This window comes from Urocitellus parryii, chromosome 10 (genome assembly GCF_045843805.1).
Source record: "Urocitellus parryii isolate mUroPar1 chromosome 10, mUroPar1.hap1, whole genome shotgun sequence".
In the NCBI taxonomy this organism is placed as follows: domain Eukaryota; kingdom Metazoa; phylum Chordata; class Mammalia; order Rodentia; family Sciuridae; genus Urocitellus; species Urocitellus parryii.
In genome coordinates this window covers 112,682,782-112,805,304 of record NC_135540.1, presented here as the reverse complement: position 1 = coordinate 112,805,304, position 122,523 = coordinate 112,682,782, and the positions used below count along the sequence as shown (strand labels likewise).

General features: G+C 35.2%; 1 protein-coding gene and 2 non-coding genes across 3 annotated transcripts; all 3 read left to right on the top strand.

Moving 5' to 3' along the window:
* Positions 1–9,697: 9,697 nt before the first annotated feature.
* On the top strand, positions 9,698–120,542 carry Slc30a9 (solute carrier family 30 member 9). The gene is made up of 18 exons (XM_026386292.2): positions 9,698–9,929; positions 18,595–18,762; positions 30,285–30,344; positions 32,712–32,811; positions 34,515–34,607; positions 35,123–35,205; positions 52,767–52,825; positions 59,550–59,617; positions 62,554–62,656; positions 77,715–77,770; positions 80,436–80,571; positions 83,439–83,478; positions 84,476–84,547; positions 84,996–85,103; positions 87,439–87,604; positions 92,286–92,415; positions 95,163–95,276; positions 110,219–120,542. Exons 1-18 carry the CDS (start codon positions 9,818–9,820, stop codon positions 110,261–110,263), a joined length of 1,713 nt encoding a protein of 570 aa, XP_026242077.1. The 5' UTR covers positions 9,698–9,817; the 3' UTR covers positions 110,264–120,542.
* On the top strand, positions 39,696–39,833 carry LOC113181991 (U11 spliceosomal RNA). The gene has a single exon (XR_003300658.1). It is a non-coding gene; the product is annotated as a U11 spliceosomal RNA (small nuclear RNA).
* On the top strand, positions 61,325–61,454 carry LOC113181988 (small nucleolar RNA SNORA38). The gene has a single exon (XR_003300657.1). It is a non-coding gene; the product is annotated as a small nucleolar RNA SNORA38 (small nucleolar RNA).
* Positions 120,543–122,523: the final 1,981 nt, after the last annotated feature.

Below are 122,523 nucleotides of genomic sequence, written 5' to 3'. Positions count from 1 at the left end.
CAGTTAAAAAATATCTTAAAAAAAAAAAAAAGACAGTGTCTCCTGATGTTGCCAGGGTGGCCTCCAACTTCTGGGCTCAAGTGATCTTCCTGTCTCAGCCTCCCTGATCCTACTAAGCAGCTATAACTTACTGTGCCCAATTCCTTCTTTCAATTTTGTTTTTTCATTTTTTATTTGGTAGTTTTGGCGGTACTGGGGATTGAACTCAGGCAGGGCCTCACATATGTTAGGCAAGCACTCAACCATTGGAGCTATATACCTAGCCCCTTTTATTTTCTTTATTCTTGACCTTGCTTTTATTCTCTACAAGTAGTTTCATATAGTCATTTGATCTCTTAGTAATAAGACCAAGCCTACTGCCTAGAGTATAGTTTCCATTGTGACTGGTAGGCCTTGGCTAGGGTGGGATGAACAGAAAACTACATCTTTTATTCATGAAAGGGAATCAGATTGTGAGCCCATTGTCAGAAAATGTGTTAAAGCATGTAAAATATCAGATTGCTCAACTTTTAAGGGCATATTTTCTGCTTGTTACAAACCATGCTTTGATGAAGTCAAATGCTAGATTGAATTCTATGAATAGAATTGATACTAGTTTATCATTTTTTTTCTGTAACCATCTTCTTTTGTTTTTCTTTTTCAAGTAGGGATCGGGAGTTACTCTTAAATTATTAGATATTCAAGTTTAGAATCCAATGTCATTATTATACAATTCAGTTGCTGAAATAACATGTAGCAGATGCTACAGTGCAAGTTAATAAATGGTTCTTTTTTGCATTCTAGCCTCTGATTGCAATTCCTTTGTCACAGATGTGGGTTTAGTAATTATTCTTTTGACACTTTATAGAAATTTGGCTTTTTAAAAGGCATTTTGCTTCTATTATTTGCTTTTATTTTTTATTTTCTACTTCTTAAGTTCTTACATTTATCTTAACTGTTTATAAAGCCTCAGGACTTTTTAGTTCACTTTTGCTGTGCAGAGGAATGTGAATACTTCCAATAATTCTTTCCTTATTGTAACCAAGCCAAAGCTTGTTTTCCATTTTACTGGCACAGTTGAGGCCTCAACTTTTAAGGGCATATTTTCTGCCTGTTACAAACCATGCTTTGACTTCCCTTTTCCAAGCTTGTCTTCTTCCTAATCAGAAAACAAGGAAGGGCCAAGATTTTCTTCCCATTCAAATTTCTATATAGTTGCTTGTATCCAAAGGTAGACATGACATAGCTAAAATTAATACCAGAATTGACTCAATTCAATTTTTTTTTTTGTCATGCTGGGAATTGAACCCAGGGCCTTGTGCATTCAAGGCAAGCACTCTACCAAGCGAGCTATGTTCAATTCAACTTTTTTGAAAAGAAGACCAAAAAAGGTAAAGATCTAGATATTTTTAGAGCAAATGGTGCAAAATTTCACAGAAATCTCTTTATATTTGGATTGATGTCAGATAAAAGTATTTTCAGCAAGCTACCAAAAGATAAGAAATGTTGGAAGTATTGGGATAAAAATGTAGTAAAATTGATGTGAACCAAGAAGCTGTACTGATGTGTGTCCATGCTGTTGAAATATCTGGAAGATGGAATTTCCTTGAAGATGAAGGAAGAGTGTAAGAATAGAATAGACTTAAGAATCTAGCCCTGTTTATCTTTTTACCTTCATATCTCTTCTAGGATAGATAAATATTTGATGCAAAATTATGAAGAATACTGTTCCCTATTCCTTTCTCCTTGATTCCCAACAGTGATGCTGATAATGTGAAGTGGCTTTAGACATGGAGAGAGGTGGTGGGTGGAAAAATCTGTATTACTATATATACATGAAGATTTAGAAATCTAAAAATAAACACACATACAAACACACTTGGTGGAAGCTGATGATCATTGCTTTTATATAGTGCCAAACTGTTATGGTTTCTCAGTAATGGTACTCTTTGACATTTGGGGGGATATAATTCTTTGTTGTGAGAGGCTGCCCTATGCATTGTAGGTTGTTTAGCAGTATCTCTGGGCTCTACCCATTAGATGCCAGTAGCATCCAGCTATGACGGTAAAAAAGGTCTCCAGACATTGCCAGAAGCTGCCCCTGGTTGAGAATCACTGCTGCAGAAGCAACTTGTGTTTGGGCATGGGGGATGTGGAGCCTTGAGCTCGTGCACGGAGACTGGAAAGGCCGAGGGGCAGAAGTGCGAGGGTTGTAAGGATACCTTTGGAGAAATGGAAGGAGATGGTAGATGAAGGAAACTGAATGGAATGCTGGGACAGACTACATATGTAGATTCCTAAAAGAAAAAGAAAGGATCTTAGAGGCTGAGAGTCTTTCAGAAATGTAGGTCAGTAGTTGTAACATTTAAGGGGATAGACTTATTTCTCAGTTTTGTTTACTGAGAGGGAAGAAGAGTTGATCAGAAAAAGAAGTAGAGGGGCTGGGATTGTGGCTCAGCAGTAGAGTGCTCACCTAGCACGGGACCCGGGTTTGATCCTCAGCACCACATAAAAAAAATATAGGCTTTGTGTTGTGTCCCTCTACATCTAAAAAATAAATATTTTAAAAAAATAAGTGGAAGTGCCTTGAAAGCTGTCTTTCTACTTAAAGTTGGATTGATGTCACAAAAGTAAACTGAATCCCTTGTCCTTCTCAGTGAAGGAGAATGCAGTTATGTAGTTCTTAGAATTTTTATTCCTCCCATCATTTGCATACATCATGTATCCCATGTGCTATAATATAAACTGAAAATTAAAAATAAAAAGATGCAGAAACATTCCCTATACAGTATTTACTGTATATTACGCAAAACAAAAATTTGAAGCTAGTTTTACTGAAAATCTCAACTCCAAAAGCATTAGCACAAGCTGGGCACGGTGGTGCACACCTGTAATCCCAGCAGCTCAGGAGATTGAGGTAGGAGGATGGTGAGTTCAAAGCCAGCCTCAGCAACAGCAAGGCGCTAAGCAACTCAAGTGAGACTTTGTCTCTAAATAAAATGTAAAATAGGGCTGGGGATGTGGCTCAGTGGTTGAGTGCCCCTGTGTTCAATCCCCGTACTTGCCTCCACTCAAAAAAAAGCATAATCTGTTTTATATAGTTGGCACTTTTTACAATTTCAGTGTCTCTATATATCAGCCTCCTTAAGTTACTATAACTTTCATTTTAGGTATTGAAATTTAGTCCTAATCATTTAAAACAATCTCATATTTAGTTAAAAAAATTCAACTACCCTCTGGGGAAAACTAGATCTGTGTTCCAGCTTTCTTAGCACACATCTCTCTTCCGCATGCCTGCTTTTTTAATGGTGAGGTCAGGAGGCTCAGGAAGGAAAACAGGCAATATCTTAAGGACTGGACTGTAATAAGGTGGTTGTGTAGGTCATTGTAGCTTATTTAGTTTACTCTAGTGAAGAGACATGGTTATCCCAGCAGGCCTCATGAGAAACTCAAACCCAAAGCAGCCCCCTTCCAAGACTTATATCTGTCAGCTGACTCCCTACTGGCAGTAGTGAATTCTTCTGATACATACATACTTCTGGCCCTGTGCTTTGTTCTATAGCAAGACTCTAGGCCTCAGTCTTATTTATTCTCTGATCCCAATTTTGAAGTCTTTTGGATCAGATAGTGCTGGGTTTCTGTTCTCGAGACTAAAAGGCTTAGGGGTCACTCCAGTTAAACTGGGCTAACTGGGCTGTGCAAAATAACCACACAAGAGACACGAATACCTTTTTCTTTGGGGTCGCTGTGACGACTCCTCTGACCTTAAGGGTCCACAGAAAGGAGAGAGTGAGAGCATGCGCTGACCCCTTTTACTGAGGAGAAGCTATTCAAATGAGGCAAGGGGTCAGGTTTCAGGGTTTTGAATCTATCTTCAATGATGTCCACTGTCAGCAGGTTGACTGACACCTGGGTAGGCCACATCCAAGGGCACAGTAAGAGAAGGGGACACACACAAGGCACTTCCATGGAAGATTCTATCCTAAACAGGGCAAGGGGTTATATTACAAAGGAACAGGTGAGCATTGTTTCACCCATGGGGCTGTAGCAAGATACACCCATGAACCAGACACTGACCCTCACACCCAAGAAGGTGGGGAAAGCTCTGCCACATTTCTGCGACTGAGCACCTCGGCACCCAGCTGGGGAGTGTAACTCAGTCATGTGTAAGATTGGTCTCCCACAAGATAGGATCCATAGTTGTTATACCATAGAAATTCTCTTTGGTCTTATTTCTCCCCAGTGCTCAAAAAATCCCTCCAGGTTCATAGCATAGGGGCAGGCGACTTTGATGGCTAAGCAGACATCCAAATGGGGAATGGAGATACCAGTCTTCTTTCCTGTTTTGTTTGTTTTGGTATCAGGGATTGAACCTAAGGTACATTCCCTGTCCATCACCCCAACTTTTAAAAAAAAAATCAAATTTTTTATTTGTTGAGACAGGATATCACTGAGTTGCTAAGGCTGGCTCTGAATTTGGGATCCTCCTGCCTCCACCTCCTGAGTTGCTGGGATTACAGGCAGGAGCTCACACACCTGACACTAGTCTTCTTGTCTTGAAGATATAAAAACTCTACTAGAACCATGTGATATTCACAAATGTCGTAAACAAAACAGAAAAAGTATTAACCATTAATGAAACAAACAAATAATTTAACACCAAGTACTTCTTTTTTTAAGACTTCAGAGGGTTGGGGTGTAGCACGGTGGTAAAGCACTAGCTTAGCTTTCATGAGGCCCTGGGTTCCATTCTCAGTTCTGCAAACAAACAAAAACCATCATCTAGATGTTGTGATACATATATCCAAGAAAATCTTGCTTTTAGAAAAACATAAAGAGCTTTTAATAAGGATGAACAACACACTAAAAAGAAATATGGGCAAGAGTCTTGAATAGAATATGAAGAGGAGATCCAAAAAGACAAAATTTATTTTTTAAAAGGTGTCCAACTTCATTTATCATCAAGAAAATGCAAATTAGGGGCTGGGGATGTGGTTCAAGCGGTAGCACGCTCGCCTGGCATGCGTGCGGCCCGGGTTCGATCCTCAGCACCACATACAAACAAAGATGTTGTGTCCACTGAAAGCTAAAAAATAAATATTAAAAATTTAAAAAAAAAAGAAAATGCAAATTAAAATTACAATGCCATGCCATTACAAATTCACCACAGTGATTAAAATAAAAAAGAATAACAAATGTTGATGCAGTTGTGAGCAAACAGAACTTTCAAAAATTGCTGATGGGAGTATGTACAGATAAAAGCACTATGGAAAACTGTTAGTAACTGCTAAAGCTGGAAGTGTGCATTTCTCTGTAATCCAGTAATTTTGGTTCTAGGAATGTATCCATTAGAAATGCATACATGTGTCCAACATAATTTGTTAATGGCCCTAAATTGGATATCACCAAAATGCTCATCAGTGGTAGAATGGATAAATTGTGGGATACAATAGAATCCTATCTAGCAAAAATAAAAAACACAATATAGATGAATTCCACAAACACAATGTTGAGATAAAAAAGCCAAACCCAAAGTGTATGTAGCATACAATTTGTGCATACAAAGTCCACAAAAAGGCAAAATTACTCTGTTAGAAGCAGGATTAATGGTACACTTTCAGGGTAGGAGACAGTGATAACCAGAGAGGCTTCTGGGAAGCTGGCACTGCTGGGTACTGGTTTCATAGTTTTGTTCACTAGTGAAAATGTGTGCCCTTAAGAATTGCATCTTCTGAATATACCTCAACAAAAAATACCACTGGATTTATTTTCACTTTACCAATGAACTACATCCCCAGCCCTTTTTATTTTTTTTATTTTGAGACAGGGTCTTGCTAAGTTGCTTAGGGCCTTGCTAAATTAAATTCTGAAAAAGAAAAAAATTGAATGAGAATTTCTCTTGGTGTGTCTAACTGTGGTTTCAGGGAAAAAAAATGACTCCACAAATATTGTCTTCTCAAGAAGTACCAAATCTCCAAGTTCCGTCCCTAGCTTTTTTCTCACCACAAATATTACCCAAATGTTCAGTTTCTTTTGCCCCCAAGCATATTTAGTAACTCTTTCCCCAACTGTAATCCCAGTCTTACTAACTTCTGAATAAAGTGTGTGTATTTATAAAAAATTGTGACAAAAAAAAAACCCACAAAAAAATCCACAAACAACTTAGAATGTCAGAGGTGGAGGATCTGTGAGAACAACCTACCCTTTTCCCCCACCCCCTTACTCAGCACATACAGAGATTTGGAGTCAAAGGACCAGAGTCTGATTCCATGTTCTATCACATTCTTCTTCTTTTTTTTCCTATCACATTCTTGCTTAATGAAATGGGAGGAAAAAATCTCAACTTCTGGAAAATGAAAGGGAGGATTAGCAACCTGGTCTGAAATCATATCAACTCCAAGTTGCCCTTTCTTTATTTATGCAGGAGAAGTTTGCCTATATGTACAAAATGTGTCTGTGCACATCCACTTTACTTTTGACCACGGCAGAGTGTGACACCCTTGGTAGCCATGATTATCATTTTTATCCGCACGTTATGATAAAGGTGTTCTCATGGGACAGCTCCTTCTTTTGCCTGAGGAAAAAGAACATAATGGCAACTAATATATCTGTGCTAAATTTGTTTCTGATGTGCCTTAGGATAGCCACTGGATTTATTTTCTAATGGATTATTTAAGTCAATTTTCCAGGTAACCAGCCAAGTTTGTCTCATGATCTGAATCATCATTTCCCCAAAGCTATCAACAGGATGAAACCAAGGAATAGTCTGATTCAGTTTTAGAAGCAAGTTTCTGAAAGGTGTTGGGACTTCAGAGTTAATAGAGAACCTTATAGGAGTTATAGTGTATGGAAATTAAAATGACACTTGACCTCTTTCCTGCATCTATTTCCTTCTATCTGACATAACAGTTGTCTATATTTAGGCATCTTTTTATATCAGGAATCTTCATGAAACTCATACAAACTAAAATTACATTGATCACACATAAAATGATGTTTAAGAGTTTCTGGGAAAATTCTCACTCTTCATCTACATTCCAGAAATAAATGAGATCACATTGTCATTCAAATCTTTGAAAGAATAGTACCCACTGACTCTAAAGTAAAGAGTGGTGCTTAAGAGAAAGGTCTTTGTGCCTTAGTTTCTTCATCTAGAATTTGATAAGGTGTTAGGAAGGGTGTAATGGACCTAAAGGTTCAGTAAATAATCAATGTTGCTACTACTATCATTATTTAAAATTATGTGTTTAAATTTTCTGTATCAGCTGGGTACAGTCGCACATGCCTGTAATTCCAGTGGCTTGGGAGGCTGAGGCAGGAAGGTTCCAAGTTCAAAGCCAACCTCAGGAACTTAGCAAGCCCTATGGATTTAGTGAGACCTTGTCGCAAAAAAATAAAGGGCTGGGTATGTATCTCAGTGGTTATACACTCCTGAGTTCAATCTCTGTTATACCCCTCCCCGCAAAAAAATTTGTTTCCTCCTTCAACAGAAAATAAACTCTATGATGCTGGAATCTTACCTGTTTAATACATACAGGCAAATGCTGAATGTGTGTCAAGGAGCATAAAAGTAAAATTTCTTAGTAAGGATGGGATTTCTCAAAGAATTAAAAGGAAAATTTCCTAAGGAACTCTCAAACTGACATTAATTTTTCAAGACTTGGGAAAATTTTGAAGACTATCTAGCAGGACAAGTATATGATGTGGGTGTAAAGAGCAATATAGAAGTATTTCAAGCCTTGTGCAGGGTTAAATAAAATAATAGTATGATCCATTATTTTTCAAACTTATTTGGCAAATCAAGGCTACTGGAGGTTTGTAAAAATTGTCTACATCAAGTTACACCTGCCTATATCAAGAAAAAGGAGGGTAGAGCCAGGCATGGTGGCACATGCCTAAAATACTAGCAGGTCAGGAAGCAGAGGTAGGAGGATTCCAAGTTTAAAGCCAGCCTTAGCAGTGGCCAGGCACTAAGCAACTCATTGAGACCCTGTCTCTAAATAAAATACAAAGTAGGGCTGGAAATGCAGCTCAGTGGTTGAGTGTTCCTAGGTTCAATCCCTGGTGCCCTACCCTCCTCACCCAAAAAAGGAGGGCAGGGAAAAACACATAGTGAAAATTTACTATATATCAGTATTAAGTTCTTCACATCACATGGCTATTATTAAAATTACTTTAACACCTACATAAAATATATCTTAAAAGTTTCTTATCAGAAAAGTAAGTATATTCCTCTAAGATTAAAAACTAGATTAAAAAGAATAAAATTCCATTGCACAAAACAAAACAAACTTAAGCACTTACTTTGATCTTTAAAATGACAGTGGAAACCAGGACCACTTTAACAATGCAAAACGTTAGGTTAATTTTGTTCAGAAAGAATTATTCATAAATGTTAATGAATATTTTACATACATTTACTATAAAGTTAGAAGCCTTTGTGTATTTTTATCATAAAGTTGAAAAAAATTTGTATGGAGGATTTATCCCAGGGGCACTTTACCAATGAACTACATCCCCAGCCCTTTTTATTTCTTTATTTTGAGACAGGGTCTTGCTAAGTTGCTTAGGGCCTGGCTAAATTGCAGAGGCTGACCTTTAACTTGTGATCATCCTGTCTCAGCTTCCCAAGTTGTTAGGGTTACAGGTGTGGGCCACACACAGTAAGTTGAATTTCTGTTAAATTTACTTTCCATTCTTGTAACTATTTACTCATTCACCTGATTATACTTAATTGGTATAAAAGACTATGTTGATTCTGTTCAAATTAGGAACATACTAATTAATTTCCTCTCTAAGTAGTTATCTTGTAGTTATACAGTTGAGCCACTCAGACTAAAACAAACCATCATGCGGTCCATTCAGTTTGTGCCAGGCACTGTTTTAGCCCCTTGAAAACAGCAATGTAGAAACGGAGAATTCCAATATCATGGTGCTTATTTTCTACTCCAGGAGGCAGAAAACAAAATAATAAATAATTTCAAATAGCGTTTTAAAGAAAAGTACACTTGGCAACGAGGTACAGAATGACAACACCAGTTACAGGTTGGGTCATCAAAGACCTCTCTTGAATTTGAGCTAAGGCCCTAACAAGCATATCAGAAATAAACAGGCTTGTATTGAATGTTGTTCAGGTTTCTTTCTCCTTGGGACCAGGTTGTTTCCAAATTTTCACACCTTCGTTTATCCCAAATTATCATAAACACATAAAATCTCTAATTTTATTATATTACAGACGAGAATCTCAGGTTCACAAATTAGGCAAGTAATTCCCAAGTGCGTACTTCTTACTTTCTTGATAGTGATTACACACAAGGAGAACGAAGTACCATGAGTTCGAGGACTTCTAGGGGAAGTACTGAGGAAGACTCCTTCTCACCTTTCCTCCCATTTCCAACACCATGGCTCAGGCTACAAAGCCCAGTTAAAAGAAGTCAAAGAAAGAAGAAGGCATCGTTCCCAAAGGCCGTCGCTTCTCTCATGGTTTTCGTGGCGCTAAAACGCAAACAAGGGGAGGGATGATTTCCAGCCCAGCGCAAGCAAAAGCACTGGTACGAACAGAATACAGGGCAACACCCACTTCCACCGACCGCCACGCCCTCTCGAGCGGACCGTTTACATAGGGAAGGCTCGCGATTCGCGCTTAGCGCGTTACGTCATTTCCGCTGTCTCCAAAGCCGGCGTCATTAAATATCATTACGATTTCCGGGTCGTTGAGGCCGCCTTCGGCGGCGCAGGCATCCGTGTTTGCTGGTGTCCAGTCTATGGAGGCAGTTGGTGCTGGCGGCGGCGCCGAGGCAGGAGGCGGTGTCCGAGTAGGGGCCTCTGCCCCGCCAGGATGTTACCGGGCTTGGCCGCCGCCGCTGCGGCCTACCGATGTAGCTGGTCCTCTTTCCACCGGCTTCATCTGCGCTGCACGGCAGCGGCCCGTGGCTCCAGCGACCGCCAGGGTGAGTGTCCCTTGCTGGCCGCTGGTTCCGCGGGCCGGGCCGGGCCGGACTTAGGCTCGGCGCGTCACTTCGGGCAGTGATCACCTTGCCCTTTCCCAACCCCAGAACCTTTCTTTCCGGACTCCGCCTTTAGGGGTCAGCCTGCCCATCCCTCAACGGACGTGACAGGTACTCCTGATCCTGGTGCCGCCTGCAGCCCCAGCCCGGGCCGGCCCGGTCCCTGAAGCTGACCACTTTGTAATAAACAAAACCTTAACGTGCGCTTCGTGGTGTCGGATGATGAGCCCCTAGTCAGTCGGAAATGGCGGATCCGCAGAGTTCCTGAGCTTTTTGATCTCACGGACTCACCTTCACTTAGCACTTTTGACTGAGAGATTCATTCGCTGCTCTCAACTTGTTTCCTTAAATTTCCTAAAAGAAAAGTGGAGATGTCACACAACATTACGGATTAAGAAGTATGAGGGCATTCCACAGGCATTGAATGAATCCCATTTTGGACCGCAAAACAAAAGAACTCTCAGTTCATCTAACAGTCCCACTGGTGAAATGTTTCCTGGAGCAGTAGTAACCTAGGAGAGGGAAAGGTGGTTCAGATTTTTTTTTTCTTACTTAAATTTGTTAGAGAGGTTTCAAATGAACATTGAGCTTGTAATCAATCAGTCATACCCTGTTTTTGCAGTAGCTTGACATCAGGAACAGATGGGAACCCTGAGGGAGAAGATAGAACTAAATTTGTCCCTAATAGAATCCTCCAAATACTTGGGAATGCAAGGATTATTTACAAAAACATTTTCAAAAAATTAATGTTTGAAAATGTGTAGCATGTTGTGACCTTCCAATAGAAGATGGAAGTTGCAGTAATTGGGTTTGTAAATTGGCTTACGTTGTATGCTGTGAAAATAAATTAGAATATATTTGTCTTACAAATGTAATAAATGTAAAACCTAGTTCTTAAAATATTAAACGGATTTATTTTAATAGTATAGTACTTGGTGCATTTTGTTAGTGATAGAAAAGTGTAACTATTGAGTTTTTTTATAGTGACAATATACCTGACTCGCTAATGAACATAATGAATCATCTGGTTATATACTATACTCCAAAAATCCTCAAGTAATTGTTTCTATTAATCAAACAGTTTGGCATTTTACAATGAAATTACACTTATTGGTTGTTAAATTTAATCTAAACTTAATGTTGGTAAAATATTGAAATAGTGTAATTTGAAATCCCTGTTCTCTTTAGCTGGAAATTATGTACACTCTTTGTCTCATCCGTCTGTGAAACATAGATAATAATTACCACTCTAACTAGTCAGGATGACTTTGCAAAGTTCTTTGAAATGTTTAGTACTACAACAATTAAAGTGGGTTGAAAACATTAGGTTTTAAATATAACCATGTTTGTGGGAATTTAGTTTAATACTGAAACACTTTTTAAAAGGGAACCATAATTATAATAAAATTTAAAAACCATGGGCTGTGATTGTGGCACAGGGGCAGAGTGATTGCCTCACATATGTGAGGCACTGGGTTCAATCCTCAGCACCATATAAAAATAAATAAATAAAAAATAAATAAGTAAAAGTATTAAAAAAAAACATTGGGAAAAAATACTATTTGAACTCGATGCCTGTGAGAAGAAAAGACTATTTGAAGAACCTTTTTTTTTTTTTGGTTGGGAGGAAGGGATCCAAAAAACAGATGTTTTACAAAGTCAATTTTTGCTTCAAAAGTGCCTATGTGCCTATGTTGCTGAGGCAGAGAATAAAGAGAGGAGGAAACCTTGAGGAAAACAGTTGCTTGATTTGAAAAAAAAAGATGAGGCATTCCTTTAAAGGCAAAATAGTATTCAAGAGCTTTCCTGTACAAAAACAATGAGAACCCCATTCTGAGTTGTCTGGTAGCCACATTTAAAAATGTAAATATAAATTAAATTAATAAAATTTCCCAGTATGTTCAAAACATTTCAACCATACAATCATTTTTAAAATTGAGTTATAGGGGGCAGTTCTCATACCAGGCATGGGAGATTGCAGGAAATCAAAGGGCAGTTGAAGCCTTTATAAACTTAAAAGTATCTGAATCATGAGTTACAGAGAATGGAAACTCCAGTTTTCTTCAATAACTTGATGTCACTACTCTGAGTTTGAAAATTAAGTCAGCTGTTTAAAGGGTTCTGTGCATACTTTACACATTCAGAAGCATTTTTAGCCCCTTCCTCTCTCAATTATTAAGCTGTTTTACATTTTCTTTCTTTATTAAGTCTTCAGAATCCAGTATTTTACACTTCCAACAATTCTTAGTTTAGATTAACCCACACTTCAAATGCTCAATACACAAAGACTATTGGATAGTGTATTCTTGAGTCAGTATCCCTAATTTATAAGAATTTTTACAGCCGAGCATGGTGGTGCATACTTTTAATCCCAGCTGCGTGGGAGGCTGATGCTGGAGGATCATAAGCTCAAAGCGATCCTCAGCAACACAGCAAGACCCTGTCTCAAAATTAGGAATAAGCACTCCTGAGTTTAATCCCTGGTACCAAAAAAAAAAAAAAAAAGAATAAGAAAAGGAAAAAAAATAAGAAAGAAAATAAAGAAACTTGTGAACATTCCAGTAGAAAAATGGTCAAAGAAAATAATAAATCAATAAAGAAATTTTATCGGCCGATAGGAATGTACAAATGCTCCAAACACTGAAAAATATAGACATATACCTTTGAAGAATTTACTACTTATTGGCTAGTATGTACCTCATGGGGTATTTGTTGAGTGGGGTTCATTCTGCAGAGAGATGCTAGGCATTGTTTTTGTAGGTAGTATTAGTCCTGAGCAAGACAGTTTCCATCTTTATTGGTCAGATACCCAAAATATGAAGTCTAAACTGCTGTAAAAGAAAAAAAGCAGAGTGATGGACTAGAAAGTAACCAAGAGGGGCCATTTTGTTAGTGCTGGCCTTGGACTTTTCATTTCGTGAAAGATGAAAATAAGCAAGCCAGGTTAAAATCTAGGGGAGTGAGCAGACCAGAAAGCAACGTGGAACCATGAGTACTATTCTGGAGCAAAAAAAAATCTGCTGTGCCTGGGGTATAAGGTAGGTGGAATGAAATGAAGTTTGAGAGTTGTTAGACCCTTTTAGGCCACTAGTTTAAAAACAAAAGGCAGTGTTATAAAAATACACTGTGACTACTGGGTGAAGAATGGATTGGAAAGGGTGGAGTATGGATAGAGGAGATAGGGGACTATGAAGTTATTGAGGCAAGCAGGGTTGTGTTAGGACGATGCTGGTTAGCAATGGAGATGAGAGAAATAGATTTGAGATATGTTTTGGAGAATTAAGTTGATAGTATGTAAAAAGCCTTTAGCAGGATGTATAGTACTTGGTAAATCCTCAATGGTAGATGTTTTTTATTGTTTTTAGTTTTTCTAAATGTCAGGAAGAATTAAGATAATAGCGATGCATGCCAAGATGCAGTGCGGGAATTTGTTAGCATCACATGTTGTTTCCTTACTCAAAAAAAAAAAAAAATGACCCGTTCCTTACTGTGTTCTAGAGAAGTCACATCATAGACTATATTATAAGTTATGATGATGATGTTAAAGACCTTGAAGAATTTCTAGATAATTTAGCAATGGATATATTTTTAGTTTATTACTATAGATATTTTTTAGTACAGAATAGTAGAAGGTATAAAGTAAAAATTATACATAATCATGATATTTTACTAGTCACATTTTTAGTAGTCAAAATCATAGTGTATTAGTCTCATGCTTTTTTCCTTCTTTTTAGAAGTTTTTAATGAAAATATAGGGGCCTGCCTTATGTGATCATTTTTTCTGCTAGGGAACATTTAAGTTGTTTCTGTTTTTTCTATGATAAATAATACCATGAAGAATAGTCTTTGCATTCTGTACATATTTCAAATTCACACTTAGTAACCTCTTTAATAATAATTATAATAATTATTTAATTTTTATATGTCAGTGGTTTCAAAATTTTGGGTAAAAAACTACTGAACCAGTTTTCTTCAGAAAGGAGACTGACATCTGGAAAAGAGGCTACAAGCTTGATTCTTGTCTTGCAATTAGCCAGAAATAAACTCAACCTCCAAGCAGTAGCTTGATTCTTGTCTTGCAATTAGCCAGAAATAAGCTCAAACTTCAAGCAATCTTTTTGTTTTTAGCTAGTGTTTCTGTAGAATCAACATATACCATAGATTGTCACTTTGGGAAAAAGGAATTTCTTTTTGTTGTTGTTTGCAGTCTAAACACAAAGGCCAATTTTTTTTTTTTTTTTCCCTGAAACCTAGAGTAAGTGATGGGTGACAAACCAGACTGGAAATAGAGGACAACTGGTGATCAGTAGCAGTGGTCTTTAGGAGCTATGGAGGAAATAATAGTAAAATAAAAGCAGAGAATTGTTGTGAATGACTAGTGATGTTTGTGACTGGACTGATATTCCACAATCTTGATGAAAAACAGCCCTTACAGGGCTGGGGATGTGGCCCAAGCGGTAGCGCGCTCGCCTGGCATGCGTGCGGCCCGGGTTCAATCCTCAGCACCACATACAAACAAAGATGTTGTGTCCACCGAAAACTGAAAAATAAATATTAAAAAATTCTCGCTCTTTAAAAAAAAAAAAAAAACAAAAACAGCCCTTACATATCCAGCAATAAGAAAGGCCTTGTCCAGTTTGGTAGACTACTGAGTGCCAAACTAAGGACTGATATTCCATGCATAGCTTATTTTAGATGTCACCTACAAGAAAGGACAATAATAGTGGTAGTGTTTTTTACTACATTACTGCGTGCTAGAATTAATTAGTTCATAATTCTTACAGCAAATGGTTGGTTCTGCTGCTGCTGCTTAGTTACTAACTACATTTGTTTGATTGTTTGACTCATATATGGTCCTGTTTAGTTTTTAAAATATAATCAGTTTTGTGTCTTGATGCCAAGTATATACTTTTAAAGTTGCAGATGCCTGAATTTCTACTGAGGGTAAAAATTAAGAACTTTCAGAATAGTTCATTAGGAAGTTAAGATTACTAGAATAGGGTAAAAGATTTGAAGAGACCTCCTACTGGCCAAGAATGGAACAATTTTAGCATTACTCCGGATAATGATTGAAATGGATTAAAATATATCAAATAGGTTAAACACCACCTTAGGAATTCAGTCCGCAGGATCTGAATTCTAAGAAACTACCAGGACAAAAATTCAAGACAACTGGTTCAACATAAATATGTTCAGTTAAAAAAAAGAAAAAAAGAGATTCTGCTGGGTGCTATGGTGCACGCCTGTAATCCCTGTACCTCAGAAGGATGAAACAGGAGGATTGCAAGTTCAAAGCCAGCCTCAGCAAAAGTGAGGTGACAAGCAACTCAGTGAGACACTGTCTCTAAATAAATGCAAAATAGGTCTAGGGATGTGGCTCAATGGTCAAGTGCCCCTGAGTTCAATCCCTGGTACCTCCCCACCCACACCCATAAAAAAGACATTCTGCAACTTTAAAGAGAATTAAAAGACATCTTAATATGCCTCTTAGATATATATATATACTTAAGTATTTATGAATGATATTATTTGCTGTTTGAGATTTGCTTCAGTTTAATATGGTAGCGTGTAGATATTGGTACAATTAGACATGTGGCAAGATTCCCATGAGTTTATAATTGTTGAAAGTCGGTAACAAATATGTGAAAGTTTATTGTACTGTTTTTATTATCTTTGTATATGTTTGGACTTTAACAAAATATTTTAAAAATGAATTTTGAAAAACTCTAGCATCAGGTCATAAGAAAAAAGTCATCTTCTGAGGAAGGATTTTTTAGGCTGTGGAGTAATTTCTCTTTAAATACTTTAGCACAAACTCTATAAAAGTATTTCATTAATGGATGAGAAAAAGTGTTGGTGCCATGTAGTCCTTGTTGAGGAACAGTTATAAAAGTTATTTTGAATAGGACTGAAAAGTCAGAATGCCAGCGTCCCCAGTGAAGAAGAAGCTTATCTAGAGCATGGATTTCTTTGGGGGACTTCTTGAGCTCTTGTTTCACTAGTTAATTTTGCTAACTGGTTACATTGTGCAGGAATCTTCCAAGTTATGTTTTGTCTACTCAGCATTTAGGAAACAGATGCAAATGGCTAAAAATATACTGGACCTCCAGCAATTTGCCAAATAATTGAAAGTGCCATTGTGGAATATATTTTCCAAGAAAATAAATTCCAATCTTAAAACTTGAGTGAATAATATTGCCTTATGTCCTTTGTGCTCTTTAAATTATCTTCAGCATTCACAATAAACTGTATTTCTGATGTATTCTCTGTGCCTTTAAGAAAAGGTTTTTCTTTATTTCAGAAGGTATATATTTGCATACACACATACATGAATTAAGATTTTTGCATGATTATTATTAAGTTAGAAAATTTCAGTTCTGAACTGCTCAACCCTTCACTTAGAAAAACTAGATTATCTATAATATGATTTCATCTAAAACTTCAAAGAATATGAATTGTGTCTAGACAGAATTTTTGAGTTCTTTCTAAAAGGGGAATTCTAAGTACTCATAGTAAAAAAGAGACTCGCCAGAATGTAAAGACATTGTGTTTCTATCACTTTAGTGCAAAGTGGACTATATTCTCCTTTAGTCCTGCAAAGCCCACAGTCAACCCAGATGCAACAACTGAAGTACTTCATAATTAGTCTTCTTATTCTTTCCTCAATTAAAATATCCATATATAGAGACATCTCACCAAATGTTGATCTAATTATCTGATTAGAAATAAGTGACAATATGAATTAATTAATGTTTATAATTAATTAATGTCATTATAATTACATTAATGAATCTCCAGCAAGTGAAAAGAGGGCAGGGAATAATTTTGAGTAGAAAGCCCTCCTGACACCCTACCGCCTCCATGGAGTCTTCTATTTTGAAAAATATGCCAACTTTAAAAAAAAATTATTCATATATGACAGCAGAATGCATAACAATTCCTATTACATATATAGAGCACAATTTTTCATATCTCTGGTTGTATACAAAATGTATTGACACCAATTCATGTCTTCATACATGATAATAATATCCATCACATTCCACCATCATTTCTAACCCCATGCCCCCTCCCTCCCTCTCCCACCCCTCTACCCTATCTAGAGTTCGTCTATTTCTCCCATGCTTCCCTTCCTTACCCAGCTATGAATCAGCCTCCTTATATCAGAGAGAACATTCGGCATTTGGTTTTTTGGGATTGGCTAACTTCACTTAACATTATCTTCTCCAACTCCATCCATTTACCTGCAAATGCCATGATTTTATTCTCTTTTATTGCTGAGTAATATTCCATTGTGTATATATGCCACATTTTTTTTATCCATTCATCTATTGAAGGGCATCTAGGTTGGTTCCACAGTTTAGCTATTGTGAATTGTGTAGCTATAAACATTGATGTGGCTGTTTCCCTGTAGTAGTATGTTATTTTTAAGTCCTTTGGGTATAGTCTGAGGAGAGGGATAGCTGGGTCAAATGGTGGTTCCATTCCCAATTTTCCAAGAAATCTCCATACTGCTTTCTGTATTGGCTGCACCAAGTTTCAGTCCCACCAGCAATGTAGGAGAGTGTACCTTTTCCCCCATATCCTTGCCAACACTTATTATTGTTTGTATTCATAATAGCTGTCATTCTGACTGGAGTGAGATGAAATCTTAGAATAGTTTTGATTTGCTCTTCTCTGATTGCTAGTGATGATAAACGGTTTTTCATATATTTGTTTATTGATTGTATATCATCTTCTGAGAAGTATCTGTTCTGGTCCTTGGCCCATTTATTGATTGGGTTATTTGTTTTTTGGTGTTTAGCATTTTGAGTTCTTTATATATCCTAGAGATGAGTGCTCTATCTGATGTGTGAAGGGTAAAGATTTGCTCCCAAGATGTAGGCTCTCTATTTACCTCACAGATTGTTTCTTTTGCTGAGAAGAAACATTTCAGTTTGAATCTATCCCATTTATTGATTCTTGATTTTAATTCTTGCACCATCAGAGTCTTATTAAGGAAGTCGGGGCCTGATCCCACATAATGGAGGTTAGGGCTACTTTTTCTTCTATTAGAGGCAGGGTCTTTGGTTTTATTCCTAAGTCCTTGGTCCATTTTGAGTTGAATTTTGTGCATGGTGAGAGATAGGGGTTTAATTTCATTTTGTTGCATATGGATTTCCAGTTTTCCCAGCACCATTTGTTGGAGAGGCTATCTTTTCTCCAATGCACGTTTTTGGCACCTTTGTCTAATGTAAGATAATTGTAATTTTGTGGGTTAGTCTCCTCTATTCTGTACCATTGGTCTACCAGTCTGTTTTGGTGCCAGTACCATGCTGTTTTTGTTACTATTTATGCCAACTTTTTTTTTAGTATACAACTAGCATACAAAACAAAGAGTATCTGTCTAGATAGATACTTTTTTTCAGAATACCCAAATATGAATGTTTTGCCTTTAAGTGTTTTTTAAGTTGCCACATAAATTTACAAATTAGAGAAAAAAAATTTAAAATGTATTTTTTCTTTACAAAATGTTCCTCTATACTTAGGGAGATACCTCCAGTGAAGGCAGATTGTTATTGTGCACCTAGGAGTTGGTTTGAAATTAAAATATATTTTTTTCTTTTAGAATGGCGGAATTTAGTGACAGCTGGAAGTTTTGCATACATGGTTCCCTATAGTCACCCACATATTTGTGTGCTGAGTCAAGTAAAGTTGTACTCTACAAATGTTCAGAAAGAAGGACAGGGATCACAAACTCTCAGAGTGGAAAAAGTACCATCATTAGATGAAACAGGTATGTATAAACTTTTAGATCTTTTTTTTTTCCTGTATGCTTGAATGGTTTGTGTAAAATTATATGCTCCTTGAATATCTGATAGAGTTTTATGTAAAAGTAGCCTGACTTGTATTTTCTTTGTGGGATCTATTAAACTGCTGCTTTAATTTCTTTAGTTTTTCTATTTATTTTTGATTCAGTTTTGGTAAGTTATATTTTTTCTAGGAATTTTTACATTTAAACTGAATTTTTAATATATTGGCATAAAGCTCATAATATTCTGTTCATCCTCAGTTGCACAGATAGTTCTTTTTTCATTCCCAATATCTATCTTATTTTTAAATAAATTGTGTCAAATCTTTGTTTTTTATTCTTTTTCTTTTTTTTTTTTTTAAATATTTAGTTTTTAGTTATAGGTGGATACAATGTCTTCATTTTACTTGATGTGGAGTTAAGGATTGAACCCAGTGCCTCACGGGTGCTAGGCGAGCGCTCTACCTCTGAGCCACAACCCCAGCCCTTTTTATTATTTTTCAAATATTAATTTTTTACTCTGAACCATCATATTGTATATTTATTTCTTTTTATAATTTTTTAGTTGTAGTACATAATACTTTTATTTATTCATTTATTTATTTATGTAGTACTGAGGATCAAACCCAGTGCCCCATGCATATAAGGCAAGCACACCACCACTGAGCCACAACCCCAGCCCCTCATATTTATTTTTTATTTCATGATTTCTACTCTTTAGTTATAGCCTCATTTTTTGCTTGCTTTAGGTTTATTCTATCATTCTTTTATTAACAGTAAAATACTTTGCTTATTTGTAATGAGCCTTCCTTTTCTGAAGTAGGCACATAAACTGTACACTTTCTACAAGTTTTGTTTTTTATGTCTCTAAATTCTCTCTTTATATTTTATAATTTTATTTTTAAATTCTCTCTTTATATTTTCTGTTTCTTTATCTTTTTGCCTGCATTCTAGATTATTTCCTCAGGTCTACTGAGTTCACTAATTTCCTCTATTTTTTTTTTTTTTTTTTTGGCACTGGGAATTGATCCCATGGGTGCTTAACCCCTGAGCCACATCCTCAGCCCTTTTTATAATATTTTTATTGGGGACAGGGTCTCATTGAGTTACTGAGTGCCTCGCTAAGTTGCTGAGACTGGCTTTGAACTCTTGATCCTCCTGCCTTAGCCTCCCAAGCTGCTGGGATTACGGGGTACTATTGTGCCGGGCTCATTTCCTCTTTAGTTGCCTCTAATCTACTGGTTAGTTATGTATATTAGGTTTCCAAATTCAATGATTATGTATTTCATTTTTACAACAAAAGTTTTTCACCTTGCTTGATCTGTCATTCCTTGTGTGTATTTTCAAGTTTCTCTTTTTATTACTTTATCAAATGTGACTGAAAATTGCTATGTAAAATTCTGATTCTCACTATATTGTCATTTTCCTCTCTATCTTGCTTTCATTTTGTATCTGTTTCTTAACTGTGATTTGCTTATTCCATGCAGTTATTTTATTTTGAAACAATATTTGATCTTTACCTGGATGGAAGATGCTGTCTTTGACTAGAATGTTTACTTTTGCTTCTGCTTCTGTTAGCTGCTGGGTGCACAACTTGGGACAATATTAAGTTAGATTCTCTGCTTTAGATTTTTTAGACTCCATTATTGGTGCAGATTCAGACTGCACATGTGAAGGTTTAGGATTGACTTGTTCTTAGGATTTTCATGGGAGTTTTTGTTTTTTTCCTCCCATACTACTTAACACCAAAGTACAGATAAGCCTAATTATTATTGCTTTCTGTGTGTGCTATTTATTTCTGGCTCACAGTTAAATTATGTATGTAGCTTTATATCTGGGTATTTCCTGTTTGACCCCCATTTTCATGTTTTTATTTTATTTTTTTACTTTTTGGTACCAGAAATGGAACTCAGGGGTGCTTTACCACTGAGCTATCCATAGCCCTTTTTAATTTTTTGTTTTGAGACCGGTCTTGCTAAGTTGCTGAGGGCCTCACAAGTTGCTGAGACTGGCCTCAAACTTGTGATCCTCTTGCCTTACTCTACCAGAGTCCCTGGGATTACAGGTGTGTGCCACTGTACCCAGTACCCCAACACATCTTCAGCAGAACCTAGTCTTATTCTCTGGTCTTCTGCATTCCTTCTACATTGATGACTATGGAAGCTCAAAGAGTACAACATTCAGTAGAAACCAGGAGAAAAGGTAGTTTATTCTGTAGAGATCTTGCTTTTATTTCATTTTCTTTTTTCTGGATTATTTTTTGCTAGATAAGTGATGCATTTTAAAAGGTTTTGTTCCAGGTATGTAGTATGCCATGCAGCATTAAAATAAAGTACTTTGTTTATTGATTTATTCATTAATTCACTCAAGAAATATTTATTGAGTACCTCTTATATGGCAACAAATGAAGTAACTCTGAGTTTATGTGTTCTTTATTACTAAAGCAGAAAATTGAGCAGAAAGATATTGTATGGTAAGTACTGTGGTAGGGGAAAATTCCCTTTGGGTTTAATTGTACACTTTCAGCCAGTTTCTTCTTTCTTTTGCAATACAGAACTGCTGGGATAAATATTGTTTGATAGTTGGGTATTATAAGATGAAGGAGTATAGAATGTAATGAGTCTCTTAAGTTCTAGAATCAAGTAGTTATAACACAGTGAATAAAGACGAAACAGATGATGAAATAATATAATTAGGGGTAAAATATAATGCTCTTCTCAGGTAAACACAGACTCGGACAAAAATATTAAGTGTTGATTCCACTGTACAGAATCTTTAAAATTGACATCCATGACTAGTTTTCTTTTTACTCTGTTTACTGGAATAAAAAATGTTACATTATTTTCTTATATTAGAAGTAAATTGTTTATTGATGGTTATATTTGTGGTTTATTTTTCAAGATTTGCTAAGGCAAAATTAGACCTTGTTAGCCATCACATAGGCACCGAGTAATTGCTTGATTGAAAGATAATTTGTATATTTAAGGATTTGAGATTGATTTTTGAATAATTCAAAACACATGGTAAAGTTAGGAACAGCTCATTAAAAAGCAGAGACCTGCTAAGGCATCCTTAAATTTTTAAGGAGCATTGAGATGTTTTAAATTTTAGTAAAATTAGTTTTAATTTTTTCTAATGATAGCAGATGTGTGTTGAACAGCTAGGATTTGAACTTAAAACAAATGTCTGGAGATATTCGTGGATAGACTATTTGGTTACTTATTGAAATCATAAAGATTCTACTCTAGTGATACAGCATGAGTTTATTAAGATGGTGGTATGCAAAATAAGTATTCATACCTGTGTTTGAGCCATTTACCAAAACATTCTTATTTGTGCTTCATAACACTATATATTTAGTAAGATCTAGAGAGTTTGCAGTGAGAAAAATATTCAGAAGTATCCGTCGTAGAGCAACTCATTTTATTTTATGTGATTTGGTTAATTATTGTGAAAAGGAGGACTTTTCTGAAACCTTTGATGATAGACACCAATGTATTGAAAACTTAACTACTCTACCTCTTCCCTCTACTTGTCTCTGCCTTGCTTTCTGTTCCCAAAACAAATTTTTAAAAACTTGATAAGTAGGTTCTGTAGAGAAAGATGCTTTATTTAAAGTTTTATAACTTTATAGCAATAACAGTCATAATAATTATTTAATTCTTCAGTGTCAGATGTTATGGGCTTTAATTATTAAGAAAGTAGAAGTGTTTTTAAAGTAGGCTTAAGCCTATTTTAATTAACCAAATATGCCATCATAACCCACTTAAGATTTAGTCAGTAGTTAAAACCTTTTAAGATTTTTTTGTACATGCTTTAGTAATTGAAACATATTACATACAGTCATTTCCCCTATTATTTTTACTGAAAAATAATTGCCAAGAAATATACCAAAAATTACATGTAAGAGGTTTTTGCTTTTATTTCAGTTTTGCCTTTGTTCATGCTTAGTCTGTTAATTCTTTCATATGAGTCTTGAAAGAAGATAAGTCAGTGGTTAGGTAGAACTTCTGATGAAAATATGAATACATGCTTTGAGGCACGCATCCTATTTCTCACTAGAGTGATAGGTAAAATATAAAAAGAAAAAAAAGAAAATGGAAGCTGTATTCTGTGCCAAAAAGAAACAGCAGCAAAAACCTCATGTTATATCCAAGAAATTGAACAGAAGTATCTGGGCTCTGGGTCTGTAAGCAGGTAGTGGTAGCTAGGAATTTGGTTTGTTTAGGGTGATGGATCTACAAGTGCTGCATGAATAGCCAAGTACCGGAGTCACACTATTTGAACTTACCCATGCATCCCTGTACATAAGGAAGCTATTCCATTTGCTACCACAGAGGCTGTGTCATATAAGATGATACAGGTCTAGGGAGGAAGAAAGAAAGACTGTTAACTGAAACCTGCTATTTGCTGGAATGGAGACTGAATTGAAGAATAGGACATTCCCCAGCACTGGGTATTGAACCCAAGGTCTCACACATGCTTATCAAGTGCTCTAGTACAGAGCTACCTTCCTATCCACTGCCGGCCCAGCCCAGGGGTTAAACTTTCAAACAGGCGATATGTGATCTGGTTCTAGAGAGAGAGAGATCAGATTGAGTTCTGAATTTGATAGCATGAAGACAGGGTGAACAGATATATATACTAATTCTCAATGAAATAAAAATAATAGCAGGGGCTGGGTCTGTAGCTCAGTGGTAGAGCACTCTCACCTGGCACTGGGTTCGATCCTCAGCACCAGATAGAAATAAATAAATAAAGGTATTGTTTGTATCTACAACTAAAAAAATAATTAAAAAAATGGCGGGCTGGGGTTGTGGCTCAGGGGCAGAGCGCTAGCCTTGCACGTGCAAGGCCCTGGGTTCAATCCTCAGCACCACATAAAAATAAATAAATAAGATAAAGGTATTGTGTCCAACTAAGAAATAAATATTTTAAAAAAATAAAAAATAATGGCCTGAATTGCTTTAAAATAAGTTTAATATCCTCAGTATAAATGAAGGACTCATTCATTAAAAAGAATGAATACACCAACTAGTCAAAATAAAACCAGAACAAATAAATATGAATAAGAGACAGCTGTAAATTTTAGGAATGAAAATATAGTTACTGAATAAAAAATAAGTGGATTAAATAGTTATTGTCAATAGATGAGAATTAGTAAATTAAAATTCACTTGAAGGTGCAGGGAAAAGCAGAAAGATTTTCAAAAAAATAAGAGCACTTAAGAAGCAGAGGGACTGGGATTGTGGTTCAGTGGTAAAGTGCTTGCCTAGCATGTGTGACGAACTGGGTTTAGTCCTCAGTACCACATAAAAATATACAAAGTATTATGTCCATCTACCAAAAAAAAAGCATGAAACTATAGTTTATATTTAATAGGCATTTCAGAGAAAGAATAAGAATTGGTAGGAGAGAATGGATGAAAATTTTTGTGAATTTGGGAATAACAAATCCTTAATCAAAACTGTACATGTGTATGCGTATATATCTATATAAACACATACATATGCGTGTGTATTTTTTTTTTGGTAGTGGCATTGAACCCAGAGACAGTTTATCCTAGCTACATCCCCAGCCCTTTTTATTTTTTCATTATATTTATTTACTTTTAAACAGGGTCTCACTGAGTTGCTTAGGGTGTCACTAAGTTGCTGAGGCTGGCCTCAAACTTGTGATCCTCCTGGCTTAGCTTCTCAAGTCACTGAGATTACAGGCATGCACTCCCATGCCTGGACAAAAGTATGTTTTGAGTGTTAAGCAGGATAAGTAAAAAGAAATGCACACTAGGCACCTTGTAGAATAATCACAACTTAAAAACCCAAACAAGAAACAAAACAAAAGCTGCCAAAGAGAAAAGTTGAGAATGCTGTGAGTATAGTTGTTGCTCTTTTTTCCCCCCAGTTGTTGCTCTTTTCAAGTAGACTTTTTATGTGCCACAGTGTGCAGCAAACAAAAGAGGGGGAATGATTTGGAGTATTATCCATGAAAGAGAGGGAAAATGAATGCTATCATAGAATTTTATAATGATCTAAATAATCATTCTAGAGTGAAGGCAAAATCAACATGTTATCACACATATAAAGATGAATGTTACTGACCAACCCACACACATTAGAAAACTATTAAAGCATATATATCTTTAAGAGGTGGAATAAATCCAGGGGGAAGAAAGAAGGTATGAAATATAAAAGAAACAATGAAGAATAAGAAATGGATACAATGTGTTGAAAAGGTTAAGTATTGATAATAGAAATAATAAATGTTCTTTTAATATTAAATACCAAAATTTTAATCCAGAATAGCAAGGCGGGGCTGGGGCACCTCATAAAAATAAATAAAGGCATTCTGCCTCTATAAAACTACCCCCCAAGATGAAAGAAGTGTTCAGTGGTAAAGTTTTTTTTTTTCTTATTTCAGAGAAAGGTAGAGATACTGAATAACTATGTAGTTGCTTAGAAAATATGTTCAATTAAATAGTAGAAATATAATCTTATAAATTCCAACCAGCAATTGTGGGGATAGGGTGGGTGGAAGATATTGAAAATTTGATCAATCTAACAAATGGCAAAAGTCGAAGTAAAAATAAAAGCAAAGAAAAAGGGATGGTAAACTGAAAATAGTAAGATGTATCACAAGTACAGATGTATCACAATCAAGTGGTCAGACTTAATGGTGTTCCATATTTAAATACACTCATGTTATAAATATGTATATTTTTTGGTCAACTTTTAGTGTTTTAGTCAACTTTTGGTCACTGAAACCAAAATACCCAACAAGAGCAACTTAGAGGAGGAAAAGTTTATTTTGGACTCATGGTTTCAGAGGTCTCAGTCCATGTTGGTGGACATCGATGCTCTGAGCCTGAGGCCAGGAGGAAGGAGGAAAGCTGCTCATCTCATGACTGCAAGGATGCAGAAGAGAGTAGTCAGGAGGACAATATATGATCCCCAGGGATACGCCCCCAAAGACCTCTGTTGCCTTCAGCCATACCTCATCTGCCTATAGTTAACTACCCAGTATAGTGGTAATTTCAAATTATTGATGTGCTGATTAGATTACAGCTATCTTAATTATTTAACCTCTGAATATTCCTACATTAACACAGGAGTTTTGGAGGACACCTCATATCCAAACCCTAACAGAGTTAATTTTTATTTCCTTACATGTTTTCAGAGACTTTGTTTATATTCTGGATCCCGTGTTAGCTCATCTGCTCAAGGATTTTGTTCATGTGATTATCGTCTTTTTTTTTTTTTTTAAGAGAGAGTGAGAGAGGGAGAGAGAGAGAGAGAGAATTTTTAATATTTATTTTTTAGTTCTCGGCGGACACAACATCCTTGTTGGTATGTGGTGCTGAGGATCGAACCCGGGCCGCACGCATGCCAGGCGAGCGCAATACCGCCTGAGCCACATTCCCAGCCCCGAGATTATCGTCTTAATGTATTATATACACCAACATTTATCCCCCTGTACTTCATCACTCTCACCTGTATATCAAATACAATCAACCTTTTCTTGATTCCTTTTTCCTCTCCTGTTGAAAGTCTAGATACTTCTTTTATTCCTACTCTTCCAAGTTTATCAAAAAGTTCCAATGATCTTCATGTCACTATTAACACGATTCACTTCTAACCTCTTATTTTTTTAAAATAGATTTTCTATACCTATTTATTTATTTATTTATTTATTTTTATGTGGTGCTGAGGATTGAGCCCAGTACCACACATGCTTGGCGATTGCCCTACCACTGAGCTCTACCATGACCCAGCCCCAACCTCTTCTTTTTTCCCCATGAGAAAAATAAACAAATACCTACTTATAAATCTGTTTATTTATTTAGTACTGGGGAACAAACTCAGGGCCTCACACATGCTAGGTAGGTGGGCTACCACTGAGCTAAATCCCTAGAGGATTGCTAAATTGCTCGTGCTGGCCTCCAGCTTGAAAATCCTTCTGCTTCAGCTTCCCAAATAGCTAGTATTACAGTCATGTACCACTATGCCAGCTTAAATCAAATATTATTTTAAACATAAATATAGGAAAGTGGTTAAGAGTGTAATCTAATCAAAATGCCCTGGTTTTCAATCCTGACTGTGTCTTGTGTTTCAAGTACTAGCTGTTTGACTTTGGGGGGAAGTTATGACCTCTCTGTGCTTTGGTTTCTGCACAAGACTTATCTCTTGATTTATGACTTATGTCAAAGTGATTTTCTGCTGGTTAAATGAAATACACATAAAGCACACAGGAAAACACATGACGCATGTTACATGCTGAGTAAATGTTAGCTGTGATTATACTCTGAAAAAAATTTTTATTATTGAATGAGAATATAATTTTAGCCATTTTATTTTACTTTGCAGTACTGGGAATCAAACCTAGGGCCTTGTACATGCTAGGCAAGTGCTCTACTATTGATCTATATTCCCATCCTCAGGATATAAATTTTAATAAAGGAAAATGTTTTAAAATTTTTTACAGGTGTAATATTTGATACAGGTATACTATAATATCATTTTATTTGTAAGTCAGAAAATAAAATCATTATCTTATAATTTATCACTCAGCCTAACAACTTTCCTTTTTTTTTTTGGTACTGAGGATTGAACTCAAAGGCACTTAACCACTAAGCCCCATCCCCAGTCCCTCCCCCTTTTTAAAAAAATATTTTATTTTTTAGCTATAGGTGGGCACAATATCTTTATTTTATGTTTATGTGGTGCTGAGGATCGAACCCAGTGCCCCACGCATGCTAGGCGAGCACTCTACCACTGAGCCACAACCCTAGTACCCCCCCCCCCCCCGCCCTTTTTTATATTCTGTTTAGAGACCAGTTCTTGCTGAGTTACTTAGGGCCTCACTAAGTTGCTGAGGCTAGCTTTGAACTTGCGATCCTGCTGCCTTAACTTCGTAACACACTGGGATTACAGGCATGTGCTATTTGATCACATTCTTCTCACATCTCCATTTGTCCTGTGTATTTCTGCCATCCTGATTCTTGTGTTTAAGTTCCTTGATTTAAAAAGGGGGGAAGGGGGTGCTGGTACTGTAGCTCAGTGGTAGAGCCCCTGCCTTGCACACTTGAGGCACTGGATTCAATCCTCAGAATCATGTAAAAATAAATAAATAAAGACATTGTGTCCATCTACAACTAAAATTATTTTTTTAAAAAGGCAGAGAATATAGCTTTGCATATTTTTATGCATGTCAGACTATTTAGTTTTGTCTGTTTTCAACTTGGTTGTGATAACTTATTGTATGATTTTTTCAATAAATTTTGTTGCTAAGATTTATCGTAACTATTGGTGTATGTGTGTGGTTTATTGATTTTCATGGAGATGGTTATAACCTGCACTGATTTAAACACAGTGTTTAAATCACTGTGTGATTTAAATGAGTTGATATTTGTAAAGTGCTTAGATAGCATTTGGTACATAGTAAGGGCCTAAAGAAAGATAACCATATCATGTTTATTATTTTTCATTGCTATATGAGGTGATATATGAATACAACATGATTTGTTTGTGTATTCTCTTATGGATGAGCATTTGGGCTGTTTAACACAGAAAAGAATACTTCTCTGAACATTCACATACCTCTTGTGCCCTTGTGCAAGGGTTTCTTGAAGCCAGATATATTGACCTAGAAGAATTGCTGTATTATAACGAATGCTTATGTTCAATCATATTAGATAATGCCAACTTTTTTTTTAATTGGTTGTTCACAATGTGCCAACTTTTTTTTAGTAAATATTTTTTAGTTGTAGTGGACACAATACCTTTATTTTTATGTGGTGCTGAGGATCAAACCTAAGGCCTTGCACATGTTAGGCGAGCGCTCTACCGCTGAGTCACAACCCTAGCCCCAACTTTTTTTTTTTTTTAAACCAAGGTAATTGTGCCTATATATTTATCAGCAGTGGGTTCTGTTTCCTCCTACCTTTACTGACATTAGGTAGTATCATTGTGTTACTTAGGTTTTCATTGCTGTGTGACCAGAATACCTCACCAGAACACCTTAGAGGAGAAAAATTTATCATGGGCTCATGGTTTCAGAGGTTCAGTCTATGGTCAGTCAGCTCCTTTGTTCTGGGTCCAAGCTGAGGCAGAACATCAAGGCAAAAGTGTTTGGTGGAGGAAAGCTGTCAGTTTATCGAAGCCAGGAAGCAGAGAGAGAAGGTGAGTATCCAGGAGGACAGGTTATAATCCCCAAGGGCACACCCCCCAGACACGTATTTTTTTTCAACCATGCCCTATCCACCTATAGTTACCACCCAATATAGTAGTCCTTTCAAGTTACTAATTCATCAAATGGATTAGTCCATTGGTTAAGTTGTAGCTCTTATAATCTAATTGTTTCACCTCTTGCATTAACAGCAGCAACTCATGTCTAAACCCTAATGGTCATGTTTTTACTTTTCCTAATCTGTGGTTGTAAAATGGCATTCTGTGTTTCATTTGGATTCTATTAATAATGAAACACTCAGGTTTTAATAAATTTTCTAGTTATTTGTATTTCCTTTTCTGTGCAAGTTTATTCACATTATTTTCTAGTGTGCTGTCTTTTTCTTATTGATCTGTGTAAGTCTAAACATTCTTTATTCTAGGGGCTGGAGTTGTGGCTCAGTGGTAAGAGCACTTGCCTAGCATATGTGAGGCCTTGGGTTTGATTCTCAGCATTACATATAAATAAATGATTAAAATAAAGGTTCATCAACATCTGAAAAAATTTAAAAAAAAAAAACCATTCTTTATTCTAATCCTTGTCAGTACTATTTGTTGGAAATATCTTCTTACAGTTTGAGATTTTTTTCTTTCTTTTTTCTTATTTTTAATGGAATCCTTTGATGAATAGATTTCTGAATTTTAATTAGCAGTATGTGTCCATTTATGATAAAAATATTCTCTGTTGTCACCATAAGGCTATAAATGCACTAATATTTAAGCAGTTAATTGACCTGGAATTTCCTTTTGTCTATGGTGGGATTCCAGTTTCATTTAAAAGAAAATTCACTCATAAAAATGAGTGATGGAAGATTAAACAGTTGTCTCAAGCCTTTATTAGTCATCTTTTCTACATTGAATAATGTCTCTAGAACTGTTTTAAGTGGAAAGACTCTGTATGTTTGTTTTGTTTCTTATTTTATAGGAATGTATCTAAACTTTTACCATTGAATACAGTGTTATATGTTTGTTTTTCGATTGAAAGAAATTTCTTTTGTCCTTGTTTTCTAATAGGGTTTGATATTTGTACGATACTGAATTTTATTAAGTGCTTTTTCTTTAGTTTGTGAAATGATTTTATAGTTTTTCTTCTTTGTTAATGAGGGGAATAAATTGCTTTTTAATGTTTAACTACTTTTTATATCTTAGAATAAATCTAACACAGTCTAAGATATTTTTTATCTTTTTTATACATTGCTAGATTCATTGGGCTAATATTAATTATGCTTATAGGTTTGTGTATGAAAGTACCTTTAATGTAAACTTGTTTAATAAACTTTACAGCAGAAAATATTGGCGCAGAACTCAAAGCCCCACTTAAGCAAGAACCTCTCCAAGTAAGAGGTAAATATATTTTATTCTATATTTTTATTTTATTGATGATTTGAGTTAAATATATAACATTAACTTATGGAGATTTTTATAGTTATATTATTTTAAGAGCAATACTTCTATTTTGCTTTTATTTAAATAGATTGACCATAAGAATTTATTCTATTTAAAAGCTTATTTTCTACAGAAGTTTATTTTGCATGTTGGCCAACATCTTCAGCTACATCTTTTTCAAATTCTGGTAGAGTTTGGCCATTCTTGTATGTCTTTTCTTGGAATAATTGAGTTCTGAGGAATTTGTTTGCAGCTCTGTTATGTGAAACAGACTGTTGGTTCCCATCTCCAAAGCAGCTGTTTTGTGGAGGTATCTCTTTGTGATTAGGAGCACTATGATTTTGGTGTCAAACAAAACTTGGTTCAGTTTGTAACTCTTGAGTTTATTAGTTATTTGACTTGGGCAGTTTGACTTATCTGAGCCTTAGTTTTCCCTCCTATAAGATGGCAATAAAAAATGAGACCTCTAAGCTGGGTATAGTGGTGCACACCTGTAATCCCAGAAGCTTGGCAGGCTGAGGCAGGAAGATTGAGAGTTCAGAGCCTCAATAAAAGCAAGGTGCTAAACAACTTAGTGAGACCCTGTCTCTAAATAAAATACAAAATAGGGCTGGAGATGTAGCTCAGAGGTCAAATGCCTGAGTTCAGTACCCTGTACCAAAGAGAGGGGGAGAGAGAGAGACAGAGAGAGAGAGAGAGAGACAGAGAGAGATCGATCTAGCTGGGCACAGTGGTGCTTGCCTATAATCCTAGCAACTTGAGTGGCTGAGGCAGATTTGAAGCCACCCTCTCTGCAACTCAGTGAGACCCTGGCTTAAAACAGAAACAAAAGAAGGCTAGGAATGTAGTTCAGTTGGTAAAATGAGCCTGGGTTTAATCCCCAGTATCAGAAAAATAAACAAACAAACAAAAAAATAAATAAGAGACCTCTTTTTTAGGGTAACTTGGGAAAATGAATAATCGGTATCAAAATAGCAGTATCCCAATGGGATGATGTTTCCCTTTTCTCCTCCCTCATAATCACATCCTTCATGGTATGGTATCAAGATTCCCATTTACAGTAATTTGGGTCATGATAAACAACAGGAATTTCTAGATATTTTGAAAGAATTTAGAAAAACAATAAAAAAACTGAATCTTCTAAACTGAGATGTGATTTTGAGTTTTAGGGTTATTAGAGCAAAGCAGCTTAGACACCTGGAACTTAGGCAAAAAGAAGTCTAAATTTCCTTATATACTTTTCTCAGGTAAGGTTCTGGGTTTTTGTTTGTTTGTTTTTAAAAATATTCTTATTTTTAAATTTAATTTTAATAGTTAATGGATTATTACAGGAGTGTTTTTGCCCACTGAAGTGATTGATAATTTTAGGTTTGATTGTGTTCTTTCAATTTGGAAGTAGAACAGAAAACTAGGAATCACTAGATAAGAATATAGAATATGAAGTAAATAAGTGACAATTTGAAATGGAGCTTATGAGGAATTTTTGTTGTATTGTTCTGGCTTTTTTAGATGTTTGCTTAAGTTATTTATTTTTGTCACATGTCTAATAAAAGTCTTGCTTTCTAAGGACTTGCTAACTTAGAAGAATGTGTAATTTTTAACTCACCAACCATACATAATTAATGCCAGATTGGTATCTTGTTATCGATGTCTCTGGCCATTTTTTACTTTTTATTGCAGTTTTAATACTTGATAATAGGAAATTTACCATAAGTTTTAATTGATAAAATTGTTCCTTAGTTTACTTCAGTTTTCACAGTTTACAGTATGTGAAATAGTCCAGTGTCTTTAAACATTTTTGACTGCAAGTCAAACTACTCCTTAACCTAGAAGACAGATTTTTATACATAACTGAATCAAACTTCACAAAAGTACTTATTCTTAAATATATTAAATATTCTTCATTTACATTCTATTTTGACTTTATAAAATGCTGGTTTGTCCCACAGTTTGAAAACACTGAACTAGACTATAATTTTTTCAATTGAAACTTTATTTTTAGTTAGACCCTAAATAACTTAATTGTTTCCATGTTTTAGACAGTTCAGTTTCACAGCTACAAGGTATTCATTAGACAAAAGGTGGGCATTTGAATATAAATTACAAATGAACTATGGAGATAAAAACTGGGATGGCTACAAGTGCAATTCTATCCTATTCTGCACTTGGATATTTTTTTTTTTTTTTCTGATGCCATTTGGTGCATCAGGAAAATGATAACTTCCTATGGAATTTATTAGTGAGACCACTTAAGAATCAACATGTATTCTTCAAATATGACTTTCAATGTGCATACTTACATATTTTTCTATGTTTTTGATTTAGTCAAAGCAGTCCTTAAAAAAAGGGAATATGGATCAAAATACACTCAGAATAATTTCATCACTGGAGTCAGAGCAATGAATGAGTTCTGCCTTAAGCCCAGGTACAATATATTTTTTTTAAATGTAGTATTGCGCCCTATCTAAACAATCTGGCCATATTTTTCTTACAGTGTGTTACCTGCTACTATCCATATGTGGAAAATTTCTCCTTGGTTCGTCCTAAATTGAAGAAATATTTTTGTTTCAAAAATGTTAAAATTATTAGCACCAGGAATTGTTGTGCACACCTGTAATCCCAGTGACTCAGAAGGCTGCGGCAGGAGGATTGCGAGTTCAAAGCCAGGCTTAGCAACTTAGTGAGGCCCTAAGCAACTTAGCAAGACCTGTCTCAAAATAAAAAATAAAAAGGGCTTGGATATAGCTCAGTGGTTAAGTACCACTGGGCACAATCTCTATTGCCAAAAACAACAAAAAAAATTTCAAATTATTAACTTACTAAACTGAATTCTGCCCTAGCATGAGCAAATTCAGACTTTCTCAGCTTCTTAAATTCACAAAGGCAAGTTTTCCAGAACCTCTGTATCACCAAAGAATCTATTGTTATGGTTTGTTGAAATTGTATTTGTCACAGATTTCAAACTTTCTCCCTCCTTTGTGGGCTAATTGGAGAAACAAAATGATGTATCCCTTTTCCATCCCCTGTAGTATAGTATCAAGAAATAAGTATTCCTATAATACATTTCATAACTTTCATAATCATTAATATAACTGATTATAACATTGATGTAAAACTATATTTTTTGACATAGAGTATTTCATTTGGTTCTCACAGAAATTTTGTGAATTAATTGAATCAGGTATTGCTATCACACATTCTAGACTAAGCTTATTTAGTGAATCAGTAATAGAGAGTGAGTTAGAATGTATATTTTTTCAATGCCTGGCCCAAATATTTTTACTAACATGTTGTGGCTGTTCATTTGTTTTAAATTTAGATTTAATTTCTAGAACTTAATGACGTTCTCTAGTCACCAATTTTTATTTGTAGGTTTTTCCATTGCTATTACAAAATTTCCTTAGGAAGACCAGTGATTAAATATAAAATATTTAACAGTGACTTGATGAATATGTAAATTTCATCAAATAAATTTGTACTTGTAAATTTTTAATTTAAATTCTTACAGGATGATACTCTAAGCCATATTCTTTTCACTTTTAACTTTTTTTTCATACTTTAAAGATTAGCAGTGGTGTGCCCATAAACAAAAAAATACAAACATCTACAAGGAAAATGAATTTCTACACATTATGCTCTGATGTCTATACTGACCATCAAGAATAATTCTTTTCTTTTTTCTTTTCACTGTCTAAAGACCATTTTTATATATACGAATGCCACCTTTAAACCTGTCTTCAAAGCTATGAAGTATATTCTTTTAAGATGAGGAGCAGTATAGTTGTTTTTGTCTGCTCTTAGTAATCCTTTTCTCCCTCCATTTATTTATTTATTTCAATTATAGCTTTATGGTTATATATAGTAGTTGGGTTCATCCAGAAAAACTCATACATACATAGAAATCAGCTTCAGTTCATGATCTCCCCTTTTCTGTCCTGCCTTCCCCCCTGCCTTCCTTTCTCCTTCCTCTACTAGACTTTCTTTGATTGGTTCTTTATGTGATCTTATTCTTTCCTCCCCCTTTCCTTTATTTCACTCTAGCATCCACATATGAGAGAACACATAGTAATCCTTTTAATCTATAAACAGTATGCACTTTAAATAAATTCAACATGTTTCTTTCTTCAGTGATCTAGAACAGCTCCGAAAAATCAGACAACGAAGTCCCCATGAAGATACTGAGTCCTTTACTGTATACTTGAGATCAGATGTGGAGGCAAAGTAAGATCATGTGTCTTTTTTTTTTTTAAGTATTTATTTTTTAGTTATAGTTGGACACAATACCTTTATTTTATTTATTTTTATGTGGTGCTAAGGATCGAACCCAGGGCCTTGCACATGCTAAGTGAGTGCTCTACTGCTGAGCCACAATCCCAGCCCAAGATCATATGTCTTTTAGAATAAAAATGAAGCCAAATTTGGGATTAATAAAAACACATTTCAGATAAATTCAGGATTTTTTAAATGACATATTTTGGAATAGAATTTTATATTTCCTAAATTTTTACTAGTATGTACTAGTTACCTAAATATATGACAGAATTTATAAGAAAATTTGTTGTTGAGGTTACTCTTATTATTTAGATTTAATTAGAAAAGTTCCTTAAGTGTGTATTTTTCCAAAAAGACCTTATGCATTGTTGAAAGATTCTCATATTGTTGATTTAGATTTAAATATAATTACAGTAAAGTCCTTAAAATAGTTCATTGGTGATGACAATGTTTTTATGTAACAGATCCTTGGAAGTTTGGGGAAGCCCTGAAGCTCTTGCCAGAGAGAAGAAACTGCGTAAGGAAGCAGAAATCGAATACAGAGAACGTAAGTATATTCAACTTAAAGCTAAGTTAATTAAAAAGTAATTTGGGGGGCTGAGATTGTAACTCAGTGTTAGAGTGCTTGCCTAGCACATGTGAGGCACCGAGTTCAATCCTCATCACCACAGAAAAATAAATGAATAAAATAAAGGAATTGTATCCCTCTGTAATGAAAAAAATATATATATATTTTAAAAAGTAATTTGTTTGTAAGAATTATGTTTGTGATAACTCTACACTCTTTAGTGCTGGTATATCCTGTGTCTTTGGCTTTATTGGTTCCAGCAAACACCTGTTTTCCTTTTGGGTTTTAATTTATGAAAAACTGGATCTATTTTTTTTTTCTTGATAGCTTTTTAAAGATGATGAGAGGAAGAGAAGCCACAGTTTGTGGTTTTCATAAGTTAAAGGACTGTTAAAACTTATTTGATTTAAAGATTATACTTGTGATAGAAGTAACAGAATAGAAGATACCTGCTTTCTTACAGAAAGGTCTATTAACTCAACTACCATGTTAATTAATTCATTCAGTAGATATTTATTAAACACCCACAAGAAGCTGTGCTTGGTGCTTGAGATACAGATACAGATAAGACTCTGAGGTTACTTAACAATGTAGTAGTTTAGTAACAAAATAACTTTAGAGTTTAGATTTAGGATAAGGTAAAATATGTCTTAGAGAATTGATTAATTTACATAAATATGTATTATTAATGATAAAAGGGACACAAGTATGATTAAAAATGAATAAAGAAACAAAAAGAATAAGGTGACTCCTTTCATTTTCTATAATATTCTTTTATTTACCTGCCAGAGATGACTGTTGTTGACAGTTTGGTGTATATCTATTTCCATTGCATTTTTAAATTTATATATACCTATGCTTGTGCATTTTATTCTTTATAGATGTCAGTGTAATAACTATTTTTCTATATTTAGAAATATATATTATTTATCTTTAAAAAGCTGAGTGGGATTCATGTTTTACAATTTTTTTTTTTTTTTAACTTTATAAAGAAGGCATTGGTGGCCAGGTATGGTGGTGCATGTTTGTAATCACAGTAGCAACTTTTGTTTTTTTAATATTTTTTTAGTTGTAGATGGACACAATACCTTTATTTATTTATTTTTATGCGGTACTGAGGATCAAACCTAGTGCCCTAACCCAGTGCCTCGTACATGCTAGGCAAGTGCTGTCCCACTGAGCCACGGCCCCAGCCCCATCCTAACTTATCAAGATCCTATCTTAAAATAAAAAGGGGGGTGTGGAGGATGCTGGGGACATGGCTCAGTGGTTAAGCATCCCTAGCTAAGTTCAATCCCTGGTACCAAAAAGAAAAAAAGAATATGAATACATTGGTGAATTATTGAATGTCATCTGACTTTTTCCATTTTTTTTTTCTTTTTTGTGGTGCTGGGAATTGAACCCAGTGTCTTGCACATGCTAGGCAAGAGCACTACCGCTTGAGCTATATCCCTAGCCCATCTTATCTCCCCCAACTTCCACTATTTTTTTTTTTTACACATGAGACAATTGTGAATATTTATATAGAACTGTTAATAACAGAATTTTAGGGTCAAATTTCATATGGAAATTTTAAAATTTGATTGATCCTGAAGAATTATTCTTGAGGTTACTTCACACTCATAGAGTATGACGGTGCCTGTTGTACCCTTGTCAATGCTACATACTAACAGTATTTTAACTTTTTGTGCATTGATTGGTAGCAGATGACACTTGTTTAATTTTGAATTTCTCTGGTTACTATTGAGGTTGATTATCTTTTAATCTGTTTACATTTTCTTTTCAGTTATCTGTTAGATTGTGTGTCTTTTAAAAATCTTTTTAGCGAGCTTTGGTGGCTTTTAACACAGTTATAAATGTTCTAAATATGAAACATTCTGACTTCAAAATTTATTTTGCCTTTTCCTTTTTAGTGGGGAAATTTCAAATATATTCAGAACTATAGAGGAAAGTATAGTGATCCTTCACGTATTAATAACCTAGCTTTACAGTTATCAATACATGGCCAACTTGGTTTCTCTCTTATGAGCCCTCATCTTACTAGATTACTTTCAAATCAGTTCCAGAAACTGTTATCTTTTCATCTGTAAATATTTCAGTATATACCTCTAAAGGTCAGGGTGTTTGTTTTAGTCACTTTGTGTGATGGCAATGGTTGAACTGTTTTACAAAGGTTACCCACTGCTTGCTAACCTGTCAGTCTTAATAATCCTCTCAGTTGGCCCTTGGTTGAAGTTCCAAGGTACTCTCATATAGCTTTAATTCTGTTAAAGAAAGTGTGTGACCTTCTGCAGCTGATTTCTTTTCTTGTCAAAATTGAAAACATTTATATATCTTTTTAGCCAGTCCAGTTGGGAGGAATAAGGAATATATGTGAGATACTTGTGGACCGGAATATGTAGTAGTCACTTATCTACATATTGAATGTAGATTTTCTTGCAAAATCCAAATCCTTTAAGTCATTGGTTGGTTTGGCATTTTAAAAAGTATCAAAGGAGTAAGTGAATCCAAGTATCTAAGAGCTTTTGGTGTTTCAGAAGAAGCAAACAGTTGTATGCTGCACCTAACAGTCACAGAAGTGAAACACTTAATTTCAGTGGAAGAAATACATATTGGGGTCAGATAGCACCAGAAATTTTGATATTCTCTTAAGTTATTGGGATTTTTTAAATAGGTACTTTTGATACTGGTGGGGTGTCTAGTAGGGGGTTCAGGTTCTTGGCATCCTGGACAAAGAATTGAGCAAGTCTGTAGAAGTAACAGGCAGAGCATGTATTTTGTGAAAATGAAAGTTAATATTCATTAGAGTGAGTGGAGTGGGCTCAGCCGAAGAGACTGGCTCAAGACCCCAATATTTGGGCAAACCTTGTCTTATATCCTGAGCTGTGCTTCTATGTCCTCTCCATACAGACCTGGTTGAAGTACTTGTCCCATTTGTTCCCTTTGGTTACTTTATTTTCACCTAATTAGAATACAGAACCTGTTGCAGGAATTGCCATGGGCAGTAAACCCTTACTGGCAGGGAGTTGTTGTGGTAATGGGATGTATCTTAAACAGGGTCATGATGACTCATTGGGTCTTATACTCCAGCCAGCATTTTTTCTTGTACCCCCATCTCCACCATCTTTACATTCCTTAACACATACCTCAATACTGAGCTAACATGGGATATGATCAAATGTTGTTTGATTTGGGAACAGCATCAATAATTATTTTAAAAACAAGGCAAATAAATTATTTTGAGTGGATTCCTTGTCTCTTGGTAAGTTGACAGATGTTACAGATGGTTACAGGTGCTGCTTAGTCTTTGTTATTATCTTTGTTATTTAAGAAGTCAATACTAAGTCAGTGCATTTGAAGAATTATCTTTATGAATGATTTTTATGGAACTATAGACATTACTATTTTTAAAGATGTTAAAATACCAATTCTGTAAACCTGAAGTAGAATGTGCCAAGATGTGTATAGCTGATGTTGATAAAAGTCTGTGTGGAGCAAGAAAAGCCTTAGTTGAACCAATTTACATTTATCACTAGGTTTGCATAAAGTATTTGTCATTAGTATGTACTTTGCAGAAAATACCTAAATCTTTCATTTGTTATTAGGTCAGCAGTATCAACTGTGAATTTTATTCACTCTTGTGATCTTAGCTATTGTCACTCTTCTGTGAATTTTTCATCACATTAGCTCATTATTCTGATTTACCCCCTACCCTTGTCATTTCAGTGGTTTGTCAGATTAACCTCAAGTTTTTGATCTTGGGATTAAATATTTCAAGATTGAAATTTTTCTAAATAAGAAAGCCCACCCAAAAGAAAATAAAAGAAAGTCCACGGGGCTGGGGTTGTGGCTCAGCGGTAGAGTGAGACCCTGGGTTCGATCCTCAGCACCACATAAAAATAAATAAGTGAAATAAAGGTATTGTTTCCAACTACAACTAAAAAAATAAATATTAAAAAAAAGAAAAAGAAAAGAGAAAGCCCACCATTCATCACTATTACCAATCACTGAATAACTTTGAAAATTAGCCTTGTGACAGTCTTGAGATTTCTTAATGCATTCATTGTAAATGCATTAAGGTAAAACAATTCTTAAATATGAAACTTATTTGTTAGTAAAGTCATTTCACAACAGATTCATTGTTTAAAGTATATGTAATGTTAAGCTGCTTTATAGACTTCTATACTGTTTAAAGCTAAACAAAAGAAATGTGTAGTGGTTAAAATTTCCAAGCCCAACCTATAGTTCCAGAAATGTTTTTCAGTTTTTATTTGTTGCAAGTGCAAAGGAGATTTCCATATTTTAGAATCCACTGAACTGTGCATTTGAAGAGCTTCCACATAACCTTTAATTGGAAGTGATTGAACTGCTGTATAATGACATGCTAAAAGGCAAATATCAAAGAATTTAATAAAATTCTATAAGTGCTTTCAAAGCAGTGAATATGCTCATTTAAAACCATATGCTTTTAAAAAGGCTTCTGTCATGATTGGAACATGTAGGGCAACTCTCTTCCTTATGCAAAATCCACATCAAGAGATTTTGGAAGCATAATATTTTGGTAGGTGAGCAGCTGGTGATTGTTGATTAAAAAATTTTATGCTTATGGATTGATAGTAGTATTTTTTCATGTATGAAATATATAAAATCTCAGATCATTATTACACATGAGCATTTGCAACCAATTTGGGTGATAAAGAACTGATAAGGAGAACTAACTTTTTTTTTCCTTTTTGGTGCTGTGGATCAAAAAGCGTGCTCTGTGCTTTGTGAATGGTAAGCATGTGCTTTACCACTGAGCTCTGTATATAGCTCTATATACATTAACTTTTTAAATCTCAGTTAAGTAAAATGTTATCTCACTCCCATCCTATTAGTAGACCTTGTATTACCAAAAAAAAATTGTACTCACATATATTTATTTTAAATTTTTGTCAAAAAATTAGTTGAGGGACTGGGGTTGTGGCTTAGTGGTAGAGCACTTGCCTACCATGTGTGAGGCACTGGGTTCATTTCCTGGCACCACATAAAAATAAGCAAAATAAAATAAAGGTTAAAAAAATCAAACATTCATTTTAAAAAATTAGTGGAGACTTATTTTTCTTTTTCTGTAATTATCTTTATAGTATCCTTTACATTGTCTCTTTTTAATATAACTTTGTTTGTTTGTTCGTTTTTATGTGGTGCTGAGGATCAAACCCAGGGCCTCAACTATACTAGGCAAGCACTCCACCACTGAACTATAACCCCAGCGCCTTACATTGCCTCTTGGCCTCCAGAGCACAAAATATTTGCTATAGACCCCTTTATGGAAAAAAGTTTACCTACTCCATTTAAATAGTTTCATTAGAATTCTAGCCCACTTTGTTTTTGTGCTTTTGAAGGAGTAACTTGACAAGAGGATAAAATTGGAAGGTCCAAAGAATATTTAGGAGGATTCTACATTCTTTGACTACATTTCTGCATAGAATTGAGGCTTCAAAAATGACAATATTTCCTTCCCAAATGACCTGGCAGAATTTCTAAGTGGAAATTATGAAATAATTATGATACGATTAGTAACATCAGAAAAAAAAGGGACATCTCTAGCAATTGGAGAAATGCAAACTAAAACTGCACTGAAATTCCATCTTGATAATTCAATTATCAAGAAGACAAATAACAATAAATGTTGGTGAGGATGTGGGGGGAAAGGTTCACTCATACATTGCTGGTGGGATTGTAAATTGGTGCATTCACTCTGGAAAGCAGTATAGAGAGTCCAGAAAACTTGAAATGGAACCACCATTGGACCCAGTTATTCCACTCCTTGATATATACCTGAAGGACTTAAAATCAGCATCCTATAGCATCAGTTACGCAGCCACATCAGTGTTTATAGCAGGTAAATTCACAATAGCTAACCTATGGAACCAACCTAGATGCCCTTCAACATATGAATGGATAGAAAAAATGTGGTAGGTGAGCAGCTGGTGATTGTTGACATAATGGAATATTGCTTCACCATAAAAAAGAATGACTTTCTTTTGCTGATAAATGTATGGAATTAATAGACTAACATGCTAAGTGAAATAAGCCAGTTCCCAAAAATCAAAGGCTCAGCGCTCTCTCTGATATGTGGATGTTAACACAATAAGGATTGGGGGGAGAATAGAAGTTCATTGGATTGGACAAAGCGGGAGTGAAGGGAAGGGAGGGGAGATGGGGAATAGAAAAGATAGTAGAATGAGTCAGACATAATTTTCATATGTTCGTATATGAATACATGACCAGTGAAACTCCACACCATGTATAACTTCAAGAATAGGAGCCTAATTAGAGTAAGTTATACTCCACGTATGTAAAATACGTCAAAATACAATGTACTCTCATGTATCATATCTAAAAAGAACAAATTAAAAAATAAAATGAAATATAAAAAAAGGGGAAAAGTTTCTTGAGAATGTGGGAGTTTATTATCAAGAGGGGGGACAATTAAACTGTAAGGAGATCAAGGAGAAGGAAAGAGAGATGGCATGTAAGAAAAAACAAAGTAGGCAAAGTAATAGTATTTGGATTGCTCCCTTGTTGGCCACTGGAAGCCTCAGGTTGAGCTGTGAAGTCCTTTTGTTGTAACTCTTGTACCATCGCATCCTTACTTTCAGTTACAGTATGATATTGCAGGCTCATCTTTGTATATTTCCTGTCCCAGTTTAGGAATCACCCATTTCTAAAAGGAACCACTTTCACCTTTACAGGAGAATACAATTGAATTTTTTTTTTTTATTAATTGGAAAAGAATAAACTTACAGGGTATTTTTTTCCTTTGACTTTTATCTTTTGTACTAAAAATACTGTTTCCTAATTTATTAACATAATTGTAATTATATTTGATTTATTCTAGAGTGTATATATACACCCAAAGAGTATAATAGTAATATTTCTTTCAGGGTGATTTAAGATTTTTGTATTTCTGTCTTTAGTTAGTATATATCCCACTAGGGATGTGTAGTCAGTTTTAAAGTCACTTGAAATTTCTCCTTTAAATGAATATATTATCAATTAGATATAAAATTATGCTCATTTATTTCTTTTTGCTTGTGGTTTTTAGAGGCAATTTTATTTTTGTTTTATACTTGTGTAAAACACTTACATGGTTCCAGAGTCAAATCTACAAAGTAAAATATTATAGAGAAATCAAGCTTCATCCCTGTCCTATCTACTTTATTTTCTCCCTATTACATAGGTAACCATGTTTAAAATTTAAATTTTTCAATAATTATTTTCACCTTTTTAAAATAAAATGTACATATCTCACACACACACACACAAGGTAAAGCATACTATAAATACTTTGTGCTCTTGCTTTTTTTCCTTGGCAGTGTGTCCCAGGGTGTAGAGACCTTTTTTATTTCTTTATTTGAAGTGCTGGGATTAAACTCAGGACCTTGCTCATGGTAGGCAGGTACTTATTCTACGACTGAGCTACCTCCCTAGCCCATTTAAAAATTTTTTTCTTTTTCTTATTTAAAAAATACCTTTATTTTATTTATCTATTTTTATGGTGTGCTGAGGATTGAACTCAGTGCCTCACATGTACTAGGCAAGCGCTGTACCACTGAGCCACAACCTCAGCCCATTTTCTTTTTTTTTTAAATACTGGGGATTGAACTCAGAGGCGTTCCACCAAGCTACATAAGACAGCCCTAGCCCTTTTTAAGTTAAAAAAAAAAAAAAAAACAACTTATTTTTTAGTTGCAGTTGGATACAATGCCTTTATTTTATTTATTATTTTAAGTTTTATGTGGGGCTGAGGATTGAACCCAGAGCCTCACATGTACTAGGTAAGCGCTCTACTGCTGAGCCACAACGACAGTCCCCCTTTTGAAATTTTGAGACAGGGTCTCACTAAGTTGCTGAGGCCAGCCTTGAACTTGGAATCCTCCTGCCTCAGCCTCCCAAGTATCTGGCATTATAGGTATATACCACCATGTCTGGCTTCAAGATCTTTTAAATTCTCTATTTTGTGGATATATTATAATTGATTCACTTATTTCCCCATAGGTCCTTTCTAGTCCTTTCCTATTAAAAGAATGATAACATAAATAGCCTTGTATTTATATTAAAAGTTATATTTAAAATACAAGGAGAGACTCAACATGGCGTCAACATGGCGGCAGGCAGGGAGGCAGCGCTTTCAGTACCTCCTCAGCCACGCGGACAGAGAGACACATCAGAACGTTCGGATTCTGCCTGCTGAGAAACTCCCAGCAAAATTCCGCTGAAGTGAGACCTAGCCGGGGAGTTTGGGATTATTGGAGGTGACAGCTTGCCCCGGAGGGGTGAATCTCTGCCACCCTGCGTGGAGGTGCAGGCCGCTGCTGTCTGGCAACCTGCGCAGAAGGAGGCGTTTCAGCACTGCCAGATACCGTGTGCTGCGTAGAGACCCTTTGAAGAGGTTGCTAACCAAGTCTTTGTGAAACAGCGGACCGACAACTGAAACCGAGACTGGGAAAGACCAGAGACAGGCCAGACCCACCCCTCCCATTGGACATTCTGTCAAGGAGTCTGGGGTCTGCCATAGCAGAGAGCTGATGTCACCAGAGTTCGGCGGATGGGATCCCTTCCCAGCAGAATCGGCTTCAGCAGGTGTGTGACTCCCATCCCCACCAGATACATACAGCTGGGAAACCTCAAAAATCTCGCCCCAGAGCTCTGTGGGCGTGACTGTAGGGGCTGAGGGAAGCAGAGGGGACTCCCGACCCCCAATTCCCCTTACCACCAGCAGTGACACCCAAGGCCTTAGCCGCCAGCTCCCAGGGGCATGGCCACCAAAGGAGTCCCGGCAATTTAAGCTGACAGTTCCCAGATCACCCGCTCCACAACCTTGGGGTCTGGGTGAATGGCAAACAGAGTGCTCAGTCGTTCGGGAAATAGTGCACTCGGGGGGCTGCAAGTGTAACTAGATCTGTGGAGATCGCCTCCGGTGAGCAGGGCCTGGCTGGCTGGCAGGAGGAAGTGGGTGAGGGGCCGGAGAAGAGAAACGGCTCTGGACTAACAGGATTGGAGAGACGCCCAGTAGGGGAAGAGGAGCCCCTTTACAGGGATTGCTGCCAGCACATAGAGGGCAGAAGCTTGGCTCGGAGGGCACAGCTCCACCTACTGGAAGAGAAGAAAATAGAACTCTAAGACTTCATTTATCATTTTTTTCTTTTTCTTTTTTCTTTTTTTCCCTTTTCAATTTTTATTGTTCTTTCATTTATTCTACCTCTCCTTTATTCTACCTATTTTTCTCTCCCTCTTTTTCTTTAAGGACTTCTTCCTTCCTCTTTCCTCTAATGTTCACCCCAAGCATTACAACTTTCATTACGGGTAATTTTCTAAATGCAAATAGGTGAATGTTCCGAGGCTGTCTATAGGGCTACTACCAAATACCCTGATCCATTCGCCTGCTAATATCCCCCTTCAGTAGAGCAATCTTCCAAGTTGCCAAGACATACCAACCTTCATACCATCACAGCACCCAACGCAAACATAAAGTCCTAAGACCAAACAACAGATCACTATATGCCTACAGAATCCGTAAGCCTTTTATGAAACGAATGAATCAGCTTTAAATTACCATAAAACCCAATAGCTCTAGACATAGTCTCCCACCACAAAGGAGAGACCACAGAGATATATAAAACCGAAACAAACTTATAGGAGAAAACAGAAGCACAGCAGTTAAACAGAGTTGGAAAGTAACGTGAACACCATGAAAAAACAAGGGGAAGAAAGGATTACAAACAATGCAGGACAACTTAAATTTACAGGAGAACCTAGAAGCATCAGAAAGATGGACAGAGAAAGAACTCAAGGCATACCTGACTCAGATGGAATGGAATATTAGAGAAGTCATTAGACAGCAAGTACAAACAATGAAAGAATATTTTGAAAATGAATTACATAAGCAGATTCAAGAAGCAAAAAATCAACTCTATGAGGAGATCGAGATTTAAAAAAAATCAAACAGTAACCCTAGAAATGCAGAAAACCATAAACCAAATCAAAAACTCAAAATTAGAATATTACAAGTAGACTAGATCAAATAGAAGTCAGAACATCAGATAATGAAGACAAAGTTTATCAAATCGAAAATAGTATAGTCAACACAGAAAGGCTGGTAAGAAACCACAAGCAAAACATCCAAGAGATATGGGATGTCATAAAAAAACCAAACTTAAAGAGTCATTGGGATAGAGGAAGGTATAGAGGTCCAATCCGAAGGAATGAGCAATCTGTTGAATGAAATGATTTTAGAAAACTTTCCAGACATGAAAGTTGGAATGGATTGCCAAATCCTGGGAGCCTACAGGTCCCCAAACATACAAAACCGTAATAGACCAACTCCAAGACACATTATTATGAAGATATCCAACATACAAAACAGAGAGTATTACAAGCTACAAGAGAAAGGAGGCAGATTACATTCAGGGGTAAACCAATTAGGGTAACGGCTGATTTTTCATCACAGATGTTGAAAGCGAGAAGATCCTGGAACAACATATTTCAAACGCTGAAAAATAATGGATTCCAACCAAGAATATTGTATCCAGGCAAAATTAAGCTTCAGGTTTCACAATGAAATTAAAATTTTTCATGATGAACAAAAGTTAAAAGAATTCACAGCCAGAAAACTAGCACTGCAAAGCATTTTGAGCAAAACACTACAAGAAGAGGAAATGAAAAACAGCACCCAAAACCAACAGTGGGAGGTAACTCAGTAAAGGGGGAAAATAATCAAAGAGGAAAAACAAGCCAAGTTAAAATAAATAAATAAACATGACTGGAAGTACAAACCATATATCAATAGTAACCCTAAACGTTAATGGCTTAAACTCACCAATCAAGTGACATAGGCTAGTAACTTGGATTAAAAAAACAGATCCAACAATATGCAGCCTTCAGGAGACTCATATGATAGGAAAAGATACATAGGCTGAAGGTGAAAGGTTGGGAAAAATCATACCACTCACATGGTCCTCGGAAGCAAGTAGGAGTGGCCATACTCATATCGAATAAAATCATCTTCAAACCTAAGTTAATCAAAAAGGATAAAGAAGGACACTATATACTGTTAAAAGGAACCATTCACCAACAAGACATAACAATTATCAATATGTATGCACCAAATAATGGTGCTGCAACGTTTATAAAACATTCTCCTCAAGTTCAAGAATCAAATAGAACACAACACAATAATTATGGGTGACTTCAACACACCTCTCTCACCATTGGACAGATCCTTCAAACAAAAGTTAAATAAAGAAACTATAGAACTTAATAACACAATCAATAACCTAGACTTAACCGACATATATAGAATATATCAACCATCATCAAGTGGATATACGTTTTTCTCAGCAGCACATGGATCCTTCTCAAAGATAGACCGTATATTATGCCATAGGGCAACCCTTAGTAAATATAAAGGTGTGGAGATAATACCATGCATCTTATCTGATCATAATGGAATGAAACTGGAAATCAATGATAAAAGAAGGAAGGAAAAATCCTGTATCACCTGGAAAATGAACAATATGTTACTGAATGATCAGTGGGTTACAGAAGACATAAAGGAGGAAATCAAAAAATTCTTAGAGATAAATGAAAATACAGACATAGCATATCGGAATCTATGGGACACAATGAAAGCAGTTTTAAGAGGGAAATTCATTGCCTGGAGTTCATTCCTCAAAAAAAAGAAAAAACCAACAAATAAATGAGCTCATACTTTATCTCAAAACCCTAGAAAAGGAAGAGCAAAACAACAGCAAATGTAGCAGAAGGCAAGTAATAATTAAAATCAGAGAGGAAATCAACAAAATTGAAACAAAAGAAATCATTGAAACCATTGACAAAACTAAAAGTTGGTTCTTTGAAAAAATAAATAAGATCGAGAGACCCTTAGCCATGCTAATGAAGAGATGAAGAGAGAGAACTCAAATTACTAACATATGGGATGAAAAAGGCAATATCACAACAGACACTACAGAAATACAGAAGATAATTAGAAAGTATTTTGAAACCCTATATTCCAATAAAATAGAAGATAATGAAGATATCGATAAATTTCTTAAGTCATATGATCTGCCCAGATTGAGTCAGGAAGACACACACAATTTAAACAGACCAATAATAAAGGAGGAAATAGAAGTAGCCATCAAAAGACTACCAACCGAGAAAAGCCCTGGACCAGATGGGTATACAGTGGAGTTTTACAAAACCTTTAAAGAAGAATTAATACCAATACTTTTTAAGTTATTTCAGGAAATAGAAAAAGAAGGAGCTTTTCCAAATTCATTCTATGAAGCCAACATCACCCTGATCCTGAGACCAGACAAAGACACTTCAAAGAAAGAAAACTACAGACCAATATCTCTAATGAACCTAGATGCAAAAATCCTCAATAAAATTCTGGCGAATCGGATACAAAAACATATCAACAATATTCACATTATCCTCGAAAAAAATAAAATACTTGGGAATCAACATAAGAAAAGAGGCGAAAGATTTATACAATGAAAACTACAGAACCATAAAGAGAGAAATAGAAGAAGATCTTAGAAGATGGAAAAATATACCCTGTTCATGGATAGGCAGAACTAACATCATCAAAATGGCGATATTACCAAAAGTTCTCTATAGGTTCAATACAATGCCAATCAAAATCCCAACGGCATTTCTTGTAGAAATAGATAAAGCAATCATGAAATTCATATGGAAAAATAAAAGACCCAGAATAGCAAAAGCAATTCTAAGCAGGAAGTGTGAATCAGGAAGTATAGTGATATCAGATTTCAAACTGTACTACAGAGCAATAGTAACAAAACAGCTTGGTACTGGTACCAAAACAGGTGGGTGGACCAATGGTACAGAATAGAGGACACAGAGACCAATCCACAAAATTACAACTATCTTATATTTGATAAAGGGGCTAAAAGCATGCAATGGAAGAAGGAAAGCATCTTCAACAAATGGTGCTGGGAAAACTGGAAATCCATATGCAACAAAATGAATCAATCCCTTTCTCTCACCATGCACAAAAGTTAACTCAAAAAGGATCAAGGAGCTTGATATCAAATCAGAGACTCTGCGTCTGATAGAAGAAAAAGTTGGCTCCAATCTACATACTGTTGAGTCGGGCTCCAAATTCCTTAATAGGACATCCATAGCACAAGAGTTAAAACCAAAAATCAACAAATGGGACTCAAACTAAAAAGTTTTTTTCTCAGCAAGAGAAACAATAAGAGAGGCAAATAGGGAGCCTACATCATGGGAACAAATTTTTACTCCTCACACTTCAGATAGAGCCCTAATATCCAGAGTATACAAAGAACTCAAAAAATTAAACAATAAGAAAACAAATAACCCAATCAATAAATGGTCCAAGGACCTGAACAGACACTTCTCAGAGGAGGATATACAAACAATCAACAAGTACATGAAAAAATGCTCACCATCTCTAGCAGTCAGAGTAATGCAAATCAAAACCACCCTAAGATACCATCTCACTCCAGTAAAATTGGCAGCCATTAGGAAGTCAAACAACAACAAGTGCTGGCGAGGATGTGGGGAAAAGGGTACACTTGTACATTGCTCGTGGGACTGCAAATTGGTGCGGCCAATTTGGAAAGCAGTATGGAGATTCCTTGGAAAGCTGGGAATGGAACCACCATTTGACCCAGCTATTGCCCTTCTCGTACTATTCCCCAAAGACCTTCAAAGAGTGTACTATAGGGATACTGCTACATCAATGTTCATTGCAGCACAATTCACAATAGCTAGTCTGTGGAACCAACCTAGATGCCCTTCAATAGATGAATGGATAAAAAAAATGTGGCATTTATACATAGTGGAGTATTACTCAGCACTAAAAAATGACAAAATCATGGCATTTGCAGGGAAATGGATGGCACTAGAGCAGATTATGCTAAGTGAAGCTAGCCAATCCCTAAAAAACAAATGCCAAATGTCTTCTTTGATATAAGGAGAGCAACTAAGAACAAGAGTAGGGAGGAAGAGCATGAGAAGATTAACATTAAATAGGGAGGAGAGGTGTGAGGGAAAGGGAGAGAGAAGGGAAATTGCATGGAAATGGAAGGAGACCCTCATCGTTATACAAAATTACATATAAGAGGAAGTGAGGGGAAAGGGAAAAATAAACAAGGAGAGAAATGAATTACAGTAGATGGGGTAGAGAGAGAAGATGGGAGGGGAGGGCAGGGGGGATAGTAGAGGATCGGAAAGGCAGCAGAATACAACAGACATTAGTATGGCAGTATGTAAAAACATGGATGTATAACCGATGTGATTCTGCAGTCTGTATATGGGTAAAAATGGGAGTTCATAACCCTCTTGAATCAAATGTATGAAATATGATATGTCAAGAGCTATATGTAATGTTTTGAACAACTAATAAATAATAAAAATAAAATACAGAATCTTGAGAAAGCATATTTATTTTTTATTGAAGTGTTCAACATTAAGGTAAAAGTGAAGAATTTTTTTTATGTTGGATTTAAGTAACTTATATATTTTTAGGTAATATTTAGAGGAGAATTTTATAAAAGTGTCTTTATGTTGTTGCAATTCCAGGGCCCTCCCCACTCCCTTTTTTTTTATTACAGTAAAAAAACATAAAATTTCCCATCTTAATGATTTTTTTAGTGTATAGTTCAGAAGTATTGAATATATTCACATTGTTGTAAAATATCACCAGAGCTTTTTTTTATCTTGCAAAACAAACTCTGTGCCTATTAAATAACCACTACTCCTTTTCTCCTTCCCCAAGTCCCTGACAACCATTATTTACTTTCTATTTCTGTGCATTTAACTAATTTAGATGCATCATATAAGGTGGAATAATATCTACTGGTACACTGATGGACATTTGGGTTTCTTCTCCTCTTGGGAAATATAACTAGTGTGCTTTTATGATCATGCTTGTTCATATAGCTTTTCAAGACCCTCTTTAGTATTCTGTTATTTATATTTCTAGAGGTGGGATTTCTGGATTATATGGTAATCCTATTGATTGATTGATTGATACTGGAGATTGAACCCAGGGGTGCTTCACTGCTTAGGTACATCCTCAGCCCTTTTAATTTTTGTTTTTTCTTAAGATAGGTTCTTGCTTAGTTGCTTAGGACCTCACTTGAGTTGCTGACGCTGGCCTCAAACTTCTGATCTGAACTGTCTCAGCCTCTCAAGTCACTGGGATTATAGGTGTGCACCATTATGCCAACTGTTTTTAAGTTTTGTTTTGTTTTGCAGTAAATAAACAAATTAACTATATTAAATTGATGATATAACAAAGGAAAATAGAATTATTTCAAATAACTTTTTTATCCATGCTTTTTTTAATTTTAAGGGATTTATTTATTCTAAATAGGTATATATGACAACAGAATGCACTTTGATTCATTGTGCACAGTTGTAGCACAACTTTTCATTTCTCTGGTCATACACAATGTAGTGTCACACCATCTGTATCTCGTGTAATGATGTTCGTCTCATTCTACCGTCTTTCTTGCCCCCATACCTTCTCCCTTCACCTCCCCACCCTTTGCCCAATCACAGTTCCTCCTTTTTTCCATGCCCTGCCCCCAGTTATGGGTCAACATTCACTTATCACAGAGAACATTGGCCTTTGGTTTTTTGGGATTGGCTAACTTCACTTAGCATTGTATTCTCCAACTCCATCCATTTGCCTGCAAATGCCATAGTTTTATTCTTTTTAAATTCCGAGTAATATTCCATTGTGTATGTATGTCACAGTTTCTTCTATCCATTCATCTGATGAAGGGAATCTAGGTTGGTTTCACAGTTTAGCTATTATGAATTGAGCTGCTATAAACATTGATATGGCTATGTTACTATAATATGCTATATTTTGGGTATAGATCAAGGAGTGGGATATCTGGGTCAAATGGTGGTTCCATTCCAAGTTTTTTTTTTTTTTTTAAGTTAATAGGTGGACACAATGACTTTATTTTACTTTATGTGGTGCTAAGGATTGAACCCAGTACCTCAAGCATGCTAGGCAAGCTCTCTAACTCTGAGCCACAACCCCAGCCCCATTCCAAGTTTTTTAAGGAATCTCCATGCTGCTTTCCAGATTGGTTGTACCAATTTGCAGTCCCACCAGCAATGTATGAGTGTGCCTTTTCCCCCACATCCTCACCAACACTTATTGTTATTTGTAGTCTTGATAACTGCCATCCTGACTGGCATGAGATGAAATCTTAGAGTAGTTTTGATTTGCATTTCTCAAATTACTAGAGATATTGAGCATTTTTTGTATATTTGTTGATCAATTTTATATCTTTTCCTATTTGTATCCTTTTAATTTCTTTGGTCTAATTGCTCTGGCTAGAGTTTCAAGGACTGTGTTGAATAGAAGTTTGGGTTGGTTATATGCCTCTAGAAATTTGTCAGTGTCTTTGATGTTTTCTATTTTACTGGAGTACAAATTCTCAAAATAGTTTCTAAATTGTCTTCTCTATTTCAATAGTGTCTATCATGATATTTCCTTTTTCATCACGAATTTTATTAATTTGAGTTTTCTCTCTTCTTTTTGTTAGGGTGGCTAAGGATTTGTTGATTTTATTTATTTATTTTTCATAAAACCAGCTTCTGGTTTTGTCAGTTTTTTGAATTGTTTCAGTTTCATTCATTTCCGCCCTGATTTTAATTGTTTCCTGTCTTCTACTACTTTGGGTGTTGGTTTGTTCTTTGTCAAGGACTTTTAGATGTAATCTCAGGTTGTTTATTTGTTGACTTTTTCTTCTTTTAATGAATGAGCTTAATGCAATGAACTTTCCTCTTAGTACTGCTTTCATAGTGTCCCAGAGATTTTGATAAGTTGTATGGGAGTTCTCATTTACCTCTAAGAATTTTTTTTAATCTCCTTCCTGATGTCTTCTGTTATCCATGTGTCATTCAATAGCATATTATTTAGTCTCCAGGTATTAAGAGTAGCTTCTAGTTTTTATTTTATCATTGGTTTCTAATTTCATTCCATTGTGGTCAAATAGAAAATAGTGTCTCTATTTTTTTGTATTTGCTGAGACTTGCTTTGTGGCATAACTTTTTAAGTTTTTGAGGAACATCCATATTTTCCAGAGGGATGTTTTATATTCCCACCAACAATGCCTAAGGATTTCAGGTTCTGGGTATTCTAGCCAGAACTTGTTTCCTATTGTTGTTTCAATTGTAGCCATCCTATTAGATATTAGGTGATCTCTCATTGTGTTTTCATTGTATATCTCTGATGTTTGGTGATGTTGAATATCTTTTCATCTTTTTGTTTGTTTGTTTGTATGTCATCCTTGGAGAAATGTCTGCTAGTCCATTGTCCAATTTTTAATCAGGTTGCAAATTCCGATTTCTTATGATAACTTGATATTATTGCCAGCAGCTAGTAGAGCATATTTAACATATTTAAGTAGTTAGTTGTGTTAATCTAAACTGGTAAGAATATGTATGACCTAAATTTATTTTCTTAATTCCATCAGGGCTGTTTAGAAATCAAAAGATATTAAAAGAATATAGAGATTTCTTGGGAAACACCAAGGTAAGGATATTTTTCCAATGTATATATGTGTGTATTACACAGTAAAATACTAATTTTAGTCCATTATGAAGTTTTAAGCATGTCTGTAATCTTAATCCAAGATTTTCTTGAGCACATTGTATTTAATAAGTATTCCTTCTGGCTTATTTTCTTGAACTTAAAAAAAAAAAAGCTAAATTTGGACATAAGTTTTCTAAGCATGCAGATGTAGACAAAAGCGACTTTATTTTCCCAGATAGTAACAAGATTTATATCTCTCATATACATCCTTAATTTCTGTTGTCTATTTTTCTACCCCTAACTCTGGTTGAACAGTCAGACTGTTAACTCTCTGAGTTTCCCCAAGAATCTCAATCCTTGGAGGAGAAAATTACTCAGCCAATTTAATTGTTCTTTCTTTATTGTTTGACTATGCAAAATCAGTGGATCTCAATATTACTTAACAATCTTACTAACCTTTCATAGTACATTCATTCTTCTGCTCTGTGAAATACCTACTGCATACCTTTTTCTCTCTTCTCAAACTCCCTATAGCCTCACTCTTCACTCTTAAGCTTTTGACCTGCTGAAAAACAGATGTACCGATGATCTGACTTAAAATGGTTCCATTTATAATTTTTTGATTTTTATGATGGTGTAGAAGCATACCTATATGATTTCTCTCTTTCAGTACCTTATTCAGTGAATTTTATGAGATATGCAGAACTTCATTATAAAATAGGCCTTGTGTTAAATGATTTTGCTCAACTGTGTGCTAACACATTAAGGTGGGCTAGGCTAAGCAGTGATGTCAGTAGGGTAGGTGTGTCGAATGCATTTTCAACTTATTTTATGCTTTTCAATGGGTTTATCAGGAATTACCCCAAATAAATCAAAGATCATCTGAAAATTAATAAAAATATATCATTTTTTAAACTGGGGATTTCACCCAGGGGGATTCTATCCGGAGCTATACCCACAGATAATTTTTATTTTGTGAAAGTGTCTTGCCCAATTGCTGAAGCTGGTCTTGAACTTGCAATCCTCCTCCTCTGCCTTCTGAATTGCTGAGGTTTGTGCCATCACACCTAGCAAAGTACCTCACTTTTTCATCACAAAATTTATTGACTTATCTACACCCTTGTCAAAATACCAAGCTTTCTTTCCTACTAGAAGTAAGTAATATTAGGACAATATAGGAAGTTTGCCTTTCTTATCCCATCTCTTCCTTTCTCCTGAACTCAATCTAATTGAACTCTTTTCCCATCACTCCACTGAAATGGCTTTTCCCAAGTCATCGAGATGCCAAGCAGTCTGTGCCCAGAGCTCACTTTCCATTTAAACTTAGCTGGAAGGGATCTCCTGTCAAGAAGTTAATGCCATATCTGGGGAAAAGGCTGCATATGCAAATTGTCTTCCTTCTTAATGGCATTTGAGACACTGCTTCCGTTTTGCAAAGTTTACAGTTTAACAATGATGACAATTAAACCCTGTTTTTCTCCACCCCAGTGATGCAATGAGGGTATAGATTTTCTTTAGTAGTAGAGCCTTTGTGTGTCTATGAGCCAGCATTGTCATTCCTGTGTTGCAAGTGCTGCTGCCACTGCCTTTCTGCTGTGGAATAAATAATTTAAGCCAGAGACCCCTGCCTCCTGGGAAGTGACTTATATCCTTATGCCTGTTTCAAATGAACTATCATCCTCACCATATTTTTTTAAAAGTAGCTGTTGACTTTTGTGTCACCAGAGGTCTTTTGAAGACTTAATATGCCTCAGTATTTGAAAACGCCAGGTTTTGAATAGAATTCATTTCAGTTATACCCCCCACACCTTTGAGTGTGGTAAGTGGATAAAACTAGTACACCAATTCCCTCAGTGGTTCCCCTGTTCCTTTTAGGAACGTTCACTCTCACACTAAGGTTGTTGCTTTCCTACACTAGAACATATAAGGCTAGTTCTTTTTGTTAGGATTAAATATCTCTTTATTTTTTAATTTCTGCCCCAGATACTTCTTTTTCCATTATATTATTATTTGTCTCACAGTAATTTCAAGAATAAGATATACAAAGTCACAATGTTCTGGGTCTGCCAAAAGCATTCTCGTACCCTCTGATAATCCAGTTGTATATTGTCCATTTAAAGCATTTTCTTTTCTATTTTTTTTTTTTTTTTGGTATCAATGATTAAACCCAGGGACACTTAACCATTGAGCCACAGCCCTTTTTTAATATTTTATTTAGAGACAGGGTGTCTCATTAAGTTGCTTAGAGCCTCACTAAGTGGCTGAGGCTGGATTTGAACTTGCAGTCCTCCTGCTTCAGCCTCCCAAGCCACTGGGACTACAGGCATATGCCACTGTGCCTTGCTCATTTTCCCTTTAATATGTTCTACTTTCTTGTGCTTTCTCTTAGAATCCTAATTCTGTGAGTTTCTTAAGTTAGTCCTTTAGAACACTGGAAGTACATTTATCTCTAGCTTAAATGAGTAAGTGCCACTTTTCCTGTTAGTCCTCTCTGAAATCTGTCCTAATTTTCTATACTTGTCTCAATCCAAAAGAAACTTGTTAATTGTAAAATTTTTCAAGTATAAACAAAAAATAGAAAAAAGAGATATCAGATATTCAATGATTACCAACATTTTGTAATCTTGATCTTGAAAAAGGGCTGTTCTATTTATATATTTGAGACAGGGTCTTGCTAGGTTTCGGAGGCTGGCCTTGAATCAATTTGCAATACTCCTGCCAAATGGCTTTCTGTATCACTGGGATTACAGGCATGTGTCACACCCAGCTCCAGCTGCTTTTATTATGGAATTTATAGGTAGCTTTTACAGGATGCTTCTCAAGAGTATTGTGAATCCTGGCTCCCTATGATCTCTTTATTTTTTCAGATTTTGATTCTCCTGTTAGACACACAATTATTATAAAGGTATCTATACTAGCCCTTCCTTATTATTCCTTCTGACCTTGTTACAACCAACATTTTCCCCTTTTCTACAATATTCTTTAGCTCAACAAATCTCTTTTTTTCCTTATTATAGCATTCTATTCTGATCTTAAAGATCTCATTTCCCTTTCTTCTTGGTTTTTTCCCTCCCTTAAATTCTCAAACCTTTCTTCTAAAGAAATCTTTATCTTCTACCTTAGATAGCATGTTTTTGTTATTTGTATGCATTTTTTAACATTCTCCTCTCTACTCAACCAAAGGATACAGTACATTCTTGTTATAATCAAACACATACTCTCTGCATTTATCAATAAGCAGTAGAACTTAGAAATCTAGATCTATGATCAGAGTTTATAGCTTACAGATCTAAGTGCAGATTGAAAACCCACGACAAGTTTTATTTTGTATAATTCCTTCTCTTAGTCTTGAAGTACAGAACTAGGAGTACCTGATTCACACTTTTTTTAATTTATTTTTTTCTGTTTTCTCTTTAGTTTTTAAATTTAATTTAATTCTTTCTTCCCACATTTTTTGTTGATGCATTATAGTTGTACATACTGGTGGGATTATTTATTATTTATTCATACATACACACAATACACAATATAACAGTATAATTTGGCCAATGTCACTCCCTCACTCCCTTCTTTTATTCCATGGGCCCTTTCCTCTACTGATCTCTCCTTTTTTTTTTTTTTTCATTTTCATGAACAGATACAAGATAAATCTGTATTTTACAGTTAAAATTTATACAAAATTCAAGTCCTGAAGTATTTTTTCCCTCAGAGGAAAGTTCTAATGTTTAAAAAATTTGTGAGAGAATAGTGTATAAAAGTATTTTTACTTAAAATGTTGAACCTTTGCACCACTTATAAATGAAATCAAACCTTTTGCATCTAACATTAACTTGCCATTCAAGAGTCAAGTTTCTAAAGCTGGAATACCATTGCCAAGTAGTGGTATAAAAGGAAGGACAGTGAATTCTACACATACCTTGGATCACACAACACTGTGCAGCCAGTTGATGGTTTCTGGATAACATTTAACAGTGATATGATAAAACACAGTTACGTATAGAGTCCAGTGATTGCCATTTAATCAAGACTTCACTTCACATATTTTACCATTAATAGAGAAAACATCCTTCCAAACAAAGTCATTGAATCTTTATTGTTTTAACAGCACACAGTTGTTATAAAGGTATCCATACTAGCCCTACCATAAAATTAATTAATAAATATGGAATTAATAATAAATAAGGAGCCACAGGGAGTTATTTTCATGTTCTGCATCTGTGCACACTTGCATAATGTGGCGCCTGTGCTCATGATACTGTAGAAGCAGCAGTTTCTAACTTGTCTTAAGTGGATACATTGGAAAGTAATAAATAGCCTCATAAAATACTACACTCTACCTGTCATAGATGAATAGTACATATTTTTCATAAAGTGTAGACAGTTCACACTGTTTTTCAAGGCAAGGCCTTTTGCTCTGGTGTTCATATGGAATTTTGGAAATACTCTTTAAAATCCTGGCTTCCAGAACTGGGTGAAAACACCATAAAAGTGTAAAACAAGCAAATACACAGCCTTCAGAACAAAAACATTTTGCTTCCCTAATGCCTAAATCAGAGTCTTTTCTCAGTTTTTTCTGCAATATCAGGTCAACTTGGATCTATAGAATTTAAGTTGTTATAGACTGCCCTGTAGGACCTCTATTTCATTGAGGTCCAGTCCTTCTCTTTAAGACCTGTTGGTGCTTGCCTGCAGGGGACAAAATTGCCATAAGTTATGGTAACTTAGTAAGAATCAAATTTTGCTTGGCATGACCCCACTAAAACCTCAAATTTCACCCCCTATTTGTTTTTCTCAAGGATCCAAGCCCCAGTACTTTAGATTTTAAAGACTTTACTTACTTGGACTTATTCATTAAGTTGTAGCCAGCTCCCCACCCCGCTACTTCTTAGGTAGAGCTGGGGAAGAACAGAACAGAATGTATACCAAATCCTAAAGGAAAGGAGAGAACTAACTAAGCATGCCCAGCATTCCGTCACAAGTTTATCAGTTTACCTACCTCATTCTCAGGAGGCCAGTAGGAGGAGGGGAGTGTACAATGCCAACAATATGGGAGTAGCGGGAATCCCTCTTCATGGAAATCAGAGAAGTAAGAAAGTATCAAATACACTAGCAGGTATTCTTCCTTGGAACACATTGTTCTCAAGAATCCTAAGAATCTTTAGCATTTTTTCCCCTACTTTATTAATCCCTCTTCCTCAGTTTCCCTTGCAGAGAACTCTTCCTCTTTATCCAGACGGCTAACATTAGAGATTCATTAAGGGCCTTTTTTATATTTTAAATCCATTAGCAAGTTCCATTGGCATTTTCTCCAAAATACATTCCTAGTGTAGCTGCCTCTCACTGTGTTCTTTAATTGAAACCCTAGTCTAAACCATTCTTTTCTCCTACCTGGAACATCTTTCTAATTATTCGCTCTATCTTTTGTTTTTTGTCCACATCATAAACTGTATCTTTTAAAAACATAAATCAGACTATGTCAAGTCTCTGCTTAACATTATTCAGTGACTTTCTTTTTTTCCCACTAGAATAAAATTCAAACTAAGTAAGTAAGGAGTCTGCAGAGTCCTGTGGGATATAGCTCCTGTTTCTCTGGCCCCAGTTCCTACCATTTTTCTTGCTTCAGCCACTGTGGCCTTATTTTTGTCCTTTGTACAAACCAAGCTTATTTCTGTTACAGTCTTTGGACTTTCTCGTCTCATAATTGAGCCTCTTTCCCTGACTACTTGAACTCTTCCCCACCCATTGCCATATTACTTCTCTTTAATTTGCTTTATTATATTCATTACTATTTGATGTTAGGCATTTGTGATCTATGAGATTTGTGAAGGCAGGAACTCCCTTCTTGTTTACTGTCATGTTCCAGCATCTGGAACTGTGCCAGGCATAGAGTAGTTGCACAATAAGTATTTCCTGAGTAAATGGTGGAAGGAAAAACATAAAATACTTTAATAAAGGTGTAAAGTACAATAATAAATTTATAGTAGAGTATTTCTGTGTTGATTACCAAGGAAGGCTATCAAGGAAGAAAGGTGACACTTGGCTAGACATGGAAGAGAATAAAGAGATTGCAGTGGAAAAAGAAGGTAATAACAAAAAAAAAGTAGGTAATAACAAAAAGTAGGTAATAATAATAATAAAAGAAGGTAATAACAATCCAGGAGAAGGAAAAAGTATGAGAGAAAACACAAGGAAGTATATATTCAAAGAAAGGCAAAAAAAAGAAAGAAAAAGAATATAGTTTCCCTACTTGCTTTGTTTCGTTTGTTTTGCTTTGTTCTGGAATTTAACACACTATTTTCAGTTGAGGTCTTTTGTCTTGAGAGAACAGTCAGAAGTTGAAGTAGAACAGCAGAGTCATTGGCTTTGGCTGTTTCTTTTTGAAAAGTTAAGAAGTTGCTTAAGAAATGCAAAATTTGTAGAATATATGAATTTCAGTTCAATATATTTTTATCACTTTATTACTAGTTTCTTTGTGGCCCATTTGGATCCTTTCTGGAAGTAGGCATGACATGAATTACAGGGAAAACACTTAAGGTCTTTTTCTAGCTGCATTTTTAATTTTCTTCTGCCCATTTTTTAAGAGGAAATTCTGAGGGAAAAGAAATAAGTAAAGCCTAGTTGTTGAGAGGTTTTGTTAGAAGACAAATTTTCTACTGTGTCAGAGTATTATAGTGCTTTTGTGGGAGATTTTGGAGAGGTTTTGTTTTTGTTTTTGTTTTTATAGCCACGCTCCAGAACAGCATCAGTGTTCTTAAAGGGACCAGGAAAAGTGGTGATGGTTGCCATTTGCATGTAAGTACTGAAAAATAAACTTGTGAAAATAGAAATATATTCTTTTTAATGTGTGTATGCTTGAATATATAAAGTTATTACTTGGTAGGGAGCTATAGAGTTAGAGGTTCATGTTGTTTTAGGAGGAATCGAATAAGCCTGTATTGTTAGTATAGCAGTGGGGGAAGAGTAGGAGTCCACAGAGGCAGGCACTCACGCTTGTGCTCTATGTACTTTTGATATTGTTAAGATCTGCATTGCTACCTGAAATTGTTTATTTTCACTGAAATTGGTAGAATCTCTTTTAAAATGTTAAATCGGCCAAGCTTATTTTTTGAATAACTGAACCAACCTAGGTTACAGATACTAAAGAATATATTCATGCTTGTTTTCTCCCATTTACCTGGAAGAACATAATTATTGATTTTTTTCTTTTTCCTTCTGTCTTCTTGATTCCTGTTACATTGCTTACCTTTTATTCATTTTGCTAATCACTTTTTTTTTTTTTTTTTTTGATACTGGGGATTTAACTCAGGGGCACTTCTGTCACTGAGATACATTCCCCAGCCCTTTTTTATTTTTTATTTTAAGACAGGATCTCACTAAGTTGCTTAGGTCCTCACTGCTGAGGCAGGCCTCAAACTTGTGATCCTTCTGTCTTAGCCTCCCAAGTCGCTGAGACTGCAAGCATGCACCACCACGCCCAGCTGATCAATCTATTTTAAGCTGTATAGCCAGGCACAGCCGCATACACAGTGGCATAAACCTACTGACTCTGGAAGCTGAGACAGGAGGCTTGAAAATTCCAGACGAGCTTCAGCAACTTAGCAAGGCCCTAAGCAACGTAAAAGCATTAATTGTATAATTCATTAGTTCTTTTATTTCTTAAAAATATGTATCAGAAACTATAAGAAGACCTGGATATGTAAAGATACAATGCATGATTCTTTAAGATTTGTAGGGGTACTAAACTAGAGCAAGGCATTTACAATAATGTAAACAAGGGATGATGATGTCATGATTGGACACATGGAGAGACACAGACAGAGTCAGTGGGTACTTAAAAAATGTGGTCAAAGATGATACCCAAGTTTCTCTCTTTAGGCATTGAGTAAATATTGTTCCATTCACTGAGAGAATGCTAGAAGGAGGGCAAAGTATGGACAGAGAAAATATTTTAGTTTGAGGTATCTGTAGGTCAGATGTAGGTGATCAATCGGACTAGTTCTTTTTTTTCTTCTTTTTTGTAGCTGTAGGTGGACAGAATGGGGTTTTTGTTGTTGTTGTTTTGTTTTATTTATTTTTATGTGGTGCTAAGGATGGAATGAAGTACCTCACGCATGCTAGGCAAGCGCTCTGCTACTGAGCTACAGCCCCAGCCTGGATTAGTTCTTTTTGCTAGTAAAATAGTGATAGTAATTATAGCTCTCCTTGATAGAGGAATATGTATAACATCTATAACCTGGTTAGTATAGTACCTGGTGCATAAAATATACTTAATAATTATTATTGTTAATGTATATTGGTCTAAGCTCAGGAGAGAGAACTAGGTTAGATATTTAGAGTCAAAAATTATCAGTATTCACATTAGTATTTAATTATTCAAATTAATATTAAAGCCATAGGAGTACTTGAGATCATATGGGGAATAGTACATATAGGGTGAAGAAAAGCCTCCATGAGAAATCCTTGAAGAATGCTGACTTTTAAGAAATAGGTGGAGGAACCTCCACTACAAAGGTGTGTCTTTGGTTCTCTGTCTTTGGACACATAAGAATTAGCGGTAAAGAAATATAGATTTGGAAAAGTCTGGGGGCAGCTCATTCCCCATGGGCTTAAGATCAGTCACCTCACATAGAAAAGGGAAGGAAAAAAAAGTGGAGGAAAAAGAGCCTTCAGGGGAGAGAGGAACAGTGAGGCACAGGGTAGGAAGAAAGCCAGGAGTATCAAAAGTGGCAAATAGAGGTTAAGGAAAGTACTAAAATATTTCTAGGACTTTAATAACAAGGAATAGTTGCTAGTATTGATAGGAACAATCTAGTAGGATGTTGAAGAGAGGAGACATTGTGTAGTGAACCAGAGACTTAGTATAAAGTGAGGAAAACTGAGACCATAGAAATAAATTAGATTTTTTTCCCAATAAGTTATCTTCCCAGTGTGGTGGCCTCTGCTTGTAATCCCAGCTACTTTGGAGACTGAGGCAGGAGGTTCACAAGTTTGAGGTCAGCCTGGGCTACTTAGCAACACCCTGTCTTAAAATAAAAAGGCCTAGGGATTTAGTTCAGTGGTAGAGTATTCTTGTGTTCAGCCCCCACTATTGCAAAAAAAAAAAAAAAAAAAAAACTGAAGTGAAGGAGAGTGGGAAGGGCAAAGGATAATTGGAGGTGTACGATTTTCTTATTTACAAAATGTGGGTGTTAATATTTGTATTATGGAGTTGTAATATAGCATGGTAGGTGACAAGCAGAGTGCCTGAGATCAGCCATGCTAGTCATTACTGTTGGAATCTGAGCCCCTCGTTTTCTCTGAAGTAATCCTGTTTATTTGAGCATTTGGGTCTTCTAGTTTTTGACCCAAGGCTATATAATCTAGGTTTGTCCTCAACTCTGGCATCTCCCTGCTCATCAGAGGCTTACCAAAGTCTTGTCTTTAATGCTGGCTTCCTGGACAATATCAAATGCAGATTCTCTTTTACTTTTCATCTTGTCCAAATGCAGAATACCCTCTTTTCTCTCACATTCTCAAAATACGTTCAAGTAATTGCTTACATATATTGTGCCTCTTTATGTGAGTATTTAATGGTACCATAAACTATATTTTTCAGATTTGTACTCTTGTTATGTGAATGGTAATAATTTCTTTTAAATTTACTTTTAATGGACTTCAGTCAATTAAATAAGCTTTTGGTGAAAATTTTTAATCTAAACCTATGATAAATTGTTCTCTCTCTCCCCTAGCAATGGTTTAAACTGCTTCTTTAAATTCCTTGCCTGGATTTATACGGGTTCAGCAAGTATGTTTTCAGAAGCTATACACTCATTATCTGATACTTGTAACCAGGTGAGGATAAAAGCTTTTTTCTTACTAATTTTAAAATACATTTTTAAGCTTTAGTCTGAAAGTTGATATATTTAAAAACAGTGATTCCTATAGTTGGTTTATGGTAGAAAAGAAAAACTGGTTTACTTTTGAATGATTAAGTACAATTGGCTTTCTATATCTGTGGGTTCTACATCCATGGTTTCCATATCTTAAGATTCAACCAAAAATACTAAAAAAAAAAAATTGTATCTGTACAGAACATGTATAGTCATTTTTCCTTGTCATTCTCTAAACAATTTGGTAATTATATACATAGCATTACACTGTATTAGGCATAAGTAATATAGAAATGATAAATAATATAGAAATGATTTTTAAAATGAGAGGATGTTTGTAAGTTATATGCAAATTATACTATTTTATATAAGGGATTTGAGCATCCAAGGATTTTATTATCCTTGAATTGTCTTGGAATTAATTCCCCAATAATATAGAGGGTTATCATATTATATTTTAAAGCAGATCATTGGGCTCTGAGAACATCCAGCAATGGAATGTGAAGTATGGCTATCAGTTACGAAGTGATTACAGGTTTCCTAGAAGAAATTCTTACATTGAGTAGAAATTTGTTGTCTAAATGAGTTCTTAATGACTCTAAGAGTCAGTAAATTAAGTTTTTGAGTAAAGATATAAAATAGTGGGAAATTACAGTCACATGAGTTAAGAAGACAGAAATGAATGTTCAGGGAATCTGAAGTGGCTCCATTACAAAGCAGAATTCAATAGAGGAGGGAACTAAATAAGACAAAAATCTGTGGAAGTCTTATATAGGGATTTCCTTGAGTTGAGTCTTCGCTGAATATTATTAATTCACACATGTGTGAGGTGTAGACATTAGTCTGGGTAAGAAACCATCATGGAGCAGCAATAAGCTGAGTAAGTCCTAGAGCTCACACCGGACTGAAATACATTCAAGTTCTGAGAGGTGAGATAAGAAGGTCCCCATTAATACCCAGGTCAACAAATGGCTCTTACCATAATAGTGGAGATAAATTACCCTTAATTGTAAAGGCTATTTTAATAGAACCCTTCCTAACAGACCTCCCTAGATCAAACTGATATGCAGACAATTTAATAACTTGTCAGAAGAAAGCCCTACACTCTTTAAGGAAGATAGGGAAATCCTAACATTCAGTATAACAAGTATTACATGCACAGTGTTTAGCATACAATTAAAAAAAGAAAAAGAAAACTACTAGATGGTCCAAGGAGCAGGAAACTTTGACTCATAATCAGGAAAAAAGTCAGTGAGTAAAACAGTCTATTTGATGGATGATAGAATTAGCAGACAAGGGTATTAAACAGTTATTACCTATGTTTTTGCATTGAAAAGAAATGTGAATGTAATGAGAAGAGAAAGGGAAGATATGGATAAAGAACTGAATGAAGATTTTTGAGCTAAAAAGAAAAATGTCAGAAAAAATTCACTGTATAGAATTAATACCAGATTAGATAATGCAAAGAAAACAATTAGTCTTGAATTTGTAACAGTACAAAACATTCTAAAACCAGAGAGAGAAAACTGGAAAAGATGAAGAAATCCATAGTAACCTATGGGATAGTATCAAGAGAACTTGATCAACTTTTAAGGAAGAAATAATAGTACATAGATTTTCAGAAATGGAGAAGGAAATTCTTTTCAACTCCTTTAATGAAGCAGAATTTTACAAAATCATTACAAGAGTAAAGAAAAATAGAGAGACCAGGATCCCTCATGAACATGCTTCAAAAATCTTTAAAATACAGTCAAATCTAACACTCTGTAAAAATAAGTATAATCTAGTGACTATAGTTCCAGGAATGTAAGGTTGGTTTAATATTTATTATCAGTAAGTTTAGAAGGTTAATATGCAGCTACCAATGCATTTCTACTACCAGAAAATCAATGAGAGAAATATGACTCTTAAAAATTTCCATTAGTAGTATCACAAAATACTAAATAAGAAATCTAATAAAAGATGTACAAAATCTTTATACTGAAAATTATAAATTTGGAGAAATTTTAAAAGATTTAAAGAAATGGAGAGATAATACTATGTTCACATGGATTGGATGCCATGGGGTTAATATGTAAAATTTTCCTAAAGTAATCTGCAGATTTAATGTAATCCTAATTATAATCCCTACAGGCTTTTTATACAAATTGGGAAACTGAATAAATTTTAAAATTTTATTTGGAAATTCAAAGAATTTAGAATATGTAAAGCAATCTTGAAAAGAAATTCAGAGGACTTTAAGTCAGATAAAGCTTAATAATTAGAACAATGAAATATTGGCATAAGAATTGACAGACAAGTAGCCATGCACAGTGTCATAGGCCTGTTGTTCTAGCAGTCAGGGAGCCTCAGGCAGGAGGATCACAAATATAGGCTAGCCTGTGCAATTTAGCAAGACTCTTGTCTCAAAAAAGGGCTGGAGATATAGCTCAGTGATAAAGTACTCATAGGTTTAGTACCCACTACTAGGGAAAGGGGCAGAAAAAATTGACAAATAAAACAGAATAGAGATTCTACCAACAGATTCACATTACATTGACTTCTTTTGGTGGGAGAGATTACTGGGGATTGAACCCAGGGGTGCACTGTTCCTACCCCCTGCCCCCAGTTTTTAAAACTGTGAGACAGGGTCTCCCTAAGTTGTTTAGGGCCTCGCTCAGTTGCTGAGGCTGGCCTTGAACTTGTGATCCTCCCACCTCAGTTTCCTAAATTGCTGGGATTATAGGTATGTGCCACTGTGCCCAGCACTAGCTGACTTTTGAGGGAGGTACCAATGCAGTTCACTGAAGAAAGGAAAAATTTTTTCCCTTTTTTAACAAACACTACTAGAAATTTTAGATATCCATATGGGGACAAAAGGAACCTTGACCAAATCTGAGGTGGGTCATAGGCTCAAATATAAAAGCTAAACTGAAGATTCTAGAAGAAAACTTAAGAAAATATCTTCTAGACTCTTGGGTAAGCATAAACTTTGTAAATAGGGAATAAACTATACCATAAAAGTTTTTTACAAATTAAACTTCATGAAAATTAAAAATCTTTTCTTATTAAAAGATACCCTTAAGAAACTAAAAAGGCAGCCTAGGGTTGTAGCTCAATGATGGAGTGCTTGCCTTGTACATGTGAGGCACTGGGTTTGATCCTCAGCACCACATAAAAGTAAATAACTAAAGATATTGTGTTCATCTACAAACTGAAGTGGAAAGAAAAAAAGAAAGAAACTAAAAAGGCAAGCCATAGACTGGGAGAAAATTAGTCACAAAACATATCTGACAAAGAATTGGTGTGTAAAATAAAGAACTTATACAACTTGGGAATAAAAGATAATTCAATTTTTTTAAAGATTAAAGTTTTGAACAGGTATTTCACAAATAAAGATACATGAATGGTGGTCAGTAGATATATGAGGAAGTGCAAATACTTTTAGTCACCAGGAAATATATACTAAAACCACAGCAAGACCCTCTGTTCGTCCACTATAGTGGCTAAAATTAGAAAGCCAGTCAATCAGATGTTAGTGAAGATAGAGAGCAGCCAGATCTCTTAGACATTGCTGGTAGAAAGTAAAATGGTACACTGTTGAAATGTTTGGCATTCTCCTATAAATATATGCCTTTCCTGTTGACCCAGCAGTTGTACTCCTAAGTATTTACTCAAGAGAAATGGAATGAATGTCCACAAAAGACTTGTATGAGAATGTTTATAGCTGCCTTACATATAATGCCCAGAAAACTGGAATCAATCCAGTGCCCATCAAAATCAATAGGTATAAACAGTCAATAAAATATTATCTGGCAATAAAAAAGAATGAACTACTTATCTATTTGGTAGCATTATGCATCTCAATACTGAAAGAAGGTGAACACAAAAGAATACTTATGATAAAATTTGAACTTTAATTTAAATTATTTTAAATGGTTGCTTCTCTTGTGGGGGAAGATTAAAAAGAAGCATAGGGGAACTTTTGGGGATGATGGAAAGGTTCTGTCTCAATAGGAATATGTTACAGAGCTGTGTACATTTGTTAAAACTCAAAAAACTATAAACTCAGAATTTGTGTATTTCACTGCATGTGAATTTTTTCTCAAAAATAAAAATTTTTATGCCAAGCATGATGGTACACTCCTGTAGTCTCAGCAACCCATGAGGCTGAAGCAGGAGGATCACAAGTTTGAGCCAGCCTCAGCAACTTGGCAAGACCCATCTTAAAATAAGAAATAAAAAAAAGCTGGGGAGATCCAACATGGTGGCAGGTGGAGAGGCAGCGTTTTCAATACCCCCCCAGTGATGGGGTCATAAAGACGCATAGATATCGCTTAGATTCTACCAACGGAGAATCTCCTAGCAAAATTACACTGAAGAGAGACCGGCCGGGAGCTACTAGGATTTTTTGAAGCGACAGATTATCCCAGACGATCGAATCCCTGCCAGGAGACGCAGAGGTCCAGATCCGCCAGCCATAGTTCGCGCACCGGGGCGTGGCTGCCAGCCCGTCTGCCAGCAGCAAACGTGACTGGGTCCTGCTAGCCTCCGAGACGCAGCTTGGCAGGAAGAAGTCTTTAGCCAAGCCTTCATGAAATAGCGAGCTAGGAACTAAAGCCAACCGGGGACGGACCAGTCCCACCCCTCCCTTCGGACACTCCGGCAAGGAGCCTGGGGCCCGCCATAGCAGAGAGGTGACGTCATCGGAGTTCGGCCGACAGAATTCCTTCCCAGCAGAATCCACTTTAGCAGGTGTGTGACTCCCTCCCCATCCAGATGCAAGCAGCCAGGAAACTTCATGAACCTCTCAGGGGTTGTGTCTGTAGGGAAACAGAGGGGATCCCCGACCCCCATCCCCCCATATCACCAGCGGTGACTCCCAAGGTCTTAGCCACCAGTTTGCCACAGCACTGGGCCTTAAATGGGACACACGGTGGGGCTGCAAGTGTAACTAAATCTCTGGGGAACTGCTTCTGGTGAACAGGACCTGGCTGGCTGGCTGACAGGAGGAAGGGGGGTAAGGGCCGGAGAAGTGAAATGGCTCTGGACTGACAAGTCTGAGAGACTCCCAGGAGACGCCTTACAGGGATTGCTATGGGCAGGTAGAGAGCAGAAGCTCCACTTGGAGGGCACAGCTCTGCCTACTGGAAGAGAAGAAAATGAGATTTCTAAGACTTCAATATTTTTTTCTTCTTCTCTCTCTGTTCCTTTCTCCCCTTTTCCTTCTCTCTTTCTTTTCCGTTTCAAGTTTTATTGTTCTTTTCATTCTCCTCTAATCAATCTATCTCTCTGTCCTTCTCTCTTTTTAAGAGCACCGTCATTCCCCTACCCCCCAACTTTCATACCAAGCATTACGTCTTCCATTACATGTAATTGTCTAAATGCAAATAGGTGAATGTCTCGAGGCTGTCTATAGGGCTCCTAAATACCTAGCTACTACCAACACCCTGATCCAATTGCCTGTTAGTATCCACCTTCAGTAGAGCAATCTTCTAAAGTATCCAAGACATACTAACCCTTGTACCATCATAGCACCTAACCTAAACATATAGTCCTAAGAACAAACAACAAATCACTATATGCATACAGAACCTGGAAGCCTTTTATGAATTGAATGAATCAGCTTTAAAGTACAATAAAGCCCAACATTTCTAGACATAATCTCCCACCACAAAGGAGAGTCAAGAGATATACAAAGCCAAAACAAATGTATAGAAGAAAGCAGTTACAAAGCAGTTAAACAGAGCTGGAAAGTAACATGAACAACATGAAAAAACAAGGGAAAAAAGGACTACAAACAATGCAGGACAACTTAAATCTACAGGAGGACCTAGAAGCATCAGAAACATGGACAGGGAAAGAAATCAAGGCATACCTAACTCAGATGGAACGGAATATTAGAGAAGACATGAGACAGCAAGTCCAAACATTGAACGTATATTTTGAAAACGAACTAAACAAACAAATTCAAACTGCAAAGAACGAGCTTTACCAGGAGATAGAGATTTAAAAAAAAAAACAAACAGTAATCCTAGAAATGCAAGAAACCATAAACCAGATTAAAAACTCTAACGGGAATATTACAAATAGACTAGATAAGTAGAAGTCAGAACATCAGATAATGAAGACAAAGTTTATCAACTTGAAAAGAATATAGTCAACACAGAAAAGATGCTTAAATCTCATGAGCAGTCTATCCAAGAGATATGGGATCTCATAAAAAAACCAAATTTCAGAGTCATTGGGATACAAGAAGGCACAGAGGTTCAAACCAAAGGAATGGACAACTTATTAAATGAAATAATCCTAGAAAACTTCCCAGAGATGAAAGATGCAATGGATTGCCAAATCCTGGAAGCCTACAGGACCCCAAACATCCAAAACCGTAATAGACCAACTCCAAGACATATAATTATGAAGATAGCTAACATACAGAACAAGGAGAGAATATTAAGGAGAGAAAGGAGGCAGATTACATTCAGGGGTAAACCAATTAGGATAACGACTGATTTTTCATCACAGACTTTGAAAGTGAGAAGATCCTGGAACAATGTATTTCAAATTCTGAAAAATAATGGATTCCAACCATGAATACTGTATCCAGAAAAATTAAGCTTCAGATTTGACAATGAAATTAAAATCTTTCACGATAAACAAAAGCTAAAGAATTCGCAGCCAGAAAACCAGCACTGCAAAGCATTTTGAGCAAAATACCACAAGAAGAGGAATGGAAAATAGTGCCCAAAACTAACAGTGGGAGGTATCTCAGTAAAGGGGGAGAAAAATAACCAAAGAGGAAAAACTAGCCAAACTAAAATAAATAAATAAACATGACTGGAAGTACAAACCATATTTCAATTGTAACCTTAAATGTTAATGGCTTAATTTCACCAATCAAGAGACATAGGCTAGTAACCTGGATTAAAAAAACAAATCCAACAATATGCTGCCTTCAGGGCACTCATATGATAGGAAAGGACATACACAGGCTGAAGGTGAAAGGTTGGGAAAAATCATACCACTCACATGGTCCTCGGAAGCAAGCAGGAGTGGCCATACTCATATCCAATAAAATCAACTTCAAACCTAAGTTAATCAAAAGGGACAAAGAAGGACACTATATACCGTTAAAAGGAACCATCCACCATCAAGACATAACAATTATCAACTTGTATGCACCAAACAATGGTGCTGCAACGTTCATAAAACAAACTCTCCTCAAGTTCAAGAGTCAAATAGACCACAACACAATAATAATGGGGACTTCAACACACCACTCTCGCCATTGGACAGATCCTCTAGACAAAAGCTGAACAAAGAAACTATAAAACTCAATAATGCAATCAATAACCTAGACTTAACTGACATATATAGAATATATCAACCATCATCAAGTGGATACACATTCTTCTCAGCAGCACATGGATCCTACTCAACGATAGACTATATATTATGCCATAGGGCGACTCTCAGTAAATCTAAAGGTGTGGAGATAATACCATGCACCATATCTGATCATAATGGAATGAAACTGGAAATCAATGATAAAAGAAGGAAGGAAAAATCCTACATCACATGGAAAATGAACAATATGTTACTGAATGATCAATGAGTTACAGAAGACATAAAGGAGGAGATAAAAAAATTCTTAGAGATAAATGACAATACAGACACAACATACCGGAATCTATGGGACACAATGAAAACAGTTTTAAGAAGGAAATTCATTTCTTGGAGTTCTTTCCTCAAAAAAAGAAAAAACCAACAAATAAATGAACTCACACTACACCTCAAAACCCTAGAAAAGGAAGAGCAAAACAACAGCAAATGTAGTAGAAGACAAGAAATAATTAAAATTAGAGCAGAAATCAATGAAATTGAAACAAAACCCATTGAAAAAATTGAAAAAACTGAAAGTTGGTTCTTTGAAAAAATAAATAAGATCAACAGGCCCTTAGCCATGCTAACGAAGAGAAGAAGAGAGAGAACTCAAATTACTAACATATGGGATGAAAAAGGCAATATCACAACAGACACTACAGAAATACAGAAGATAATTAGAAAGTATTTTGAAACCCTATATTCCAATAAAATAGAAGATAATGAAGATATTGATAAATTTCTTAAGTCATACGATCTGCCCAGATTGAGTCAGGAAGACACACACAATTTAAACAGACCAATAACAAAAGAAGAAATAGAAGAAGCTATCAAAAGATTACCAACCGAGAAAAGCCCTGGACCAGATGGGTATACAGCGGAGTTCTACAAAACCTTCAAAGAAGAATTAATACCAATACTTTTCAAGCTATTTCAAGAAATAGAAAAAGGAGTTCTTCCAAATTCATTCTATGAGGCCAACATCACCCTGATCCCGAAACCAGACAAAGACACTTCAAAGAAAGAAAACTACAGACCAATATCTCTAATGAACTTGGATGCAAAAATTCTCAATAGAATCCTGGGGAATCGAATACAAAAGTATATAAAAAAAAAATTGTGCATCATGATCAAGTAGGATTCATCCCTGGGATGCAAGGCTGGTTCAATGTACGGAAATCAATAAATGTAATCCACCACATCAATAGACTTAAAGACAAGAACCATATGATCATCTCGATAGATGCAGAAAAAGCATTTGACAAAGTACAGCACCCTTTGTGTTCAAAACACTAGAAAAACTAGGGATAACAGGAACTTACCTCAACATTGTAAAAGCTATATATGCTAAACCTCAGGCTAGCATCATCCTAAATGGAGAAAAACTGAAGGCATTCCCTCTAAAATCTGGAACAAGACAGGGATGCTCTCTATCACCACTTCTATTCAATTTAGTTCTTGAAGTACTAGCCAGAGCAATTAGACAGACAAAAGAAATTAAAGGCATAAAAATAGGAAAAGAAGAACTTAAATTATCGCTATTTGCGGATGACATGATACTATATTTAACAGACCCAAAAGGGTCTACAAAGAAACTGCTAGAGTTAATAAATGAATTCAGCAAAGTGGCAGGATATAAAATCAACACGCATAAATCAAAGGCATTCCTGTATGTCAGCAGCAGAACTTCAGAAATGGAAATGAGGAAAACCACTCCATTCACAATATCTTCAAAGAAAATAAGATACTTGGGAATCAACCTAACAAAAGAGGTGAAAGATTTATACAATGAAAACTACAGAACCCTAAAGAGAGAGATAGAAGAAGATCTTAGAAGATGGAAAAATGTACCCTGTTCATGGATAGGCGGAACTAACATCATCAAAATGGCAATATTACCCAAAGTACCCAAAGTTCTTTACAGGTTTAATGCGATGCCAATCAAAGTCCCAACGGCATTTCTTGTAGAAATAGATAAAGCAATCATGAAATTCATATGGAAAAACAAAAGACCCAGAATAGCAAAAGCAATTCTAAGCAGGAAGTGTGAATCTGGAGGTATAGCGATACCAGAGTTCAAACTGTACACAAAATTACACATAAGAGGTTGTGAGTGCAAAGGGGGGGGGGAACAAGGGAGAAAATTGAACAACAGCAGATGAGGTAGAGAGGGAAGATGGGAGGGGAGGGGGGATAGTAGGGGATAGGAAACGCAGCAGAATACAACATCACTAATATGGCATTATGTAAAAATTGTGAATGTGTAACTGATGTGATTCTGCAATTTGTATTTGGGGTAAAAATGGGAGTTCATAACTCACTTGAATCAAATGTATGAAAGATGATATGTCATGAGCTTTGTAATGTTTTGAACAACCAATAAAAAAAATAAAAATAAAATTTAAAAAAAGCTGGGGATGTAGATCAGTGGTAAAGTACCCTGGGGTTCAGTCCTCAGTATCCCCTAAAAATATAGATAAAAAATAAAACTTTTTTATATACAAATGATGTTACTGAGTAGAAATTCTATAACATTAATATTAGAATTAGTATTAATTTTTAGAAGTTTGATAAATAATCTTCTGCTTTTATTTTCTAAAAGGCCTACTTTTTAAAGAAATTTATCTAAAATATTTAAAGACAAAATGGTATGATGCTTGGGATTTGTTTCAAAACATTTATGAGGAAATAGATGTGAATTAAATTAAATAGATTTGGTCATATATTTATAGTTGATGATGCTTAGAAATGGATGGGTTGAGTTTATTGAAATGGTCTGTCAGATTTTTTGAATTGTTTTATCCATCCACCTATCAGTATATTAGAAAAGCAAAGTGCAAAAAGACATGTAAATTGCGATAAAATATTTAAGCATGAACACCCCTTTCTGAAATAGGGCACAAACATATTCACAAAAGCAATATAGAAGCTGGATGCTCACCTATAATCCCAGGAACCTAGGGGACTGAGGCAGGAGGCTCAAAAGTTCAAGGCCAGCCTCAGCAACTTAGCAAGACTCTGTCTCAAAATAAAAGGACTGGGGATGTTGTTTAGTGATAAATCATCCCAGGATTTAATCCCCAATACAAAAAAAAAAAGGATAAATTTAAAAATGTACATAGAGATAAAGATAAATGTGTGTGTGTGTGTTTGTGTAGAGAGAGAGAGAGAGAGAGAGAAAGTGTCTGAAATGTACTCCAGACTCTTAAATAATCCCATCTCCTGTAGTACTTAAATTTCTTTAAAGTGAGCATGTATTAGTTTTGTAACTAGAAAAAGAAATGAATTTTTGTAAAGGAATAAACAAAATAAGAAAAAAGTAAGTTAGAAACCATGTGGTATTCAGTGCTTTAAGAACTCCTGAGGGGCTGGGGTTGTGGCTCAGTGGTAGAGCGCTCACCTGGCATGCGTGAAGCACTGGGTTTGATCCTCAGCACTACATAAAAATAAAATAAAGATATTGTGTCCACCTAAAACTAAAAAATAAATATTTTTAAAAAAGAACTCCTAAGTGAAGAGTATGCCTTAGAGTTTTCAAAAAGCTTCTATGAAAAAGATTTTAATTGGACCTCATACAGTAGATGGAAATTGTATCTCTCATATCCTTTTGAACACTGTTCCTTTTGAGATCTATAATAACATTTCTAAAAATTTAATTATTTCCAGTATTTTAATGCCGTATTTTTTCTTCTGAGCAACAAAACACTTCCAGCTTTAAATTAGACCTTTATCTCTAATGATGATTTAGTTTCACAATTTGAGAGTTTGAAAGCTTTTCTGCTAAATAATATACAGCACATTATTTAATATTAACTCACATGAGTTTATTGAACACTTGAGTTTTCAGTGTAGTAAGTGTTTAGAAGAAGACACACTCCTTTGTCTTGTAAGCAGGTCATATGCACTAAAACAACTAGAAAGGAGCTGGGGTCATGGCTCAGTGGTAGAGCACTTGCCTAGCTTGCATGAGGCACTGGGTTCGATCCCCAACACCACATAAAAAAATTAAATTAAAAAAATAAAGGTTTTGTGTCCATTTACAACTAAAAATATTTTTTAAAAACCAAAAACTAGAAAGATCTGCCAAGACAGCATGTAACAGCTGCATGTATAGTAATGAAGGAATGTCAAAGGGAAGGTTTGATTATGGAGCAGTGAGCACTGATGATGCTTCTTTGCCACTAGATGTTAGTACTATGTTGTACTGGTTATATATACATTAACAAGTGTGGGTTATGTGTGAAAGATAAATGTGCAGGAAAAAGTCTAGAATGACACTTACCCAATATAACTGTGATTCTACCTTACCTCTGAGGGAGAGCAGGATTACGGATGAACTATGAGGTCTGATTTTTATATGAATATATGTGGCACAAATTTTGATTTATAAAATAGTTATTGAGTGCTGGGGTTGGGCTCAGTGGTAGAGCATTTGCCTAGCATGTGTGAGGCACTGGGTTCGGTCCTCAGCACCATATAAAAATAAATAAACTAAAATAAAGGTCCTTTGATAACTAAAAAATCAAAATTAAAAAAAATTATTGTTGATATCCCAGACTTTATTACATATGCAATCTGAATATTTTTAAATCTTTTTTTAAGAGAGGAGAGAGAGAGAGAGAGAGAGAGAGAGAGAGAGAGAGAGAATTTTTTAATATTTATTTTTTAGTTCTTGGCGGACACAACATCTTTGTTGGTATGTGGTGCTGAGGATCGAACCCGGGCTGCACGCATGCCAGTCGAGCGCGCTACCGCTTGAGCCACATCCCTAGCCCCCACAATCTGAATATTAAGGATTTTAAAATGATTAAATCCTCATCAAATATTTCATAAGTATTATATACATATGTATACATGTATATATACATTCATAGCATAAGGTGAGTTCATCACTATTTTAATGTACAAGTTTAAGAGATCTATATTTCTATTTATTTAGGATACTAGGGATTGAACTCAGTGGCACTTGACCACTGAACCACATTCACAGCCTTATTTTGTATTTTTTGTTTTGTTTTTAAAATTTTTTTATTGATTTTTAAAAAATAAATGACAGCGGAATGTGTTACAATTTTTACTACACGTATACAGCACAGGTTTTCATATCTCTGGTTGTATATAAAGTATGTTGATACCAAATCGTGTCTTCATACATGTACTTTGGATAATGATGTCCATCACATTTCACCATCCTTGCTAATCCCCTGCCCCTTCCCTTTCTCTCCCACTCCTCTGCCCTATCTAGAATTCATCTATTCTTCCCATGCTCCCCTTCCCTACCCCACTATGAGTCAGCCTCCTTATATCAGAGAAAACATTCACCATTCGTTTTTTAGGGATTGGCTAACTTAGCATTATCTTCTCCCACTCCATCCATTTACCTGCAAATGCCATGATTTTATTCTCTTTTATTGCTGAGTAAAATTACATTTTGTATATATGCCACATTTTTTTTTTTATCCATTCATCCACTGAAGGGCACCTAGTTTGGCTCCACAGTTTAGCTATTGTGAATTGTGCTGCTATAAACATTGATGTGGCTATGTCCCTGTAGTATGCTGTTTAAGTCCTTTGGGTATAGACCGAGGAGAGGGATAGCTGGGTCAAATGGTGGTTCCATTCCCAGCTTTCCAAGGAATCTCCATACTGCTTTCCATATTGGCTGCACCAATTTGCAGTGCCACCAGCAATGTATGAGTGTGCCTTTTTCCCCATATCCTCGCCAACACTTATTGTTGTTTGTCTTCATAATAGCTGCCATTCTGACTTGAGTAAGATGGTATCTTATAGTAGTTTTGATTTGCATTTCTCTAATTGCTAGAGATTTATTTTGCATTTTTTAAAAAATATTTTTTAAGTTGCTGGTGGGCCTTTATTTATTTATATGCAGTGTGAGGAATTGAACCCAGTTCCTAACCCATGGTAGGCAAGCGCTCTATCACTGAGCCATAACCCCAGCCCCATATTTTGTATTTTATTTAGAGACAGGGTCTCACTGAGTTGCTTAGCAGCTCGCTAAGTTGCTGAGGCTGGCTTTGAACTCAGATCCTCCTGCCTCAGCCTCTTGAGTCATTGGGATTACAGGCATGCGTCATCGTGCCCAGCTATATGTTCCTTTTAATTTACTCCCATTTTCTTAGTTTAATTCACTGAAGAGTCACCACCTGTAATTTAGATAATTCACCCCACCTTCCTTGGGAATCCGTTTTTTTAAAAAAAAGGACTTGCAATATTCTGTGTATTTATGGTAGGATTTCCAATATCAAAACGTAAAAATCCAGTATCTATTTGTTTCGACCATTTTAAAGATGCTTTATTCTTTATAAATTTTTTATAATTTTTAATAAAACTCATCTTTGAGAAATTTGGTTATCTGGAAGCCTTATATATCTAATTATTTGGTATTATACTGAAATACAGGAAGGTCCTGAATCAGTCAATTAAAATTATATAGGACATTCATGTAGAGGCTTTGCATTCTTATTAAACAAATAGTTCTAATGAGGTAGATAGTTTTATAGATTTCAAAATTCACATCAAAGTATAATGGATGGTACTTACTACAAGCAAGCATACTTATATTGAGAAGTTCCAATGGATAACTCTTTAACAACATATCAAATTCAGAAATTAAAGAAGGGAAGGAAAGGTGAAGGCAAGAAAAAAAGGAGGAAAGGGGGGAAAGTGAGAATCTGGTTATTAGAATTAAACACAAGTTAGCAATTTACCATGTTTAGGTTTTTGTTTTTTAAGAAATAAATCTTTGAGTTGGGGTTGTGGCTCAGCCGTAGAACGTTTGCCTCAAACGTGCAAGACCCTGAGTTTGATCCTCAGCACCACATACAAAAATAAACAAGTGAAATAAAGGTGTTGTGTCCAACTACAACTAAAAAATAAATATTAAAAAAAAGAAAGAAAAAAGAAATAAAATTTTGTGTGGGTTGCATGCTGAGAATTGAATTCAGGTCCTTGCACATGCTAGGCAAATACTCTTATCACTGAGCTATACTCCCAGCCAAGATATATAATCTTAATTATAAGTTTTTCATCTTTATTTCTTCCTTTCTATTCCCCAGATAATCAGTGCCCTGTGCACAGCACATTGATGTGTGTATTTCCTGTGCATGGTTTTTGTTTATACAGCTATAGTAGTTATTTATCTTGTAAAAAAATAGATACTGCAGACTATCCTAACAAACTTGAGTTATAAACAGTTAAGTATAGGTTACTTCAGACCTTTTCTTGTGCTTTATAAGTAGTTTATTAAAACTACAGAACATGAGTTTATATTCTATGTACTGCCTAATTTGCTTTTCTACCTGCTTCCACTTTGTAGTAGGTCTAAAAGCTGTTTCCATGTCAGTATAAAAAGCTCTGCCCCATCCACATTCTTTTAAAGTATCGTAAAAGTAATTTAAGGTTTATTACTTGTTTTCCCAAACTGATGGATTTTAAAGTTGCTTTTGTGTTTTTCGTCTTTATAAATAGTGTTGTTTTGAGCCCTTTGAGATTCATTTATTTTTCTGAGTACCGAAAACTAAAATTGCTGGGCCATTGGACATGTGTTATGGAGTTTTCTTGTTGTCAAAATTGGCTTAATCATATAATATTTTCCATCTTGCTAATGATTATTTATGTTTTTTCCTTCTTCTCCATAGGGTTTACTAGCATTGGGCATCAGTAAGTCTATTCAAACACCAGATCCTACTCATCCGTAAGAATATTGCCTTTTTGTTTCTTTTCTTTTTTTTTTTTTTTTTTTTTTGGCAACAAGTTATTGAAATCAAAGGAACTAAATTTTAGAAATCTCCTGCAATTTATATATCTGCAATTTGTAAAAGATCTGGCCATTTCTTCCACTGTAGTATCTAAAATGTAGGTCTAACTGTTGTGCCTAAATAAATTTAAGATATAATTGAATATGAATTTTAAATTATTTTAATGCTTTGAAACACAGCATGAAGATCTTTTGTTCTCCACATTCGATAATAATAAAGCATTTATTTGGACCTTAGAGTTCTGTTTTATTTCGGTCCAGGAAGCATACTTCAAATGTAGACTAATAGGCTGCCCAGTCTAAAGTTTTGCAGATAACTTTCATTAAATATATACTTATTTTAATCCTTTTATTTTTATTTTAAAATATCTTGTTAATATTTTAAAATTACATATTTGTAAAATGAGTATACATTTTAGAATATATTATTTTGAATCATATCAATTATGTGATAGTTTTTTCTTTTGCTTTTAACAACCATCTAAAATAAAATATTTGAATTTTACATGCATCATTATGTTACTAGTTTTATCAATAGAATTTGATCAATCTTAGGATGAAAAAAATGCACTTTGGCTGGGTGCAGTGGCACACACCTATAATCCCAGCAGTTCAGGAGGCTGAGGCAGGAGGATTGTGAATTCAAAGCCAGCCTCAGCAAAATCAAGGCACTAAGCAACTCAGTGAGACCCTATTTCTAAATAAAATGCAAATAGGGCTGGGGATGTGGCTCAATGGCCGAGTGCCCCTGAGTTCAATTCCCGGTAACCCCCACAATGCACTTTTATTTCTGTGAAGGTGTCTGTATCTATGCTTTATAAATGCCTTTCCTTACTTGAAAGAAAGCACTCCTGTTATAAATAATAACATTTTGTATATACTATAATAATTAATCACTAATATAGAGAACAACTAGTTCCCTAATCTGCTAATTGTAATAGTAGATTAGCTATTAGTAATAGCTTTACTATCTCCAAAAAATTTTTTTCCTGACCATTGTTATATGCCAAATATTTTAAATCAGAAGGTAAAAATTTTCAATTTTATGTTGTGAAAATTTCTTTTTAGGCTATTTTTAGTTATTTACTTTAGTACTGCCCAGTAGAATGTTCTGCAGTAATAAAACTATTTTTTATCTGTCTACTATTTGTGATTATTGAGCACTGGAAATAAGTCCAGTGCTAATGAATAATTAAATTTTGATCTATATTTAGTTTTAATTTAAATTTGTATAGTCACATGTGGGTAGTGACTTAGCACATTGGACAGTACAGATCTACATGATAAATTTTTCAATAAGAGCCTAAAATTTCTTGAAAACAACTGAAATGAAATTATGCCATTTAGCCAGGTGTGGTGGTGCAGGTCTATAATCCCAATGGCTGGGAGGCTGAGGCAGAGCATCTCAAGTTCAAAACCAGCCTCAACAACTTAGTAAGGCCCTAAGCAACCCACTGTGACCCTGTGTCTCTATAAAATATTTTAAAAGCTGGGGATGTGGCTTAGTAGTTAAGCACCCCTGGCTTCAATCCCTAGTACCAAAGCGGGGAAAAAAAGTTATGCCACTTAATTTAGATCCTAATTTACTTTAACTTAAATAAATATGTATATACTATATTGCTTTGTAGGAAACTTTGGAAGTAAGTTTTTCTAAATCAAATTGGTAAAACGAGGAATTTTTCTGTGGCAAAATTAAATCTTTTTTTTAAAAAAAGAGTAGTTTTGATTGAAAATTCTTGTTTGAATTTGCATATGCCAAAAGGGTACAGTAGAATTTGGGTTTGGGAGTAAACTTCCCAGGAATTATTCTTATGAAGAAGTGATTGTTTTTCTCATATATATTTAACTTCTTTTTATGATACTTACACTAAAACAAATTAATGTACATTTTAAACAAAATGCTTGGAAAAAAATTACGATTTTAAGAAATTAGCCATAGAACCACCCAGAAAACTGAAGCTCTTGGTTCTAGTAATAGTTGACAGTTACTGTTTGCTAAACTATTCAGAAGCAGCAATAAATTGAATATACCAAACTGTTTAGTTTTGAGCCTCAAATTACAGGTAATCACAGGTTGATCACAAGACCAAAATATTCCATTAGAAGCTCTATTACAAGGATATTTAAATGTCATCCAATTCATTAAACATCTGAATGTATTTTTTAAAATGTTTATTTTTTGTTTTAGGTGGTCACAATATCTTTATTTATTTTTATGTGGTGCTGAGGATCAAACACCAGTGCCTCGTGCATGCCAGGCCAGCGCGCTACCACTTGAGCCACATCCCCAGCCCCACTGAATGTATTTTTTGAAAATTAATTTTGATAACATAATAGTAAAGAAGTCCTAGTAAATCAAAATACACTATATGGAAAAAGAACTAGAAAATATCTAATTTAAATGACATTCTCTTTACTTTTATATTGCTTTCAAAGATCTTGCAGTTTTTTTCCCATTTTATATTTAGCTTTTCTGTTTTGTATTTGGCACTTAACATTTTGTTTAAATATAAAACTTTTAACATTTTGATGTTCTAAGAATTTTTTTTTTAAAAAAGTATTAAACACATGTTTTGCAAATTGTATTCTTTTAATTTTTCAGGTATGGATTTTCAAACATGCGCTATATTGCTTCACTAATTAGTGGTGTTGGTATTTTCATGATGGGTGCAGGACTCTCTTGGTACCATGGAGTTATGGGATTGCTTCATCCTCAACCAATGGAATCCCTTCTATGGGTAATCCTCTTTTCTTTTCTTCCCTCATTTTTGAAATAATATGACATAATGACTTAAGCACGGTAAAATGCCTTTGTCATATTGGTATTAAAGAACAGGAATAGCATACCTTCTTGATTGTGTGATGTAGGGTAATGTATCTATAGCTATTTTTTTTAGAGTAAGACATCTAAATCTATATAATATTTTGTGATATTAAACAGAAGGATCTCTATATGGAAGGCTTTTTTTAAACTTTTTCTTTTAGTTATAGATGGACATAGTATATTTATTTATTTATTTATTTTTATGTGTGCTGAGGATCAAACCTAGTGCCTCACATTTAGTAGGCAAGCGCTCTACTACTAAGCCTCAACCTCAGCCCCATAAGGAAAATTTTTAAGCCTGACCTTGTTGATTAGAATCTTTGGCAGTTCTATTAACTTCTTCTGTTTTGAGTTGCTGTTGAAGAACAAACACACCTCTGTTCTCTTTTAGTTTTAAGAATAGTCTCATGTCAATAATTAAAATATCCACTCTTATGTTACTAGTCATAAATTGGAACTGTATTTAAAAGTTAAAGTATCTCCTTTTCTCAGTAAGAAGCCTGCCTGCACTGAGGGATTGGAAAGATAGAAGGACGGTCCATCTTCTGTATGGCCTTGCCTAATCTCCTTTCCTTCTCCCCTTCCCTAAAGGCAGCTCCAAGGTTGTGATAGGAGACAAAAAAGTACTGACACAACAGTTTTATTTTGCTTTGATTTCCCCTGGCCTTTGTAGATGTTTAAAGCTTTCTTTGTCTTTCATGAACATTTCCTGGAGATTACAATGCTTGGCTGCTCTGACTAGCTCCCCTGACAAGCACAAATTACATAGCACTTCCTCTAACTCAGACATATTTGAGGTTGCCCTGCACTTGGCAAGAATACCTTTGTTACAGTTTATCTTTTTCCAAAAGAGTCCATTCAGGGCTATATATCTGAGCCTTATGTTTAGCCTTTTTTTTTTTTTTTTTTTTGTATTGGGGATTGAATTTAGGGGCACTTTACCACTGAGCTTCACCCCACCGTCCTTTTTATTTTTTTATTTCAAGACAGGGTCTCACTAAATTGCTGAGGCTGGCTTTGAACCTGTGATCCTCCTGCCTTAGCCTCCTGAATTGCTGGGATTACAGGCGTATGCCACTGCACCCAGCTAGACATCTTTTAACATGCCTTCTGTGGGAGTGCAAATTTTTCCCCAAACATAATCGCCTACTCTGCTGACACAGCTGACACAGTCTTGCCTTGAGATTTCTTGTTCAACGGAGCTTCAGACATGCTATCTCCAAACTCCTGGAACATATATCAAGCTTTCTGAGCAACCTCAACAGCTCAACTGCTTGCACTGAAGAAATCTTGACTTTTGATATCCTTAACTTCCAGCTCTTCTTAAATAGACAAGTGGGTATAGAGCTGGGGTTGGATGTAGTCTAGAGAATAGAGGTCTCAGATTGGATCTATCTTCTGTGCAAAGACTGGAAGTACTAACAGTACTTCATTCTAGAATGTAGGGGTACTGTAATTTTGTTTTCTGTTTTGGGTCATAGACTAAGACAGAGTCCCACTTAACATCTTATGTATGTAATAACAAGCCTATTAAACATGGTATATAATAGCAAGCCTATTAAACTACGTTTAATTACATTTGTTATTGACTAGTTTCCCACAGTTTTTATTGGTCAGTTTCTTTAAATTATACATTTCATATAGTGAAAGTAAACAAACATATATCTCCTCCAAAGATTTGGCCACTTTGTAGATATAGTGCCTCTTTTTTTATTTTTTAGTTGGACACAATATCTTTATTTATTTTATTTTTTATGTGGTGCTGGGGATTGAACCCAGGACCTCGAATGTGCTAGTGCTCTATCGGTGAGCCACAACCCCAGCCCTAATATAGTGCCTCTTAATATCTAATTTGCACATCATTAGAGATTAATGAGATCAATTTTCAATTGTTTATAAATTTTAAGTTTCTAATAACTTATGTGTCTCTGAGTAAACAAACAGGGTTGCATTAGACTGTGGCTCTTTGTTAAATAAATAATAGGTTCCACATATCATAAACCAGTTTATTAGTAATTATTTTGAGATTTTTGTCTCTGATATATGCTTTTTCATTTTATTGGGTAATAAATATGTCTCGAATCAAGAAAAAGGTGAAAGGATTAAAAGAGTTATTAGGAAGTTTAGCTACTATTTTAATCATAGTAGCAGTAATTAATTTCAAGTTGTCAGTCAGATTCAGTGGAAAGAGCCTGTATCTGTCACTGGGAGGCCTGTGTTCTAGTTCTTGTTCTATCATTTTCTTTATACTCAATCAAGTCTCTGAATTTTGGAAAATGCCAGTTTTTACAATAGAATTATAAGGGTTTGGGGCCAGGTTTGAAACTTTTAAAACCTCTGTTTCAGGAAAGTGTAGGTGTTTAGAAAGGTATGTTGAAAATTCTATAGTTGTTTGGTTTAAATTTTATTTAAAAATTTTAAGAAAATTTAAGTATGTCCTGGACTGCAAGGAAATACTGCTACCAAAAGAAATAATTGATTATTTTTTATAACTAATTGCCTTTCTGAAACAGGAGTTTTTTCATATTGGACATTCAGACAAAATCCAGAAGTTATTTGAATACGAGTGTGGATCTTAACTGTGTCTAGGGTCCACAACCCCAGATTTCCAGTGTTTGTGTTTGTATGTCATTGCCCTTGTTTGAATTGTTTCTTGTCAAAGATCCTTACCATCTAGCTTGGATTTGAATTTTTCTGTTTTAGATATGACAAACTTTATACATGAAAAATTGTGATCCTTGAGTGAAATACTGAATGTATGTTTTAATATTTATTTTCTAGGCATATTGTATTTTAGCAGGATCATTGGTATCTGAAGGAGGTATGTGCCATCACAAAGTCTCACTGTATAGTGATATATATTGAGCATTCCATTGCTATAGTTTAAGTTCTGTTGAATAAAGAAAACTGGAATAAGGTTTATCTATTTTTAGGAAAAGAAGTCTTTATATAATATACTGTGGTTGTTCCTGTAATGGATGTGACAAGAGGAAAGTGTGCTTTGTTCTTTAGTACTGCATAATGCACAAAACATTGGAGTACAATATAAAAATATAATCATACTAGAGTTTTAAACACTCAGCTTTTAAAACTTCAGAAATACACACTTATAATTGTATTATGTCATAGAACTGCTAATACGGAATGAAACTTTTTAATTCACTGCTATACCCCTGAAGCATTGTCATTTTGTATGTGTGGTATCCCCTTTGTCTGGTTTTTAAATTATATAATTTTTAATTGACAGATCATATTTGTATGTATTTATGGGGCCCCTCATCTTTGATGGCTATAAAATGATGTTAATATCACCTGCTTCAAAAGACTGGGAGGCTCAAAACTGACTGTTGCCAGGTGTGGTGGTGCACACCTGTAATTGTAGTGGCTCAGGAGGCTGAGGCAGGAGGATCATGAGTTCAAAGCCAGCCTGAGCAATGCAAGGCCCTAAGCAATTCAGTGAGACCTTGTCTCTAAATAAAATACAAAATAGGGCTGGGAATGTGGCTCGGGGAATGGGTGCCAATCAGTTCAATCCCCAGTAACAACAACAAAAAAGTGACTCTGCTTAGGTGGTACCTGCCAAATAGTGGCTATGCAATAAATTAAGTCTGTTGTTATACTCATTTAATGATTATGGTTTAGAAATATGAGATTCATTTTATTATAATGATTAATTGGAGTCTTGATAATGAGTTAATATAGAACTTTTCCTTGTTGCCAATCCTGCCATTAAAGTGTTATGCTTATTATTAATTTATCTTTTGAGAGTTTGGAGGTGTGAAACCTCTTCCTTGCTGATATGAGTGCTTTTCTTTCAGCAACACTTCTTGTTGCAGTAAATGAACTTCGTAGGAGTGCTCAGGCCAAAGGAATGTCATTTTACAAATATGGTATGTGTTTTAGAAGCCAGATATCAGTGTCTCCTTGTTTATTTTCTTAAAATGATCTAAGGCTATTGCTCTGTGCCACTTAGATGGATATAAAATATATCTCAGTGTTTTCCCTATGTGACTCTTACTGAATAAATCAGCCATTTGGAAAAATGTGCACTTGGAGCATTTGGGTACTTTCTGTTTGGATTTGACTTAAGTAAACTACTGTATTTCTGTATATGCTTACATAACCTGAAAAAGTAATTTGACTTTATGTGGCATTTATTGTTGACATTTAAGCCAAAAAAATATGTTTATATTAAACAGAATTTTTAAAATTATGGTCTGTCATACCTTTTTATCTTAGTTTATAGTTTGATTTTAAATAGATGCTTACTAAAATGTCCTCTGATAGTAACAAGTTAGATTTTTTACAAATTTTCTTATCTCTTTCTTCATGATTAAGTAATGGAAAGTCGTGATCCTAGTACAAATGTTATATTATTGGAGGATACTGCAGCAGTCTTGGGAGTGACAATAGCAGCCACTTGCATGGGTCTTACTTCTATAACAGGTAAATATTTCTTTTCAAATATATTTATTTGTACTACTTACTTCTCAAATAAACGGGATTTTTTCCTTATATCATTGAATAATTTTAAACTAATTGTTAAATATTAATTCCATGCTAACCATTTATTTATGTAAGATATTTGGGCAGTAAAAGTGTTCAGGTTTCTCTGAGTTGCAAGTTTCTCTAATTTAAAAATAAGGAATCCTTGGGGCTGGGATTGTGGCTCAGCGGTAGAACGCTCACCTAGCACGGGCGGGACCCAGGTTCGATCCTCAGCACCACATACAAATAAAAGCATAGTGTTGTGTCCATCTACATCTTTTAAAAAAATGTTAAAAATAAATAAATAATAAAAATAAGGAATCCAGTGCAGTGGTACACTCCTATAATCCCAGTGACTTGGGAGGCCGAGGCAAAAGGATCACAAATTCAAAGCCAGCCTCAGCAACTTAGGTCCTGTGCAATTTTGTGACACCACATCTCAAAATAGGGATGTGGCTCAGTGCTTAAATATCCCTGGGTTCAATTCCCAGTAGCAAAAAAATAAATTAATAAGGAAAGGTATTAGTAGAAGATTTCTATAATACTCTAAACCCTGTGGCTATAACTTTACCTATAAAAGTATAATAACATTTGTCCTAGTAACTTTATAAGTTTATTAAGATAGTATGAGAGAGAACTAAAAAAAAAAAAAAAGCCAGTAATTCTAATAAATAGATATTGTGGCTCTTGTTCACTTGTCTTTTCCTATTCTTAAGTCCAATAGTAAGTGTTATTGCCTTTATATTTCCTTAATTCTAAGTTGGTTTCATCTTCATTTTGATAGCTAGTTAGGTCTTTTCAAGGGCCAGTACAATACAGGTAAGTCAGAAAAACTATTTTATTTTCTAAAATGAAAGAACCATTTGGTATGAAAGGCTTAATATGTGGAGTTGGAATTCTCTTGGAATGGAGTTTCTTCCATTCTTTCCCCTTTGTTCTTGCAAATAATTTTAGGTGATTGGCTTCCAGTTCTGCAATGTTTCTTGAAGTGGTCTGAAATACAAATTGTTCTTTCTCATTTTGAATGTACCTCTTGAGACTAAAGGAGCATTTTCTTATGTTCACTGTGATCTGAAATATTTCTAAAAGTATTGATTTTATATCCCTTTGTTTTTCTGGTTGACCTATAGTTTGGGGTCTTTTTTTTTTTAACATAAGTTATTAGTGAAAAATTATTTAAGTTTGGATTTGTAAAGAGCATATTTGATCTTGAGTTCTACAAACCTCAATAGATTATGCTTTATTCACTTAGTAGAGATAAGTGAGTTTATTTTTTAATATTATATTTTGGCTACATGTTGATAAAACTAGTATATAAATTCAGATTTCTAGTAAATAAATATATTTTATCAAGCATTAAAAGTTAAATATTATTTTGATGACATTTTTTCTCTGGAATAAAAAAGACTTCTAATTATAAAAGCCATGTAGGTAAAATTTTTATAAAAATTTAAACTGTAGCTTGGCATTGTGGTGCATGTAATCCCAGCAGCTCAGGAGGCTGAGGCAGAAGGATGGCAAGTTCAAGGCCATCCTCAGCAACTTAGTGAAACCCTGTCTTAAAAAATAAAAAAGAGCTGGGGATATGGCTTAGTGGTAGAGCACTCTTGAGTTCAATCTCCAGTACTGCCAACAAAACAAAACACTGGAGGGCTTGGGGAAACACAAAATGCTAAACCTCACCTTCAGAATTTTTTATTCAGAAGGTCTGGGATGACATCTGAGAATTTTTATTTCTACCAAATTCTCAAGTGTTACTGATAACTCCTGTTACAGGAACCAAACTTTGAGAACCACTACTTTGTGGTACTAGCTAATTATTATCCTTGGTTGAATAAGATCACCCATGTCATATTCTGTAGTTCTTAATTTTTTCACAGGATTTTGTTAGGAAGGAGGCACAAGAAGTTTTTATTTCTTTCAGACTTTGATTCCACAACAGTTTTTTTAGAGTACTACCTATATATCTAAAAGAAATTGACTCTTAATTATATTATTATGTATCTGGTATGTCTTCTGAAAATACTCTGAACCTTGACCTATATAATGACCAGACACAAGAAACAGGTCCTAAATAATTAAGCTCATAACACTCTTAGGTAATATAAAGCAGGTTGTACTGTTTCCAATTTTGTAGTTTAGTCAAACTATTAGGAGTCATTAAATGAGGTAACTAAAGGAATTGGGAATTAATTTTATATCCCTTTGTTTATTAATTGTGATTGTTTGCTCTCTAAAGACATTGAAATAATAGAAAATGTTAATTCACTGATTTCTTACATGCTTTATTTAGGCAATCCATTGTATGACAGCCTAGGTTCGTTGGGTGTGGGCACCTTATTAGGCGTGGTCTCAGCATTCCTCATCTACACCAACACAGAAGCACTCTTGGGACGATCCATTCAACCAGAGCAAGTTCAGCGGCTTACTGAACTCCTGGAGAATGACCCATCAGTAAGGTTAGCCTTATTCTAGTAATGTTGTCAGGACTTGTAAAAACATTGAAAGACTGGAATGTTTGGTTCCGAAGGAAGTTTTGGATTCCTAACCTTTGGAATTTTCTAATCTATTACTTTTCAGAGTTATTGTCTTGGAAGGAAGCAAGAACACTTAGTTTCCTTTTAAATTTTGTATTGTCTTTATTAAAATAAGTCATAGTCAGATGATATAACGAGAATAGAAGTTTTGCAAAGTAGAAAGTTTTGGATCCTTAATGTGGAACCACTTAAAATCAAACCTTTAGATTTATATTTACCTTATATTTGTATTGTAATTATAAGTTGAATATATTAAATGTGAAATAGTATTTATTCATGGGGAAATAATTACCAAAGTAAATGTAATTTATATTGGTTTTGAAAATGTACTTTTAATATATTTAAATTTTTCCTTATATTATTTTTATATTTTTATTTATTTAGTTATTTCTTTTATTGTTATTTCTTTTATAGTGGTAGATACTGAACCCAAGGCCTCACACATTACTAGTTAAGTGGTCTACTAGTGGTCTTTCCCCCAGTCCCTATCTTTTAAATTGTGTAAAACTAACTAAAGAATTGAAGACTTAGGAGATAACCAGAAGAGTTGTACTGTTTCCAATTTTGTAGTTTAGTCAAACTATTAGGAGTCATTAAATGAGGTGACTAAAGGAATTGGGAATTAATTTTATATCCCTTTGTTTATTAATTGTGATCGTTTGCTCTCTAAAGTCATTGAAATAATAGAAAATGTTAATTCACTGATTTCTTATATGCTTTATTTAGGCAGTCCATTGTATGACAGCCTAGGTTCATTGGGTGTTGGCACCTTATTAGGTGTGGTCTAATAAGGATTTTAATCCTTATTAAAAGAAATATTAGAATTCTCATGGTGTTTTTTAGTGAAATTTAGCAGCAGTGTGGTTTCATAATGAAGTGGAAAACCAAAACTTTAAAATCTTAATTTGAGCGGCTTGAGGTATAGCTCAGTAGTATAGCATTTGCCTAACATTCTTGAGCCCTCGTTTCCATTTCCAGTACCACCAGATTTAATTTGTTATCCCCCTGCCCAGTGTCTTAAGATGGTAGGTTAAATTTTGAATTTGATATGTTACTTCTTTTTTTAATATAGACATTTCTAGATATAAATTTTCCTTTTAAACACTGCTTCTCTGTATCCAGAAATTTTGATATGTTGCATTGTTTTGATTCATCTCAAAGTACTTTCTTATTTCCCTTTTTTAAAATTGAATTTTTTCTTACTATATGTTTTTGTTGTTGTTGTTGTTGTTGTTTGTTTGTTTGTTTGTTTTAGGTACTAGGAACTGAACTCAGGGGCACCTAACTACTGAGCCATATCTCGAGCCCTATTTTGTATTTTTTTAAATTTAGAGACAGGGTCTCACTTAGTTGTTTAGCGCTTCGCCATTACTGATGCTGGCTTTGAACTCACAATCCTCCTGCCTCAGCCTTCCAAGCTGCTGGGATTCCAGGCATGCACCATTGTGCCTGGCTGTATTTTTATTGTTAATTGACACATAATAATTATATATGTTTATGGAACACAGTATGATATTTCCTTCTGTGTCTACACCTATTAGCTATTTTGAAGTATACAATTAATTGTTGGCAATTACAGATACTCTACTGTGTTATAACATTTGAAATTATTTTGTATCAAACTACACCCCTGTACCAATTGGTCATCCTCTCTCCAACCCTCCCTAATTCTCAGCATTTAGTAATCACTACTGTGTTTCTATAAGAATAACCTTTTTAGTTTCCTCATACAAGTGAGAACATGTGGGTTTTTCTGAGTGTGCTTATTTTACTTATATTCCACTATGTATACATACCACATTTTCTTTGTATAACCATTGATTGATGCCTAAGTTGATTCCATATCTTGACTGTTGTGAACAGTGCTACTATTAGCATGGGGGGGTGGTGTTGTAATCTTTAACATATTGTTTTTCCTTTTTGTTTTTATTTTGTTTGGGGGTGCTATTTAGGAGTGTGTTTTTTAATTTCTAAGTATGTGTGAGTTTCCCAAATTATCTATTACTGATTTCTGATTTCATTCAGTTGTCATCAGAGAATATACTTCATATTATTTCTGTCCTTTTAAGTTTACTGAGGCTTATTTTATGACCTATATATATTCTTTGATCATATTCTATGTGCACTTGAAAAATGAATATATAGATGTTTGTTAGGTTTATTTGGCTTATAGTGTTCAAGACTTTAGTTTTCCTGTTGGTCATCCTGACTTGTTCTATCCATTAGAAGTAGGGCCTTGAAGTCTCTAGCTATTATTGTTGAATTGTTTGTTTTTTCCTTCATTTTTGTTTTTGTTTCATTTACTTTGGTGCCCTATTGTTTGACATGTATGCATTTATATTTTTCATATATTATTTACAATTAATGTCTAAAAGATTGGCCAATCTGAAAATTTCTGCAAGAATGAAAATCTGTGGATTAAATTATTTGAGAAAATAAAAGTAATCCAGAAAATTCATGCAATTTTTAAAATAGTATAATAGTTACTTTGCTGTGTGACAAATTAGCTCAAAACTTAGTGGTTTAAACAGCCTTTATTATCTGTTTCTATGAGTCAGGAATTCAGGCCCTGCTTGTGTATGGGTTCTCTACTTCAGACTTTTTCAGACTGTAATCAAAGTGCCATGTCCTAGAGAAGGAGTTACTTCTAAGCATATTTAACTTAAGATTGTTGGCAAGATTGAGTTCTTTGCCACATGGACCTCCCCAACATGGCAGCTTGTTAAGCACTGCATGAAGATTGATAAGGCAGTAGGAATTGAATGTGAACAAGAAAAAAAGTCACAGATTAGTTAACTGTTGGAAATGACGTCTCATCACTTTGCCATATTCTCTTTGTTCGAAGCAAAGCACTAGGTATAACCCATATTCAAGGAGAGGGGGATCATACAGGATATAGGAGGTGGGGTTCTGTCATTGGGGAGCATCTCAGAAATACCTGCCCCACTTTCCCATATGCAGTTATATATAAGAACATGAGAAATGTGTTGGGTGCTTTGATGCATGCTTGTAATACCAATGACTCAGGAAGCTGAGACAGGTGAGTCAAAAGTTCAAGACCAGTTTCAGCAACTTTAGCAAGACTCTGTCTCAGAAATTTAAAAGAAGGGAGGATGGGGATGTGGAGCTACCCCTGGGTTCAATTCCTAGCACTAAGAGAAAAAAAAAGGACAACAACAACATGGGGGTGGGGGCGGAATCAGAATATATTTACTAGCTACTACTTAAGTTTAAATTAAATAACGAAATGTATTAATAGTTTGTGAGGACTGAAGTAGATGTGCCTTTGAAATAAATGAATAAATTACATATTACTTCCTACCAGTCTGGACAAGTTTTATTTTTAACCTGAGATTATATAACTTTATAAATTATTTATCCTTATTTCACCCTAGATAGTTGATAAATACAGCTTCTTTATTTATTTGGATAAAAAATTTTGGACACAGTAACTTGCTCAAGATCATTCAGAAATTAGTGTGAAGTGCAAAGTGCTTATAGTCTCACTTAAGCTTCTTCTCTAGTACATCTCTGTGTTCTCAAGATTCAGAGTGTTTTGTTATTTCTTATATATCCAGTGAAGAAAAGATATTATGGGATCACCATTCAAAGAAGAAAATTTCTCAACTGTTTTCTAGGAAAGATTTAATTCTTAAGGGTTAGGGCAGGAGGAATGAAAAGTAGTTATAGATGAGCATCCACTTTACTTTCTGAGAGGCAGATGGTGTAATATAAGGACTCCAGGCTTGGATATTTAAAGAGCTAAAGTGTTAGGGAGTCCTATTCTATTAGTTACTAGCTGACTTACCTTGAGCAAGTCACTTATGCCCCTCTGGAACTGCTTTGTCATCTATAAAATGAAGATATCACCTTACCTATTTTATGAAAGTCATTTATTAAATGCCTACCTTATGTTTGATACTATATTAAGCATTATATATATATATATATATATATATATATATATATATATATGTGTGTGTGTGTGTGTTAGCTCATTAGTCCCCTCATCAATCCTATGTGGCAGTTATCAGTAGCTCATTCTAAGAATTTTTCTCAAAGTTGTACAAAGACTATTAAAGAAGTTTGTGAATATAAAAGTTGTTGGTAGGGCTGGAGTGTACCTCAGTAGTAGAACACTTGCCTAGTATATGCAACATCCTGGTTTAGATCCTCTGCATCCCACATACACGCAGAAAAGTAATTAGTGTGCTTTCTATGACACCATTATCAGCAACACATTTTTTGTAAATGGTATTTAGGAAATGACTAAATGGATATATGGGACAAAAGGTTTGTGAGATAACAGCAACATTTTAGAAAAACAATTTAGAGTTAGTGTTCTTAATACCTGAGCTTTACAACTTACATGTATGGAATAATAAAATAATATTTGTTATATTTGTACCATTGTATGAAATATGCACAAAAAAACTAAACATCTAGTGAAATTTAGTAAGTGATACTTAGTGGTGAATTCTCTGAAGCTATCTTAGTCCTTATTCATCATGGGTAGGAAAAAATCAAGAATTCTAGACTTTTTGCCATTAGAGTATATATGTGTATATGTATATAAATTTGTATGCATTGTTATTGATTGCAGGGCAATTCATGATGTTAAAGCCACAGATCTGGGATTAGGTAAAGTAAGATTTAAGGCAGAAGTAGATTTTGATGGACGAGTTGTTACAAGATCATATTTGGAAAAACAAGATTTTGACCAAATGCTACAAGTAAGTTTATGTGTCTGTAATTTTCTTATATATCCTATGCTTAGAAAACTTAAATTCTAAGTAAATAAAACTTTTTCTGTTATTGATCTTAAACTCACTTCAGCTGTCAACATGTTAGATTCCAAAAATTGATAGAGAGCCTTTTATTTACTATAGAGTAGGTTGGAGGAGACAATAGAAGAGCAGACTTTTGAAGTTATTCATGCTTGCTATATGCCAGGCCATTTTAGCTGTTTTATCTTATTTACTCTTAACCCTGAGAGGTAAAGAAATAACATTTCATTTTAAAGTATAGGTAAATTAATCTTGCCTGAAGTTTCAGAGTCTTGTTTATGAATTTAGATCTCTCAAACTCCAGAATGTGTGCTTTTTTCTTTATATTAAGCAGTCTCCTCCCACTTTTATTTGAAGTTTTGCTTTCCATGCTTCAGTTACCCATAGTCAACCACGATTCAAAATATTAAATGGAAAATAACAGAAATAAACCATTCATAAGTATTAAATTGCTTTTCTGAGAAGTGATGAAATCTTGTGCTGTCCTCCTCGGACATGAATCGTCCCTATATCCAGCATATCCTTGCTATCCATGCTGCCCACCCTCACTTTGGCAGTTGAGAAGGAAGAAGGGGGCCACATTCACATAATTTTTATTACAGTATGTTGTTACAGTTGTTCTATTTCATTGTTAATTTTTGTTGTTACTCTTTTACTGTACCTAATTTATAAATTAAACTTTATCTTAGGGGGGTGTGTGTGTGTGTGTATATAATTATATAGTTTTATGTATCTCCTGGGATCTTGAAATTATCACTGTAAAAAGGGGACTGCTGTAGTTTAAAAGATAATTTACAGAATATAATGAACAGTGTAGATTATCACCATGTGCCTTTGTCAGTTGTTAATATTTTGCTATATGGGTTGAGTATCCCATCCCAAATATTTCAGATTTCAGAAATATTTCATATTTCAGAGTTGTTTTTTGTTTGTTTGTTTTTAAGATCATTTGCATAGACTTGGATCAAACATCCCTAATGTGAAAACCTGAATTGCCTTTTTGTCATCACTCAAAATTTCAGAGCATTTTGGATTTTTGGACTGAGGGGCTCAACCTGTACTGTTAGCTTAAGATCTTAAAAACAGTATAAAGCATTACAAAAACAGCTCAAGCCAGTTTCTCTTCCTAAATCGCATTCTCCTTCCTTTATTCCTAGAATTAGTTATTATGATGAATTTGGTACCTACCATTTCTATTCATATTTTTATATTTGTCATCATGTTTTAGCATTATATAAAGCAACATTTTGGATGTTTAAAAATTTACAGAAATGATTTCATATTGTATGTATCTCTCTAAAATTTGCTTAACAGCATGTTGTTATATAATATGCTATATGAATATGTTGCAATTTATGTGTCCTATCTGCAGTCGATAGGCATTATATTCTTTTCAATGTTAAATTATTAAAAAAAAATTCCATGATGGCATTCTCATACATGCTTCTTACTTTATATATGCGTAAATTTCTTTAGGGTAGTATACAGATAGCTAGGTTTAAAATAGGTGAGAGCCACTGAGCATACATTCTTGTCTTCAACTTCCAAAGGTATTGCCAAATTTTTCTCCAAAGTATGTTGATTCGATTCCCACCATCAGCATACCAATGTTTCTGTTGCTTCACATTCTTACTAGATTATATTGACAGAATTATCTTTCTTCAGTTTGTTATAGTACATTCTAGGAGGGAGGCTATCAGGGATTGAACTCAGGGCCACTTGACCACTGAGCCACATCCCAGCCCTATTTTTTATATTTTATTTATTTTTTCTTTTTTTATTAGTTGCTCAAGACAATATAATGATCTTGACATATCATACATTTGATTCAAATAGGGTATTAATTCTCATTTTTCCACGTGTACAAATTGCAGGATCACATTGTTTATACATCCATGTTTAAACGTACACAATCCTAGTGTCAGTTGTATTCTGCTGCCCTCCCTCCTTCCCTCCCCTCCTCTCCCATCACTATTCTCTACCCATTCTACTGTGACACTTATCTCTCTCTCTTTTTTTTCTTCCCTTCCCCCTCACAGCATCATATATGCATTTTGTGAACCCATGAGGGTCTCCTTCAGTCTTCCGTGCAATTCCCCTTCTCCCTCTCTTTCCCTCCCACCTATTTTTTGTATTTTAGAGACATGGTCTCACTGAGTTGCTTGTCCCTTCACTTTTTCTAAGTCTGGCTTTAACTCACCATCCTCCTGCCTCAGCCTCCTGAGCTGCTAGGATTACAAGAGTGTGCCGCTGCACCCAGCTATTATAGTACTCTTTTCCTTTGTGCTTTCTATCTTGTATGATGAAGCCTTCATTATCCCATTTTCACAAAAATACTCTCTTCTAAAAGTTTTATGGACTTCCATCCTTAGGTCTTTAGTTGTTTATTTAAAGAACTGAGGTAGAAATTGTCTTAACCTGATTTGTGAATACTGTTTTATATTTTATAGTGCTTTTGTATTTTTATAGCTCTTTAGTATTTTATAGAGCTACCTCTGTGTAGCATTGTACTCAATCTTCTTGAACTGAGTTTCTTGGGAAATAGGTGATCCATTGCCTGTATCCTAAAGTTTTTTAAACTTTTTATTAAACTTATCAGTGTTTGTCATAAATTTCTAAAAGGAATTATCAGTGTACCACTGTGATTTTTTTTTAAATTTTATTTTGTTTTTCTGCTTTTATTTTCTTTACAGGAAATTCAAGAAGTGAAAACTCCTGAAGAGCTAGAGACCTTTATGCTTAAACATGGAGAAAATATTATTGATACATTAGGAGCTGAAGTAGATAGACTTGAGAAGGAACTGAAAGTAAGATATATACATTCATTATAAAAGTATCGTATTGAGGGTGCTGGGGATGTGGCTCAAGTGGTAGCGCGCTCGCCTAGCATGCATGAAGCACTGGGTTCGATTCTCAGTACCACATAGAAACAAAATAAAGATATTGTGTTCACCTATAACTAAAAAATAAATATTAAAAAAATATTGTATTGAGGGCTGAAGGTTGTGGTTCAGAGGTAGAGTGCTCGCCTAGCATGCATGAGACACTGGGTTTGACCCTCAGCACCACATAAAGTAAAATCAAGACATTGTGTCTACCTACAACTAAAAAATAAATATTAAAAAATATTATATTGATAATGGCAACTATTTTTTGAGTATTTACTCTGGGCTAGATATATCACATGCACACTCTTTTTTGTTCATGTTTTTTTTAACTTAATTTTTTTTAGTCATACATAACAGCAGAATATATTTTGACATAATAATACATACATGGAATGTACATACATCAATCATATTGTCTATTCTATTCTCCTGCCCTTCCTATGCTCCCTACTGCTCCCCTCCTCTCCCATCCTTTCTCTCTATCCAATCTAATGTGACACACTTTTTTTTTCTTTTTCTCATTACAACATCATATATGTATTCTGTATAACAATGAGGTTCTCCTTCCATCTTCTGTGCAACTCCCCTTCTCCCTCTTTTTTCCTCCCGCCTCTCTTCCCTATTTACTGGTAGTCTTCTACTCATGCTCTTCCTCCCTATCCCATTTTGAGTCACCCCCCTTATATCAGAGAAGACATTTGGCATTTGTTTTCTAGGGACTGGCTAACTTCACTTAGCATAATCTGCTCTAATGCCATCCATTTACCTGCAAATGCCATGATCTTGTACATGCACACTCTTAAACTCCCAGAAACTCCATAATGGTTAGCTATTTATAGGCAAAATGATTAGGTTAGACAAGTTGGATAACTGACCTGAGAAAGTAGGGGAATTACTATTTGAACCTGTTATTCAGTTCCAAAAACTGTATTTCTAACCATTGTTCTGTTTGCTTAGTTTCTAAAATAGCAAAAAGGTTTTTGTTTCTTTTTCTTTCTTTCTTTTTTTTTTTTTTTTTTTGTGCTGGGGATCAAACCCAGGGCCTTATACATGCAAGGCAAGCACTCTACCAAGTTTTTTGTTTCTTTTTAAATAAGCATTTTGAAAGTTCCTAAAGAAAGATAAAAGGGAAACTTTTGAATGTGATCAAAAGTTAAAACAAATAAAATATGACCTTAAAAATACACATTTAGGCGGGACTAGGGATATAACTCAATTGATAGGGTGCTTGCCTCACATGCCCAAGACCCTGGGTTCAATCCCCAGCACCACCAAAAAACAAAACAAAACAAAAATTTACACATATAGGGGTTGAGGTTGTGGCTCCTTGGTAGAGCATGTGTGCCTAGCATGTGTGAGGCACTGGGTTCGACGAGCCTCAGCACTTCATAAAAAAATAAAATAAAGGTATTGTTTCCATCTACAATTAAAAAATATTTTTAAAAATATACAGACATCTTGATTTTAGTCCACCTGATTTATTTGATGTTTATTTGTATTAATTTGGAGATTTTAGTTGTGTTGCTGAACTATCTTATCAGGTTGCCTTTAAAAATGTCTCTGTTCTTAAATTGGCATTTATTGACATTTGAGTTCTATTTGTTCACAGTGCATAAACACTTGTAAATGACCTTTAATATATAATATAGTTGGTGAAGGCAGTGCATTTTCTTCAGTTGGTGTTGACCATTCTTTAGTTTTGTTAAAAAACTGAAGGAAAAAAAAAACTACTCTGCTTTACTATCTTTGTGAATTTAGATATCTGATTACATTAATAGTAAAGAAGACTTTGTTAATATTGTTGGCATTATAGTTCACAAAGTTACCTGACATAATTTTTGGAGTTTTTAAATGAGCATTTCTCAAATATTTTGGTCTTAGGACTCTTTTTATTCTTAAAAATTATTGAGAACCCAATATCTTTTATTTGTTTGAGTTATAGTTACTGATATTTTCAAATCACACATAAAACTGAGAAATTTAATAATATTTATACATTCCTCTCTACATAAGCATGTTATTATATATAATATTTTAATGAAAAATAATTTTTCCAAAATGGGAAGAAAAATAGTTAAAGGAGTGATATTATTTTACATTTTTTTTAAAAACTCCCTTATACCTACCGGTAGAAGATAGAGTTCCATATCTGCCTCTGCATTTAATGTGTAGTGATTTGATTATTTTGGTTGAAGAACATGAAGAAAAGGGAAGAATATTCTTACAGTCTCTTTTTTTTTTTTTTTAATTTTTTTTTTTATTGTTGGTCATTCAAAACATTACAAAGTTCTAAATACATCATATTTCACAGTTTGATTCAAGTGGGTTATGAACTCCCAATTTTACCCCGTATACAAATTGCTGTATCACATCAGTTACCCTTCCATTGATTGACAAATTGCCTTTCTAGTGTCTGATGCATTCTGCTGTCTGTCCTATTCTCTACTATCCCCCCTCCCCTCCCCTCCCCTCCCCTTTTCTCTCTCTACCCCTTCTACTGTAAATCATTTCTTCGATTTGTATTATCTTGTCTTACCCCTCCTTTCCTCTTATATGTCATTTTGTATAACCCTGAGGATCGCCTTCCATTTCCATGCAGTTTCCCTTCTCACTCCCTTTCCCTCCCACCTCTCATCCCTGTTTAATGTAAATCTTCTTCTCAAACTTTCGTCCCTACCCTGTCCTTGTTTACTCCCCTTATATCAAAGGGGTCATTTGGTATTTATTTTTTAAAGATTGACTAGCTTCACTTAGCATAATCTGCTCTAATACCATCCATTTCCCTCCAAATTCTATGATTTTGTCATTTCTTACTGCAGAGTAATACTCCATTGTGTATAAATGCCACATTTTTTTTATCCATTCATCTATTGAAGGGCATCTAGGCTGATTCCACAATCTTGCTATCGTGAATTGTGCTGCTATGAACATCGATGTAGCAGTGTCCCTGTAGCATGCTCTTATTAGGTCTTTAGGGAATAGACCGAGAAGGGGAATAACTGGGTCAAATGGTGGTTCCATTCCCAGCTTTCCAAGAAATCTCCATACTGCTTTCCAAATTGGCTGCACCAATTTGCAGTCCCACCAGCAATGAACAAGAGTGCCCTTTTCCCCGCATCCTCTCCAGCACTTATTGTTGTTTGACTTTCTAATGGCTGCCAATCTTACTGGGGTGAGATGGTATCTTAGGGTAGTTTTGATTTGCATTTCTCTGACTGCTAGAGATGGTGAGCATTTTTTCATGTACTTATTGATTGATTGTATGTCCTCCTCTGAGAAGTGTCTGTTCAGGTCCTTGGCCCATTTATTGATTGGGTTATTTGTTATCTTATTGTCTAATTTTTTGAGTTCTTTGTATATTCTGGTTATTAGGGCTCTATCTGAAGTGTGTGGAGTAAAGATTTGTTCCCAGGATGTAGGCTCCCTGTTTATCTCTCTTATTGTTTCTTTTGCTGAGAAAAAACTTTTTAGTTTGAGTAAGTCCCATTTGTTGATTCTAGTTGTTAACTTTTGCACTATGGGTGTCCTATTGAGGAATTTGGAGCCCGATCCCACAGTATGTAGATCATACCCTACTTTTTCTTCTATCAGATGCCGTGTCTCTGGTTTAATATCAAGCTCCTTGATCCATTTTGAGTTAACTTTTGTGCATGGCGAGAGATAGGGATTCAGCTTCATTTTGATGCAAATGGATTTCCAGTTTTCCCAGCACCATTTGTTGAAGATGCTATCCTTCCTCCATTGCATGCTTTTAGACCCTTTATCAAATATAAGATAGTTGTAGTTTTGTGGGTTGGTTACTGTGTCCTCTATTCTGTACCATTGGTCCACCCGCCTGTTTTGGTACCAGTACCATGCTGTTTTAGTTACTATTGCTCTGTAGTATAGTTTGAAGTCTGGTATCGCTATACCGCCTGATTCACACTTCCTGCTTAGCATTGTTTTTGCCATTCTGGGTCTTTTATTATTCCATATGAATTTCATGATTCTTTTATCTATTTCTACAAGAAATGCTGCTGGGATTTTGATTGGCATTGCATTAAACTTATAGAGAACTTTTGGTAATATCGCCATCTTGATGATGTTGGTTCTGCCTATCCATGAGCAGGGTATATTTTTCCATCTTCTAAGGTCTTCTTCTATATCTTTCTTTAGGGTTCTGTAATTTTCCTTGTATAAATCTTTCACCTCTTTTGTTAGGTTGATTCCCAAGTATTTTATTTTTTGGGGGGATATTGTGAATGGAGTAGTTGTCCTCATTTCTGTTTCAGAGGATTTGTCGCTGATATACAGGAATGCCTTTGATTTATGCGTGTTGATCTTATATCCTGCCACTTTGCTGAATTCATTTATTAGTTCTAATAGCTTCTTTGTAGACCCTTTTGGGTCTGCTAGGTATAGAATCATATCATCTGCAAATAGTGATAATTTAAGTTCTTCTTTTCCTATTTTTATGCCTTTAATTTCTTTTGTCTGTCTAATTGCTCTGGCCAGTGTTTCGAGGATTATGTTGAACAGAAGTGGTGAGAGAGGGCATCCCTGTCTTGTACCAGATCTTAGAGGGAATGCCTTCAATTTTTCTCCATTCAGAATGATGCTGGCCTGTGGCTTATCATAGATTGCTTTTACAATGTTGAGGTATGATCCTGTTATCCCTAATTTTTCTAGCGTTTTGAACATAAAGGGATGCTGTACTTTGTCGAATGCTTTTTCTGTATCTATTGAGATGATCATATGGTTCTTATTTTTAAGTCTATTGATGTGGTGAATAACATTTATTGATTTCCGTATATTAAACCAGCCTTGCATCCCAGGGATGAATCCTACTTGATCATGATGTATAATTTTTTTGATATGTATTTGAATCCGATTCGCCAGAATTTTATTGAGGATTTTTGCATCAAGGTTCATTAGAGGGGGCTGGGGATGTGGCTCAAGCGGTAGCGCGCTCGCCTGGCATGCGTGCGGCCCGGGTTCGATCCTCAGCACCACATACCAACAAAGATGTTGTGTCCGCCGAGAACTAAAAAATAAAATATTAAAAAATTCTCTCTCTCTCTCTCTCTCTCTCTCTCTCCTCTCTCACTCTCTCTTTAAAAAAAAAAAAAAAAAAGGTTCATTAGAGATATTGGTCTGTAGTTTTCCTTCTTTGAAGTGTCTTTGTCTGGTTTCGGAATCAGGGTGATGTTGGCCTCGTAGAATGAATTTGGAAGTTCTCCCTCTTTTTCTATTTCCTGAAATAGCTTGAAAAGTATTGGTGTTAGTTCCTCTTTAAAGGTTTTGTAAAACTCTGCTGTATACCCATCCGGTCCTGGGCTTTTCTTAGTTGGTAGTCTTTTGATGGTTTCTTCTATTTCCTCTATTGTTATTGGTCTGTTTAGGTTGTCTATATCCTCCTGGCTCAATCTGGGCAGATCATAGGACTCAAGGAATTTATCTATGCCTTCACTATCTTCTATTTTATTGGAGTATAAGGATTCAAAGTAATTTCTGATTATCTTCTGTATTTCTGAAGTGTCTGTTGTGATATTGCCTTTTTCATCCCGTATGCTAGTAATTTGGGTTCTCTCTCTTCTTCTCTTCGTTAGCATGGCTAAGGGTCTGTCAATTTTATTTATTTTTTCAAAGAACCAGCTTTTAGTTTTGTCAATTTTTTCAATTGTTTCTTTTGTTTCAATTTCATTAATTTCAGCTCTGATTTTAATTATTTCTTGCCTTCTAATTCTTTTGCTGTTGTTTTGCTCTTCTTTTTCTAGGATTTTGAGATGAAGTATGAGATCATTTATTTGTTGGTTTTTTCTTTTTTTGAGGAATGAACTCCAAGCAATGAATTTTCCTCTTAGAACTGCTTTCAATGTGTCCCATAGATTCCGATATGTTGTGTCTGTGTTTTCATTTAACTCTAGGAATTTTTTAATTTCCTCCTTGATGTCTTCTAAAACCCATTGATCACTCAGCAACCTATTGTTCATTCTCCAGGTGATGCTTGATTTTTCCTTTCTTCTTTTATCATTGATTTTCAGTTTCATTCCATTATGATCAGATAAGATGCATGGTATTATCTCTACCCCTTTGTATTGTCTAAGAGTTGCCCTGTGACATAGTATATGGTCTATTTTTGAGAAGGTTCCATGTGCTGCTGAGAAAAAAGTGTAGCTACTTGATGTTGGGTGGTATAGTCTATATATGTCAATTAAGTCTAGGTTGTTAATTGTGTTATTGAGTTCTATAGTTTCCTTATTTAACTTTTGTTTGGAAGATCTGTCCAGTGGTGAGAGAGGTGTGTTGAAGTCTCCCATGATTATTGTATGGTGGTCTATTAGACTCTTGAACTTGAGAAGAGTTTGCTTGATGAACACAGCTGCACCATTATTTGGGGCATATATATTTATGATTGTTATGTCTTGTTGGTGTATGGTTCCCTTGAGCAGTATGAAGTGACCTTCTATATCCCTTTTGATTAGCTTTGGCTTGAAATCTATTTTATTAGATATGAGTATGGACACTCCTGCTTGTTTCCGCGGTCCATATGAGTGATATGATTTTTCCCAACCTTTCACCTTCAGTCTATGTATATCTTTTCCTATCAAATGCATCTCCTGTAGACAGCATATTGTTGGGTCTTGTTTTTTGATCCATTCTACTAGCCTGTGTCTCTTAATTGGTGAGTTTAAGCCATTAACATTTAGGGTTATTATTGAGATATGGTTTGTTCTTCTATCCATATTTGTTTATTGATGTTACTAAACCTGATTTGTTATCCTCTTTGACTACTTTCCCCCCTTTACTGTCCTACCTCCCATTGTTGGTTTTCAATGTTATTTTCCATTTCCTCTTCCTGTAATATTTTGCCAAGGATTTTTTGAAGAGATGGTTTTCTAGCTGCGAATTCTTTTAACTTTTGTTTATCGTGGAAGGTTTTAATTTCATCTTCTAACCTGAAGCTTAATTTCGCCGGATACAAGATTCTTGGTTGGAGCCCATTGTCTTTCAGTGTTTGAAATATGTTATTCCAGGATCTTCTAGCTTTCAGAGTCTGTGTTGAGAGATCAGCTGTTATCCTGATTGGTTTACCCCTAAATGTAATCTGCTTTCTTTCTCTTGCAGCTTTTAAAATTCTCTCCTTATTCTGTATGTTGGACATCTTCAATATAATGTGTCTAGGTGTGGATCTCTTATGATTTTGCACATTCGGCGTCCTGTAGGTTTCTAGGATTTGGGATTCTGTCTCATTCTTCAATTCTGGGAAGTTTTCTCGTATTATTTCACTGAATAGACTGTTTATTCCTTTGGAATGGAGCTCTGTGCCTTCCTGTATCCCAATGACTCTTAAATTTGGTCTTTTGATATTGTCCCATAATTCTTGGATGTTCTGCTCATGGTTTCTTAGCAGACTTGCTGAGCTGTCTATGTTCTTTTCCAGTTGAAATACTTTGTCTTCATTGTCTGATGTTCTCTCTTCTAAGTGATCTACTCTGCTGGTAGTATTCTCAATTGAGTTTTTAAGTTGGTTTATTGTTTCCTGCATTTCTAGAATTTCTATTTGTTTGTTTTTTATTACCTCTATCTCCCTGTGAAATTGATCTTTTACTTCCTGGATTTGTTTGTCAATGTGATCTTTCATTGTCTGATTTTGCTGTCTCATGTCTTCCTTGAGACTCCAGATCATCTGAAGCATATATATCCTGAACTCTTTATCTGATATTCCATCTGTTGCAACTATTACCTCTTCTAAAGTTGAGTTGACCTGCATTGCTTGTGGTCCTTTCTTTCCTTGTCTTTTCATACTGCTCGCGTTTCTTTCTGCTTGGTGCAACTGTTGTGTTTTTGAAATTTACCCCCTATTTATTTATGTTGCTCTTGTATAGTTGAAAAGTCTCCCTTGCAGGTGCGGGCGGCGGCTGTGCCCCTACTCCAATTGGGGTGACGTGTCTACCACGCTGGCGTCTCTCTGGTCCTGTTCTGGGAGTGGAAGGCGGCTCTGCTCTGTCCCTATTCCAATTGGGGTGTCATGACTACCATGCTGGCAGGTCGCTGGGCCTGTTCCGGGCGTGGGCGGTGGGCTTGGCTGGCGGGATTCCACCTAATGGCAGTCCCTAACCTCCCTGCTTGCTAATTAATGGCTTCACTGAGGCGCCACGCCTTCTGTAGCCGCAGGGCAGGCCGCGCGAATCAGTTGGCCTGGATCTCCCTGGTCCTGCTGCAGTTGGGATCCCTGGCACTCTATCACTTTGATTTTTTCTGCTTGCCCCTCCCCCAGCCTCTTACAGTCTCTTAACACAACTGAAATATTATCTTTTGATGCTATATCCATATCTGGCAGCAAACCTTATCAGTGAACTTCTCACAAGTTACTTGTGCAGTTAGGGGGGCACTGTCTATAAAGACTGCCCTTGCTTCCAAATTCCAATTGTGAGTTTTGAGAGTGCCAGGACTACCCAAAGGTCTGATAATTCACTTGAAGGACTCTGAGAACTCATTGAATGGTGTAATTCTCATAGTTATGGGGTTCGTTGTGGTGGTGGTGATGGTAGTAGTTGTACTAGGGATAGAATCCATGGCCTGTCATATGCTTAGCAAACACTCTATCCCTGATTTACATCCCCATCCCCATTGTCAGGGTTTAATGTAGGGAAAGAATACATATTAAAATTAGGCAAGGGAAGAAGGACATAGGATAGAGAGCCAGGAAAGTTCCAAAAGTTGGAGCTTCAGTTGTCCCTTTCCTGTTGAGTCATGTTTCCTGGCAATGGACTGTAATGGTAGCATGGAGTGTTTCCAACTAGGGAAGCTTGTCTGAGACTTGATGTCTATAGGTTTCATTGGGGACCATGTTTGACTGTTTGAGTGAACCCTTTTGACTCCTACTCTACCAGAAGTAGTAAATAACTGTGGAACCAAAACTACGAAGTGGCCAACACTCTCCAGATAAACAAAGACACTCTTAGGACATTTCATGGGTTTAGAAACCATCTCCCAATGATTGAAAGGAAAAAAAAAAAACAGTTCTTTTTTTAGGTAAGATTAATTCTCTAGTATGCATTGCTATGCTAATATCTGATATCAGTCTGTCTTTGTATTCTGAATATATATTTTACCTGTACATGATTCTATAACATAAATTGGTATACTGACTTATGCAGATCCTTTGAATGGTGTTCATGTTATTTTTTAAAAATCAGTTTATTCAGTTCACAACTCAAGCAATCACAGGAGTACTTTCTTGTGATATTGTACCTCAGTATGATGTAGGGCTTTATACTTCTCAATTTTTTTTTTTTTTTGCTCATTTTGGGCTTAAATCTGTTAATAAATAAGCAGCCCCATACAAGTGAAGTGTATGAGTACCTTTTGAGGTGTTAGGAATGTCTTCTCTGCACTTTCCCCACTCACAGTTTCATATGCACAAAAATATACATGTGTACATACACAGGCAGTCTTTCTGAGATGCTAATGAATAAAATCCCAGGAGTAGTAGACTGCTTTTTTGTTGTTGTTCTAATTAGTTATACATGATAACAGAATGCATTTTGATTCATTGTACACAAATGGAGCACAACTTTTCCTTCATTTTTCTGGTTGTATGTGATATAAGAGTCATACCACATGTGCAGTCATACATGTACTTAGGGTAATGATGTTCAACTCATTCCACCATCGTTCCTGTCCTTTCCCTCCCTCCCCTTTGCCCAATCAAAGTTCCTCCATTCTCTCCACACTCCTTTCCCCCCACATTATGGATCAGCATTCACTTATTAGAGAGAACATTCAGCCTTTGGTTTTTGGGATTGGCTTACATCACATAGCATGATATTCTCCCAGTTCCATCCTGCAAATGCCATAATTTTATTCTCTTTAAATGCTGAGTAATATTCCATTGTGATTATGTGCCACAGTTTCTTAATCCATTCATCTGTTGAAGGGCATCAAGGTTGGTTCCACAGTTTAGCTATTTGTGAATTGAGCTGCTATGAACATTGATGTGGCTGTGTCATTATAGTATGCTGATTTTAAGTCCTTTGGGTATAGATTGAGAAGTGGGATAGCTGGTTCAAATGATAGTTCCATTCCTAGTTTTCTAAGAAATCTCCATACTGCTTTCTATAATGGTTGCACCAATTTGCAGTGCCACCAGCAATGTATCAGTGTACCTTTTTCTCCACATCCTTGCCAACACTTAATGTTGCTTATATTCTTGATAATTGTTACTCTGACTGGAGGGAGATGAAATCTTAGAGTAGTTTTGATTTGCATTTCTGTAATAACTAGAGAAGTTGAACATTTTTTCATATATTTGTTGATTGGTTGTATATCTTCTGAGAAGTGTCTGTTCAGTTCCTTAGCCCATTTATTGATTGAGTTATTTATTTTTTTGGTGTTAAGGTTTTTGAGTTCCTTATACATCCTGGAGATCAGTGCTCTATCTGATGTGCATGTAGTAAATATGTTCTCCCATTCTGTGGTCACTCTCTTCACATTATTTATTGTTTCCTTTGATGAAATATACTTCTCCATTTTATCACAGTATTTTTTTAAAAAATTTTTTAATGTGCTGAGGACTGAACCCAGTGCCTCACACACATGCGAGGCAAGCACTCTACTACTGAGTCACAACCCCAGCCCTGTATCACAGTATTTTTAAAAGTGGACTGTCTAGTGAAGTTTAATAAAATTGACATATTTTACTAGTTTATGAGGGGTATTTTAAAGTGAAAGTGGCTTTTTTTCCCCTTGAGTATGTGGCAGTAAAGGAACACATTAACAACTAATACAGTTCCATTTGCCTTGAACTGTGCAAAGGTGCCAGTGGTTTTACCCACCATTGTTTTTATGCCATCATAGGAAATAGCAGCATCTTAGTTATGTATTATTTACTATGAAAAGTTTTAACTTTAGAGTGCCCCTGCAAAGGTCTCATGACTCCCAATAATGCTTGGACCTTGAGAACCATTGTTCTCTATAAAATGTGAGGTGATGATTATATTGGGCAGGGTAACACAAAAAAGAATAACACTTTGTTCTTCAGTTTTAGTTACCTGGCAAGGAAAATAATGAACTAAATCTTTATTTGTTATACTTTAAAACAATAAATCAAAAGTCATATTTAAGAATAATTACAAATTGTTCATTCTCAGGTGTTATTTACTTTTAATCATAGCAAGATAAAGATTATTGTTTGTTTAGCTAACTTTGTTGTTTAATTAAATTCTATTAAATCTTTACTAGTGTATTTGAATTATATAAGTCTTTCATTCCCCAGTACTGCCAAAAAAAAAAGGAATTATATAAGTCTTTTAAGTCAAAGACCTAAGTTTAACCTGCATGTTCAGGTGGAACCATCTTTGACTAAGATAACAGCATGATTAATCTTAAGTCAGAGGAAAGTTCTTCATAGTTGCAGTCCCAAACCAAAAAAAAGGAGTACATGAATAGAATTTTTTCTACTCGTGAAAATAAACTGATTTTCTTTCAAAAACTAAAATTTTATATATTGGATAGTCCCTCATTTTTAAATATCTATGGTGTCCTTCTAATTTTAGTTTGTAATTACTGTTGAATTACTTAATGTTATTGAATAATTAACAAATTACTAATTAATAGTTACTTTCCTTGTTTTGACTCCATGGAAAAGGGGACAACTGAAGCTCAATGTTTGAACTTTAGTAATACTTCTTTTTAATACTATAATTCTGCATATCCATTAGCCATCTCTTGAGTAATTTCATTGAGTTTTAGAATAGGTGATATTTTTGGCTTAAAATTCTAGAACTTGGGGCTGGGGTTGTGGCTCAGTGGTAGGGCATTTGCCTGGCATCCATGAGGTACTGGGTTTGTTCCTCAGCACCACATATAAATAAAAGATTTTGTGTACACTTAATACTAAAAAAAAATGTTTTAAATTCTAGAACTTGCCTAATTTTATATAAAGATATTAAAAATAATAAAATCTAATTATAAATTCTGATATATAAAGTGGAAGTTACAAAATTTTTATAAAATTGTAAAAAGTATCTATTTGTAAAATATTATTTTGAAGTTTTTTGAACCATCTGTTTTAATTTTTTTCCTTTTGTTCTACCTTTATGTTTTAGTGTGTGGGTTGACCTGTCTTCCCATCCCTTCATGAAGTTTTTTATATTTGAAATGATTTTTTTTTTCCTGCAAGGGAGATGAAACAATTCCATTGGAATTAATTCAGTGGGAGACTGCCATAACATTTATAAATTCCTTTAAGTAATGTTTCAGTTAAATGCTCTGCTCTTTATCTGTGCTCTTCTAGTTGCATTCTCCTAACGGCATTTTCCTGACTTCAGCCTACAGCGTTGCAAATAAAATCACACGATTTGGTTTTTATCTCTGTATGAGTTGTTGAAATAAAATCTGTCTGTGATCAGTAAAATGGTCCAGTTCACATTGAGCAGTACGTGAGACATAGTAATTCCAAAAGTATTTATTGAATAAAAGAATGAAAATTTTAAGTGGGGCACTAATTATTGATTCTTTAGTTCTGTGTAACAAATACCAGTTTCTATTATGCCTGTGATATCTTGTTATAAAGTAAACATTAAATTTTCAGGATATTAATACTTTTTCTTTTATGCATTCATTCAGCAAATGTGTGTGCATACATTTTGCATTGTGCACATATTTTTTACAAATGTTGTTAGTTTTCTATCTGAAACCTTATTTTAAAAATTAGAGAAAATTAACTTTTGGGGTTCTTTTCCTTGAGATAAGATTTTTTATCACAGTGATTTTAGATAGAATAATACCATATTTCTCAAGAACAGCTAAATATTTGATGTCATACTGGGATAGGTAAGGGTTTCTTTTTTTTTTAAGAGAAAAAAATTTAAAAATTTTATTCTATTTAAGAAGTTCTGGAGACGGAATAGTGTCAGGTAAAAAAAAAAATTGAGAACAAAACTGTTCTCTATGTTTGGGTAGCCCTGACCACTCTCACCCTAGGATCCAAGAAGAAATTACCCCCAGGCACACTTGAACAAAACTTAGTTATAAGAAAAATTCTTGTGTACAGTTTTTTTTTAAAGTGTTTTATTAGTTGTTAGTGGACCTTTATTTATTTTTATGTGGTGCTGAGAATCGAACCCAGTGCCTTACACATGCTAGGCAAGTGCTCCACCACTGAGCCACAATTCCAGCCCTCTTGTGTACAATTAATAAAATGCTGTGGCAGAGCTAAACTCTAGTGTTAACACCAGACTTCAGTTTTTATAACTTAATTCCTTTAGGATAAGTAATACACATGGCCCCAGGATATTAGTTTTTAAACTAGAAGTTATTAATCCTGACTGATCATTGGGATCACTTAGAACAGTTTTTTTCCCGTTAATTTAGTTTTACAGTTTTTATCAAATAATGCACAAAGTTCATAGTCAAACAGAACCAAGAAGCTTGTAACAAAGATAAGAATCACCTGCCGCATTCTGCTTATTCCTTAATTCTACTTTCTGAGATGGCTGTTTTTAATATTTGTAGTATTTCTTTTTGTTTATATGCCATATTTCTATGTAAGTCTTATACTGCTTCTCCTGATTTAACATTATTTATTTCCTCTTTGCTGGGTATAGCTTTTATATACTCCTTTTATATACTCCTGTACATCTTCTAATCTAATTGGGGGACATTATCCCCCAAATAGAGTTAGATATGTCCTTCCTTTATATACCCTTAGTAAAAAGAAGCCCAAAACCTTTACTTTACTCTGTAGTAGCAGAGTATTAACTTGCCTGCTTACTTATCTAGACCCCTTACTAAACATAAGTTTATTGAAGACAAATACTATTTTTTGTTATAGAATTGAAATTCCTTAATCTAGCATATGGTAAAATTTAACAATCTGATTGCTGCCTGTCTTTTTAGCCCTTCTTGTAGTCTCTGTGCCAACTCCACCATAGTGCCACAATCTACTTTCTGGGCTCTCTTCCTTTGCTCATACAATTTTATTTTCCTACCGAAACACTCTTACTCATCTCTCTGGAAGACTTACCACATATGTGTCTAACTTAGATTATTATATCTTCAGTTAAATCTTTCTGGATTGCATGAGCAAAAATAATGGGACTCTCATTTTTATTCCTAGTGTTTAGTATACTGTAATAGTTAGGAGACTGTATTAAGGCTTGAAATCTATCCCCATTCCATCATTTACTAAGAATTTGACCTTACATTAGTTAATTTCTTCAAACTTCAATTTTTCTAGGCATAAAATGGAAATAATAATAATGTTATGATAAGGATTTTAGAATACACACATCTGTACATAAAACCTGTAGCACAGTACTTGAAATGAATAAGTGCTCACTAAACATTAAATGTTATTCTGTAATACTTTATATCATAGGTGAGAATTGCTTCACTTATCTTCATGGCTGACCTAAGTCCATTAGGGTCAATATCAGTCTTATTTAATTATCATAGCTTCACTTTCTAGCATAGTACCTGTCCCAAGACTAAATGGATTGTTATTGACATCCATCAAATGAGTGGTTATGAATTCATTGTTTCTTGTTACAATTGTTTTGCAGTGATTTTCGTTTTTATCACAAAAAGAGAGCATATTTCTAATGCTTTGGCAATGCTTGGCACATACAAGATCCTTAATGCATTTTGCATTTCTTAAGACATGAATAGACTCAGGGTGGTAGAACCATTTACTGTACTGTTTGTAGTGTGTCTGTTCACCTCTTCGCCTTTTTCCTTATGCAAATATTTCTCTGGTTAGTATGCTATAGTAAAATAGTTTGATCAAATGTTTCCAGTAGCTCTAGTGATCAAAAGAAATTTTTTTTAAATAGAGGTTTTATTTTACTGAATAACGTGATAATTTTTCTTTCCAGAAACGAAATCCTGAAGTTCGGCATGTAGATTTGGAGATACTTTAACCTTGATGGGGTCTTGGAAATGAGCTTGTCAAGCCATTCTACAAAGCACGTTTTCCTGCTTCTTCCCAGACTAAAGGAGTCAGCGCCATTCAGAAGCCATTTCCTTTTTCAAGACAGAGGAAATATTTTATGTAAAGAGCAATTGAACAGGCCACAGAACTAAAACTTCTTTCTTCTAATCATGTTTTTTGTGCTTCAGTAGGGGACACTTTGGTTATTTCAGTTGTTCATAATTTCATTTTAGCCTGTCAGTGTGTATTATACCTTGCAATCATGTTTCCTTTCTTCACATTGGTAAAAAATAAGTGGCATCCATAGGATTATAACTTTTAATTTTGTTCCTACTGAAGATTTTACTCCATCAAAATCTGCCAATCTTGACTATTCTGGCTAAATTTGGTTCAGGGTTTATAAACAGTCACTCTCTTTCAAAGTCTGTCTTTCCTAATACAATGTAGAAATTACTTCTTTCTACGCACCTTGTTATTTTGACCTGAGCATTGAGAAGAGTCCTTCTTTCCTAACCTAAACTCTTTATCCAGATATTCATTCCAGAAGTGGTTTAGTTATTACTGAATTAAGTGAAGACATTTCAGTACTCTTTTATATCATAGAAGTTGCCGTTTTGTAAAAATTTCTCATTTCTCTTTTTTTCCCTTATTTGGTTTAATTTTTCTAAAGTTAAGAGATATAAAGTAATCCTAAACATTTCCATAGGCCAGTGTATGGTTGTTTCTTTTCTTTTCTCTCTCTCTTTTTTTCTTTCTTTCTTTATTTGGGGGGAGGGGGGGATAAACCGGCTTCAGTACTGTAATGTTTATTTTCTGGGAGATAATGCATTTATAAGCATTTTAATATTCTGCAAAATGAACTAGAAATATTTATAATTTTACAGACAGGACAGCATTTCATTTTTAATTTATTTAAATGGAGGCACTACTTATGTAAATTTGAACTGTGGGATATTTCTTGCTTTGAGAGAGAAGTAAATCTCTTACACTGAAACTTATGTCATGATTTTGTATCATATGGTAGTCGTCAGTGTATCTGTGAGTTTCTTGCAGTTACAAGTGGGCATTCAGCATAATATATTGGGCTATAACATATTATTGTAAGTAAATAGTTTTCTAATGACCATAAAGTATCAAGGTGAAGAAAACATGTAGTTCAAGTAATTAAAAATTTTAGTGAAAAACTACAGCTGTCTCCATCAAAACAAGTCATATGCACTTTAAAATGTCCAGGTAACAGTGAGCATTGTTCATGCCAGAATGGTGGCTACTGATCTTTGCTGAGTGAGACCTGCAGACCTAATTACCTGTGTGAGGTCAGGGTCTTAAAGCTAATATGGCAGTTTATAAATTATAGCAAATTGTAATCCTGGAAACAAAAAAATAAATCTTTGACTAAAGGGTTTGTTTTGGTAATTTTTAATCTAGTACTGTCATTTACTGGAAGATTGTGAGAATTGACATTGTACTTCTTTTGGTAATGCTCTACATTTTAAATAAGGTAACAATTCAGTTTTATTTTAATATATAAAATTGTTGAGCTGGGGATGTAGCTCAGTAGTCAAGTGCTTGCCTAGCATGCATAAGGCCCTTGGTTCAGTTCTCAGCACTAGAAAAAATAAACACACACACATATATTTCCATATATCCAACATTTATCATTTGATTATCTGTCCTTATACTTTGATTCCTCATCCCTAGTTTTTTTAATCTTTATTTTTTACCTGTTATGATTACCATGCTATACATTCTGCCTTCTTTCTCCATCCCCTTTCCCACCTGCCATTTGTTACTATATGTCATTGCTACATGGGTTAGTCCAAATTACATACAACTTCCTACAAGTAAAATTACTCTTAGATTTTTCACAGTTAGATAAGAATAATTAACTTGTTTTTTAAGTTTTTTAAGAGACTATCAAAGTTGATGCTCAGAAGTTATTCCAATTTTTTTTTTTAAGAATTCTCTAGAAAAGGCCAATTCCTACTATGTCTTCAGATTTTCTAAACTGATTTTGGTTGAGGTCATACTATTCTTAAGTAATTGAAAACTTATGTTGCTGTTTTTTTCTACTTCTAATGTGTTAAAGTTTGTTTACATAAATTTGACACAAAGGAGTGCAAATGTCTAGAAATTTGGAGGATTGCTGTGAAATCAGGAAATGTGTTCTATCCTTTTTTTCTTTTTTCCTTTAAACTAGAGTCACATTGCAAATTTAAAACCAGGGGATTTGGGGCCTCTTTCTTTAAGACAATATCTTGTTTTACCAATCTCTTGTTTCTGTCTTTTATGTCTTCCTCTGGTCCTCCATTGCATTTGAACATTTAAAGTGTATAATTTTTTTTTTTTAGTTATAGTTGGAAACATTTCTTTATTTTATATTTATGTGATGCTGAGGATTGAACCCAGTGCCTCACACATTCTAGGCAAGCGCTCTACCTCTGAGCCACAATCCCAGCCCTAAATTTTTTTAAAAACTTTTTTGGGTACCAGGGGATTGAACTCAGGGGCACTCAACCACTGAGCCCTATCCCCGGCCCATTTTGTATTTTATTTAGAGCCAGATTCTCATGAGCCACTGGGATTACAGATATGTGCCTTAAGTATATGAATTTTAATGTTTTCAAGGGAAATATTCTTTGTTGGAGAATAATTACAGAATTAATGTTGGACAGAATGGAGGAACAGTCAAGGACCCAAGTTGTGATATATCTGTTTTCAGCTTTTGCTGTTAATGGATCTCTAGCCAACTAGACATAGCAGCCCCAAACTTTCTTTATAAGTACATTTTCAGATTATGGCTATGGGAAGATAAGAAGTGAGGACCTATTTTTAAGTGGAACATCTTGGTGGTCATTAGCATTCAATTTCAGAGAGCTATGTTCTGGACATGTACTAAGGAATCTGTGAGAATCAGACTGGAGATTTTTTTTAATTTTTCAAAAACAAAATCTTTGTACACACACACACACACACACACAGACTCTCTCTCATTTGCCCCAAATCACCCAAAATAACAAAATGTCATAAGTCAGGTTTTTCAACATACGGTTTTCACTGTTCTCATAATTATCTCATAATTTGGATAATGCTTTTGCTAAAATTACACCCTCTAAAGAAAGGCTTATGTTTTAAATCTGATAACTTTTGAGGTAGAATGCTGGGAACTAGAGAAAATTGCAAAGGCATTTGGAATTTATATTATCTTCTTAGATTGCATTTGTCAAGCCTTGGCAGCATTTCTTTTAAATGTGATGACCCCCAATTTGCCAAACTGTCAGGAGTCAGTGAAGCAAGGAATTGAAGGTAAAATGTTGATTCAAAGATTGTCTCCCCTAAATCCCTCATCCCTGCTTCAAAATGGAACTTTGGAAGGCATTTATATAGAAGATTGGTCTGACAGCCTTTATATTTGCATTTTTTTACTTGCATCCCTAGACTTGGTTTTATGGTAAAAGAAATTTTTCATTTCTATTACATTATAATTCATTTGTCTGATTTCATTGGTAGATTAAGATGGTACTGGTCCCTCAGGATGCTTTTTTTCCTTAATAAAATAAGAACAACTCACTCAGTAATTTGGGACACTTCCCCCCCCCCGTCCCCCATAAATGAAAATTTGTTAAACATAGATGTTTCTTTACCTCATGTACTAAGAATTAAACTGTATTATATGGTATATTTTACCCTAAAACTCATGCCTATGTTTTTTGAACAGATTTTTTTATTCAGTATGCTTGTTAATTTGTAAGGTTTTCCTGGTTTTTCGAAACTACACTTTAATTATTAATATACTCTATGATGTCATATGTTTGGTAAAATACAAATCCAAAAAGTTATATCCCTTAGTGATATGTATTGTGCAATTTGACAAAATTAGATTGCTTAATATTTTAATTAAGCTGTATGTATATGTAACCAGAGATCAATCCAGAGCCTAAGTATGTGTTCTACCACTGAGCTACACCCCCAGCCCACAAAGCTATTTCTTCTGAGATGTGTTTAATATCTTATATTTAAATAAAAACACCAAAAGGTACATCCTAGAGCCAGCCTATACTGCAGTTCAAGTTGAATTCTATACTAATCCTATAGGAATTCCAACTATATTTTTTTCCCAGAGAAACTAAACAATTCAAAGTAATTTGGCATTTGGGGAGGGTATAATTCCCTCTTTATATTAAAAAATCTATTGAAAATAGAAGCAAAAGAGTTTAGAATTTGCCTAGCCAAATATAGAATCCTTTGTATTCAAGTATTTACAGAAGCTTTAAAATAAGAGTTAAAAGTAAAAACACACCTGTTTCTATTAAGATAGTTACCAATAGGATAATTTAAGCTCTTTATGCCAGATCCTGTTTTATGTGTACCAACACTTTTAATCCTCACAAAGAGCCAGTGAAGGGCTGTTATTCACATTTTTGCAAATGAGGAAACAGATAAAGTAGTTAGTGTCTGAGGCCACTCAGCTGTTAAAGGACAAGTCAGGATTTGAATTCAGTGTGGTTCTCACTCAAAGCATATGAAATAAAATGTTAATGGAAGGTAAGGCATTGCCAGTCATTTAAGAATTATTTATAGGCCATCCTAGAGACCATAGGCTAAAGATTATATTTAGTTCAATTGTCAGTCATTGATTTGAACCAGGAAGAAAAAAAAATTAAGGAAAGATGTGGAATAGCATTAATCGAAAATTTTGCAGTTTTGTGATGCTAAGGATTGATTTCGGGGCCTCACACATGCTGCTCACTGAGCTACACCCACAACCCCAAAATTTAAAAAAATAAAATTGTATAGATAAAACATTCATGATTCAAAATTAAGATTTTTCTCACATTGTCCCAACTCTGACCCCAGCTACCCGTTTTTTTTTTACCTAATAACAACTGATAATTGTAAGTTTGTGATGTATCCCTACAGATATTTGACATCAATATTCTCACACACGTTTGTTACGTATATTTCCCTTCTATTAATATGGCAAAATACTGTATACAATAATAAACTTCATAATTTACCTTTCAGGGTTGGGGATCAAACTCAGGGCCTCATGCTTGGAGGCAAGTGCTTTCTACTGAGCAAAATCTCTAATCTCTGTCTCATCATTCAAAAAGTGCACAATTTCCGGAGTTTTGCATTCACTTAAAATTACTAAATATTTAAGAAGATGTACATTATAGTGTTATGATTTGCCACTATTAATGTTGGGCTATATTAAATAAAAATCCACTTCTTTAGTTGCATTAACCATATTTTCATATGCTCAGCAGCCACCCATGGCTAGGGTCTACTATGTTGGACTGTGCAGATAGAGAACATTTCTGTTCTCTATTTAGGACTGTTTTGATGTGGTAGATTAAAGTAATACTAATCTAATATTTGAGATCATCTTTATAGTGTCCAACAAATAGTGCCCAGATTTTTGTTACTGAAGACAAGGAAAGAAATTATAGTTTAGCTCTTCAGAAATGTATTGATATAAATAATTAGTACTTGGGCTCTAACTTAAGGTTACCAGCTGGTTAGTAAAAAGTAAATTTCTCATCTTGAAGTGTTTGAATGTGACTTCATCTCTCATAATCAACATACCAAATATTAAGAAAGAAGTCAACCCTAAAAATGTTATTGAGCCAACAAAAATTCTTACCCAGGGGGCTGAGGCTGTGGCTCAGGGCCAAAGCTCTTGTCTCGCATGTATGACGCACTGGGTTTAATCCTCAGCACCACATAAAAATAAAGATACTGTATGTTTATCTACAACAAAAAATATTTTTAAAAATTCTTACCCAGATTGATAAATTTTGTGATTCTGAGTGTTCATGTTAGCTTACTAGGTTGTTGAGCAAATGACTAAATAAGCATGAAACCATTCATCACCAAAAGAATTCAGAGATGAAAATATGGGCTTTGTGGGCCCAGGTGGTGAGAAAGGAGGAAGCTTCAAGTTATTCACAAAATATAAATTCCTGGAAGTGTAAGTAATTCTAAATCTATATTTTTAAAGGTTAGAGGAGTTCACAATCTAGAGAAATCTTTCTGTAATATGCTTTTATCTGCTTTAAGTCCTGTTTGAAAGAAATTGACTCTAGCTTATTCCTGGAACTACTAGATTATATTGCGATCAGTAAAGAATTAAGGGATTGGGTGATAGATAACCTGACAGAGACCCCACTTGAACTTCCAAGGAATTACTCAAATTGATCCAATTTTCTTATAACACCCTCTGTGTGTATTTAAAAAACTGTGTCAAAATTTGTTGAGTACTTATAATAGGCCACCTGGGATTTCCTCTAGATGCCAGTTTAAAACCTCTGGAAGAAGGAAGCTGAAGGTAGAGCTGTCAACCAGATAAACTGAGTTATTCCTGTGGGTCAAGGGGGTGGATGTCCCATATTGATCAGCAGTGTTACTTCATGCCTGTGGCCTTGGGATCACTAAAACCTGCCTGGATCAGAACCAAGCAATTGTTAACCTGTCACAAGCCAGAGATGGCTAGGCTATTTCTGGTACAGAAGATGTTGCAGTCCTACTTTGAGAGGATAGTTATTGGGAAATATCCTGGGCAATGCCCATAAAAAACTAATTTGCATGTGCTTTTCCTGGATCATTTAAGCTTCCTAATTTTGATTATGTAGATCTTCACAGAATCCCTGTGTTTTAATAAACACGTTTATTTCTCACATCTTTGAAAGGCAAACAACGATCTCCTCCCCCCACAAAAAAATCAAACCTAAGAACAAAAAATCCTTCAAAGCAAACTTAAATGCAACAATGTCTCACTTACTTTTCTATTTATGTACTTTACCTTATAGCAAAACTCAAAAAAGAGTCAACCATACTCTGAATTTGATACCCAACACTGTAAGGTAAATTACAAAGTTGATTAATGTGTACTTTATTTTGCCATCTTCATAGAATGGGAAATATACATAATAAATGTGTGTGAGAATACAGATGTCAAATATCTGCAGGGACATCACAAGCTACTTTCTCTGAAGCCCACTCCAGTCTGGTTTTTGTCAGTGTCCCTGCAATAATCTGACCTTGACTTCCTTGCTATTAAATATGATGGTCAATCTTAAATTCTCTTTCTGCTTGACATATTAGCAGCATTTGACATAGCAAATCTTTTGTTTCCTGAAATTTGTTTTCTGGACTGTCCACCTACTTTTCTGAATGCTCCTTTTTAGTCTCTTGCAAGTCCCTCATTCTCTAACTCCAAACAGAGTGTCCTGGTGCTCTCTCTCTTCTTTGTCTATATTCATTCACTGATTGAATTCTCTACCTTCAATCTGGGACTCATACCCCATGGCCTATTTGACATCTCTTGGGAGGGGTCTGTATTCTATGGTTGTTCCCAATTATTCACTGCCCTTATGTAAAAATGTACTTCTGTTTTATAATCATTCCATTGCCATATGATTTGCAGTTAACTCTCTGTGGGCAAAATACAGTTATTTGCCCCACTGACATTGGGTTTAGTCATGCAACAGACTTGGTCCCACAGAGTGAGGACATAAGTGACATATGTACATCTGAGCAGATGTTTTAAGAGCTATTGTATAATTCTACCATTAGTGTTTTTGCAGTTCTATGAGAATGCCGTGTTCTACATAGGGGCTATTCTTTCAGACTAGATACTGAATGAAAGACATGAAATGACCAACCCATAAACAATGCCATTTGAGCATTAGATCTGGGGCAGACTAATATGTCAAACTTGACATCCAAAAACAAAACTCCCAATTTTCTCACCTCCCCTTCCAAAACACTTCCTCTTCCAAAACATTTCCTTCCTAATAAGTGACTTCTTCATCCTTTCATTTGCCCAAAACCTTGAATTCATGCTTGGATCCTCTCTGATTTTCATGCAATGGATGTTTGACACTTTAGCAAAATTCACTGGTTTTACCTCCAAAATAATTCTTGTCATCTCTATTATCTTAATGTCAGTTATTATCATTTCTTCTCTGAACTACTGAAATAATCTCTTAACTGGTTTCCATGATGAACCTAGCCCACATATTCTATTTTCAGCACAGCAGATCATGATCTTTTGAAAATATATCCAACCAAGTCATTTCTCAAAAATTTCCTATGGTTTTTCATCTCACACAGAATAACAAAAGTACCAGCCAGACTTACCAGCTCTTCCATGATAAGTCTTCCCTCTGCTCTCTGACCTTATTTTCTACTCTTTTTTATTGTTTGAGCCAGAATGGCCTCATTTCTGCTTTTCCTATATTCTATGCTTGTTCTCAACTCAGGCTCTTTGCATTTTCTGAAATATTCTTATTTTGTCAAATATCTGTTTGACGAAATAGCATCACCCTATCATTGAGGCCTTTCCCACCACCATTTATGAAACAGCAAACCATTTCAACCCCTCCTCCCAAATCCTCTTTCCTTGCTTTATTTTTTTTATTGGTTGCTCAAAACATTACAATGATTTTGACATATCATATATCATACATTTGACTCAAATGGGGTATGAATTCTTATTTTTACCACGTGTACAGATTGCAGGATCACATTGGTTATACAGCCACATTTATACATACTGCCATACTAGTGTCTGTTGTATTCTGCTGCCTTTCCTATCCCCTTCCTATTCCCCCTCCCCTCCCATCTCCCTCTACCCCATCTACTGTAACTCATTTCTCTCTTTTTTTCCCCTTTCCCCTCACATCCTCTTATATGTAATTTTGTATAACAATGAGGGTCTCCTTCCATCTTCCATGCAATTCCCCTTCTCTCTCCCGTTCCCTCATACCTCTCGTCTCTGCTTAATGGTAATCTTCTTCTCATGCTCTTCCTCCCTGCTCTGTTATGAGTCGCCCTCCTTATATCAAAGAAGACATTCGGCATTTGATTTTTAGGGATTGGCTAGCTTCACTTAGCATAATCTGCTCTAATGCCATCCATTTCCCTGCAAATGCCATGATTTTGTTATTTTTTAGTGCTGAGTAATATTCCATTGTGTATAAATGCCACAGTTTTTTTTTTTATCCATTCATCTATTGATGGGCATCTGGGTTGGTTCCACAGTCTAGCTATTGTTAATTGTGCTGCTATGAACATCGATGTAGCAGTATCCCTATAGTACTCTCTTTTTAGGTCTTTGGGGAATAGTCCGAGAAGGGGAATAGCTGGGTTGAATGGTGGTTCCATTCCCAGCTTTCCAAGGAATCTCCAAACTGTTTTCCAAATTGGCCGTACCAATTTGCAGTCCCACCAGCAATGTACAAGTGTACCCTTTTCCCCACATCCTCGCCAGCACTTGTTGTTTGACTTCATAATGGCTGTGACTCTTACTGGAGTGAGATGGTATCTTAGAGTGGTTTTAATTTGTATTTTTCGTGTATTTGTTGATTGATTGTATATCCTTCTCTGAGAAGTGTCTGTTCATTAGTCAGCAAACATCTTGTTAATCAGACCCACTGTCGCAGTATCACAGTGCTTGTGTTCAAGAAACCTTATTTTCTTTACAATGGTCCCAAAAGCACAGGAGTAGTAATGCTGGCAATTTTATTAAATTATTTTATTAAAATTTCATGTTACTGGGCTGGGGATGTGGCTCAAGCGGTAGCGCGCGGCCCAGGTTCGATCCTCAGCACCACATACAAACGAAGATGTTGTGTCCGCCGAGAACTAGGAAAAAATAAATAAATATTAAAATTCTCTCTCTCTCTCTGACCCCCTCTCTCTCTCACTCTCTCTTTAAAAAAAAATTTCATGTTATTATTATTGTTATTCTCTTTCTATGCCAAATTCATATATTAAACTTTATCAAAGACATGTATATATGTATGTATGGGAAAAAATAGTATGTATAGGAATTGGTATGATTTGAGGGTTCAAGCATCCACAAGGAGTCTTGGAACATACCCCCCATACATAAGACAGGATTACTCTATGATTTCTCTTTTTAAGCATTTTTTGTTTTGCAGAACATTTAGTACTGTGGCAAAATGCTTATGATAGAGAAAAAAGTAAGAATTTCACAAACTGTTACTGGTAAGTTTTGGGATTGGAATGGGACACCAAGAAAAGTTTTTATGAGCAGTTATTATTTTTTAATTTTAAAAAGTACTCAAGATTCATTTTTAGTAAAAGTATAAAAACAAGATACACTACTACACTCACAATAATCCCAATTATACATATAGAAACACATGGAAAGAAAACATACTAAATACTAATAATGCTCATATATAGGCAATTTTTCTTTTCTTTACCATTTACAGATTTCCTACAATGAACTTATTTTTTATAATAAGAATTTGAAAGGACATAGAATTCTTCAATCTTGAAATAATTAAAAACATTAGAGGTATATAAACTAAGGTGTGAGAATCCATAAATTACAGCCTTAACTTTTACCTCCTTTCACTTGGACATTGAGAACCAAAAATTTTAAAGGGAAAAGACAAAAAGAACAGGTTTCCTTAAAGAACTTTAAAATTTGTTTTTAATACCATTGGACTTTAAAGCCTCCCATGGTAAATTCCAACTCTGGTAATAAGGGCATATATTGTTGAGACTTGACATGGTCATTTGCTTAACTCTTTATTTAATCTGAAATGATCTTGGATCTCACTATGACTCATAAAAGTGAAATGATCTATTTGTCAAAGAAGAGTAGGATAGTCATCTTAGTAAATTGCAGAACTGAAAAATAACAGTTGAACTTAGCCTTTAATTATTGAATTCACTCAACATAATTTTTTGAGTGCCCATGCCTAGACACAGCTCTACCTGATAACTACCAAAGCATTAAGGGTAGTAAAGTCACCCTGAGGAAGTGCCCTTGAAAAGCCAGGCACAGATAAAGCACAGGAGTGAAGAGTGCTCTAGGCAATAGGGACAGCGGTATATATAAAAATATGGCTGCTGATTTTCAGTTGATAGCTGTGTCTAATTAGGCTGATAGAAACTTACTCCAACAGGAGTATCAGAATGCATTTTCATTCCTGAGGACCCTTCCCTTGGTGTTAAATAAAACTGTCTTCAGCCTTTAATCACAAATGAATTCCATTTTGCTACACTTCTGCTGGATCTAAAGAATCACAATTTTGAAATGGTATAAATAGTGTCTCTGGTGGTTCAGCATATTTAACTTGTTTCCTTCTAAGTGTGGCTTCAAAATATTGTTCCTTGCTGTAGTTCTGAATTGTGACTTATTCATTTTCAGTAGAACTATTAAATAAATCTGAGGAAACTCTGAAACTGATTTTTATTGTAATTCTCTTATTGAATTTTAGTTGTAGCTTTAAGATGATTTGGTAAGAGATGAAAAGCAAGGTGGCTGTTAAACTAAGATTGAAGCAATTTAAAAATTTATAGGCAGTTGTATTTGATATAGAATTTCTCCATTTATTCTAAAGTGGAAAAAGTTTGGACCTGCAGAAGGAAAGAAACAGATATCACAGCTGTTTTCCACCTTATTTGTTCCATGGGACTAGAACTGTCCACAAACTTGCCAAGTTTCTTCTGGGATCTCCAGCCCTCCTTGCTTCCCTGAGGCCCTTGGGACTTCCTGTGTCCTGAAAACAGGCCTAGCATGGCAATAGGACCAACCCTCAGGGTTTAGCCATGTCTCAGATTAGAGTTTCATTTACTAAATTTTATGATATCTATCTTTGATCCAACTACACTTTGCCAAAATGCTTTTGAAGATGTATATTACAAAATAATTTGGGGATTAACTTTTTCCTTAATAAAGACAGTCATTGCCAAATAAGGTGGTGCATGAAAGGAAAGTGACCACAACACTCGGAGCGACCAAGAGATCTTTTTGCAGCAGTGCAACAGAGGAGAAGAGAGAGAGAGAGAGAGAGAGAGAGAGAGAGAGAGAGAGAGAGGAGAGCATGCACGCAAGGGAGACAGAGATCAAGAGAGAGAAATAGAGCAAGAGAACAAGAGAGCAAGAGAGAGAGGGGCCCAGCAGGAGGGAGTTTTTATAGCCCAAATCTAACAGGCCTCTGGGTTTGCAAGCTGCCTTGTTGGCACAAGGCGGGGTTGAGTGTTCAGCCTTGAGTGGGGGTTGAATGTTCAGCTTTGACGCAAACAGGTGATAAAGGACCAGACAGAGAGGGGTTTGAGTTCGTGGGCCATCCTGCAGCTAACATTTGTTCAGCCTGTCCTGCAGATAACATAGTTCAGCCTGTTCTGCACCTAACAGTGCATACCTGTAATCCCAGTGATTTGGGTGTCTGAAGCAGAAGGATTGCAAGTTTGAGTCCAGCC

Bases quoted from the DNA above. Each gene is read 5' to 3' on its own strand.
- Slc30a9 (XM_026386292.2), top strand. From the start codon at position 9,818: ATGTTACCGGGCTTGGCCGCCGCCGCTGCGGCCTACCGATGTAGCTGG. The intron at 35,206-52,766 runs GTAAGTATATTC...TAATTCCATCAG, and splicing joins AGAAATCGAATACAGAGAAC to GGCTGTTTAGAAATCAAAAG. The intron at 62,657-77,714 runs GTGAGGATAAAA...TCTTCTCCATAG, and splicing joins TATCTGATACTTGTAACCAG to GGTTTACTAGCATTGGGCAT.